General features: G+C 39.9%; 5 protein-coding genes and 1 long non-coding RNA gene across 12 annotated transcripts in view; 3 read left to right on the top strand and 3 right to left on the bottom strand.

Moving 5' to 3' along the window:
• Positions 1 to 4,937: 4,937 nt before the first annotated feature.
• On the bottom strand, positions 4,938 to 48,738 carry plppr2b (phospholipid phosphatase related 2b). Of its 2 annotated transcripts, none has more exons than XM_063884809.1 (8): positions 48,326 to 48,738; positions 45,226 to 45,336; positions 30,448 to 30,636; positions 10,738 to 10,858; positions 9,940 to 10,190; positions 9,088 to 9,264; positions 8,246 to 8,392; positions 4,938 to 7,265 (listed from the first exon to the last, which is right to left on the bottom strand). In XM_063884809.1, the coding sequence occupies exons 2-8, from the start codon at positions 45,334 to 45,336 to the stop codon at positions 7,233 to 7,235; spliced, it is 1,029 nt and encodes a 342-aa protein (XP_063740879.1). In that variant the 5' UTR covers positions 48,326 to 48,738; the 3' UTR covers positions 4,938 to 7,232. The 2 variants fall into 2 exon arrangements, with proteins under 2 accessions (XP_063740879.1, XP_063740878.1); XM_063884808.1 differs by having other exon boundaries at positions 8,262 to 8,392.
• A 3,167-nt stretch (positions 48,739 to 51,905) lies between these two features.
• LOC134864779 (uncharacterized) lies at positions 51,906 to 55,291 on the bottom strand. Its single transcript, XR_010165873.1, has 3 exons — positions 54,777 to 55,291; positions 54,424 to 54,461; positions 51,906 to 53,481 (listed from the first exon to the last, which is right to left on the bottom strand). It is a non-coding gene; the product is annotated as an uncharacterized LOC134864779 (long non-coding RNA).
• On the top strand, positions 54,838 to 86,815 carry palm3 (paralemmin 3). Of its 2 annotated transcripts, XM_063884016.1 has the most exons (8): positions 54,842 to 55,327; positions 72,223 to 72,275; positions 73,438 to 73,518; positions 76,667 to 76,794; positions 77,447 to 77,519; positions 78,867 to 78,897; positions 79,575 to 79,628; positions 80,759 to 86,815. In XM_063884016.1, exons 2-8 carry the CDS (start codon positions 72,231 to 72,233, stop codon positions 81,700 to 81,702), a joined length of 1,356 nt encoding a protein of 451 aa, XP_063740086.1. In that variant the 5' UTR covers positions 54,842 to 55,327; positions 72,223 to 72,230; the 3' UTR covers positions 81,703 to 86,815. The 2 variants fall into 2 exon arrangements, with proteins under 2 accessions (XP_063740087.1, XP_063740086.1); XM_063884017.1 differs by lacking the exon at positions 79,575 to 79,628 and having other exon boundaries at positions 54,838 to 55,327.
• Positions 86,816 to 90,861: 4,046 nt separating this feature from the next.
• On the top strand, positions 90,862 to 102,049 carry LOC134864591 (uncharacterized). Its single transcript, XM_063883691.1, has 4 exons — positions 90,862 to 93,049; positions 95,510 to 98,052; positions 99,399 to 99,472; positions 100,752 to 102,049. Exons 2-4 carry the CDS (start codon positions 95,574 to 95,576, stop codon positions 100,845 to 100,847), a joined length of 2,649 nt encoding a protein of 882 aa, XP_063739761.1. The 5' UTR covers positions 90,862 to 93,049; positions 95,510 to 95,573; the 3' UTR covers positions 100,848 to 102,049.
• A 3,554-nt stretch (positions 102,050 to 105,603) lies between these two features.
• LOC134865297 (uncharacterized) lies at positions 105,604 to 111,569 on the bottom strand. 3 transcript variants are annotated; one of them, XM_063884798.1, is made up of 11 exons: positions 111,341 to 111,569; positions 110,770 to 110,918; positions 110,527 to 110,677; positions 109,170 to 109,544; positions 108,738 to 109,019; positions 108,605 to 108,628; positions 108,379 to 108,480; positions 108,239 to 108,269; positions 107,832 to 107,881; positions 107,660 to 107,691; positions 105,604 to 106,299 (listed from the first exon to the last, which is right to left on the bottom strand). In XM_063884798.1, exons 1-11 carry the CDS (start codon positions 111,408 to 111,410, stop codon positions 106,201 to 106,203), a joined length of 1,365 nt encoding a protein of 454 aa, XP_063740868.1. In that variant the 5' UTR covers positions 111,411 to 111,569; the 3' UTR covers positions 105,604 to 106,200. The 3 variants fall into 3 exon arrangements, with proteins under 3 accessions (XP_063740868.1, XP_063740869.1, XP_063740870.1); XM_063884799.1 differs by having other exon boundaries at positions 107,832 to 107,877; XM_063884800.1 differs by having other exon boundaries at positions 110,770 to 110,914; positions 111,341 to 111,477.
• A 2,544-nt stretch (positions 111,570 to 114,113) lies between these two features.
• The window catches only part of rab11fip4b (RAB11 family interacting protein 4 (class II) b), a 48,628-nt gene continuing 36,780 nt past the window's right edge, over positions 114,114 to 125,961 (top strand). Inside the window, exons 1-3 of one of the 3 annotated variants that reach the window (XM_063883882.1) lie at positions 114,114 to 114,340; positions 118,910 to 118,997; positions 121,026 to 121,105. In XM_063883882.1, the coding sequence (XP_063739952.1) occupies positions 114,188 to 114,340; positions 118,910 to 118,997; positions 121,026 to 121,105 (321 nt within the window). In that variant the 5' untranslated portion in view covers positions 114,114 to 114,187. Of the gene's footprint in view, positions 114,341 to 118,909; positions 118,998 to 121,025; positions 121,106 to 122,711; positions 122,831 to 125,961 lie in introns of those variants that run through there. The other 2 variants (XM_063883883.1, XM_063883885.1) reach the window with 2 other exon arrangements.

The raw sequence follows: 125,961 nt of genomic DNA, 5'->3' as shown, positions 1-125,961 counted from the left end.
TGGGGGCATTGAGACAAAATCCTTTGGATCTGTGGCTTGTTTATGCTGTCTGTTTAAGGTTTTGTGTCTTATAGGGTATTTGTGTTCTCACTGGAGAGTTGGACATATTTCCTGATGTTTCCAGGTTTACATCATAATACAAATATTAAAATATTGCGGATTATATTGCACCTATTGTTCCTTCGTTCTGTTTTGTGACTCACACAGTCTCTCTATAATATTCCTATTAATAGGGGTGTACAACACCTGTAAAATCCAATGCAATCCTTTGCAACAGCCATGGAATAAATAATAAATTGTGCTAACTTTTTGAGGTGTTTTTTTTTCTTTTTCTTTACACCATCAGAGTTTGATGCTTTTGGACAAAAGAGCAAGCATTTTTACTTGTTTGGTGTCTATCTATTTAGCATTTGTAATGTAATACAGTATAGTGTCAATATCTTCTAATATGTGGAAACAAAGATAAGAATACAATATAATAGACTCACAGTAAGGTTGTAATATTATGCAAAAAACACACACAAAAAACGTTGTCTTACACAACTTAATGATTTATTGCTGGGCTGTTACATCATACAGTACATTTAGCATTACATTTATTTACTATTCATGTCATTTGTTTTGAATAATCTGTCTTTGATTTCTATATTTTTGTGTATTAAATCGGGAAAAAGAGGAACATACTGCAAGACAAAGCCACCGCTCTGTCAGTCATTAGTGCTGAAATCATAATAGACTGAAATGGGACTCCGTTTGCATGTCCTGAATGGTGTTCCCTGCAGGGTCTTAACAGAGCTTTCTATATAGCCTGTGGTGAGTGAGTGTGTGTGTGTGTGTGTGTGTGTGTGTGTGTGTGTGTGTGTGTGTGTGTGTGTGTGTGTGTGTGTGTGTGTGTGTGTGTGTGTGTGTGTGTGTGTGTGTGTGTGTGTGTGTGTGTGTGTGAGTGTGTGTTCCAACCCATAATCCAGTCCCCTGGGACCTCTGTGTATCCGGTTGGTCTTCCTTAGCAGACATGCTGGATGGGATTGGCGCTAGGGTCCTTTATAATCCTCTCCTCATCTGGTAGCTTGTAAAGGAGCTGCCCCTCGAAACCCAAAATGTATGTGTGTGAGTCTGTGTGTGTTTGTCTGTGTGTGTGTGTGTGTGTGTGTGTGTGTGTGTGTGTGTGTGTGTGTGTGTGTGTGTGTGTGTGTGTGTGTGTGTGTGTGTGTGTGTGTGTGTGTGTGTGTGTGTGTGTGTGTGTGTGTGTGTGTGTGTGTGTGTGTGTGTGTGTGTGTGTGTGTGTGTGTGTGTGAGCTGACTGTTCAGTAATGATCCAAACAAGAGCTAAATTGTCGTATGGTCTTATTTTTATGTTTTATCGATAATTCCCATCAATTTCCTCTCCTCTCTCTCTCTTTGCTCTCTTTGTTTGGGTCAAAGATGTCAGAAACAGAACAGCACACTGACAGCAAACATGTAAATGTGATGTTTTGAGAGCACACAAGGCTGAAGCTGTTAGGCACTGGAGCCTTCAAGGCCATTAAAAACCGACAGCATATTTCCTCAAATAAGCAGCCATAGAGTCTTTTTCTCTCCCTCTCAAACACATAGACACACACGCGAACACACACTCACACAAAGTGTTAATGGCTTCATAATTGTCAGAGGCAGACCATTGAGCATAATCAGGAGTCTGCAGCAAGACCAATATTTATAATTTACTATGACAGATAGCAAATTTTTATTACCCAGGGGCTGCTGGTTTGTTTTGGTATGCGATAAACCACACTCATCAACACACTTGATATCTCTCTCAGTGCTCATACTCATACTCAAACTCACACTCACTCCTTTTCTCTTTCTCCCGTTCACTGTCTCTCTGTCTTCCTCCATGTCTCTACTCTCTCTTGCTTACACATACAATGGCTGAACCCAGACAGTGTGTAACCTTAGGGTCAATACAATATGCCACACAGACACTGAGTCAGGGGGGAGAAATTCAGCTCATCTCAGAAAATCAAAGGTTCAAACACATACACACACTTAGCCTGCATATACAGTACACCACCTATCAATTAAATATCTCAGAAGAGTTAAGATGGTGTAGGGGTGAGATTGTAACTAGGTTTTGTGCCATCTTGCAAATGTTTGTTGTTGTTTGTTTTCTGAAATTGTATTGCTTTAAAGAGTTTTTCCCACATTGTTTTGGACTCATGATTGCCAGTTAAAAACACTAAATGTTCTCGTTGCTTGGTCAAATGGAGGCAATATTACTTAAAATGCAACTTGAGAGACTAATGTGTGTTTTGTTAGCAAAGCCTCAAGTTGCTAGATTAAAAATAAAAATGAGCAGTCTTTTTTAATTTAATAATCAAACCCAATGATTTTAATTATCTTACTTTTAGTCTTCAGTCCCAACAATGCTGACTTGAGCGACACTCTTTTAAATAATTTATCTGACCTATAACATTTTAGGCAGGTTCCTTTAAAGTCACACGTAGGCTTGCAACCTTTTCATATACTGTATGCAGGAGTTGTTCCTACACCTTTAAACAGATGATTTATCTTTTTAATAGGTGGTTGTTGCCTTAAACCAGATGCTGGCATACATGAACATCACAGTTTGTCATGTCCCTACTTTTCATTTAAATTTGGCAGCAATTAAAGTAACTTATGTGAAGGCGACCTAAGCAAATACAAATCACTTCAGTTCCAGAGTGATTGCTCTGAATGTTAAAGTATCAAACAACTATGACTAAAATATTAAATCACTTTAAGGGGGCAGCATTTATAATTAAAAAGCTCACTTGTACAGTAAACTCAGATTTAGGCAAACATTGTATAAATCACTAAAAAGAGTTTCTCATTCATACCCAGCCTGTTCAATGCACTGACATGTCATTTTCTAAAATATATTGTTTTCCCAACGTGAAGCTTTGACAGAGAATTACTCATGTCCAAAACACTGATTTAACTGTCACCAGGCATTAGAATAACTCACATAAATTATTAAATTAAGCAGTTTTGCACTCTGACGCAGAACTTTCAAATGTCAGTGATTCATACTTTAACTGAAGTGGATGCTGTGTGCTGCCCGGTAGTCAGTTTGGGAGGATTGGAAATGGGGTAGCTGGCAATCAGAACTGAGAAACTGTGTGTGTGTCAGTGTTAACAAGAGAGACAAATAGGACACACAAATAGGAACACAGAGAGAGAGAGAGAGAGAGAGAGAGAGAGAGAGAGAGAGAGAGAGAGAGAGAGAGAGAGAGAGAGAGAGAGAGAGAGAGAGAGAGAAGCAGGTGCATCACTAATGGCTTTTTAAAAAGGTTACAGCGTAGAGCTCTTATTTTCTAATGGGGCTCCGGCTGTGCTTGAGAAGCAATTTCCGGAAAAGATAATGTTGTCGAGAGAGTGCAGAGAGTTGTCTGCTTGAGTGTGTGTGTGTGTGTGTGTGTGTGTGTGTGTGTGTGTGTGTGTGTGTGTGTGTGTGTGTGTGTGTGTGTGTGTGTGTGTGTGTGTGTGTGTGTGTGTGTGTGTGTGCATTGTCATTAACGAGACTGACAAACACAAACTCAGAGGAACACAAAGAGGGGGCGGAGACACACTGGGGCAATTAAAAGAGAGAGAGAGACAGAAATTGCCTCTGTCTACATTTCAAAGTAATTGTGCCATTACATTACATTTATTAGCTTGATGACTAATGTCTAATGTGGGCCAGCGGAGGTCTCGTGTGAAAAAAACATTTTAAAATACTCTATTCTGTTTTAGCATATTTTTACATTCCTAATGGGCCATTTAGTTTCATAAATATTAAAATTGGGGAATTGTATAAAGCCTCTCTCAGGTTCCCCGGTTTCAGGTTAGCACGGTCAGCAGTGCCACCTGGTGTCCACTGCACCTTACTACAACTCAGCCCTAAACATGTCTGCAGTGTGTATCTCCTGGAGTAAATCCACAGTCCTTGTTATACGTTGTGTAGTAGCCCAACTTGTTCAGAGTTGCTCTCCATCACCACATTTGAACTGAAAATAAATAATTATCTTAGACAGAACAAATGATACGTACTGATTACGTGATACGTGAGTACATTGTACATCCAGACATTATCTCTTAGAAGAATGACCACTGAGGGGCAGTACATTCCCATTAGTGTGTCTCAGTGCCTGATAATAGTTTGTTCACGTTGAAGAAGTTAAATCAACTATACATACATAAATAGTACATTTGCTCCAATTTTCTGAATGTACTTTGTATTGTAAGTATATAAAGAGGTTAAAGCTTCTATATTTTAATCTTTCAAAACCTCAAGTCACAGCTTCAGCCTGTATAATTCTTCCAGTAGGTAGTAACATCTGATGGAAAGCAAACTCCAGGTGTGAATAGGACAATTAATGCTGGATTAAGTCCATGCTTCACAATGTCGTGACTTACTGGGACACACACTTGTGATTTCATTTATTATGGTTAATTAGAAATCTGATCAGGTTGAGGTAGGCCGTAGCTTTGACGGGATAATATGAGGTCACACATCTCCATCTACCAATAACAATGATAAAGGTGTATTTGTGCCGCTTTAGGGCCACCAAAGCTAACATGAGTATCATGAAGATGTCCCTTAATTTCAATTTATACATGCCCACACAGTCCTGAGAAGAGGTCGAATCATCAGATTAATTTATAACTCCTGCGTGGGTGTTCACAGAGCCGATCGTTAATGTTATTGGTTACATCTGTGCTTTTCCTTCTGTGACAAACGGTGTACTGCTCTTGGTTTATTTCTCCCAAAATGTATTTTATACTAACATTCAATGTGCGTGGCTACTGCACATCAATGATTTGATGTAACTGCAAAAACCGATGCGCCTGCCCTGACAGAAAAGTTATATTCTTAATGATGTGTGCTAGGAATTACAACAAATTAAGTGAGAAGTGTAACTCAGGCAGCAATGTGTGGTAATCATATTTTATTTTGGTAAATAAATACAAAACATGGACATTCTAACATGAAAATAACATTAGTTCGACAGTTATGGTGTTCTCTATATCTGTTCCGTTGTATACAAAAAATTCGGACTGAAAAGTTTCAATGAAGGTGATCTCGGAGCTATAATGAGCACCTTCTGCTATAACAGGCATTGTTAGTATGCCTTGGCAGGAATCCTTTGAAGGCCCGCAGTTACACACGACCACCAGTGTGTAATTATAGCAGCTACTTTTGACAGTTTAACTTTAGAAAACAGATTGCCAAATTAACAGCTATGCTGCCATACAATGTGCTCATTATAAACATACACAGAAATCCGAATCAACAGGCGTACATCACACACACACACACACACACACACACACACACACACACACACACACACACACACACACACACACACACACACACACACACACACACACACACACACACACACACACACACACACACACACACACACACACACACACACACACTTAATGAGACCATAGCAATTTCTTCTTTATATAGCTCTTTGCGTACTCTTCTACTAGAATAACATGTCTGCAGTGTTCTCCTGTGCCAAACACACCAGTTGTAGTGTTCTAGATCTTACACACTTCTACATCACGCTACATTCCTGCTTATGGCCAGGCAACTACACACGTTCCTACAAGACAGCCTCGGATAGTTTCACATTGTTCACATAATTCAAACGTAATGAAAAAGTAGTATATACTGTGTAAAGAAACCTATATACTGTACAAAACTTTACAAAATTCAGAAGTCTTACACAGTGGTCTGTGCCATTGGTATCCTAAAGTAATTGTGATGAAAGGATGGTGGACTGAAGCAGGAAATAACTGGACAGTGCAGATGGATAAATGGCAGCATCAACAACTCATTTTGAAATATTTTTAAAAACATTACATTTGAAAAGTAAAGGAAGCAAATACAATACCATTAACATACTGGTCATTTAAAAGGTATAAAAATTACACATATGAAGGTGGTATAGGAAAAACAATGTGTGACATCTATGCAAAATGCACTGCTGTGTTTCCAGTGCTTGGTACTGCTCTGATCGACTTGGCTAGAGTTAAATGTGGTATTAGGTTATTTTATGGCCGAGTCCTTTCAGAGGCAACTCAATGCTTAGCATTCTCTCTGACTAATGTGTGGTCTGCATTGTTTGCTTTGATCCTCAATCGAGGCGGGGGGAAAAAAGCGGGTCTAGTCGAGTAATGCCCTTCTGTAATATGCAATAGAAATGCGGCATTACACAAACAAAGAACCCCACAAAAGAAAAAGTCAAATGATAAAACCTTCCACTTTTTTTCGCAGCATGAACGTACAACCTACAGACATTTAGAAGCACACGCCTGAAGAGTAAGTAGATAAAAGAAATTTGGAGAGTTGATCTAGTCCAGTTCACTTCAGGGATGAAATAACTGATGTGGTATCACAAGCACAGCTCTAGTGTGTATAAATCTCTCTTCTGTCACTTCACACAATATACAGCAAGAGATCAAACCTAAATCCCCCTATAACAAATAAGATACAACACAGTTTACTGAACACTAAATTGGTTCAACTGTGCCATAATTTACAAAGGTGCTTTCCTCTTTAATTGCGTCTTTTGTTATTTTTGAGGACAGAAATAAAAATCTATACCATAATACTCAACAGTACCTGCATTTTGATTCCATCAAGGTCTTTTTTATTTATTTTTTGTCCTGTTTTCCACTGTATTGTCCTGAGCGTTGCAAAGTAGACTGATGAGGGCGATCCAGCGGTGATTGGACTTTTCTTCTATCCCCAAACCGTCAGTTTTTTATTTGATTTATCAAGTCATCACCAGCCAACAGTCTTTAGAGTCACTGTCGGGCCTTTGTGGAAACCAGGACAAGGAGTTAGAACACAGTATTGCTTCAACAGCTCTGGCTTTGGTGATTCTTTCATTGGGTCTTCAACACCTGAAAGAAATAGGAGGCCATTGTGGAGGACAAACAGGACAAACTGGACAGAAGGACATGGATCTGTCAACGATTGGTCCTTAGCGGATGACAGGTTTCAGCCATGTGCATGTGTCACTGTTCTGCCTCCTGTGATTGGTGGACCTTCAGACCTGCGTAGATTTGACTCGTCTGAGAGGATGTCGTCCTTCGGGGTGGGCAGGGCAGGGAGGGGGGCATTCAGTGGGTAGGTCTAGACTGCGCTGGTGAGGCAACGTCGAGACGGGAGGAGCACATCGGGAGGGGTTGGGGACGGGATTGGCTGATGGTCATGTGATCTCAGAATACGGTAGCCCTGGAGCCTAACAGGAGGGGAAAGGACAGAGAGAGGATGAGGAGATAAAGAAGCAAAGAGTATAATATAGTTTAAAACATGTGGGAAGTTAAAAACTTGAGGGAAAAGAGCAGATCAACTTTACTTGACTGAGACAGCGAGACACAAGAATACAAAATGATGATGTCTAGACAAGAGCTAGTAAACAGCAGAGATAACAGAAGGAAAGAACATTCGGATACAATTGAAAACAACCAAGGTTATCACCAAGGACAAAAAAGATGTAAAGGCTGAAACACATTCAAAAACAAGACTGAAGGCCTACAGCCATGCTAGCAACTCTAAAATGGTCAAGTTATTCACAGTGATGCTTTGAGTAAATGTTCATTTTAACATGACATCTTATATATGCATCACTAAACACAAAGAATATGTGTTTCTGATGGGATTGGGATTAGTTTCTAGTATTTTATTTTAATTGAATACATTCTGACTTTAGGAGGGCACTAGAAAGAATGAACAAAGTGATTACAATGCATCCAGAGGGGGATATGAATGTCTGTCAAAATATTTCACTCAAAACCTTTAGTTGATGTTTGTTTGTTTTGAAAACATGAGTGGGGATTAAATATTATATGCTAATACATTTCTTTTTGAAATCTTGAATGTAATGCAATTATACCCCCACTGTTCCAGTAAAAAAATAAATTATACAAAACCTTGAATTATTAACTACATGGTTCATTTACAATGTTTGTGTTTTTATAAATGTTTGAATATATAAAGCCAAAAACGTTTGGAAAGTTAAAGATTTATTGGCTGTAGATCCTGTCAATGTTGGCTTTTTAATTTTCCAAGAGCTTTTTGATTGTTCCCTCCTGACCCCTATGGTGAAACATGATTATCTAATCATCATCAGATGTGCAACAGCTGTGTGGCCTACATAACATATATAAATAGATATCTATTTAATCAATGTTTCTCCATCAAGCTTTCCCCACCCCTTACCTGGAGGCCACTTAACTTTTCGAGTGGACTCTCCACGCGGGGCAGGCTGAGAAGAGGAATGCTGATCGGGGGCTCTGGACGCTGATGTGGTGGAGGACTCGGCATCGATATTTGGGTTTGCTCGAAATTGTTGATCACACATGACACCTGATGGAGAGCATAGGAAAGAGACAATAGAAAAAAGGTAGTGAGAGATTCACTCCACTGCACTTTGCAGATGGATGTTCTAGTACCTGAAATGCCTGGATTGTGCCAGGGAACATATACTGAAGAGGAAACTCACAGAAAAGTTGTATAAAAAAAAAAGGCAAATCATTAAGTATGGGAGGAGGCTTGGAAAGAAAGGGATGAACCAAAGTGAGAGTTTTGATCTTTAAAGTTAACATCAACCCTAGAAGTTTTGCCAGAAAATTGATTGAGGCTGAGAATTACTCTGTTTAAATCATAAGAGAATATAAAGAGAACCATAAAGATCCAGATCAGTCCATTCACATTCATTGCTGTGATAGTGTGTGTGATTCCTCCATCACACAGGCAGCAGGGCTCTTTCAAGCTCGCCTTATTCATCAGTTCATCCTCCCACCATCTCTCCTGCACCCACATCACACCAACACACTGCTCTCTCTCTGCATTCTTCCCTACTCTCTCCGTCGTCATACTATCCTGCCATACAAGGACAGTAACTATATCAAATTTAGCAAAAGTAAAGTATGGTCTGCTTTTCTATCATAAACAAATGATGTCACAGAAAGGGTTATCTTAATGAAAACAGTATGATAGGTTGGCGTCCATTTCTTTTTTCTACCCTGCTTTCCCTCTTCACATCTCCCCCCTCTCCTTACCAGGAAGGCAGCGATGGCCCCTCCGGTGACAAACCCAGCCAGGACATCGTTCCAGTGGTTTCTGTGTTCAGTCACCCTCACCACCCCCACCAGCACAGCCAGGGACAGCAGCACCAGGCACAGGGTGGGCTTAGTCAGACGGGTCCCTTTGGTCCGGAACACCAGGGTCACATACATCTGGAAGACATCAAATGAAATAATGACTAATAAAATAAAAGAATATCATATTATTTTTTCACTGTGAGCTGAACCATCTTTGCTTCATGTCTTCAATCAGCTAGCTGAGATAATTCAAAAGGGAAACGGCTCGAAGAAGCCACCAGAGGCCGCAATCTGCAGTGATCCACAGCAGCTGAAGTGTTTGAGGAGAGGTACAAACGAAAGCAACATCAAAACCACTGCCATGTTTGGGTAAATGCTTTTTATAAAATGACAGGAACATGGTACTGCAATCAAAGGAAGAACAAAGGCTCTATGCAGCGGTAATTAAATAAATGATGTAATAATAGACTCACATGCACGTCTTACCCCTAATACATTTCTTCATCAGTTGAGGAATCAGTCATAAGAAAAGCCTTTGGGCGGTGTTGTTGTGCTTCAATTCCATATAATTTTAGTTACGTTTTTTAAATGTATTTCTTCAAATATTGATCTAAGAAGGTATTTATTCATGAACCATTAAGAAACCCTACATTACAGCTTGTAAACGTTTCAATATTATAAATCATAACCAAAACGTATTTGACGTCTTCTATAGTGAAATCTTAGCATAAAAAGTATGCCTATTGTCATCAACATACATGGCATCATCCTTTATCCCCTGTCACCCAAAGCCCCCTCAATGTCCCCTACCACTGTATAGATGGCTGAGTAAAAGCTGAGCGCTGCGTCTTTAGAGGGGAAGGATTTGCGGGCAGATGCAACCAAGTAAGGGTTTCCTGTGCAGGCTCTGCGCTCTGCGATGTAATGCAGCGGAGACTGGCAGCCCAGAGCTGTGTAGTTTGGCTTGCAGGCAGACAGGAAGTGAGGGGTCTGGTTTCCTGTCACCACTTGGCCTGCATTGGCAAAGATGGTGGTGGTGAAGAGGCCGAAGGAGTAGACACCTGTGTAAAACGGAAAAGAAGAGAGAGAGACAAAGTTAGAAAGTGGCTGGGTATGTGTGTGTGTGTGTGTGTGTGTGTGTGTGTGTGTGTGTGTGTGTGTGTGTGTGTGTGTGTGTGTGTGTGTGTGTGTGTGTGTGTGTGTGTGTAAGCTCAAAATAAAAGAAACAATGAGACTGATCACAGTCAGAAACAAGAACTAAAGTAAAAATATGAATTGTACGCTGACTGCAAACTGTGTGGGAGTGAAAGGCCAGACAGACATAGCCTTTGCTGTTTTGCTTCATATCTAGAGTCCATCACTTTAAAAGATTCATAACTTAGATAAATACAGGCTACAGAGATGAGGAAAAGGATCACAGTACATCAACAGAGGAGAACATGAAGAAGGGTAAATTAATCCAGAGGAGACCTCACTAAGGACATGAGCTGTTTTTGGCTGTAGGATAGAGGAGGACTGATGCTAGTCTAAATCAGCCTTGGACCCTGGGTAAAGAGGCTCTATTTAGTCAGAACTAAAGAGGCTCTGATCTTTAGGACTATGACTGACCCAGAAAACGTACGATCCTTCGGAGGAGAGGGTTGAAGTAACAGCAATCAGCGGTCACTATGGTCTTCTCCTGAGCTCCCTCTGTCTTCACAAAGAAACTGGTCACTTCCCCGATCAGAATCTGGGACAGAAAGAGAGATAAAGAGAAACCACAGTTATGTTGTGTCAAACAGAAAGCTAAAACTGTGTGGTTAAGGATTAATCAGCCTCACTGAATATTCTGTCAGTTAAATATGGTGCGCAGCAAAATTATTCATGAGTGTTCCTCCCTCAGCCTTGCAACGATTACATTTCTCCTTGGCCAGTCTGCTTTATATTTGCCTCACCATTTGGCTGATTTTATGCTGCTTTAGTAAATCCCAGCATTAACACCTCCCATTCACTCATCAGTGGGAGTTTGTCGACCTCATGTCTCATAGCCCTTCTATCTCTCCATTTCTGTATTTTTTTTCCACTTCTACTGCAGGTCCATAAAACCATGACAACACATTGATTAATAATTTCATGCAGTTTAATAGCCGAACATTGGGTTGCAATAAAACATAAATTAAACACATCTTGTACTATTTTCATGACATATTCTCAATGTATGATTAATGTTCTAACCTCACCCAGATGACACGTCAATAAAACTTCCATATATTTTTTATTATTATAGCCTTAACACATTTTGAGCACCCATTTATAGAGGACATCCCAAAAGCCTCTGGCAGCCCTTTTCGAAAGCCCTTTTAAGAGTTTAAAAAGCATGTCAAATCAGCAGGACGTTGATCTCTTTTGACATGGGAATGAATCTACTAAACACATTTCTGGACACCCTTACACCCTGCATACTGAATCTGTCTGATCATAGGACCCCTGCTGATAGTAGCATGGACAGATGTAGGTTACATGCTCATACAATATGGATGGCTCGGAGCTAGGAGCGTGGGACAACCCTAATGAAGCAAAACTCACTGTACTCAGTGTGACAGCTGAAGGCTGAGGTTTACACTAGCACTGATATGGAAGAACCACCAATGGAGTGTTCAAGCGGAGTTGCGTGGCTCGTGTGTCAACATAAATTATGTCTTTGGAGTATGACGCAACCTGAGTGCTGAAAAGCTTTACTGAAGTTGTGTGTGTTGGTGAACAAGACATCTTTTCAAGGAGTCCACCACTCCCAGGGCGTCAGAAATCAACGCTTGTGGATTGGGCATCCTCAAACCGACCTGAAATCTATGTGAAGATACCACATACAGGTCATCATGGTGAAGCAAGGGACAAAATGTAACAAGTAAAGATGAGATTCAGGGTTTCGCTTTATATTGGACGTGTGACTGTTTTTGCAGTGCGCTGTTCAACTTTAAGTTTCTGCATATATTCACAGTTTCACCTTGTACAAGTTCTTGCACTCTAGAAAGTCTAATAGGCCGGTGCATTGAATCTTTAGCTCTGCAATAGAGGCACATTGAAATGTGGTTCTTTTGTACAGAGTGAAAACTTCACCTGCTAAGTTAATGCTCACAAGCCATATTCTGCCCACACTTCAAACTAAAGAGTGGTTTGGTTTGCACAAAGTATTCTGATAATTGTGCTACAAGTAATGTTGCTATATTTGACATACTTTCAAGATGGAGGAGTAGCAGACCATCATAAGAGCAGTCGGACATTGTTTTTATTTGATCTTATTAGTTGTAAACTTATTTAAAATAAAGAATAATAATGTTCTTTTAAAGACATCATATAATGTCATGTAAGAATCTGCTTAAATACTCTGCTCACAGAGAAAAAACAAGTTGGACTTTGCTTTATTTATTCCTGCAAGGAGATTTGTGTGTTGGGTCATAAATCATTATTATCCCTGGAGTTAGTGAAGGTTTGGATCCTTGCTACGGGCACTTTGGCAGAGCTCGTGGACGGCGAGGATTAGACAGCTGGATTATTTGCAGCACATTTTTACCCCCTGGCTGCACTCAAATCACACCACTACCCATAAAAATGACTCCAAACAGCCACCAACTGTACAACTGAAAAAATGAAAAATAGCTAAATGAATGGGTATCAGGTTTGAATGTATACTAATGTAAAGTTGTAAAAGCTTGCAAGTTGTATGTTGTTCAAACTATAATCAAACTACAACAGTTTCTTTTAACCACCTTCTGTAAGGACAATACATAATGAAAGTCAGTATAAAGCTCTATAGGAACAACAACACAACAGCACATAAATGAGACTTGTGTTTTTACCAGTCCACAATTATAGTGTACATTAAGAATCGTTTTCATCCTTCCATGTTTGACAAATGTGTGTTCATTCATCTTTCTTGCAACATCACCAGAGTGTGATATGGCCACTATCAGTTGCAAACTCCAGCACTGAAAAGTGAAGCCTATGTCTACTGGCCTTTAACCTGAATTCTCTCTAATAGAAAGCAGGAGGTGACTCAACCGGACCAAATGTAAACAGTATAACTCTTTAAAAAATAACCCTACTACTATCTAGATTTATTTCCTCAGTGAACATTTCCCTGTGAGTTCAGAGTCTAAGTCTAGTCCAAAGTCTCCTTCAAAAAAACATGATGTTCATTTTGTAAATTAGGAGCTCAATTATTTTAAAATGGACAATAAAGCAGGGTATGCTTTAGGGCCGGGTTTCCCTGTGATTTACAGATTAATACCAAGGTGTTCTCAGGCCTTGGTGCTCTCTCTGTTTTTTTGAGTTACAACTTTAACGCTTTCAGTTCATTAAAGGTTGGATATTACGTCCACTGCCTTAATACAATCTATGTTTCCATAATGCAAGCTTTCTATTATGCAACAGAAAAAGACTCAGTTGGCCTTAAAAAGAATATACTTTACGGCAGGTACTGTGAACAAATGGTCCTAATTATCCGACTTAGGCTATATGTAATTTTCAGTGGGCTGTTCAAACCTGTTGAGCCCTTTAAATACTCTGCCTGTGAAAATAAAAGCAAGGTCAATGAATTGCAAAAGAGCAGAGCTACAAAAGTAGGTCTTGTACCACGTGGTTTCAACAGGCTCCAGATTTTCAGAGAGGACTGTTTCAGAGCTTTGAGCTGCAGGAAACGGGAGCAGTCTTCTTTTATGTCTTTAAACTAGATTTAGGTGTGGTATAAAATGTATCTGATCCTCTGTGGGTTGTGCCAGAACATATGTAGTGAGTTGACTATATACTTAAGCAACAAGACAAGATTAAAACACCATGAACAAAGTATTACTGCAGTGTTCCTACAAAACATGAGGACACATTTCTGTACAAGATTGACATGTGGTCTCATCTTGGCTTGTGTTAAAACTCTGGCAAAAGTTTTGTTGAGAAAACTGTTGCTGTCCTAATGTATTTCTGGGAAAGGCTCTTGTGAAGTGAGTGTAGGGGAAAAGAAGAGTAAGGATATTGGAAGAGACAGTAGCCCCCGATGACAGTCAGCCAGCAGCTAAACGGGGAAATCTAAGATGACTGATGAAAGAAAAGAGGCTGATAGCAACATAACCAAACTAAGGGGTAAAAAGGGGCAGACCTCTCTGCCGATGGGCAGGATGTGTGATGGACACAGCTGCTGTAGCCACAGACCTAATGAACACCCCCATGTACTCATTATCTGCAGCACATGTGCACCCATTTACAATGGCCAAAAGATAAATACACTGTAGTCATGTTGAAAAAAGATGCAAAGCTAGTGATGAATAGTAATATCTGAATCTGATTTCATTTGTCTTTATGGTACATGATTTTTTAAAGTTAATCAACTTTACGGAAGCAGCTTCATCCCGCTTCTATGCGACAATACAGACACAATGAGTGGGATTTGATGGTTGCGTAAAAACAACATTCAAAGTTTGCGCCTCCTCCCTCCTAGGTTGCTCCCAGTGGGGAAAAAGCCAACTTCTGCTGTATATATTGTTTGTTTACTTTTAAGGAAAATCCTACTAATTGTGCCTTTAATTATAGGTAAGGTGTAGAGTAAGGACTCAATCTCTTGACTTAGCGTTTGATTATATTATGTGGTTGCAAAGTGACGATTAAATATTTGCAAGAACAAGCAGACTCATGATTTCCATCCCCGATTTAAATTTGACAGCTTGGCCCGTTTCCTAATGAGTCCTTCAAGGAATCATGAAAACAAATTGATTTCAGAGACTAAAGGGCAAGCAATCGAGAGGGAAAGACGTTTGTAATGTGCATATCTGATCAGTTTTCTTTAATATACAATATCCTGGTGTTGGCGCCGAGTTATTGAAACATTTATTTGAGAGTTTGCATTTGAATTATTTATAATTTCCTGCCTGAGTTTGTGCTGTACCGTATAAAGCTACAGATAATTACATCTGACACTGAATGGTCTGACACATTTCTCTCACCAGAGAGTCCACGTCCCCATTAGGGAAGTGGATTTCATGTCCACTCCTATATCTTTGCTCAATTTCCTTTTTCAACTACTCCAAGGCAACGTGTTCACATCGACATTTGATGGTGATGGGCTCCTACTCGGACACTGTATGAACCATTTCTCCAACAGCCATGTTTGCAAAAGTATCCACAGTCAATACTAATCATTTTCATGCTGATCTCACTAAAAAGGTTACTTCCTGCTGCTCCACTTTAATCACAATAAAAGGTCTTTAATAGAAGGTAATATAAAATGTATTGACAGAACTCGGTTTGAAGTAACAATCATTCTCTCCAGCAACTTGTAATTCAGGAGTGTGCAGTAATCAATATCCATACAAAGAATATATAAATTCTACAATCTTTTTATATAGTGCAGATTTTGTAGATATTTGGCAGATTATTTTTAATGACAGTCTAGTAGCTATTTCATATTTAAATTGAAGGTAACAGAGAAATAAAGTCTGAACTGGAAGCTCTGTCATACACTTGATACACATACAATACATACAGTAGATGCCAGAGGTGGGACCAAGTCACTGTTTGGCAAGTCCCAAGTAAGTCCCAAGTCTCAGCAGTCAAGTCCAAGTCAAGTCCCAAGTAAAGACAGAGAAGGGCAAGTCGAGTCCAAGTCCAAGTAACACCAAAGCCAAGTCGAGTCCAAGTCCAAGTCCCAAGCTTCTTCGAGTCCTGAACAAGTCATCATGTACTCTTCACTTAATAATGCCATTATCAGACTAACGATCACACAATTTCAACATATCAACCTAATCTTCAGTATTTTTTTATACATACAGATTAAACTATGCATATATTTTATATATCTGTATATACGCATGCGCCCAAAGACCTTCAAAGTATTGTGTGTGAATGGTGGGTTAGAAATGTATGAGCACGGAAGGCACCACTGTCATCCTAAAGTTGGTAAAGCGCCTTGACTAGTGAGGCATGGACTGTGTGGATGCATGTAACTGGCATTGATGCTTCAGTGGATGCCAGTTACAGTAGGTCAACATTTTGCTTAAATCACAAAGAAACCTAATATTTCAATAAAACAATGTTTAATCTCCACCCCCCCCCCCCCCCCCCCCCCCCAGCCTTTGTACACGTTGCCTAGCAACGTCGCACATGCGCATTATATCCTGCTCCGCTCCGAGTTATAGTAGTAGGCTATTCATGGGAAACGCATGAACAGCACGTTAAGATCTCGGCCAAGTCGTAATTAAAAGCAGTTCTTCGTTATTTAAGTTAAGCGGCGGTAACGCCAGTGTTAAACACGGTGTTAAACACGCACATGCCGGTTGGTGTGCGTACGGTACTGAGTGTTTATCGGTCCACAGCCGTAATGAACGTGTCGCATTGGTCCATATGTAATGCGCACGTTCTGTTGTTCCCATTGGCATAGAGCTATTGAACATTAATTTTAACAAAGGATACGGATAACATATCGCCCACGGCAGTTTTGTCATTGTATGTATAGCCTATATTTGTATTACGCTATCATCATTCAACATGTAGAATGAACGTGTTATCTATAGAGTCGATTTACATAGATAATTCACAACCATGAACCTAATCTGGATCTTAAACCTGCCAATTGCAACTGAGAGAGACGCAGACCAGACGGACAGCTCTCGACTAGGCTTCCCTTCCGTGGCACAATTGCATCTTTTCCGTAGATGAAATCCGGGGAAATCGTGAATATTAATGAGGGGAAACCCGGGGATTATCCAATCACGCTGGTTAGGTCCCTGATCCAATCCAAAAAGGCCAAAATCCACCACATGATTGCATTGCTCGCACTTGCCTGCCGGCTCTCTCACATTGCGGTCTTTGGGGCTTCGCAGGTTCGCATTGCAGGGAAGGATGTCCATGATCAGGAAATTTAGCTTTTGACTCGAGGCATGTCAAGTCATTACAAGTAAAAGAGGCAAAGTCCGAGTCAAGTCTCGAGTTAATAGTATTCAAGTCCAAGTCGAGTCGCAAGTCATGCCGAATTTGATCAAGTCAAGTCTGAAGTCATTAAAATCATGACTCGAGTCTGACTCGAGTCCAAGTCATGTGACTCGAGTCCACATGTCTGGTAGATGCCATTCACTTTTTAAACCAAAACAAAGACAAGCACCAGTTACCAACTGCAGAGATGAGAGCAAACAAAAAGGAAGTGAAAAGCATGCAAGCATAGGGTAATTTGTACAAATAGAAAGTTAATGAAAAAAAGGTATGACTTTGACAGTATGTGTGAGAGAATGGTAAGAATTATTAAGATAAATTGGACACAAAGCTGGGAAGAGATTGGAAAACACGCAACAATTTTAAGGATAAAGCTGAGATGGGCCAACATTCAGCGATCCTGAAAAACAAAACAAGACATATTGGCTCTGCTGCAAAAGCAATAGCCCGCCTCTAATGAAGGAGCGGATGGAAACCTGAGAGTAGTTTTTGAGGTTCAGAGGTGGGCAGATGGGGACAGTCAGTGTGCCAGCACGTAGTCTCCGCACAGCTAAAATACACTCACCAGTGTGTGCCACCACATTATTCAAGCTGTGACCTTTAAACATTGCAAGGTCCAACAACAAGATATGTAACCTTAAAAAACTCTGGCCACTTACTGACTAAATAAATTAAAGGAAATCTTCTGGCAGTGTTAGCTGACTCTCATCCCTCCAGTGCTTCTCTGTCCTATCTAAGGTCATTTAAATGAGCTGTTGTGTCAGTTATACAGCTGGAAACTGGAACTAAATCAACAAACTAAAAATACTCCAGCAGCCCTATAGTGTAGAATAGATAGAACCGGAGGATGAAACCCTCTTTATTAGTCACACCTCTCCAAGTAGCAGTCCACTTTCCATATTTCAAGTCTGTTCGGGGACTTGAACCTGCAACCCTACGATTCCCAGTCCAAGCCCCTACTGACTGAGCTACTGCTGGACAGTGTGGTGGTGGTGGTAGGATAGCCATGGCAGTGGTTTCAATATAAACTTTCAATCTGTATATTTAAGGTCCCCTATTATGCAAAATGCACTTTTTTCTTTCTTTTATACATAAATATGTGTCCCCGATGTGTAAGGAGAGTCACAGTGTCAGAAAATGCGACCCTTTCTTTTCCTCCTTACCCACATCTCTAAAAACAGGGGTACAAACGAGCTGATCCACATTTGCTGCGGATATGACGTCATATCGGACATATGGGCTGGCTTTACATTGAACTCCTGGTAACTTCCCACCCACGTGACACGTCCCAACCTGTCGTCCTCAATATACAGTCGCGAGCTGAATCCCCTCTGCAGCATCTCTGTGTCTCTGTGTATTCAGCAGCAAAGGAGACCTTTAAGTCTAAAGTTTTTCTCTGGAATGAAAAAAACTGGAAAATCACTTGGAAGCCAATTACTTTTGAGCAGATGTTAACAGTTTTTCTGGAGGCAATAGTTATGCTTTTTAAGCTGCATTTATTTCAGCAGAGGGATAAAGAAAGGTCTCAACAAGTCAGAAGAGATGGTGTACTTAACACCTAGGCAGACATCTGTGTGTAAACACCTGGGGGAAGAGAAAGACATAAGATGATGAGACACTGGAGAACAGAAAAGAGGGTGGGAGAAAAAAAGAGAAAATGAGGAGTTGATAAAAACGATACACAATTACACAGAGAGAATATGAAAAGGGGCAGATGAAGATGGAGAGGAATAAGGACTGACTTAAACTGCCTCAGCGAGCAGGAACACACAGCGTCCTTTGGTGAGTAGGAGCACCAGTTTGTGCATAAAGGTGTGTGCACTTTAGAAGCTGTTAGACTTCTTTGTCAAGAGGCCAACAACTATGGAGGTCTTTCAACTCTGAGAATTATATACAGTAGATAAGTGGAAAGTATGAAGAGTGGCACGGATATAGTAAAAGCACATGAGCGTGTTTGTTGGAGAGTGATGGTAAAAACTCCAGAGGCTGAGCGTGACTTAATTGGCTTTCTTTGATTTTTCACCACTTGTGACACAGTGACAGTCAAACGTTTTTTTTTTGTTGCTTTTGTGAGCAAGCTACAAACAAGCGTATGACGAAGTGTGCAGTCTTCCTTGACAAAAGCTGCCAAAAAGATAAAAAGGTGATCGTAAGGGTATTTCAGGCAAAAAACCAGATGATAAAAACTCTCATTTCAGTCAGAGTTGAAGAGCTGATTTTTCAAGAATGCCTATTCCACTGCACTGACAGTGACTGTACACAGGTGGATCATTTTAAACAACAGATCATGGATCCTTATTCAACCTTAAATTTCAATTTCTTAAAGCTATTCCACAAAGAAATACATAAAATGAAACGCAAACATATTTAAGTCACCACGCATACTGCGTACTGTGATTAATAATAACAACAATCAGAACGGGAACAAGTGATGCTGCATTAAATGTTTGTTTGACGTCAAAGCCCCTCAAGCTCAAATTGGAAATGTATGCGTCTCTGTTTTTTTTTTTTACAGATGTGATGGTGTTAAATATTCTTAACAGCTCGAGGATGTTGCTGCAGTGTTAAACTCCTGTCCTGCGTGTTTCTGTGTGTGTCATTTACACTAATGCACCTTCTAAAAAAATCTGTAACACGGACTGATAGCAGCCCTAGTAGTTAATGTGATCAGAAACAAAGAAACCTTCATGCGGTTTACACCAGGGCTACATATCCTATTTCACATGACATTTGTTGATAGTGCAAGCGTAGTCCACACACACACTTCTCACACACTGGCGATGGTAACCATGACAATTTATCTGCTTCAGCTTCATCATCACCCACACTCTCTCCATCGCCTTTTCTCTCTGCTTTTATTCTGTTTCGTTCATGAACCAGATCTTTTTGGAGGAGAAACTAGGCTACCATAAACATTTACTGTTTTTTCCGTCCTCTGTTTATTTGCCTTTTTTATTCTTTCCTTATTCAAATATAAATTGTCCTTCCTCGTCTGCTTCTTCCTCTCTTTGTACTCGGTGCGGTTTGTGATATGACCCCGTTAGTGTTCTCATCTCCCCGCTTTCCCCTTTTCTTTTCTTGTCTCTTTACATTTTCCTCTATTCCTTGAGTCTCTTCCTCACTATCCTTATCCAGCTCACTCTAATTTCTCTATCTCCACCTCCTCACAGGCCACATTCACAATGCAAGTCTCGGACTAATGGCTGTTCATATTGTTTTTGAAATATGGCCTATATCAAATTCCAGTGTAAACTGTCACAGTTGTGAACTGACCCGCATGTGAACAAAATAACAATACAGACAAAGTCACACCCAGCACTCTGTCGTACAGAAGTTCAATCAGGAAGGACATTTATTGACGCATGCGCCTTATAATGGAAATGTTAATGGTCTTTGTCAATTAAACCCCCGATCCTGATATTGTATATCTTTTAAAAAAAAATGTTTTTAAGATATATTTTTGGGGCTTTTTTTTTGGATAGGACAGAGTGACAGGAAAAGTGGGAGAGAGAGTCGGGGTGGGATCCGGAAAGGACCACGGGTTGGGAATCGAACCGAAACTGAACTGAAATTCAAAGCGTTTCTGGTTTAAGTTGATGTAGAGTGAAATCCAGAAAATGTGTGAGCAGTGGTCAACACCTCTCCACAAAACTCACACCAGCGCAGAACGGTGACAAATACTGTATATTGTAACTTTTCTGACTTTTCTGAATTACAAACCGGACCTTAATCTAAGCAAGGACCGCTTCCGAAAGTGGCCGTAATCAGACTTGAAAATATCAGACTTCTTGTTTGTTGTGCTGTTCACACCATTATGAAAAAAAGGATGTGAGTCATATATGCGCACATGAAATACATTTTCCACTTAGCCTGCAGTTTGAAATAACCTTTCTATTCTCCTTTGCTTCCACGTAGTTGTGTCTGCTTTCCCTCAAGAAGAAACAGAGGGACCCCGGATCGGTGTGTGAAGAGACCTCTGAGCTAATCTCTCAGAGTGTGAGAGTATTGCTGGATTAGGGTGTTCATCTATGGATCACAGCATGTCTCACTAACCATAACCCACAGACTATCACACTGGAGCGGATAGCTGGTCAGGCGTATCGACATGGGGATACATGGCCTGCTGTCTTCATCTCTCAATTCTCTATCCAGTGTGATTGGCAGTGACAGGGTAAAGCCGTGATTATCCTTTATTATCCCTGGCCTTTTTTCACTGCGCAGTTTCATAAGCACAACTGCAGATCCACGAGCTGCCTTTATTTCTGTCACTCTCGCTCTCTCTTCCACATACAATCACACACATGGAGGAAGGGAAATATATGGGTGGACAGACAGAACGACACACAGCAGATGGCGAAGGCTTTGACAAAACAGATTATATAAAACATGGCATTTTAGTTAAGATGAGTATTAAATAAGCTTATAATAATAAGCAACCATGAGTCACACTTTCAAGACTTCCTTCAACAAACTTTTCTTCAACATCGACATGAGCAACTTAAAACCGGATTTTATAACCAGTTAATTATATTTGCTAAATGCTTCTCACTCAGCCAGCAGTCGGCCTGCCACTCAAGCCACTCAAAACCAGAGTTCCATCTTGTAAATTCAAGGTTAATCCATCAGCCTCGACTTCATAAGGAGAGTTTTCTGACATCTGATCTTACACAATCGATAAATAAATTATAAAGGCAACCTAAGGTATATTTGTGTGTTTTTGATCAAAATCAAACATAATATCATAGGTAAATCTTGTTCTGTGTGTTAATTGGCAATTGTAAACATTCAGTACTTATGTTGTTACGGTAAACAATCCCTTCATTGTGCAAGCGGAGCGTTTGTAAATTTAATCTGAGAAAATTCTTTATGCTGTTCCCAGATCACCTGATGCTCACATGTCAACAGTTCAAACCTGCCCGTTATTCCCCTTATACACTTGAGGAAATAAGTATTTGATCCCCTGCTAATTTAGTTAGTTTACGAAATGAACAGTCTGTAATTTTTACGGTAGGTTTATTTAAACAGTGAGAGACAGAATATCAAAAGAAAAGATTGATTTGTATTTAATTGGGGGAAATAAGTATTTGATCCCCTTGCAAAACATGCCTTAGGGGAATGAGGTTTCCAGCCAATATTTTACAATACATGGCCACGTCCATCATCCCCTCGATGTGGTGAATCTCCCTGTCCCCTTAGCAGAGAACCCCCCCCCCAAAAGCATAATGTTTCCACCTCCATGCTTGACGCTGGGGATGGTGTTCTTCTGGTAATAGTCAGCCTTTCTCTTCCTCCAAACACGACATGTCAAATTGATGCCAAAGATCTTGATTTTGGTCTCATCTGACCACATGACCTTCTCTGAATCATTCAGAGGTTCACTGGCAGACCTCAGACGGCCTGTACATGTGCCTTCTTGAGCATGGGACCCTTGCGGCGCTGCAGGATTTTAATCCATTACGGCGCAGTGTGTTACCAATTGTTTTCTTGGTGATTGTGGTCCCAGCTGCCTTCAGATCATTAACAAGTCCCTCCTGGGCCGTTCTTAGCTGACCCCCGCACCTTTTTCATGATCACTGATGCACCAAGAGGCGAGATCTTAGATGGTGGAGACCCAGATCGAGGGCGATTGATGGTCATTTTGTGCTTCTTCCTTTTTCTAATAATCAAACCAGTTGTCTCTTTCTCACCAAGCTGCTTGCTGGTGGTCTTGTCTTCTATTCCAGCCTTGTGCAGGTCTATAATCTGTCCATGATGTCCTACACATTAGTTCCACCATGACCACAAGACCTGTCTTTGGTCTTGACCTCGGTGGAGAGGTTGTAATCTGATTTATTGACTGTGGACAGGTGTCTTTTATCCAGGTAACGAGTTGACATCAGGAGTAATTTCTTAAAGCGAGAGGACTTATTTAACCGGTCCGTGGGAGCCAGAACTCCTGTGGTTGCAAGGGGATCAAATACTTATTCAATTTTTTGATAATCTGTCTCTCACTGTTAAAGTAAACTTACCATAAAAATTACAGACAGTTCATTTGTTTGAAAGTGGGTAAACTAACTAAATTGGCAGGGCATCAAATACTTATTTCCTCCACTTTTGTCTATTTTGAGTGACCTCACAAATGTTTTACTGTAATTTAGTTTTTAATTAAACCTGTTTGTCTCATGCCCTTGCACCAATCAAGTCTTAAACTTTGACTTGTGTTTTTTCAACTCTAAATCTTCCTTTCCATAAGCAAACACTAGTATCCTGACTCACACTGAGTCTTACATATCTATATGGTGAATGAAGGACATTATTTTCTAAGTTTAGCTCATAGAAATACAATGAGACCCTTTGAACTTTTTTTGAAAGTTAATTGAGTGTTTCAAAACCAATTAATGGTTGATGTTAGTTGATTTGGTGACAACACACATTAGTCGAGACTTTAAGTTAGTCCCACTCACTTTTTGGAATTTAGTTTTGGCCTCTACTGTCCACATAAAGCCATCTTTTTCCTTGTTGTCACTTGTTGATGATTACCATGTAGCCTGGGTCCCTAATGACATTCATAATTATTAACATTTGTATGTCCTGGTGTGTCAAAATGTTCCTTAAATCTCAGACACTGCGCTACTCCATTACACGTTAAGCCGTCTGCAAACCAAAAATACCACTATGATGGTTGCAGTTCTCAAAATGGCAACAGTATACACAAAATTGGCAGCTGATCAGAGCCAAAATCACTTTTGTCCTCTTGGTCTTTCATAGAAGAAGAGTGAATCATCAAGGAAGGTGATCTCCTCTCCACCCCATAAAAAAGAACTTCAGTGAGACATCTCAATATTTTCTGCTGCTCGGAGGCTCTTTCCAATCCTCCTCTGTCTGTCATATGTGACTCCATTATTTGTGAAAGATTGTCCCGCGGCTCAACAGTATGCAAACTTCTGCACAATTTGCATTTGGCGTTGGATGGATGTGTGTGAGTAGGGAGTCTGTGCTTGAGTATGTGTCTATGTGTGATTCCCCAGCTTGTGTGATAAAATAGAAGGCTGTAGACAATTGCAATCAATTCGAAAATGCCAGAAGAAAAGGATGATTGCAGGTATCTATCTATTCCTGATTGTCCTCTTTCAAGATCTTTGTAGAAACATACTTCAGTCTTACTTTACAGCGCGTATTGTGATTGTACATCTGTGAGCTTTGGTGTGTGTGTGTGTGTGTGTGTGTGTGTGTGTGTGTGTGTGTGTGTGTGTGTGTGTGTGTGTGTGTGTGTGCAGATTTCTTTTGGGTGCTTGTCAAGGATGACAACTCTGATTACAATAACAATAGAAAGCAAATATAGAAGAGAGAAAGGAGAAAAATGAGAGCAGGAAAAGCCTGGATTTTCTGAGAAACCTAATTTTCTAAACATTATCATAACAATAGAGCAGTCAGGGGGAGCCATCTTAATACAGGGGAACTGTGCTGTAGCGGGGCTCACCTACTGCCTCCCATCACCAATCATATGTGTCTACCTCAAACTAAAACCAATTTTCACATCAAGGTGAGAGGGAAAAAAAGTGTTGCTACAGTTAGATTTGACATTTTCATCCCATTTCTGAGATCTCATCAAAAAGATTGGATTTTGCTGCATGTTGCCTCAGCTGGAAGATTAGCCTAGTAGTTAGAGAGGAGTTACTTAATCATAAGGTTTAGTGACATTGTATTTATAACATAAATCTAAAATTAAATACTTGTATTTCCTCGAAATCAAAACGATCAGCAGCTTAGAAGAAGGAGGGCGGCTTGACATGTCAATTCACAACTTCGACCGACAGCAACAGTGTTGATCTTTGAGGCAAATAGAGAACTAGAGAGTTCAAAATGTAGATATAGCAGTCTCAAGGCTGGTTTTGATAACAATAAAAGGACCTGGACACAGATTCTCAAGGAAGCAGCATGGTGATGTAGTAAATAATTGAAAATATCTTACAGGAAAATAGTTTGAAGAGTGCGACAGGTAACAGGTGCGACATGTAGACAGAGGAATGGAGCTGTGCATTGGCAAGAATCTGGCAAAAACAGGTGATACAGTTCATCACATTTCAAAACTAATTGTATGTGGGTTGTTTGATCACATTTTAGGGAAAGTATCTCTGTATAAAAAAGATGCAAACATCTGGGTAAAAATAACTGCGGGGTCTGCATTTGTAATTCAGTCTCTGTAATATACAACATCATACTTCTAGTTTTTGTGCAATCCAAGGTAATTTATTCAGTAACAATCTTGCTGGTAGTATTCTTTATAACCAGACCGTATCTATATCTTCTTTCAGCATCTAGGTAAGGGACAGGCATCAGAAAACCGCTTTGCAATGCTGACAAATTGGCAAGAAACAAAGAAGCTGGGCTGGTATTATTAGATGTGGATCTAATTAGAGTAAATGGGAAGCAGCTGTGTGATTGGAGGATGCAGGACCGGAGGTGGGCGGGAAAGGCCGGGCAGAGCAGAGTGGCAACAGGTGTGTATGGGCTTGTCATAAGTCCAATAGTTTAGATTATTTTGTGAAGGATTTACTTTTTGTTTTCCAGGTTTCTTTTATGGCCAAGAATGAGTTATATTGACATGTAAGTTACATAGGTAAGTACAAAAAGTAACAGTGATGATACTAAATCTGCAACATATCGAGATTCAGTCTCTCAAAACATCTTGAAGCAGTTTTTCCTTCTGTTCTTTTAAATATTATAGGAGGACCTTGCACCTCTGCCATTTCTGTTGGGTGGATTTACAAGAATGATTGTAAAAAATGTGGTCAGAGTAGCAAACTGAACCAAAATGAAGGTTGCTGTTAAGGTCATATATATTCAAACTAGGTTATGCTGGCTAACTCCATTGTAGCAGCACTAGCAATATCTCCAAATAATGTAACGTCATCTGTGTTTGTCTATTTGTGAGGGAAAAGATAACTCACCAAACAACAAAGCAACATTTCTAAATACAGAGCATTTAAAGATATGACGGCAACAACAGCACAATGCAGTTTCTGTCAATCAAGAGCTCTTAATAGACTCTGGCATGAGTGGATGATATGGTCTGCTTCCATATTTTCCCCAATCCCCATTTTTCTGTCACATGGAGCTGCATTATGCATGAAGGCTATTTCCAAGGTTTAACAGACAGCAGAAGACAGTGACTGGCAGCGAATGGTCTCTCTTGTTCCCTATTTTGTCTCTTTCACTCCTCATTCATAAGCTGTGCATATACTGTAGGGTTTTAAAAATGATGTTGTTTATTTCCAACTCATTCTGTACCAGCTCATCATTTGCAATTTAAAGCTAGAGCTCACAATGTATGTGCTTATGCAGTCTGATTCAATAATAATCATTTGTGCCCAGTGCCAAATCACAGTCAGCCCAATTAACGCATCATAGAATACAGCGTTTTCGCAGCTGAACTTCTTAAAGTTTTTGCTTTTGTTCCTTTGTCGTACTTCTGGTTCTTGGGTTGCTCATTCTCCCCTTCCTCACACTGTGTGATGCATTTTAAACCCACTCCGTCTCCACTCTCAAAAAGTGCCCTCGCTTTGCTTTCCGTACGAGAAGCTTATATTTAGCAGCATGAGAACGGTGCTCTCCAGGGCAAAAGTGTTTAGCATTATGCTCCTGACCCACATAAAAAAGGTGAAAAAAACAAACCGCTGCATTCAAAACGTAACTCATTCACTTCCTCTTATTGAGCTTCTAAGTGTTTCTGTGTGTGTTTTTTTACACAGTGTGAGTGTTGATCACGTTGTGCCACATGCATCTTAAGCCTGCAATTAACATTTGATTCTGTGATTGGTCACATCTTATCTGTGCGAACTGATGGGTGGTTTTGTAATGTGCGATCAGCACACATATACTTTCTCCATTACATACACACACACACACACACACACACACACACACACACACACACACACACACACACACACACACACACACACACACACACACACACACACACACACACACACACACACACACACACACACACACACACACACACACACACACACACACACACACACACACACACACACACACACACACACACACACACACACACACACACACACACACAGAATGTGTTTTCAGTGGAAATGGAGGAGAGGATGTGCGCCGTCATCCACCCACACACTTACCTTCACTGATCCACTGAAACTCACGGCATATTTGCCAAGTACAACACAAGTGCTTCTATTTCCCTCTCACTTCCTCTCCCTTTGTCTCTCTCTGCCTCTGACTCTCACAGTATTCTGCTGTAATCAGAATCCAGTAACCACATCAATACTAAATGTAGCTGACCCTGGCATGTGCTGCTCAGATAATTCCAAGTTTAGTTTTGACATTAAAGCCCAACATTGTCAGTTTCAGGCTTTTAGTCAGGTTCAAGAAACATGGCGGATTCTATTTTAACCTGCTGTGGTTTGAATAAAAAAAAAAATGTAGTTAGTCATTAGCTTTTGCAGGAACAAAATCCTGATCTCATGGTAGTTATTCCACCTAAACTGACCTGTATCAAGGACTTATTGTGCAATACCAGAAATAATACTTGTATTGGAGCAAACACCACTCCACACACACCAATAATATGATAGCATAAAAGTCGTATAACATCCAAACAGATCAGAAATTGACGATTCCCAGCGGAGCGTTTTTTTAAACAAAAGCTCAGGGTATACTTGAGCACTAACAAATGTTGCATTGTTTCACTTCTTGGCAAATAAGTAATGTATTCCACAATGTTCAGCAAGTTGTTGTTAACAAGTAATTTAATGATGTTTGATGGTGCAACAAAGATGGCAGGGCACCCAGTGTCGTGCCTGTGCTATCGTGTCACTTTCTGTCCAAACAGCCACGTATAGTCTTCGGTAGGTTATTATAAAAAGGTATGAAGGTATTTAAGTAGCGTCATGTAGATTGTGTTATATAGAGTAATTACAAATCAATTACGTTCATGCCACTTTGGGGCTAACACTGGAAACTCTCATTTGAACAGAGTGCTATCAAAGCTCCACAGTGTAATATGATCTTTTTTTGTGTTAATGTGGATAAACGTTAAAGCAGTATCATAATCCCCAACTTGCCTTGAGGGGACGGTGTTGGTTGGGCAGTGGCTGCCACAGTCTCCCAGTGGAGAGAGGATTATGCCTAAAGCATTTTCAACAAAGATTTATCAGATTCACTTTAAAGCGAGCAAATTGAGGTGGAGATTTTTCTAGGGGCACTGCACCAACATAAGGAGTACTAAGCCTGTGAAAATGTTCCCTGTATAATATCTTTCAGGCCCTAAAGGGAGTTTTGTCAAGTTAGTAAAAAAAACGTTGTCATCTGGGTCATCTCTGATAATGCTAGGAATACTGCAGATTTCTAAGGAAGGTGAATTGAGAGACTCTTTGATTTGCATTATGGGAAGTTTAAAGTCACCTATTATGCTAAATCCACCTTTTCATGTCTTTTATACATAAATATGTGTCCGTAGTATCAGGAAAAAAGATTCTCTATCTTTTGTCCTAATCCATTTATATCAAAACCTGTCTGAAAATGAGCTGATGAAAAATGGTTTATAATCTGGGGTATTTCTTAAAACTCAGCTTCCACCACACGGGAGGACTGTGCAGTAAAGAAAATGCAGTCATTCTGAATTGTATGCTTCTCCATCTTTACACAAAGAGACACTAGCAAAAAGAGAGAGCGTCTGGAGCACAAATAAGAGAAACTTTTGCAGTTTCTGGTAAATCCAAAAATCACTATGAGCTGTCACACACAGACACAAAGTGTATGTGTCAGGCGTTCAGCTCATCCATTTTGGTTTGAAGCTAAAAGTCGGCATCAAATTTGAGAGAAAAGAGAGATGAATACTACTTTTTTTATTGTATCTGAACAGAGGCTGGTGGGAAGGAGCGTTATCTGGGAGCGAGAGAGAACACAGATGCTCTGACTTTCAAAAAAGCCGCTTCACACTTGAGGCAAAATCACGCCAATGCGCTCCCACTCTGCACAGCTCACATCCCCTGGTGCCTGCAGCCCCCATTCATTCCAATGCAAGGTAAGCTCCAAAGAAACACACACACATACACACATGTAAAATGCACCTGTGGTTCTGCCATATGAGTTAATTATTGGCTGTGTTTGCAATAGTGTTAGAAACAATCATCAGAACGTGTTTCTCTTCAAGCACCATCTCTGATCCAAAACATAAACTTAAATCAAAATAAAACATTTGTTCCAATCCTATAAACTTAAAGTTCACAGACATAACAAGTGCCAGAATTACCCTAGAGATCATCTAAAAATATGTTTTAAATGTCACTGTTATTATAAATACAGAAATATTGTTTAAATAACAATAAACTAAGAATATATGGAGCTGGATGGCTGAGGAAGGGATTGGGCTAGTTCCATATACATTGAATCAAATGACCCAGGACTCCCTTAATGTGTGTGAGTGTGAGTGTGAGTGTGAGTGTGAGTGTGAGTGTGAGTGTGTGTGTGTGTGTGTGAGTGTGTGTGTGTGTGTGTGTTGCACAGATATATGGCTCAGAGGCAACCATGTCATAATGCCACTTAACTGTGGGACATCAAAGCGACAAGCCCTTGGGGACAAGACAGATAGTCCTGGAGACCGAGCTTTGATGAGAATGTGAAGCTATGTTTCATTATTAATAATATCCAACCATATATATATCAAACAGAGTAAAGCAATATGATCTGATTCAGTATTTTCTAATGTTTCATCGTTTTACTCTGCTTTTCAATATTTACTTTAAACTGATTTAGTTAGTAGTAATAACACTCTTACGAATATAGAGCATTTAAACATTTATTTTTAATCTACTGCTTGTTGCCAAGAATTCATGACCCACAAATTGCAATTCTGTATTGATGTTTAATTATTAAAAGGCGCCTCAACATGCATTTTAAAGCGTTGGATGAAGACGGCCTGGCGCAAGCTATTGGAAACTGCGCCGTCTCTATTGCAAAAATAGGGGAAGCCATTTAGAGTTGATGTGTAATTCTGTTTTAGTGCCGTGCTGTCTTGAGAGAAGGACAGACTCTCTGTACACTGTAGCTTTCTCCGACTGCTCTATGGAAGACAAATATAGTGCTGGTTGCCATGGTTATGATAGAGAGCGCATCGACACAAACGGAGCAGCGAGACCACGAGGATACACCTACACAGCTCTCCCCTCTTTCAATCCACAAACACCACGTGTAGATGAGGAACTATATGTGTGTGTGTTTGTGCGTGGTACATGTCTGGGGTTGATTGTGTGTGTATGCATGTAGGGGATTATCCTGTGCTGTGTGTGCATGATGAGCACCTGTGGAAGTTAACATTTTTTTACAAGTTGAACACTGACTCACCGTCACAGTGGGGATGGCGGTGACAAGGGAGTAGACGAGGACAGGCGGTGCCTTGCTGTTGTCCTCTGGTCCCGGGAACGGCTTGGAGTAGGCTTTGTCGAAACAGAAGAAGCCCTGGATGTGCACGGGGAACGTGTCCGTGTACTCAAAGTAGTACGCCAACAGCACAGTCCCTGCCATGATGACCAGCTGGAAATAAAACATATTGGTTCCAGCTTTAGGATTGGATCCGCAGAAAGAGTGGAGGAGTTGGGAAAAGAAAAGACAGCGGGAAAAAGACTGGAAAATACTGTCACGGATTGAACAAGAAAAAAAGAGAGATTTTCCTTCCCACAGCAAAATGATGGATGCTCCGGTAATGTGTAAAATGAATCAAGTGTGCATGGAGAGATAGTGAGGGATGAGGATGAGAGGGAGAGGGATGGAGGGAGGGAGAGATAGAGACAGAGGGAGACAAATAAGGAGAAAGACAGAGAGAGGGGGAAAGAGAGAGCACTGACACAAATAGAGAGCGAGAGAGCGATCCCTTCAGCGCTGCGAGAATGCAGAGTGGGAGGGTAGAGAAACAAATGGAGGGCGATCAAAGAAAATAACGCGGTATGAAGGAAGAGAAGAAGAAGTGAATAAGGATGGGAGAGAGGTGGGAGGGGTAGGGTGGGACACAGATGGGGTGAAAAAGAGCAGAGCGGTGGAGACGACATGAGGAGTCAAAGAAGAGAGAGAGAGAGAAACTACCCTGGGAAAAGCAGAGGGTAGGATGAGAAGAATTACATGTGTGTGTGTGTGTGTGTGTGTGTGTGTGTGTGTGTGTGTGTGTGTGTGTGTGTGCATATTTTAGTGTGTGTGTGTATATCTGCAAAACCTAAGTTGTTATTGTACCGCACATTTAATTTTAAATACCAGCTGCATGCAAAGCACTAGCTATGAAGCATAACATACAACCTTCACAACGATTTCAAAAGTGTTTCATAATAACAATGAATTTGCAATTGAGATAAGATTGAATGAGAGAGAGAGAGAGAGAGACAGAGAGAGACAGAGAGAGAGAGAGAGAGAGAGAGAGACAGAGAGAGAGACATAGAGAGAGAGAGAGACAGAGACAGAGACAGAGACAGAGACAGAGACAGAGAGAGAGAGAGAGAGAGAGGATAAAAAGATAAAAGAACAGGTTTTTCTGAACAGCTGAGAGATGTACAAATTATTCATTTATACTTCAGTAAACAGCACTCCCAACTCTTTCTGCCCTGTTCCCTGCTGGCAAAAAACAACTACATAGTAAGTTTTTTTAACTGAACAGTAAAGGTTTGTGCAATATTAGTTTGCCATGCGGGAATAGGCCTGAAACAAAAACTACAAGCTAAAAAAAGGAATGCGAGTCTAAATATTGGAAAACTGCTGATTAGTTTTATCATAATCTGCAGCCTTAATGTCTGCCAGATGAACTTCTGTTGTAACTGAAGGACACATTTATCAGCACCAAAACACGAGGAGCCTCTGCTGGCGAGCTAAGCTGTTTTCAGCATGAAGCAGGAAGTAAACAACAGTTTGGAAGTTGTTGTTTACACAAAGCTCTGTTACCGTAAAGGGGTTATAATGAATATATATATAGACATTACACATAGTGATTTATAATAGTTATCTAAACAATTACCATATGTTCAAGCCAGAAGTCAAGCAAGGAGGTCGTCTGAATAAACTTTTTTTTCAAGCAGACAGGTTGAATTCTCTGTCAAAGCTGTGACTAATGAGATTTAATCAGTGCATTGCATTGCAGTAATTGATGGAAAGGAGACATCATTTAGGTTATTAGTTCCACCTGTGCTCTTCATGCTCTGACAGGTCAAAACATCAGTGAGTCTAATTGATTTTAGAGGGAGAAAATGGACAAGGGTACGTACATGGTGACACAGCTATCAAGACTCAGATTTTGTGCGACACGTTTTCACAAAGAGGACAATATGAACTGGTGGCGCTCATCAGCAACCAACATCAGTCAATAACAAAGTATATTAAGAATGCCATTTCCGTTCATAAAGTAGGAGAGCATTTAGTGTATGGTTTTGATGTAATGTTGAAATTGTACAATTGCAGCAAACAAGTACAACAAATGGTGTCTTTGTATAGTTGGTCTTGTATTATAAAGTGAGAACTCTGTGTTTGATACCAAATTATACACATTTTAGTAAATACAATTGACACAAATATCCACATTTACAGAAATGTGGATACAATTATATTTTCTACTTCAAAAAAGGGAGCTAGAGCCAGGAGTGGTCAGCTTAGCGTAGCATACCATAGTCATGCTCCTAGGGTTTATGCTTGTAGTTTTACTTCTTAAAGTAACTCTTTTTAATATGTCTTGTTTTAATTCCTGCCTTTGACTTCTTCCCGCCTCTGATATCGCCTTGCCCGCCCGGATTGTTTTCACCTGTACCTCGTTACGCCTCGTCAGTCATGTGCATTAAATAGTGTCAAGCTCTTCAGCCCTGGTTGCGCATAATATTAGCATAACTAATAGAAACCAAATTCTGTGTTGTGGCAGAGGGGGGCGGCAGGGGATGCCAAAAACACCCTAAAATGTATGTTCAATGAGTACACAAAACAAAATATATATATAACAAAGATAGGTCTAGTGGCTTCATGGGGATTTACACTAGTTGCCTGGCAACACTTCAGGAAGTCATCATGCTGGGTGACCTTCTCATCTGACACAAACATATTTCCCAAAATGTCAACCTACTTCTTTTTAATTTTGCGCCTGCACTGTGAAAGTAAAATGATGTTCTGAAGGGGTGATGAATAATCTTCTTTATGCTTTAAAGCATTACAAGTCTCACAGTGGCAGATGGCTGAACAAGTGAGACACAGCTGAGAAAACCTCCTCCGACATGTTTAACCTCTTCAGCAAAGTCCCCATTTGGACTAATGCCATCGGGAGGGGAAGGGGAGATTGGTACATGTAACACATTTCAGCTTTACTGCGCATTTTAGAGGAAGGCATCATTTGAAATCCTTACATTACATGTCTGCTCCACTGTCGGATCTGCTTTACCTTTCCTTTTCTCCATTGGATGCCTCCCTTTTATGAATAACAAAATCTAAATAATAGATTTGAACGTTCCCATGTTAATGTGCAAATATGATCTACTTCAGTTTGTTTGTGGCAGACATCCTATTGCTTTTGCACTGATTGGCATTGATTTAGCTGACAACACACATACCATTAAAAGCAAACCCATGAAGAACACAAAAACACACATGAACACCTAACAGCCATACAAACACCTCCAGCTCATTGTTTCAATATACTCTAAGAATACCAAGCAGCTCTATGTTTCTTGCTGTTTTCTCTGCCATCTACAGTACATGCTATTTGTGTGTTTGAATGAGTGGGTGTGTGACTGTGTTTCCATGTCTCAAGGCATGTGGGTGCATTCCCATGTCTGAACAGGAACTCTGACATGCTGTGTGTTCAACATTTCTTTCTATCATCCAGTCCTCTCTTCTCGCTGAGCTACAGAAGGCTTGAGGGAGGGAGCATAGGAGGAAGGTGTAGAAAGGTGGGAGGAAGCAAGCGACGGAGGTTGGGATGGAGGGAGGGAGGGAGGTCTACGAACACCCATCAAAGTTTAAACAAACATTCAGACAACAGCGGAAAACATCCCTGGGAGATTATGCATGTTGTTTTGCATCTATTTTTACGCTACATAAGCATTAACATTGGCTGCTCTTATGACGGTACTGTCAGCGTGAGAGATCTAACAACAGTTTGTGCAGAATAAAACATGAGAAGACAAGAGTTTTATAAATGTTGGGACAACACTATCACAGTGAAATATTTCAGCAGGATAAAAATACCAAAGTTCCAGTAAAAGTAGTCTTCAGGAGTCTTCCCTCCTGAATACAGGCTCTTATATGACTTTTCATCTCCCCCTCCCACGTGAAATAATAACAAACTTCCCGTACACTCTCCTTGCGAAGACAGTTTGTCTAAATAACAATAAAGGTGAACACAACTCCAAGTTTCTAATTAGCACATTCTGCACAGGTCACCTTGGAATATTAATCTGCATAATAAATTATTTCTAAAGCTCTGTGTGCATGTGCAGCATGAACCAGAGGTCACGGAGCGTCAACATTTGCAGACATCATTCTGTCACATGACTCATATCCACGCAGGCGGTTAACCCGGGGTCTTCACAAGGCAGCTATTTTGAGGTGTAAGAGACTATCACACTGCAGCTAGAGTATATAGCACAGGCAATGCCAATTCATTTCTGCTTCATTGTTCCTTAAAACCTCCCATCTTGACTCAAATACATAACTATAAAGTCCAACTACAGCTGATTTTCAGTGAGAATCAGATTTCCATGTTCTTGTCTGATATGCTATCATCCTCAGTCACACCTGTTGCCTACACTTAGAGGGTCTTTCACCAAGTTTGACCCTGGCTGAACCGTTAAAATTTTCCAGCAGCGCATTCAAAATGTGTAATGGGTGTGTGTTCCTTTGTCTTTAGGTAGTTAACATGTATTTACATTGCTGGCTCTATAGTACTTGTCTATTACAGATTGTCTCGGGAATTTCTCAGATCAATACAAATCTTATTAGGGGATCATTTGGGAAATCTGGCTTGTAGGCGGTGATTAAGACAAAAGCACTATGGTAACAAATCGGCAACTTGAAGAGAATTGAAAATTGATAAAAAAACATCTAGACAATGCAACAAGTCCTTAACAGCCAAACCCCATAAAGGCTCCATTTCCTTGAGAAAAATGCAAATAATTATTTTGTGATGCTGTGATATGTGTTGCTCTTATCAGCGGGACAACATCATGTGTTTGTGCCTCTCAAAACTGTTTGAAATGACTATTAGAAGAGAGTTTAATGATGTTACAACACTATGTTTAAGATCGCTAGAATACAAGTACAAGAGCTGATTGATTATCATGCTGTTGTGATGAACCTCTATTGGTCTTGCTGTGTCTAGTTTATTCATGTCTTTGTAACCAGCTAAGATGTAGCAGTGTGGTGAGACCGCAGGTGATCCCCTTTCTGCAGTCTTGTTATTCAAGGAAGATCAAAGACTTTGTGGACAGAACAATATGAAAATGTAGGACATTTCCCAAACCTACAAGATGTATTTCCCAACACAAAATGGCTGATGTGAACAAATGTTTAACGTATGTATTACCAAATGATATAGCAAGCTAAGAAACTTAAATGATTGAAATGGGATGCTCATGTTGCATTAAGTATTTAACAAGTAGAACATTTAAATAAGGGGGAATAGCTGTTCATGAAAATTAGCAGTTGGAATAGTATCTGGTTCATCAGTTCTTATAAAATGACATAAAAGGCATATCATTTCAAATAATCAGACTTTGCCCCTCAGTTCTGTTCCTCACTGTTTCATCTCGAAAGATTTGACAGTTTGAGATTAAGAACCTCCCAGACACTTACCCCGCCTGTCTCCTCTTTGTCTAGCAAATCAAACTCTCTTCTCTTTTCCTTTTGAGAGCAAGGCACCAGTCCAGTAAAATAGAACAAAAGCTTCTGCCCAGAAGAAATCTATACAAGTAAGATTTTTAAAAAATGAAGAAAAGAAAGCTGTCATGCAGGTTTTAAGACACAACGTACAATGGTTTCAAAGGCTCATAGAACTCACGCTCAAACATAAACAGCCTCGTAAACATTCAACACAAGAGTGAATAAAAAACAACAGCCTCAGCAGAAGCACATCATGTAGTTCACACAGTTTAACATATAATGTACACATACTGTCATGTGTTTAATGCTTTCTGCAGTTTAGTCTCTCAATCAAGATAAAAACAAAAGTAAATATTGGTGATTTTGTATGACTCACACAGATTTGGTTTTGCAAACTCACAATTTATAAGCTGGGGTGGTTTTACCATAGGTCATGATATTAATGCAGTGAAAGCCAATTTGGTTTAATTCCTTACATATGTCAGCATACATTAAACCACATGATGAAAATAGAGTTTACAACATAAGGCAGATTTAGGATGAGAACCCCTGTTAGCTGACCCACTAAGTATCCTAAAAGGACTGCTGTGTAATTAAGCCTTAATGCTAATACCTCTCACGTCAAAGGGAGCAAAAGCCAATGATTTGACAGAAACAGAAGAAAATCTTCTGCCCTCACAAGCCCTTTAACCATGAAGGGGAAAATAAAATTTGACATAATAATGTATTAGGGGAAGGGGAGAGGGTGGTGGAAATAGATGTGGGCATTGCTAATGTCTCTTGGGGCCAAACTGTGAGATCCACTTTAATGCAAACAGTGTTTCATGTCTATCCTTGGCCTGTGTGGAGCGGCCAGATGGCAGAAAAGTCAACTGATAAAGTCAAACATGTTTACAGAAGGTGAGAACGCGTTGACAGAGGCTGGTGATGAGATGACAGCACCCTGCTGGGAGACAGCGAATGTCACACTGCTCCGGGTGAACAGGAGACATGCTGCTAAGTTTTGCTCCAAATTAATTTGCGTCAAAATGTCTAATGTGTTTTTGAATGAGGCTTGACTAAATATTTCCATGCAAGCAGGAAGATGAGAAACGCAGGATGTGTCCATTTATACATGTTGGTGAGGGTTGTGTTTCTGCACACTGCAAGGGATAACATTTTAAAAAGCCTTCATTTAAATGGATCTCTTCAATAGCAACAGTTATCACATATTGTTAATGTATATCTTTTTATTATGTCAACATTTAGCTTCCCCCGATATGGGATTACAAGCCACTGCTTTTCATCAAACATAAGAAAGAATATAAATGAAACCAAATAAAAAAAGGTTTTATTTATTATTTTAGATACTTTCAATTATATTATACACAGAGGCATAGCATGCTTAAAAAGGAAGAACTTCATCCTGACTGACGGCTCTCCTGGACCTCCTCTGAATTATATGTTTATGTGTCAATTAATGAACATTAACAGACTGTTTGCTCTCCTGCCCTCTAGGAGGCACTACAGGAGCCCCCGCACCAGGACCAGCAGGTTCAGGAAGCACTTCTGGACCTCAGCTATCACCTGGCTGAACAATGACAGCTGCACACCCTGTACACCCTGCGCGCGCACACACACACACACACACACACACACACACACACACACACACACACACACACACACACACACACACACACACACACACACACACACACACACACACACACACACACACACACACACACACACACACACACACACTCTGCCCCTGGATACCCAGTGACTGACTGAATTTGATGAGTGACCTCAATCAATTATTTATTATTATTTAAAACATCAACACCTGATTATATTTATTCTGTGGATAGTGTCCGTATTATACTGTACCTGATTTATAGCGTTACCAATATCTACACTGCTGTTACTGTTTATGCTACCTCATAATGTTCAGAGTTTAAATACATTCAGTTTGTGTGTATCTGTCACATGATTATATATATATAATACTTGAACAACTCTGCACTTTCTGCTGTTTTGCACTTCTGGTTAGTTGCTAACTATATTTGTTGTACTCTGTGCGATAATCAAATTATTTGTCTAAAATTGTAACTGAAATGTTATACTATCACACCTCCCCACAAGAGGAGTTATAGTTTACAAATACATTTATAAACCTCTCTGTTGCATATCATTAATTCATCTTTACACCGTTTACCACCATATGAATGGAGTACTTAAAGTAAGGTGTTGCCAAACATTAAGTGGTATAACACCAAACTGGGCACACAAAGATTTCTGCTTCTTGAATCAGTTACTAATCATGTTTCTTCCTGAACCATTTCTACTGAATCTGTACTCATTAGTCAGCCTCAAATGAATAGCATATGCTCACCGCAGCTTGGTTAAACAAGAACCTTGGACCAAAAACCTGGCATCACAAATAGCAATGCTTCATTTACTTGTGTAAGGTTGGTTTCGGAGTTACTATCCTCACAGTTTTTTTTTGCACAAATAAGGTCTTCAAATTAGCATGAGATGAGGTTGCAACACCTCTCCTCCTTTTTCGTGTAATTTGATTTCCTGATGAGCTCACATAATCACACTCAGTCCTATAAGAGCCGTTGAATGTTTCACAGTTAGGGTTTCACCACACTGATTTTCAGCAGGTGATTAAAAAACCAGAAAAAACTCAAGGTCTGATTTTAGACCACAGACACACTCAGTAGTCAGAAAGACACAAACAACTGTAGCTTAAGGAACAAAACATAAATCACTCTTCCCTCACACCCAATCATTAGCATAAATAGCATGTAAATGATGGAACAAAAAGCCCCCAAAAAACCTCCACAGAATCAACGTCGATGGCAAGCTAAAGAACAGACTGGACTGCCGCCTGGTGTCAGCAGATTGTATTACAACGCAGCGAGCGAGACAAGAGCAAGAAAGATGATCCGACTGATAGAGGAGAGTGGATGAGCCGGAAGGGCAGAGCCTTAAAGAGAGGAGAGGGAGAGGCAGCAGAGGAAGAAAGGAAGAAGATAAACAGACGGACGAAACACTTAATGAGACATAAGTATATCACAAAATATGCCGGGGTAAAGCAGAGATTGCCTTTGGGAAATAAAGCCAAAGAAGGGAGAGAGTAAAATAAACAAAAGGGCAGAGGAGGGTAAAGAGAGCAAATGAGGAAGTATGATTGCGTAGAAGTGGAGATAAAATGTAAAACACAAAGAGGGACCAAGGGAAAAGGAGAGGATCAAAGCAGGCATTCATCTTCTCAGCACCCACATGCCCTCCCCCTTTCCAACTGTCGTTTCTTTCACCTCTTTTGTTCGTCTGAAAGCATTTTAACGCCATGCCTGCTTTATCTTAAACTCATCAGTCCCCCCCCCCCTCATTTATCTGTCAAAAAACATATTTACCACAATCATTTTCAAACCTACGCTCTGTCCCCCTTCCCCCCCCTTCTTGCTGCATTTCCCTCCATGTCTCTCAATCATCCTCACTGCCAAAGCTCTCTCTCACACTCAGTCTCTCTGTTTATACAGTATCTGCTTTGCTCCCATCACCCTTTCTTCCTCCCGTCCACATCGCCCTCTCTTTCTTGCAGCAACAATCACGTAATTCTGCAAAATCCCCAGTATTTAAGTGAACATGCCCCCGCATCTCACAAACGGATGAATAAAAGCAGATGCAGGCTCACACAACAATTCAAACATGTCCCCTGAATAAAGCCCTACAATATGATATAACACGCTTAATTCTGGAGCTGTATACGACATGTGATATTTTTCAAAATAACACAATATTGCCATTCCTATTTTTTTCCGAGGAATAATAAAGGATTGATATCTTCTGAATGTAAGAAAGCCATTTCACTGAGAGTTTTGATGTTGATCTTATCTGTCCTTGAGCTGCAAACGATGGTTATTGTATAATTGGGGAATATCTTGATTTTGAAACTCCCCTGTCACAATTTATTTAGCTGATTCGGAGTGACATGTAAGAAATATTCTGCAAAGCTGGGGGGAAGATATTATCTTACATAAGCAATTTTATTTTTGGAGACTCCAGCAAAGATCTTTAATATTTATTTTTCTGATAAGGTAATTTGGTTGCGGTGCTGTAGCCTAAATAGAAAGCTTCCCTATTTAGTATCCGCCGATGGTGGGAACCTATATTGTGATATATGGGACAGGGTCTCTCATCCTTCCCTTCCTCCCTAAAGTGATAACAGGTGGGAGGCAGCCAGCTAACAAGTGTTTCAAACATCCACACAGAGAAATCCCAGCGCAGCAGACAGGAGGGCAGGTGCTATTCATGGAGCCTAAGAGATAATGAGGAGGAAGCTATAGGGAGAGAATAAAGTGAAAATGAGCGGTTACTGTATCTGTGTGTGTGTGTGTGTGTGTGTGTGTGTGTGTGTGTGTGTGTGTGTGTGTGTGTGTGTGTGTGTGTGTGTGTGTGTGTGTGTATATGTATGTGTATAAGTGTGTGTGTGTGGAAAGGACGTGCGTGTGTTGAATAAGGGGGATACATAAAATGCAATTTGGATCAAACAGGCATACAAAGTAACTCCAGGGAATTAACCTAAAATACATTTCAGTCTAGTTTAATGTGTTTGGGGATGTGATATGAGATATTGTTATGCTATGAAGATAGCAAATAAATGGGTTGAAGATAAATAACTTGTTGTATAGTATATTAAGAAGTGGGTAAAAGGCCAAGTAAATCTGGAGCTAGTTTAGAAAAGAACTAGCTCCAGTTCTTTACTAAACTAGAAAAGAACTGCAAATCTCCAAATCTCCCTAATAAATCTTTATTAGGGAGATTTGGTGCTTTAAAACACTGAGAAATGTGAGCACAGTTTGGCCAGGGGGGGGGGGGGGTGTCTTGGTCTTGGCACCAGTACAGCTGTTTGGAACAAAACGTCTTTTGAAAAGAGTAAACACATGCTACAAATATGTTGCACGGAGGAAGAGGATGAGCTGAGGCAGTAACAAACCCAGCAGGGTTACGGATGATGTGAGCGCATGCAGAGAGGAAGAGCTTTGTTGTAGGGAACTGGAGGTCTGATTCTTTTAGGATGCTGTTCATTACTGGAGCCAACGATGCTGTGCTGGCTTCACACCCAAACAATAAAAAAGGTGAAAAATGCCAGAGGCCATCCATGCTCAGGCACAGCAACACATATACTGTCATAAAGTGCAAGGTGAGGTGTTTGCTGAAGTTGATGCACTTTGCAGCGGAATATTTGTTTAACAATGTCTGCATAAATTGGCAAAAAAAGAGCGTACAAACTGCAGGATTTTGACACTACAGGCTGCGGTTCAAATCTGAGTCCCACGTTTGCTTAGGTCTTGAGAGCATAAGCAATTTGGGTAATTGGACAAAGATTGTTATTAAAGTAAGTAAATGTCTTGGGCTTCAATTTACGGTTGAAATATTTCAGTATTAAATCCGAGGGCACAGTCTTTACTTAACGTTTGAATAGTACTCCATATATTTAACATTGTACTTCACTACAGTGAATGGTTTGATTCACAACGGAAGGTCACATTCTTATTCATTTTCCATTGCCTATAAAGCAACTGACAGTTGATAGTTTGTTTAGTGATATGTTTGCCACAGCAGTATCAGCTAATGTAGTCTCAATTAGAGATGAGGCACTGGTTAAAAACGATTTAGTAAGCATTGACCCAACTTTTGTAAAGCTGAATCTTGCTATAGTTGCTACAAAAATATATATTGTATTACAGGAATATATATTGTAAAGAAAACAGAATGAAAGTTTTGCACATACATTCAAATATCTATGCCCGATAATTTAACAATGTCTCAGTATATTGATAGAAACATGTGGTTTGGACAAGATTTTACTTTCTTGCAGACTTATATTTGTTGTTGCAAGTTAGAAGTGTTTCAACCAAGACAGAAAGGCACTATATTTTCAAGCAAAAAGTCACGGAAGATTAAGCAGAAATTAAATTAAGGGATAATTTCCCGAGAAATGAGAGGTTCAAGCAAACGTGAACCGAGACCTTCGAGTATCATCAGAGACAGCAAGGGCTGTGGAGCTGAAACATTATGTGGTCGAATACTCAGCAGTGTGTTTACTCTGCAGACCTCGCTGTGCCACAGTAAGACGCAGCCAACAGGGCATGAGGAAGGAGCGGAGAGGAGGAGGAGGAGGAGGAGGAGGCTCAACTACTCTGAGCTGGCAGTCGGGGCTGAAAAACAAAGCCGGAAATCCGAGATACACACTGCAAAGGCTGGGTGCCACGAATTAGCAGTGCATCCTCAGTGCTGCTTATCACGTCTTACTATTGTTACAACTGATAGCACAGTTCTACTCACTGGCTGCACGTTGTATGCTCAGTGATATCCACTCAAAAAGTCCACTTGTAGTCACTCACAGTACTTTTTTAAGTCGGCTTCAGTACACATTTTCTCAGTGGGCCTGTTTGACCTAGATCACACCGACTCACAACCCCCCCTCTCACACACCAGTGTCTAAAGCAAGTCAAGAATCAGTTGTATCAAAATGACTTTTTCAAGAGGGTCCCTTTGAAGCAGTGCGAGTTAGGCTACAGACCATGCGTAGCTCCACAGAATGATGGCAGCAACACATGGAGTAAAAACAAGAGAGAGAATTATACTCCACTCATTGTGTTGTCTTATCCTATGCAGCTTTTGTGTGAACTCTCCAGTGTTTTTACAGAAACTGATAAGGCAAGTTCTCACATTTGAATCTCAAAGAGGAGGAAAACAATGACTATGACAGACAAAGGGAAGACAGTAAAATGAAGAAAAGTGGGAACAGAGGCAGAGAGAAATACAGTACTCATAGTTAGTGATGGTAGACAAGCCTTGAAATGAAAGGAGAGATGAAGTGACAGTGGGGCATGACCGAGAACATAGGGAAATGTCATAAGGATAAAACGATAAAGGAAGAGAGTGTAAGACAGTGAAATACTCAGAGTGAGATTGTGAAGAGAATGAGTGAAAGAGAAAGGGAATCATACGAAAAGATCACAAGAGAAGAGGAGGAATAAGACCGGGTGTTTGAATTGAATAGGAACGGGTAATGAGATGCTAATGTAACAACAAAGGAGCGTGTGCCCTCCGGGGGGAGCTACGCAACAGCAAGCTGCTTCAGTATGAACACATTAGACAAGGGAATTGAATTTTAAAATGCCCTTTATTAAACTACAGCAATGTACACAGAAACATATAGCCATTAAAGTCGAATATGATTTACATCTCCCACCCCTGGCACTATTTGAACAAAATAAAAACAATAGACGCTCCCCTGGAGATAGCGATTAAGGTGACAAAATGGGACAGAAACTGCAAAAAGCAGAGAAAGTATGAGTTGTGCATAACACCTCCTCCACAGGAAGGTCACCCTCCAGTGTGTGATATATGAGGTGAGCATGAGGACAAGATCTATTTGCCCTGAGAGGAAAAGGGTGAGCAAAAGAGAGAGGATAAATTGAAAGAAGGAAGAATAAATGACAGAGACTCATGAGGGAACATGAAGCTGGAGAGGAGGAATGGAGAAAAAGGAGGTCTTTGAGATATCAGACATGCTTTTGAGTAGGAGGAGGAGATGAAGCTTTACAAGTACAGGGGAAATAATGGAGAGATCCATGAAGCAAAAGATGTAATTACACAAGGGAATTAATGCAGGAACGGAGTGATGCGGAGGATCTGTATAAAAGGAGCAACTGGGCAGTACTCAACAGACTGTCAAAGAGAATACAGGAGGAAGGGAGGAGCAGACAGATATAAGCGTAGAGATATTACAGGACGCACTAAGAAAAAATTAGAAAGCTGAAAAATCATTATAATAAGTCCTCAAGAGGATGCAGAGAATGAGCCAATACCAAAGCACAATGAAAGAAAAATAAAAGCAAGCCGTATGTGTAAACCTGCAGGGACTGTGGGATATTTGTGCTAAAAGGAGATGCAGCAGTAACAGAGGTCTGTGATGAAGAGTACTGTTATGTGGAAAGAGTGTACGAACCATGTGTTGTATGAGGCACAAAGAGCAGAAGAAGAAAAAATAGAGGATGAGAGGATGTTGTGAATGAGTGAATGAGTACAAAGGAGGAGAGAAAGAACCAGGTTAAGGACATTCATTCAGGTGCTACTGCAGGTGCACTAAAGAAAGAAGCAGTTTGTTAGAGTTTACAGTAGAAACTTAAAATAATAACCTGAATGACACCACGTTTCTGTGTTTCCTTTAAGGTTGTCTTGACTGATGGGACAGAAAACAATCATACCTCTCCTAATTTCTCTTCCTTTAGCTAATTACTGTATATCTTCTAAACCTGAACTTCTGTACTACTCAACTTTCTATGTCTCGATTTGACTTCTCACCAACCTTAAATGTTAATATTTAAAACCTTATAAGAAAGCGAGATCCTAGTTTTAGGGGGGGAATTTTGAAGACTGTAATTTAAAGCTAGAAACAAAAAATGAAAACTGCTAATTCAGCTGTTGTTGCGCTATAGCTCAGAGGACCTGCAAGCCTGCGGCGTGTTTGCGCAGTGGCACGGGCTAATTGGGTTTCCGTTTTTAATTAGGCCAATTAATTAGGATGTGCAGCTGAAGCCGTGAGTGCTTCATCAGGTCATTTAGGGATTACAGGGAGAAAAAGTACAGTCATGGGAAGAGGGGAGGAGTAGAGGAAAGAAATCGAGCAAAAAGATCACGAGAGAAACTTTGTTGCGAGGATACCTTAGTGATAGATGGCTGCAACATTCGGCTGAGTGTTATCTGTAAATGATTCATTTACTGAGAGTGATTACCCATTCAAATCAATCAAATCAATCGCTGCATTTGAGAATCAGTGATTTGAAAACAGAGCCTGCTAATTCTTGCAATTTCCCGACAGACTCATTGTTGTTAATCTGCCATGAGAAACATGTGAAATAAGATGTGGGAAAAATTGGAAGAGGAGAAGAACAACAGGAAAATTCACAGGCAGTTCACAGTTTTCTCGATTGCAACTTCAAGTTCTTCATTTGTGTCCAGTTTCATGTACAACCTTCAGCATTCACACAACATGTTGCAGAGAAAATGTCCCACTGTACAGTATCAGCCCATGGAAGCCTGGGATTTAGGTTAAGTTAGGTCATATGTGATACATTTTGCCTGTAAATGACCAGCAAGAAGCAATTTGACTTTCAATGTTCAGGTCAGATCAGGTTCAAACAGTCAAGTCTGATTAGCACAACAATCTACCAAAGTACTGCATGCCAGTCCCTTTAGCACACAATGTGTCCAAACACTCACCTCCACAAACAGGAAGCAGGGCACGATGTAGGTGCTGGTCTTCAGCAGGCCGCTGTCATCGGGAAGGCTCCTCATCGCCCTTCTTTGAGCTGACAACTGACTGTCAATCATCTGTGGGGTCAAAGGTCATCACAAAGCTTCAGTTTTAATTGTTCTGTTCGAAAAACCCGGGTTGAACAAACACAAATACTTCATTATTTGCTAAATGTAAAAATGCAAATGTACAGTTATTATCACACAAGCACAGACATACTGAACTTCCTAAAGATATGGACAACAGTTTGTGTAGTTCTGCATTTTTTTAATGTTGTTTCATGTGTTGTAAGGTTCATAATACTCAACAACAAATTCAGTGTTTGCAGATACTGTGAGAAAAAAAAGCCTGGGTATCATGGAGGCGTATACTAGTAATACAGGAGAGCCCTATATTCAAGCTATTAATTAATTCATAGAGAAGTCATCCAGTCTTCCCAAGTCAACCTGTACTGTAGGTTTGTCTGTGGGTAATAATAGCCTTGAATTCTTACAAGGTAAAAAGACATGACTGTCACCTGGATTTTCTAAAAAACATGAGTCATTAAATGTGTTCTATAAGTTACTGAAGTGTAAATAATAGTCTATTTGTATTCGATGCTGGGCTTAAGAGTAAATCTTAGATGCTTGGAGGGTTTCATAGTCTGGTGATTGGCAAGAGAAAACATTTCAATTTGTTGAACAATTTATTTTCACTGCAAAGTTGATTGTCTCTCATTTGGAAATATGTAGCGTTGTCTCTATAATGCAAACAGCTTAAAAACAATGACAGGTGAAATATTTTTGCAAAAGATGTTGCTAGGCAGAAACAGTGAAATCGTGTAATACATTAGTGGTGCTCCTCTCAGTGATACAGGGCACCCGTTAAGTAAATGCAGGTATATGTGATTCTCAACATCAAGTACCATGGGTTCGAGTGCCTAAGATCTTCAATCACAATGGACAGTTTTCACACACAAACCCACATACATTCTGCAACGTGCATCTAAAATGCACACATACAGTACCAGTGCACACACGCACACGCACAGTATGGGTAGCCAATCAAAAGAATTGGGGGGTGGGATGAAGTTGAAAGGAGGAGAAGTAGAGTGGAAACAGAGGAGTGATGATCAAAAACAAAAGCCTGACAGAAAGAGATAAGAGAGAGACAAAGTCATGAGGCAGACATTCGAGACTCTTCAGAAGTGAACAGACGAGGGCGGGGGAAAGACAGCAGACTCAGCACTGGGAAATAACAGTTATCTGGGGAGAACAGGTAGAAGTTGAGAAAAAACAGCTTCAGTCCCCAAAGTGGGAATAGAAGGAGACAGGGGAAGAGTTGAGGTGAGGAAAGTTAGAGCAAAAAAGCTTATGAGATGCTCAGGGTTTCTGACATGCAAATGAGTGCACTCTTGATGAATAATGTCAGCTTCTACTTTTATAAGTTCACAGGCACCTCAAAAGGTCTCCAAGTACATCCTCTTTGAATCAAACAGCTAATGCATTATTGATAAGAACTTTGAAATCATGATTTTATCAATCGTAAAGCAACTGCCCTCAGCAGTCCTCAACATCATTTTATTCATTCAAACACCAACTGGTTCTCCTCTTCAGACATCGAGTTTATTCCCTCATCTCATTGACAACAATTATCTCTGTGACTTTATAGCTGAGGGCAAATCTCGAATGCAGTGTCAGCCCTTTCCTCAATCAATGGTCGTGAGAGGGGAGGAAGCCACCGCACGGGGTTGGAATGCCTCCATGTCTTGATCATTGATATAGAAAAAGTCATTTTTATAAATGTAACAATGAAAGGCACCAACATCTACATCCTGCAATTAATCTTTATTCTTCAACGCCTTTTTCAAAAGTCAAACATAAAAGACCTACAGAGCTACACATCAAAAATGCACCTGTCTCCGGAAACGGATTAGTAGTCCCTTTCATTTAAACATGCAGTATTTTGGAGGATATATGATGATGATTTCTTTGAAATCACCTCAGGTGCTGTTACACTGGTAACTTAAACTTAAATCATGTGTCAAAGATGTCCCTAATGCCATTTTTGTTCCGCATCATAGCTTAACCATCACTTATTTATAGCTTAACATGAGACGTGTTTATTGCAGAAAATGTCTGTCATACATTTTGCTACAAATTATATTTCTTGTTGTTCCAAAGGAAATATTTCTATATATCCACATGTGCAATGTTTAGCTTGGTGACATACACCCAGATAAAGTAGTAGTGATTACACTCACTGTGTTTGTGTGTTAATTGATCATATATTTTGTTTCCTCTATTGCCTGTCTGCCCCATGGGGAACAATATCCCACCATTCCAACTACACAAAAGCTTTTATTGGTGAAAGGTATTCATTGATACCAAGTAAAGAGAGAACAGGTTGTACAAGTTGTGGCAGAGGATAAAGGGATGGCAAGTGGACACACACACACACACACACCCACACACACAAAAAGGAGGTCGTATTCCTTTATTTACGCGGTCTTCTAAAGTAACAAGAAGCAATCAGGCATGAGTTTGGCATGACTGACCGTCTGTTGTGTGGCTGTCCATGTTTTTCACTATGATGTGCATCCCTAAGCTCCACACTGGCACCTCGGCCACAAAAGACCCACTCACTATTTCACTGGCGCGCACACACACACACACACACACACACACACACACACACACACACACACACACACACACACACACACACACACACACACACACACACACATTCACACATTCACATAAACAAGTCCGTGCACAACTCACCATCATTTAAGTATTCCTTACATGTCAATATGGATGTCAGTCCAACAAGTGGTGTTGCACAGCTGACGCCTGTGTGTGTGTGTGTGTGTGTGTGTGTGAGAGAGAGAAAAATCATCCCGCACATAATTTCGTCCTTTAACTGCACCTGAGGTTCATCAATGTCTGTGGTATAAGACTCACAATCCCACTCACACATTGTCTCTCTCACATACAGTACACAGTCATTAATGTTCAAGAACAACCCATATCCAAAAAGATTAAGGACATAAAACAAGCATTAACTGGTATGAAAAACTCTCACCTTAAATATGTGTTTGCTTCTGCTTATATGTGACCAATACTCCTCCAAGTCTTTAGGAGGATTTGCTCCTGCAGAGGACTCCCATTCTGTAGTTGCGTTGTGGTCTCGGCTCCGCTCCTTTCTCTTTTCGCCTTTTCGTCTCTTTCAAAGCAAAACCAGCCCTCGCTTCCACCGCTCGCCACTGAGTGTGAATAGAGAGAGAAGGAAAGCTTGTCCACTGCCAAGCACCCAGCCTCCAGCCAGCCTACACTATATCTGTCTGCACTCTGCCGCTAAGCTAAATATGATGATCTTCAACAGTACTTCAAGGCTAATTAGTCAAGTGAAGGGATCCACGGGCATGGTGAGCGAGCATTTCAGTGCAGTTGCCGGTGGATATTAGGAGAGGAAAGAGAGAGAGAGAGAGAGAGAGAGAGAGAGAGAGAGAGGTAAATGAGAGGAGGAGAGTGGGAAGAGGGAATAATAAAATGAGACAGCTGGAGAGGAGACAGAAGCAGAAAAAGAGGCAGCATGTGTGTGTGTGTGTGAGAGAGAGAGATGCAAAGGGAGAGAGGGTGCAGAGAGAGGGGGAGGAAGTAAGGGAAAAAGAGAAGGGGGGGTAGTTAATTGTGAGTCTGAGACACAGAGGCGAGAATGGGAGACACTGTGAACCTAAAAACACAGGCAAAATAATTTGATACTGTTTGAGTGCACATAATGGAAATTCAAAAAAAGGATATGAAAAAAAGGTATGAGTAATCTGAAAAGGGTCATTGTTTTGTTTTTCTGTGTGAATAATTAAGAATAATGACAATGTGAGCTCAGGTGAGCTGAGAACATAAACCAGCTTAGCCTTTTGGACAGTAGACAACGAGTTACTGATGCATCGTCGTGTGGAAAAGTGGGACGCATCCTGCACATGGCCCTATGTGGGTCAGAGGCTCTCAGGTGCATGCTCACCAGCTGCTTTAGGCAGTTTTAAACAAAAAAACAGCGTGCGTTTTTGTACATGTGTACACATACTGTATATGCATTGATTGATATGCAAAGGCACTGGAAAGTTTCTTCAGGCATTGCCACATAGGTCTGAACAAAGAGTGGACTTATTGTACATATAATAATGTGTTTTCCCACCAACCAGTTTTTCAGCTTTTTTGTTTTAAAAGTCTTTTTGTTCTCTCTCTTTCTCTGTTATAAGTTATATATATGGCAGCTGACAAGAGAGTTAGTGCCAGATTCAACTCCCAATATTAAGAGTAGTCGATGTAATAGCGCATGAATTAACATCTTGGTGTAACATTAAGCTGTCTTTGGCTCTTTTTGCTGTAACGAATGAAAATGTCCCCTCTGTGGAACGAATAAAGGATCTGATTCTGATCTGAACATTTTCTTTGGATAGTTTTCTAAAATCTGTGTGCCAAATTTGGATTGAAACCTATAGTCATTTAAGGTTAGAATATGGAGTTGGTTAGCCTTTAATATTGCTTAAAGTTAAGGAAAAGTTTAACAATTTGTCAAGATTTAGATCAGAAGATTGATACAGCTCTCATGTCATGTCAGTGAATATGAAAAAGTGGTCGGTTAGCTTAGAATAAAATCTGCCTTCACACATTAATAAGCAAGTTATCTTGGTGGGTTACTACATTATTTGACGCAGACACTACCTAGAATTTGTTGTTTTTTAAAACGTTTGCTTTATATTTATCCTAAATACAAGAGTGCGGTATCAATCTTCTCACCAGATTTTCTTTAGCAAAAGAAGGAAAGAAGTATATTAATTAAATGTTAAACTTTTTTTTACCGATTGAGGAAAGTGAACATTCTCATATTACATCCAAACACTGTATAGCAATTTACCCCCATCACTTTGAAATCAAGTTTGAGGGGGACACCGGTAAAGGGCATAATCAGTTTAAACCATTAAGAGAAATCTCAGGAGAACAGGTGGCCAAGGACAAGCATCAGCTTTCCTTCTGCCAATACACATTTCCCGGTACATCTCCATTTCTTACAAAATACTTTTAAACAAAATGAGAAAGGAGAAAGCGTTACGAAATGTCCCCACCAACCCTTCTGCACTCAAACAAATCATTCACAGCTGGAGAGGGCACACCACTAACATGAAAAGAGTATTTTTTACCCCTGATTCATTGATGGTTATAATCACGGATAGTTCCCATGGCAACACACTGCATTCATACAGTACAATGACAAATGAGGAAATGTGGAAATGTGGATATGCAGAAACACACACACACACACACACACACACACACACACACACACACACACACACACACACACACACACACACACACACACACACACACACACACACACACACACACACACACACACACACACACACACACACACACACACACACACACACACACACACACACACACACACACACACACACACAGAGGAAATAAATAGTATTCTCTCACAGCAAACAAATGACACCACATTGTGATCAAAAGTCAATAATTGAAAAGGCAATCATGACAACAAGTCATTTGTTCTTCTTCTCATTATCGTTATTTGTACTGCCACTTGAATAAATATAAATGTTCACTAAAGCCATCTCCAATTGTGATTTCAATAATGTGAAGACATAAAAGGCATCACCTTCAAAAGTATACCAGAAGTTGACACTTTCCACATTGTTATGTCACAATAGCACATTGCTGCACATACATAGAAACAACTGCAAGGAATTTCAGTGACTATAATATAATCTTCCTTTCACAGCCTCCCAAGGGACATGTTTATTTGCTGCTCCATCACTTTAACTCACACTCTGTAGGTGTGTGGTTTTCAAGTGTTATCTCTTTCATGACGGTTAATATCTTTACACGTGCCTGTCTGGCCGTATAGATTGATGTATGTGATCATTTATCATCAGACGTTTGAGAGTGCAAAGAGAAAGTTGTCAAAGTCAAGGGCAAAATGGGGAAGGTAAGACTAAATAGAGCAAGTACTCAGAGGTGGGCATGAATAGCCTGCAAATAGGCAGCACACACACACACACACACACACACACACACACACACACACACACACACACACACACACACACACACACACACACACACACACACACACACACACACACACACACACACACACACACACACACACACACACACACACACACACACACACACACACACACACACACACACACACACACACACACACACACACGACTTTTTTTTTCTTTAACCTTCCTTTTCAAACTAGGTTTCCTATACCCAATGCATTGTGCCTTAATATGATGTTAGGGGGAATTTAAAGGGCTGGAAGTTGGACTTGTGGATTGGCATATATCACCCTCGACTTTCAACATCTTCCCTAGATAAGTGTTTTTGTTGTCAAACCCTTACCTTAGCTCGCTATAACTAATATTTCCATATAAAATAGGATCAGGTAACTGGCAGTATGTGCAAGGGTGACAAATGAATAGAGAATTGCTAAGAGTTTTTGTGACAATCAGTTTTTATTTTCATGGCAAAAACTGTACATATGTGTCACACTAAATCCAGCTATTTCTAACAAAAACAGTGAAAAAAAATACTGTATGCTACCTGCATGGCTTCCTAACAGCAGATATATAGCCATCTCACAGGTGAACAGTAGCTCCCTGCATATAAACATGTTCACCATAGAAACTAAAAATGTGATCAATGTTGTTTGTCTTAGTTAACTGACCCAAACCATAACCATGCCTCTTAATTAGCTGCTAACATGATCTCTAATCCAACCAATTCCATAGATGCCATATCCGGGTATTGCAAAAGCCAATATCTGTTAGCATGCAATCCTATTCACACAACCATAGACATACAAATAAGCCACTTTAAGTATGCTATGTTAAAACCAAACCAACTGGCATCCAGCTGTCAGAGGTTTCCACAACATTTTTGACTCACAAAATGTAAGTAGTACACATGAACCTCACATTAGCAACCACTGATGTCGTCCCCTTTTACACTTGACTTGTGTGAACAAAAAAACAAGAACAAACAGAAACAAATAGTGCTTTTTCTACAGTATGCTACAAAAGCACATACAAACGCACACACAAGGGAACAAAGAGCACTCTATAGAAGGTGCTGGTACACTTTGCATGAACACACAGATCACAAAAGCACATGCATGCAGTATTGTTAAGCAAAGCTTGCTATACTGACAAATACCTCCCCCCACAAACACATGCACACAAAAAGGACAGAGAGACTGAGTGGCCATGGCGTTACGGAGAAGCTGTTTGATAAGAGCCAGTGCGTGTTTCTTAATGTAGAGACTCTCTTGTCTTGGGAAATCAGAAGTAGGCCGAGTCAGTAGATGTGCTCATTTCATACACTATCACTGTGGATCACCGCCAAGGACATTCTCACTTAAAATTGCCATGCTGGGGAATTTCAGCCATAAAGAATTAATCAGATTTTTAGGAAAATGGGATTATAAAAGAAGATACAGTACAGGTCAGCAGTGCTGTAATTCATGCATCTAAAACCGTGACCATCTCTAAAGACGTTGTAACAATAGTACTTCAGGGGTGCATACACCAGATTTGGGGGAATTAAAAAAGCAATTAATCGTGATAAAATGAGACTGAATTATATTGTAGTATAAATTATACATGAGTAAGTCATAATGAAATAACCATAAAAATAGCTTAGCCTAGTTGTATTTCATGAAGCTCTCAAGTATTTGAATGGTGCCTTTGGTCCGTCTTTCCCACACCAGAGTCAATACATGTAGTGACATGATGTAATACATGAGGACACTTTTTTTGGTGTGAATAGTATGAAGGCAAACTTGGGCCAGTATTATTAAGTTACAAACGAAATGTTCTCCCAATTAATTACTCCTCAATACAAGTCCAACCAATCTGTCCTTGTCAAATACATAAGACACAAGGAACAAAACAATCCATACTGAACAAAACAGCTAGACCTGAAATCCTGCATACACAGAGAGATGGGTAGTGTATATAAATCTGACTGATCATTCAAATTAAATGGTAAACTCCACAAAAACCTACCTTATAAATATGGCACGAGTCAACCCAGCGGCTGGGTGTCACCAAAATGTTTTGACCCCGCGCTCCTTAACAAAGGGCACCGGCATAAGTTAACCTGCATTAGCGATGGATACCCACAGTCAACCTGTATCACACGAGAAAATACAAAAGATTGTTAAATAAAGTTGCTCTTTATACCAACTTTATGTCAACAGCTTTCAAATTAGGTTTTGTCTAAATAACAATTCTTTGTTACTCTACATTCTCAGATACAAGCTCTTGCATGAAGCTGCACTTTAAAAGCTATTTGAATATTTCAATCGGGTTTAGCATCATCAAAAATGCTGTTTGAATAAAAGCAGCAGCAGTATTGTATAACTGAGTCATCTTGTAGGCTATGGCTTCCTTACTTTAGGGAAGTAGAATCATTGTTTGACAGTTTGAGTTGTTATAGATGGCTAGGTTAAGCAAAGTGCATCCACTCAAATGTATAAACAGCTCAGTTGTTAAAGAAATATGAAAAGAAAGTATCCGATTGGTATTAGTATTGGTAGATACTCAAGGTTGCAATATTAAAAATGAAAAAGATAATCAATATTATATGTATAATTTGCCAAAAACACAGCTAAATATACATTATAGGCAATCGTTTACATGACACAATTACCTAGTTAAAAACGGTTTAATCCAACTGTAAAATGATGCAAACAATATGTTATATCCTCTATAGCCACTAATAACATGGTATCCAATATAAAGGTTTAGTAGCCTAAGTATTTCCATTATTTTTAAGCTATAAGACTATCAAAATGCTTTCTTTCCCATGAAAATAAATGTATCAGGGTTTCTTAGTAGCTATACTTGTGTTTTTCTTTATGTGACTTATGTCCAGGATTAACATCTAAACACCACAAATAAATAATTGAAAAGTAAGGCAATCATTTTAAAGTGAAAGTGCAGGATGTGTAAAACTTCAGTTGAGCTGAGAGGGATTTTACTTGTTAAGGCATTCACAGAGACGTTTTACATGACATGCAATAGCTTGGCTCATCTCATTCATGCGATACAGTTCCCATGCACGTTTTACCTCATCAGTGCTGGTACCATGATAAGGGCCTTGAGCACCTGCAAGAAGCAGACCACATGGTGAGGCTGATGTTAAATGATTTTTGTGGTTGAGCAGTTGCAGTCAAAAGTATACCGACTGTGATGTCTACAATAACTTTATAAAACATTATTAAAACGTTCACATATAGACGAAACTGAGAGTAGCATAATGTTGACACTCAAAAGGCATGTCTACCGAGTTCGATGTTTGTTTTACAGCTTTATGCTTGAAGGAGCCCTAGAAAAGTAAACATCGCATTGACTTTTAACATTCTCCCTGCAACATTTATACAAACACCACATAGCGTGTTATATTGGTCGTTAAGTAAGCACCTTAACCTGTTACTTTCGAAGCTGTGTATCTGGTTTGCAGTTATTCAGATCAACAGGAAACATGAGGCTGCTGCTGCTGCCGCCGCTGCTGCTGCTGTGTGGAGGGCTGGCCTCTCGGTAATGACTGGAGTCAGGTAACCACCGGACAGACCGACTCTATCCCTCCTCACAGACGTATTCAGACACGAAGAGAGGCGGTGAGAGAGCCGCTTGACGACAAGGTTTCTGTTCGTGTTTTATCAATGCCTGGACCTACTCCCTAAAACAAACTTTTCAGAGCTGGTAAAGTTTGACAAACGTAACCACGCGCCGTCCGATGTTCATGTTGACGACCGTGGCATTAGGGAGGCAGCGCTGTGCGGGGGCTACTCAGGTGTTCAACTACTCGGGAGAGTTTGTGTCGTAGTTTAGCTTTGGGGCTAACTAAAAACTAATTACGCTGGAAGAAAGACTCCTCTCTCCTGCTTTCGCTTTTTGTCCTGTGTCCACCTCTCTCGTTTTCAACCTTCATTCGATTGGACCTTAAAAACCAAGTGGCCAAGTTTGAACAGGTAAGAGTCTTTTTGGCCAACATTTTCCGCATGAATTTTAACAGGTTTGGTGTACGTGGTGGGTCGGGGTTGACACTTCTTGAAACGGAGCCAAGGTGGAAGTGAGTCCAGCTACAGTGGACAGACCCAGCAGCTGTTGACATGTCTGACCTCTGTTAAGCATTTCAAACCAAAGAGTCATACTATGATTAAAAAACCCTCTCTGTTCAAAAGTCAAAAGTGGTGTTTTCTGTCCCTCTTTGGATTATTTAATCATGATCCACTTTAATAAAACATAAAACTTTCATTGTACACTGTTTTGACTTAAGAGTTAAAGTCTTATAGTTAATGGAGTTTTTATCTTAAAAAGTATACCATTACTTGTGTGCAGTATCGGGTGTATCTTGTTTTAGCATGTGTTGCAGAATAGCTGTATCTCTTTTCTGCACTTTATTTGTCAGTTTTACGAGTAATTAAGTACAAAAGCTTTGAGTTTGCAAGGCATTTACAACCGTTTTATGGTGCAGTGGTTACGATAGTGGAGCTATCTTTTGACACTTTCCTAGCTGATGCTGCTGCTGCTGCAAACACACACACACACACACACACTACAGTTAAGATCTCAATTCGTGTATTTCAGATTAACCACACATTTCTGCTCTGACTTTCGTATGTATGACTCGTCTATTTTACAGCAACGCACTCTGCTGTTTCATCGGTTTTAACCACAGATATCCTTTTTCTGTGCTATACTCAAGCTTTATTTAAAGTAAAAAGCCCATTCCTGCCTAAAAAGCAATCAAACAAACACTGCTTAGCATGCAGTTGAGCACACTGGTTAACAAGCAGAGATCCCAGCAGGAGCCCCTGACACTGCCTTCCTTCTGTCAGGCTGGAAAACTGAGGAACTTTAGGCCATACCCGGGGGGTGTTGCTCACCTCTGGCTCATTTTGACTCTCAGGAAACAGTCATTTTCACCAGGGTTTGTTAACAAGCAATGGCTGCATATGTCTGTGGTTTCAAAGAGAAGTTTCCCATAAAGGATTCACTGCACAGGATACATGAGGATATAAATGTCACAGTAGCCAGAGAAGAAAGCATATAATAGATCAGCGATGCTGTTTTATGAGTCAATTAATAGGTCAATCACTCATGAGATAAAGTTCAGCTGGTGTCAACCTCAGACACACCTTCCTGATCTTCAATGACATTTATGAAGAAAAGCCATGCAGTAGAGATGCTGTAAATTATAAGTATCCGGGTGAGTTTTGTATTGACTTTGCACTCGGCTTGACGGCCACATGTTGCTGGTTTTGCCATTCGGTTGTAGTGGCATGATATTTAACTCTGTCATGCTGCTGTCACATTTTCAGCTGTTTGACTCTTTTGAGGGTTGTGCTGACTGTTCATGTCTGGCATTCTTCTATGCTGACAGTTTTTAGTCTGACTCATAAAGCTCACTGCTGTCTTTTGTGATCGGTCAAACAGATCTTTCTACTACAGTCTTTCAACTTTAACGTTTTCAACATTATTTGTAACAGGTATCACATTTTTTAATTTCATTTCGGATGTGATATTGAAGTATCTGTGACATTTTGGCTATTATAAACGTTAGAACACGACCGATATTAGCTTATTAAAGGTTTATAGTATCAGCTTATATACTATATATGACAAAACATTTAAATAAACTGGCAAATATATGTTTTGTACAACAAGGATTAATGACATTTATTTTTTAAATACCTTAGTACATAACATATTACATCACACAACAGTAAATGTATTGTTTGTAAACTGTAAAAAAAAAAATTAGGGAATTTTGTTATTATTTATTTATGTTAGGGTTTGTGAAAGCAAAACTAAAATTGCCTGATATGTTAGTATACAATTTTTTTAAATTCTCAAATATATATATAAAAAATTGGGTTATAAATGTGCTGTCATGCAGTGTGACCCAGGTCTTGTTGAGGTCATACCTCTGACAATCATTACAATTTTCTGTGTCTAAATAACACTTCTCTTTCTAATCTGCTGTTATGTTTGTTGCCCTGCAGCTGAAATGTTTTACTTCTTTCTTCTTCTCATGCAATAAACAGCATAGAACCAGGGTCGATAAGGCATTTACTTGTGAAGCAGTTTTGATTAGAATCTGCAGAAATCTACTCGCATGTTCAAAGTACAAATGAGATGGCTGGAGTGGGCGAGATCACTGTTAAAGACAGATGAAGGGGCAAAAGAAACTGTGGTCGTAAGCACCACAAATCAGCAGAGAGTTTTATCTTTTCAAATCGTGTTGGAGAAGGTAGGAGAGATGGAGGGAGATTAAAAATCGGCAAGATAAAGGAAAGGGGAGACAAAGGAGTAGCCGGGAGAGATGAAATCCACCACTTCTTTGCTTCGAAAACTGGGTGATAGATGGATTTTCAGGGGGATGGAAATTCCTCACTGCCAAATTGCCCCCAGCATGTATCTCTCCGTCTCTCTTTGTGTTCATCCTCAGCTGATGCGATATCACAGCTCTTTCCCTCTTATATATAGTGTAGCATTGGCATCAGAAACAAACTTCACTGTTCCTAGATCTCCATGTTCCAAATAGGCTCTTTAAACGTTTAGAGAACCCTAGCCTGATTAATGTCGCCCAATGAACATAACACAGAGATCACAGAGAGTTTCACAGATCTACCTTACGCTGCTTCTCTTTGTGTGATGTTGCCACTGCTCATAATGTCTGTGACTGTGCTTTAGGCTGTTATTATTATGGCTTTACAGAGGATTAGACTTAGACAGGTGAAGCAGAGATGGTTCACCTGGAAACAAGATAGCCCCACAGTATGCTATTTTCTTCTGCTGGTTGAACAATGAACAATGGAAGTGATAAATAATTGTTCGCAGGGGACCTTCTTTGGCACAGAATGCTTAGAAAACCTCAATGTTCATGGTTGATGTGTAAATGTACATCATGTAGTATTCTTTTTGCTAAGGCAGCTAAGTATAGATCAATCTGTTTTGCTTAATTCAGCTATCACTTTGCTCTAGTTTATTTTACTCAGTTATGTTTCAATTTTAAAGGACTGCTCCATCATTTTAGTGTTTCAAATGTGCCCGAGGTTTATCAGACCTAAACCAGCTTCTTTATCTGATAACCAGAATGATGAGTGAACACGGGTAAATTGGGTGAAAGTTGTTCCGGTCTGTGTTGATAAAAAAAATGTCATGTGTTGTTTTTTTATTTATTACTGTATTGAGAAATCTTCAAATTGAGACATACGCTAAATTTCTCCCCAGTGAGCTCAGGCATCATGTGACGATGTATGTGCTAACATACCAGAAATACCAGCCACGCCCCAACATTCAAGTGTGATCTATAGTCGTCCTTTTGTCAGTCCTCTTTCTTTTGTGTTTTGTGTCTTGTTTAGGCTCAGGAGGCGTTTTTTTTTAGATTGCGCTCTTTAAATCATTCTGCTTGTCTGTGTGTGTGTGATATTCCTTTCATTGCAATAATGTGTTGACTCCGAGCCTCAGACATGCTGGCTGACAGTGAAGGAAGGAGGAAAACAGAAAACATTAACTAATCCTTGGTTTACTCAGTCTGTGGTACACAGTACACATGCCCTTTTTTGAACTGGCAACAATGTTTTAATCAAGCAAACAAGGATTAGACCGTTGGATAATGTGCTATGGTTGCGAAGTAACTGATCTGGGGAGATAACTTCCACAAAGACCTGAGCTTTGTCCAACGGGATGTTTAAGCCTCTTTGATTTCTTTTTTTCCTGAAATCCTACCTTCATTACCGATATAAATCTCAGTCTTTGTTAAAACTGTATGTTGTTGAAACATATTAAAATAGAAACACAGGTCAGTAAAAAGCAAAACAATTCTACAGCACCACAAACTGTAGGCCTCCAAATGCTCATTCAGTTAAATCAACACTTCTATAACAGAGGTTAAATCATTTTCAACAAAAAATGAACATTACAACCTTTATAGCTTATTGCGGGATGGTTTTATTAGACCTTGTTGTTTTTTGCTGTAGGCGTACGTAAACAACTAACAACAGGGCGCAGACCTCTGCCAAGGATGTTTTTGTAAGTGGAAAATAATGAGTGTATTGGCCCATACTGCACCCCACTTGTGTTTCAAACAAACAAGCAGACCAAACCAGAAATATAACCTCCTTAACAGGGGTAAAAATGCAACTTCAAGACACCACAGAAACAAAAACCCACAGCTGCTGTTACTAGGTATCATTGTCTGGTTAGCCTCTGCAGTTACCTGAATGATGCTTGTTTACTGAAAGGTGGGTGTGTATTTTAAATGTGGGCAAAGCATAGGAGCAAGTTAGACATGGGATATGCATTAGCTTTTATGCACCCTACTGATTAAACACAGAAAATAAGATTTTAATGGATAACAGAAAAACAGTAGGACCACATTTTTTTTGTCAATGTGTGTTTACTGAGAGAAAGTACTAGATGGAAGTGTTGATGCAAATACGTGATGCCAGAAAGCTGTCTAATGTGATACTGCCTTCCAAATCTGCAGCTGTTGTTGTTGTTGTTGTTGTTGTTGTTGTTGTTGTCTGGTCATTAAATGATAGAATTCTAATCATTGCCAACTCTTAACTAGAAGCAAGAAGCTCACCTGTATGGTAGCTCAAAATGCCAGCAACAGATCCACATCCCACACTGAAGTGAACCAATTTGCCATGCTGATTTGGTTTGTTTGATTTTGGTTTAAGACTCGGTTGAATTGTATGCTCCATAAACAGATCAAGCCTTTTCATCATCAGAGAGGTCTTTGAATTTATTTATTTCCCTTCGTGTTTTCGGGCTTGCAACAAAATATTCCAACTTTAGTTCACTGCTGCATAGTGTCAATTACCTCAAGGTTTACTCTAAATACTGAATAAATAAATCAAACATTAAAGGCAATACCCGGTGAGGAACAGAGATCCATATTCAGATGTGGCCATGTCTGACTGTTTAGGATCGCTATTTTGCACTAGGTAAAGGACAGCATGACAGCCGCTATAACCCATTTCTCTAAGCATAATATAGTCCTTGACATATTGATTTTTATCTGTGAATAGTCTTTCTTTTTGTATGGTTTTACAAAAAGTTGTGTGGCATGCCTATCCTCTTATATTGAAGTGTCCTTTGAATGCTTTTTGCAGCCCTATTCTGACTTGGTTTGAATTTCATTAAGTAGTGTTACGCACCAAATCCACTGTTCATGTTCTAGCTGTACACCATGCATTCAACATGTGATGGAGACTTTTAGCCATCTATAAGAATATTCGCCATGCAGTAGGCTTCATTCTGTATCTGTGATCACCAAAATGCCATCTGTCCTTGTTCGACAACTCACATTATTTGCCTGCCCAGGTCAAGCAAGTATCTTAAGTGTACAAGTCTTTATGACCTGAAGAACACAATATGTAAAAGAGAAGGCATTCTTCTGTCAAAGCATGTTGACCCTGGCTCAGCAATGGTGATGGTGGCAAGAGCTGTAGACAGAGTTGGGTCTTGGGAACAACTCGAGTACTTAACCCGGCTACAAGTCTGTGTTTGGAACCATGGGTGAAAGATTAATATTTGTTAAAGATTGTCAGCTGTTAGAACAAGTCCATTTGGGAAGGTCAGATATTAATGCCCATCCGACAGAAATTTTAGGTAATGTTTATTAGGGTGTACAAGCTGTTCTTTTTACCCATTATGAAGGGACACTGAACAGGCTTTGCTGTGTACTTTGTGCATCATTTCTGAATGGCTGGCATTATTTGAACACAGTCTTTAAAAAGCTTTCTTAACAATGTGGCAAGTGCTGTTTGTTAATGTCAGATTGAAAAAGTCATCCCATTAAGGTTTAAATCAACAGGAAGTCAGAAATTTACCGAACGATCTGTTACAAAATAACAAAAACAAGAAATTTAAATTCAAGAGAATATAAGAGACCAAGATCTGGATGAGGGTGGATGTAAGCAAGAGGGAAATGAAAGCCAGCCGAGAGCAGAGAAGAAGGAAAACCTGAGAATGATGAGGTACATTGTAAATCCAATTGTGTACCAAATATCTTAATGTAAATTCCTCAGGTCTGTTGAAATGGATTATAAGTCTGGTAAAAATGATTCAGAGATACCAGTTAGCAGAGTTTCAGCAATATATTAAACAGAGAGGAAATCGCCTGTGAGCTTTTCTTATAAATCTTAGAACTATTCTTCATTGATGAAGAATAAAACAACTAGGAGGTTTAACATTCATAATTATCGATACACAAAGGTCTGGGTTTGCTACCAAGGGAAGAGATATCTGACATTGAGCTAATCAAAGAGGTTGAAGCCAAATCGATGCCCATCTGAGATTTAGTCTGATCCTGTTTACACTATACGCTCCTGTAAATGGGATTTTGATCATGCCTCTGAAATCAGTGCTCTTCAATCTGAGCTAAAATAAACATGTCATACATTTATACATCACAAGTCCTTTTCATTGAAATTCATGCTTCATGACTTTCACAACAACAATATTCTTAGAGATGGTGAGCAGCCTGTTGAAAGATAAGTGTTTTGTTCCTATAATTTCGTTAATGTTAGGCTGGAAATCAGTTTGTTTACCAGCAGTGATGAGGAGGTAGAAGGAAAGTTAAACATTACGTTGCCTGACTAAACATTTACAAGGTGACCGGGCACGCTTGCATTGGAGATTGACACAAAATGTATGGTTAGAGATAGCAAGTGTTATCAACTGCTAGTGAGTGACCTACTGATTTTATGTGTAATGTTGTACTGCGTTGTTCTGATGTGGTTTCATTCTGATTGAGTCTGCACTTTATTTGAGAGATAATATGTGTGTAATTGTGACTGAGCTACGAGGCCCCCGAGGCACACAGGCCTTCAGGCTTTTGACTCAATGACAAAAGCCAAAATGAACCGAGACTGGATTACACCAGTCCTGCATTCCTATCCAAACCTGTTACACACACACACACACACACACACACACACACACACACACACACACACACACACACACACACACACACACACACACACACAGCTACACTAATCCTGCACACATAGGCAAATCACTGAAGCAAGCCAATACATGTTTTACACACACACTCTGAAAGCGCAAAGGAAACTGTGTGATCATAGGAAAAAAAGAAAAATGTATCACTACAAAAACCAAAAGTAATTCAATCAAAAATGGCAAACTCTGCAAAAAGAAGCACAATGGGAGTTACCCTTTGTTTTATGTGCTGCTACAGCACAGTTGTGTGCTAACAAAAAAAAAAATACTGAGCCAATGTGCGTAGCCAGTATCCTCAAACAAGGCTTTTTTTTTTTATTGGCTGGTCTTCAAGTCCGATCCGATTCACACCCTTTGGTTTATTGTATTCCGTTGCACTGTGGGAACGCCACCCATTTAAACCTGCTTCCCATTAGAAGATTAACCTAAAAGCGTGGTGAGTGAATAAATCACAGAGCAGCACGAATGAATAACCTGCAGCCAGCTATTTCAATGAAGACCCCTACCCGAGCAGAGGCGATAGAGCACATTTTAAAAAGTTGCAATGCAATTTTATTTCGGTGACATTTTCCAGGCGCACATTACTTCTAGAGTGGCATAGTTGGATGAAAGCACATTTGAACTTTCATTTTCATTTTTCATTTTTTTGTGGGATACTTTCGGTGACAGCAGTTGCTTTCACTTTCTCTTTATGTGTGGATTATTTTTTATGCCAAATTGATACATTAATGAAGTGAAAAATCTAATGTTCTTGGTGACATCTTTGTTATTTGAAGACAACGGTCAAGACATCCAGTGTTTTTTGGAGTTATGTCACTGACAATGATACTGTCGCTCTACAAGTCTTGTGAAACCTCTGTGCATGTGCCTGCATGTGAGAAACTGTCAACATGAAAACTGGCATATATTGAAAGCAGCGTCTCAGTGTGAACTTCTCCAAGCTTGGTTTCAGTGGATGCTGGATGAATGCTCATGTTGTGTCACAGCCTCAAGTGTCTTGTCAGGACTTGTCAGAGCAGGTGTGACAATCTCTGATCCACCTCTCACACTGCCTCCTCTTGTTTATGTTCTCTCTTTCGGTTCTATGCTGGATTTTCCGTTTGTATGATGTCATATCATGTTTCTGTTTCTTATCCTTCCCTTTCATTCCTTTCACTATTGTTTCCCTGCTCTTCAACACTTGTCAGCTATGAGACGTGTGAAGCAGGACATGGGGCCTCAACTTTGTGTCAGTCCAGGATCTTGCTCTTAGATTTGTTGGAACAGAGAGTTTATGATATCAACAGTGTTGATCTTTTGCTTCCTTTTCTATTTATATATTTTTTTTCTCCATCCAATTATATGACACTTGACACCTTCACGAAGACGAAGAATTATTGGAAGCTGTCTGGGTTTCCCTTAAATTACAGGTACATGTAAGCTCCTTCAAACCTGTATACAGCAGTGAGGCATGACCATGGCGCTGTTTACCAAACTCAAATATATGGTTAAAAGACTATTATGACTTCAGTTAGCCCTTAGCGGCTCTGAACTTTGCCCTTAGTCACTCTGTTTCCAGTGAAGCCTGAGCTAGACTGTAATATTTTCTAATATCTGTCTTTAAAATCTGTACAACATATATTACCCTCTATCTTTAGGCTCCTAATTTGGACACCAAACTTGCTTGTGAGCACTAAGACAAAGTCAAACCCAGATGTAATAAATAAACCTCCCTTTTTTAAAGAGTAACTAAAAAACAATTGGTTGTTACAATTACCCTTTCAATGTAGGATGTGCAGAGACACTTTTATGTGTATCCTGCAGCCTAAATGATTAGAAAAAGATAATATTGTTTTGAATTCTCTTTATATTTAAGGAAGTCCTAAAGCTTGATATTTTGAGGACCCCAACTTTATATAGACTGACTGTTATGTTGTTTTAACTCAACCAATCATAAGCACAATCCTTATCTGATTTAGGTATTTATTTTAGACTTATAATCAGCTCATATTTCCCACAGAAGCTGAGCATGTTCACCAATATGTTGTAATTCTTATTGTCATTTTGGAAACAGAGCCATTCTGGGAAATGCATTTGTTACACTTGGCTTCTCCACAGTCGCATTCAAAAGCTTATCCTGCATGTTAATAACACTCAGTGACTCAGTTACAAGCTGCATTACACGTTATGCTTGTGCTTCACCATGCATATGTATGTTCCGGATGACGATGTTAATGCCTGTAGCCCCTCTGCCGATATGATGTGTGAATAACAAGTTTTTTTTCAAATGGTTGGCCATGGCCCTTTTGATCTACTGCTCAGCTTAATGACTGATTTTCTCACCCAACATCCTTCCACTCTTAATATTTTAAATTTGTGCTGCAGATGGTGATTTTGACATGGCTAGTGATCAGAAGTGGGTCCATATTGGGAACCACACGGAGGGCAATATCAAGCAGTATGCATCCATAAAAAATGTGAAGCTAATGTCAACCATCTGCATGTTTGGCTGATGGCATAATGGCTGACAGCATAGAATATGTCAGTGGCGAACACAAAGAAAAACCTAATGGCTAACGATAACAATGCTAAGTCTTTGTCTTTCAAAACCTAACCTGTTTCATTCAGTTCAAACACATTCTGGTGCATTTGCTAGTTTAAGGTGTTTTTTTTTTGTCTTTCCAGTGAGCTAACAATCAATTGATGGGCAGTGCTTTTAAATGTTATAACCTGTTACTTAAACGGGGCTTCATGTTCCATAATCTATGTCTCTGCACCTGGAGCAATAATCGTTTTCATGCATTTACACCCGAGTGAAACCCGAGTTGCTGTCAATCACTGCAATTACATTTCTGCATTTGAAACCTTGCACAATTTCTCCTGGTTTGCATTGTAGATAGTTAACACAAGCACACAACAGACCAACACTAAAAGGAACAAATAATACTAATGTGCCAGTCTGAAAGAAACCTAAGACCTTGACAGTTAGACTTGGAAATTTCACACTCCTTGCTGGATAAGCCTGAACAGAGATCAGTTTGAGACCTGTGGGTGCGTTGTGTAAATGAGCGGTATTTTGACGCCCTAAGATACTGTAGGCCAAGCCCATTCTACCCCCTGCTGAACAGACTCTGTGTGTGTGTGCCTGTGGTACATTACAAAACCCCACTTATCGCCCTTGAATACTTTATATGACTGTAGAGACAAAATGAGAGCAACGGAATTTGTTCTTTTGAGATGCTGTGGTTTCATCACTCTCCTCTCAACACGATTCAGTCAGATAGTCAGTGCATTAAACTTGCTTTAGTGTAAACGATGAACACTGACCTCTTGGAAGATTTATTTTGATATTTCCCTTGCAGCAACGTCTTTGATGCTCTCGGGTGCTTTTGTCCCGTTGTGATCGTTTGTACAAGGTTATTGTACAAAATTGCGCAGTTACCAACCAGATAAATGTGGGGTTTTTAAGTTAATGATGTTTATTGATACTTCAAAGTACACACATTACTTGAATGTCTGTGTAACCTCCGAGGCTATTCTGAAGTACAGCTGTCATGCATGTGGTGTATGTTGTGTGTTCTTTGATAATCCCCAACACGCTTCACAGTCGACTACATTGCTAGCTATGTGATGTAGGAGGCGCACACATATCGCCCATTAACCTTCCGTCTTTCACACACACACACACACACACACACACACACACACACACACACACACACACACACACACACACACACACACACACACACACACACACACACACACACAGACAGCAGTGGAATGCAGTGTTTTCATTCCCCCCGACCTGGACTGTCAATCAGAGAAACTTGGCTGTGTGCTGTTGCAGCAGCACCATCCAAGCTGCACAAATTCTACCCACACACACACACACACACACACACACACACACACACACACACACCTTCCCACACTGTCAGATTTATTTCTATCTAGATAAGCAGGACATCCATCTTCAATAATGCAATTTCTGCTGCAGTCTGTAAAGCAAGTGCAAATCAATAGCTGATGAAAAAGCACTTTACAACAATCCTCTCCGTCCATCCCCTCAAGCTAGAGAGTTAGTGCCTCTTCGAAGGCTCCATCTCTGATTGGAGATCTATCTAGGTATTTATTTTACCGTTAGTTGGCTGTCTGTTTAAGGCTGGCTCTTCCTGAGTAATAGCCAGTGACGACAGCAGAGGATGTTCAGGTTCAGAGATCAGGGTCGTTGCGATTGCACATTGGGTCTCTAATCGTCTGGAGGACAGCTCTTCCTGTTCCCAAAAACATGGGTGGAAGGATATTTTCAACTTACAGTGACCTTGGATAACTCTCTCTCTCTGGCTGTCTGTCTCTCACAGGCCTGGAACTGTCCTTTAGCCTATCTCTCTACTCCTCACTTGTCCGCTTCCCCCCTTTTAGTTCTGGAGGTTACATCTTGCACTCTTGTAATCCCCGAGAGTGAAAGACGGTAATGTTGAAAAGAAGCGTGGTAATAGGACATGTAGAAGCAGCGCATTAAGTGAGCTTCAAGCAGATGAACTTCACTTCAAAGCAGTGTAAATCCAGCGTGGCATCACTAATACTGGTATTAGAAATTAATAAAACGATTAATGTTCGTTCTCAAATGCGCTTACAGCACTGTATGTGATTGAGAGCATACAGTCTAAAACTGCAACCCTACGTCTGCCTCCCACTCTTTCTTTTTCTCTTTCTGTCTTCACTATAATCATTCCCCACCTCCATCCCCTCATCTCTCCAAGAAATGGAGCAGAAACTTCAAAGTGCACAGAAGCAGGGTGGCCAGCGGTCTAACAGAAGCGTAATTGCATCACCACACAAAAACAAAATGTCACTAGGTGGCCTTTTAATGATTCCCCCAAACCCTCCCCCATATAGACCTTAAACTATTTTAGCAACTTGGTGTACGCTGTTCAGTAATCAGTATTTACAAAATCAACCAATTCAGAAGACTGCTGCATTCTCCTTCAGGAAGTGACCTGCATCATGAATGATAGTAAACTGAATCCTGGACTAAAGAATACAAAAAGTCAACAACTCTGTACTCTAATCTTTCTAGTATCATATGCATGTGTTCTCGTGTTTGAGTGGGGTGTTGTTTTTGAATAAGCTAGTTCTTAATTCCATAGCGTCACATATTGTGAATGGGGTTTTAAATTCCTGAAACGTATGCATTTCAAAGATAACATATTTACATTTCATCTGGTTTGGCTCCTGTATGCCACCACTGGTGTGGCCTCTCTTACAGTCTGACACTCTTTCTAGCGTTCTGTTGCTAAGATTGAAGATAATGAAGACTTTTCTTGACATGAACTGTGATTTGAGTTTATTTCAACACCAAAAAAAGTTGGACAAAGGTCTGCTAATTTGCTTATTGAAAAAAAAAGCGTCTTCCCTTGTAGGAGTAGTTTAAGATTGCCATTCTTATATAAAGTCAGTGCACTGCCTAAGAGAGTAATACAAGAGCAGTGAGCTGTGACACTAAATGATTATAATAGTTTTTCATTCCAGACACCCTACTGCTATCCCATCTGTTCCCACATAGCTAATGTCACCACACCGGCTCTCGGCATAGAGACTTCATGGCACCCCACTAGGCAAATATACATTGTTATATAAACATGCACACATATGCTGAAGGCAAATATACATTCTTCTGCAGCAGGGCAGGAGGAATGTTTCATGCTGATAGTTTGCAGGAAGCCTGTATGTCTGAGACCTTCCTACATCCACACTCTTAAATCTTGATAGGGCTGCGATACAGCTTTGATTATTAACAGGTCATTCATTATTTTGTTATTAATCAATGGAGCTTATTGGTTGACTCAAGTGGAGTGTCAACTTCAATGCAAAAAAGTCAAATAATGTCCAATATTTCCTTTTTAAAGGGGAACCCCACCTCTAAAATGAACCAAAGTGTACTCAAAATCTGATACATTTCCTCAAGTGAGTCAACATCCTTTGGTGTTGAAACCCAAAGAGTAAAGGAAGACAAGTCTTGGAGTGTGGAGTTATAAAAAGAGCATACCAGACATTTATCAGACTGTAACACGGTCCACTTCTCTACTTGAGAATAGAGCATCGATGCTACATTTGACGGTATTAGCTCCTAACACAACAGGATCTTTGAGCAAACTATCAAGAGTTGCATTGTGGGTAATGTAGTTGACTTATTTTGACATGCAAGAACAATGAATTGTATTAGAACACACAATACTCGGATGCAATGATTACTGGGACTCTGAATAGAACAGAGACCTCGTTAATGTCATTAGTAACACCTGCGCTATTCCTACAGTATGGCAAGTGGGAAACGTCTTATCAATGCAGCACTAGTACACAATGTACTTTTTTGTTCCCAATAGTCTATCATTCCTTCTGCCTGTGCTCAGTTTTTTGTCTTTGGCCAAAACACCTTCAGTCCATTGTGTGACTCAGTGTGAGTGGGATAAGGGGAGGGAGCATCAGAGACTTGGAGAAACCCTTAAAGTGGGGGAGGTCATACCATGGTGGTCAAACAGCCTACAACTTGCTCAAATGGCAAGTGCCTGTGTAGGCAACAAATGATTACCTTCAAAACCAAAAACCTGTCAGTTTTAATCAAACTGAAGCTCATTTTTATTCATCGGGTTTGGCATGTAAAAGGTGTTATAGGTGTCAATAATTGAACAGCGTAGCAGCCGATCTGTTCATGGCAATGTGCCATATTAGTGTTACTGCTGCTGTTTGGTGCTGATATGTATTAGGTAGAATATACATGGACCGAGACAAGGGTGTAGGGAAAAAGTCCCACACATTTGTGGGTTGCTGTGCTTTCTGAATACCACAAGAGGATTGTGGGAGTTGTGTGAAAATTCACAGTTAAGGTGCAAAGATTCATGGTCAAAGTAAAGATTCCACATTAACACTTCTGATTGGTCTAATAGTGTAGACACTACACAATCAAGAACAGGAAGCATTTATAATCCTGAATGATCTTAAATATCTCTGACAGTATTATCTCTCCATTATGTTATTTTACAATTGTTGTTGTAGTCTACATGACATTCATTACATCCTGGAAATGGCCCCCCTCTCTGTTGTTTTTCTGTTTTTTTCCAAGGGGTCCCAAGATAAGTCTGAGGGGATCACAGGATCGTTTTACTTTTTTCTCAGATTCTTTTGAAATGCTAAATACTTTCACCTGTCTGGGCAACAAATACTGAGGTACAAACTGAGCTCGCTAGGGATGTTTGTGCCCTTTTTGGTTTCCCTGATATAAATATGTGCGTTTTAAGACACTGCCTTAAACATTAAATGCAGTTTATTTCTCTACTCTTTGTTTTTTCTCACTCTTTTTATCCCCTCAAAAGAGTGTTACAATAATTGTCTTATATTATGAATGATATATCCTTGCATTTTAATTATGGAAATGTGTCTCAAACAGTAAATAAACAAAGCAAATTGTGTGTTGTGTGATAATAATACTACATTATTACGCTATAATTATGTTTTAGTGACATTACTGATTTGAGCTGAGGTTCCACTGTAATTACCATAAAAAATGCAGTATAAGTCTCTGTGGTACGGACATCGTATGAAACAGATAAGGTCAGTTTGTATTTGTGATGAGCAGCACAAGGACATAATGCTATTCCTATCCTGGGGCCCTGGCCTCTCATATCCATAACCTTCTCTCTTGTTTTGTTTCTCTCTTAATCTCTTCATCTTGTCCAGTATCTCTTCCCTTCACAAAGCTGAGTTTCCCTTTTCAATAAAATATATATCAAAAGGTTGAACATTTGGTTTAGCCAGGAACAGATTGTCATTAGATTACTATGGAAAACATAAGAATTCATCACAATATATGTCAATTCTTCCAACTCTTGAACAATGTCTTGTTTCTGTCCGTCCCAAACAAGATGTGTTCTCAGGTTTGCGCCACAGGTCATCCCATGTCTTGGGACATTAGGGGATGTGACCCCCAAACCACTCTTTATGTTTCCTGTCACCTCATTTCCCCCTGTGTCTTCATTTCTCTCCCGCTCTTCTTTCCAAGCCTCTTCACTTTCTTTGTTTCGTAACTCTTTGACTTTGTCAGCCTTCCCTTCTCTACCCTCCTGTATCATGTCTAATTATCGAAGTCAGTGTGTGTCTACGGGGAGCTCCTCAATACCTCCTCATCAAAGCCTCTGTTTGTGTTTGCTTGTTTATCTCTGGCTGCTATTCTAGGCGCTCTCCTGAAGCCCTGATGAGACTCCTCTCTACGGAGGCTTATACTGTAAGCTGTCACTGCACCTCCAGTCATTCAAAACACTGCCAAAATGAGTTTTCTTTTCTCATTTTAAAGGGTATCTCGTGTCTCTCAATCTTTCTAAATATACTGCATATGTATACTATCGTATGCCTCTCTGCTGATCCTTCCTCTCTCACCACTTTAGATTTTGAGAGAACTCCGGTGTATTGAAAAGTATGCTGGAGGTTGTTTTACCATCAAAAAATCCCCTTCCCTCTTCTTCTTTCATCCTTCTGTTGTCCCCCTCCGTACACAGTGCACCTACCTTCTTACATTGTTTTATGTGGGCCCTTTTTTCCCCTTTGACCCCGCCACCCATCCCACACCTCGAGGACTCTGCAGGAGTTCTTTAGGTGTTTGTTAGGAAAAGTTTCTCGGTATGTTAACTACACCCCTTTAGGGCCTGAAAGATCTACCGTACACGAAGAGCAACAATAGCATCGGCTCTACTGAGTTGCCTTCTGGGAGGAAATGAGAAACCTTATTTGTGGAGAATGTGAGTCGGATGTGGAGAGGGGGTTTTAGGGAGAAATAAGAAAGTGGTTGATGCATATCAGCTTATTTTGGCAGTTTGCATGGACTGGAAGTGCCAATGTGAAGTTATAGGTAAGGGAAGGTCACCATTTAAGTTGTATATTCCTATTAGTGTCCAGACAGTAGCTTGTATATGAGGGTTTGCATGTTATGCATCTGGAAAATGTTTGTTTGTGTATTGCAAAAAATATTTTACGCTTTGGAGGTCTGTTATGGTGATTAGTGACAACGACAGTGTGTTATATGTTACAGAAATAGGTCGCTGTATTGCTCAGATCTCCCCCAATTTCAGGTCTGAGCTGCTGTGATGGCTAAATGTGTTTATTGTGTAGGACAGATCTCTTTCAACACTACACGGGATTGGAAGGTTGTTACTGCCACTGAGTATAAAGTGCAGAGCCTGTGTTTTCCCTCAAATTATTCTCATCATTTAAGTATTTTGTATGAAACCCACCTAGTGCAGAATTCCATCTGGGCCAAAAATAAGTGCTGTTACTCTCCCGAGGGGTTGACTTAAAGCAGAGTTTCGGCGTGTGACTGCAGGAACTCACTAACGACTGAGTTGCTGTGAGCTGTTTGATATGTATGACTTCAGTCTATTCTCACTCATGTGCCTCTGAGTTTTAAGAAGCTCAGATATTTTCCCATTTAGTGTCAGCTGCAGGGGCTGTGTCATGACAGTAACAAAAGGTTTAATAAGGGTATGGGATTGTGGGTCATTATTCACAAAGGCAGATACTACTATGTTACTTGACTAATAACATGCTTCGCGAATAACAAAGTCCCGTCTCTGATGTTGTGTTGCCACTCCCGTTCCTCTGATCTAGCACTCGTGGGACACGAGGAGTCAGAAACTCTGTATTTCTGTGTATTTTTCGGATGGATATCTCAACAGAATAAAATGCTGAATAGTGGTGTAGGATAATTGCAGAGGATACATCTGAAAAAATGGCCTGGGTTCATTCCCTCTGGGTCTAAACGCAATCATTCTTAGGAATAAAGGGATTCAATTGACACGCATTTGTTTAACCTCTGATCTCTAACCTTCAACCCTGTCTTGTTGTGTTACAGGTGCCAGGATGGATGAGACGGAGAAGTACAAACAGAGACTGGAGGCTATTGCTGTGAGTTGACTCATGCAACTTTCTCTGTTTGGACAAATCCAGCGCCTGTATATGCGATGCTCTAAAGCGCAGCCAGCATCATGAATAGACATGTTTAGGTTAATCAGAGCGGGCAGATGGAAGTGGAAGTCTCAAAGAACTAGATTAAAATTGTAATTAGACAGGCTTTGGGGTAAAAAGCATGAGTCTGAATGTGAAAATGCTTGATTATAACCATCAAATCCTATGTTTTCTTTTATTGAAATCTTAAGAAATGTATCATTTCTTCACAAACATCATAAACATGAGATGCTGTCACATTTCGGCAGGAAACACACCCTGTGTAGGCAGTCACTGTGTTTCAAAGAGCTATGCAAGCTGCTCAGACTGTAAAAAACATTTGTGGAAGTAAAATGTATCTCACAGCAATGTTTTGAAGTTTACTTTTTTGCGTATTGGAGCCGATGGTGATACAGCACAGAGAAAAAACTTCTAGCTGTCCGTTAAAATTTGACAAACTTTCTTTGAAAAGTTTTGTAGATTATAACTTGTATTTTAATGGCCTTTCACGGCGACATTTTTAACACAATTATTTCTACAGGATCTCCTTGACAGTCTTTTGGCAAGATCGCTCAGAAAGTGAAATCTCATTTCATACAGTTACAAGACAGGTTTACATAAAGCCATCTTCTTCTTGTCTACTTCAGATTTGTCTACATAGAGAAAGAGAGGATAAAGTGACTAAGCTCGCCGAGCTGTCCCTTACTCCTAAATAATTTATTGAGTTTGCAATGTGGTAAGCCTGGGTGTCCCCAGTCCCACGAAAACAACACCAGGTTGCTATGGGGACAGCTGCTCTGAGCATTATGGGATATAGAGTGTACCTGATGTCTATGGTGGCAGTGTCCTTGTGACAGATGGCTGACCAGGTGTCCCTGCTCTATGCTTTCCCAGTGATGTTTTATTCACTGCCACCTCTTCTCAATCTTTGTTTCATTGTCATTGATTCATATCAGCTTGTTTATACGTCTCAACTCCATCGCTCCACATTTTTCTTTATTTGAATAAAGGTGTACTCGTCTTGCTCTCACTTTATCTCTCCGGCAACTACTGTATTAATATGTCTACATCCACTCTCTTTCTTTGCAATATCTCACATAACCTCCTTCTTTTCCTCCATCAGGAGAAGCGGCGACTGCAAGAGGAGCAAGACCGAGCCAGGAGAGAGATGGAGGATGAGAAGCTCAGACTACAGCAGCTCAAGGTCTGACACACATACACATGATGATCTACCCGACCTCATTTGTTCACGCACACACACACAGCCTTAATTTCACTCAGCTGAAATCCCCCGCAGACCCATTCCAGCTTGTTAGCAAGCTCCAAATGAATTTTGTTTTCACACACACACTCTCTCACACATAGATGAACTGTATAACCTCACACACTTCCTGGTTTTTCCAGTCTCTCACAAGGTTAGAGTCGAGCCTTCCTTTGCTGAAATCTTTTTTTTACTGTGAGTGTTTACATACTCTGCAAGTCGCAGACCTGCTCTATTGTTTTCGCATCATTTCCAGACTGGCGTTCCCACTTCCTACTCCACTGTGCTACGCTGGCCTGGGGCACATTCCTCAAATTGTGTGAAATTTGCACAGTATGTGTTTGTGTGCAAGCGGGTATGAATGTGTGTGATGGTGTGGTCATGCAAAAGAAAACTTTGCATATGCTTATCATATTTGTGTGTGAATGGATGTTTGTGCACTGAACATGAACTGTATTTGCAGTATAAAATCATCTGCAGGAAGCTTCAGAGATTAATTTAAAATGAGGATGTCGATACCTGCTCTCACAGGAGGTGATATCATAATTGCTTTTAGTAAATTCATTAGCTTTGACATTGACTTTCAATCCAGGGTAGATGTAAGGATGAGATATGAAAGAGCAGCAGCGTATACAGTACACAGCTCCTGGCCTGCAGGAAAGTTTGCAGAGGGCTAAGTCAGCCAAAGGAACGGGGGGGGGGGGACAGAGCGGGACTTGTTCTGCTGTGCAGGAGAAAACACAGAGATGGTTTTGTGACGCTTATAGTTAGGCAGGTAGCTACTGGCTAACGGTTGCCAGATTTAGGAAACATGGGGGCCATAGGCTGGAGTGGAGTGGAGTTTTTATATGCTTTCCCCACAGCAGTGAGCGTCAACACCTGGCGTTACACAGTAAGCTGCTGGGTACTTTTTACTGAAATGTATTGCATAATGTGTACAGCCACATTGTGATAAAAACTGTAATCCTGGCCTTTTTATTTTTAAAGATAAGATTAACTTCATTAAAATATCCATGCAGACAAACTGTTTTTGCTCGTCAGAGTCAGACCGGCGTTCCTCGAGTTGGCAAGATTTTTCTTTCTAGCTCAAGGGCACTTTAGCTGCACAGATGCTTGCTGAAACAAGCTTTTGAACCAAGGTCAACTGGTTGCAACAGGGCTGTAATACTAACTGAGTCAGCCTGCAGCCCCTGGTATTAGTCTGACATAAAGGGAAACACAAATGGTTTAAAATGGTTTGAGCGAAAATTGTTTCTCCTCTTTCACACTTGCATGCTTACAACCGTCAAGATTCAGTGTTTAAATCTACATTGAGCAACCATTTGAACATTTTCCATTCATGTGAAGCAGATCATTTATTTAAAGGGGAATCTATTCATATTTGAATCCACATTTATAGAGTGAAAAATGGCTCCAGGGTTTTATTTTTCTGATGGTGCAGAAGTATATCACCATGTTTGTTTGACATGAATGCAGCTTCTGTTGAAAGACAAATAGCTTCAAACGTTTCCTTAGAAACGAGCACAGGATTTACTTGCCCTAGTCCAGCTCATGAAAAAACCCAAAAGGTTAATATCATTATAACGTTCATGCTATATTTGTTTTGTGCATCTCCGATTTTTCACCTGTTTGTCAGTTAAAAAGTCACATCGATATGGCCAGCAAAAGGTAGGAAAACAATAGGAAACCGCAGATAGCTTGTAGTTTAGATGGTTTGCACTGGAAACCTATGCAATGGTTGCCATTTGTGACATGTTACTCATTGTCACATATTCAAACACACACATACTTTTAAAGACTTTAGGTTAGATGTAGAGTGGGGGTCTAGAACGAAAGATAAAAAGAGAGAAGCAGGAGAAATTGGGTATAATTTTAATGTGTTTTAAGACTTTAAGGAATGTTAGACACCTGAAAGAGTGTTGTAGGAGCCATTAATTGAGTATACATGGCCTACAAACATTATGTGTTGAATATTCATTTATTTACCTTAGTTGTTTATGCCCCTGAATATGTTTGTTGATACCCCTTGGTCTCCTATTTGCTATATTATGTCTGTTTATGAGGAAGGGGTTGGTTTACACACGGGGAAAGCTAAACCAGTTCAACCACACACACCAGACACACTCAGAGGGATTATCAAAATCAAATCAAAATGGATTAATCACACTATGTGGATTTTTGTTGTGGATTATTTTGTGCGTTGAGATGAGTGGCTCAAGGAAGGTTTAAGCCACTACACGTGTGTTCTGATGATGTTCAGAGAGACGTCAGCTTCAGCTCTACAAACTTGAAAGTGCTCGGTATGGTTTTCTGTTAGCAGGGAACGACGCCTCGGGCATCTTTCGTTCACTGGGTCATGTTTATTTGCTGGAGTGGTGTAGAATGAGTTGAGATTAGAACATGAGCACACACCGACTGGTAACGCTGGCTCACAGATGTTTCTGTCTGTCACCTTTTCTTCTCACCTTTGCACCTTCAAATAACTACATTCCCCTCGACCCTCCCAATCTCAATTCCCACTGCACTATCCATCTTACTTCGGTCTCTCCACTCCTCTCTTTCTGTTCGGCTGCATTTGAAATCACTGCCTTAAACACTCACTTATAAACAGCCTGTATTTCACGCTATTGGGCTTAGTAGATTGGGATTTACATGTTCAGCATCATTTTGCTTTGTAACTGATTAGTGTAATGTGACATGCCTGTACTTTTCATATCTATACAGCAGATTGCATTTTAGGATTTTTTGTAATTGCATCCTATTTATTTAATGTTTTCATATATTCGTGTGGGATTTGTATTTTGTTTCCCTGGTGGACGTTAAATAGAAAGGTAATACGTGTCTTTCAGGCATGTTTCTTTACATAAACCCAATGTGACAGCCTGTAACACTTACTTTTGTTAATCAAAATAAATAGTTTGCACACTTTTACTATACACGTATTGATTAAATTCCAATATTTTATAATACAAAGCTCTTCTTAAATGTATGTTTGCTACAATACAAGTTATTTAACCACTGTAAAATGTCTCACTGAATATATATCTCGGTCACAATTCTTCAGTAACCAGATTTCTCCTTCTGACTCCAGAGGAAGTCTTTGAGGGACCAGTGGTTGATGGAGGCACCTCCCCTGTCCCCTTCCTCCGTGGACACCCAGAACCCCCGCTCCCCCCTTTGGGGCTCCCAGGCCCAGGAGATTGAAAAGCGTATAGACAGGTACAAACAAACATTTTGTGAGTTCACAGAGCTGGAGAGATCTGACACATTTGTATTTGTCTAGTTGAAACATCATGTGTAATTGATCCCTGACCATTCATGTTCTATTTCCCCAAAAAATGTTGGTGTAATTTTTGCTGTTATCATACATTATGTCTGATTTGGCAAAGTTGAGTTTTAACTCTGCCAGTTTTGCACTGAAGGAAAGCAGAGAGCGAGAGGGGAATCCAGCCTGCATACTTGCCAGACCGGACTACACTTATTTTATTGCAATGCTGTTCCTAAAGATTACACTCCAAGATCCCAATCTTATTATTGCGAAGGTCCACAGTACTGCCTCACTTTCCAAAAAGATTCCTCACACACACTGCAGGTGGTCTTTGGGGGAATTAAAACATACTGCTTCAGAAACCAATTGATTTGCCTACTGTAGTGTTCGTTAGATTGGGATCATAAAATAAGTTTATGATAATAGTTAAGAATCAAATCAAAGCATGAACTAGGGGTGTGTGTGTGTGTGTGTGTGTGTGTGTGTGTGTGTGTGTGTGTGTGTGTGTGTGTGTGTGTGTGTGTGTGTGTGTGTGTGTGTGTGTGTGTGTGTGTGTGTGTGTGTGTGTGTGTGTGTGTGTGTGTGTGTGTGTGTGTGTGTTAGGTTGCAATCAGAGAGTCAGCGGTTGGCAGAAGAGGAAGAGAAGCTGAACGAACAGATGGAGGATGGCCAAACAGTGAGGAACACACACACACACACACACACACACACACACACACACACACACACACACACACACACACACACACACACACACACACACACACACATTTTCCCACCCCCTCTGCGGACATAAAGGGTCTTAGAATATGTGTTGAACAAGCTTGTTCTATAATCTTCCATCACGCTGAAAATTTCCCACAACTTCTGTCTATGGCTTTAGCCATAAATAAGTCATTTCCTCTCTTAATGTAACTTTGATGTAGCACCTCTTGTTTTAAAAGCCGGAGCTTGACTCTTAGCAGACCTGTTACATAAACAATTTAGCACTTTATCCACTCCATTATTGTTTGAACCCAAGTCAACCGCAAGTATGTTAACGTCATCTCTCTGAAGTACTTTATAGTACAACCAAAAACTTGTCCCTTCGGTTATACCACCGTTTTTAAAATGTTGTTTTTGTTTTTCGAGTCCTATATCTTTTTATTTATCTTAACCTTGGAATTTGGAGTTCTGATATAATCCACGGAAGACATAAACAGAGTAAGGGTGACCCTGAGTAGTCAGTAGCAGGAAAACTTGGCTATGAAACAAAGGATCATTCATCATGGGGATACATGTCGGTCCTGAGTCGGAATTTGACATCGACCTATGTTATATCTTTTAATGAATGCTGATGTATAGTCTATTCTGGTGTACATATCAGCCTTTAAATAAAAAGTGCAAATTTGAAGGTGATGTAATAACAAAATAATAATAAACACCATGTAGACTTTGTTGCTTTATCAAAATATGTGGGATCTTTCGAGCAACAACAACATAAGGCTACGGTTTATCAAACAAACTATATATTTAATTAACAAAGTTGCCAGTTGTCACAGTTGAAACAGCTGTTTGATGCTTGCTCTCACTCTTGATTAAATAAAAAGGCTTTATTGGGGTAATATAACAATGAATTCTCCATTTTAGTTATACGGACAACCTATACACGCTCCGTACAGTATACACACAATAAACAGCTTGTGTGGAAATGTTGAGGTCCTTAAGTGCATTCTACAAGAAACCGTGGAAAGGGATCAACTGTGTGTTGATTTTAGCCATGACATTCTGCCTGGTCAGAAGGGGGAGTGATTGAGCTGAAAATCCCTACCTAACATCCATCAGGGAGTCAAAACATGAACTGTTCTGTGTCTGTTCTGTGGACATGTTTCCAAAACATGTTCTGCCTGTTTCTTTAAAGCTTGTGGGATGTTCCTGTATTTGTTGTCTTCATACTATCCCTTTGAAATACAGAGGGTTAGGCAACACTACAGAAACAGTTTCAACATCTAAGTCACAGCTAATTTAATCCCTTTCCCAACAGGAGGCAGGGAAGGTGGCAGAGGCCGCAGTAGGTAAGTGGGATCAGATTCACCTTTTGGTACCAAGCAATGTTAAAATGGCTGTGGACATTAGTTCAAATTGCTTTCCACTTAGGTTCTTACCAGAGAGAGAGATAAATCAATGCAAATTTTATTCTGTATAATATTAGAGTGCACATTAGCATTTTCAAGCAATTGAATATGACAGGCTCAGTAAATAAGAGAGAGCAGAATGAAGCATTCATCTGCCAGGCTTTTCAACACTCTGTGACCAATTCATGTCATTACCGTGTTCAGACGCACTGCTTTTCTGGCTGTACTTCTATTACTGCTCCATCTTAACTTCATCAGTACGTATTGATTATATTTAACTGTTTAGTGCTTTAACTCCTTATCATTTCTCTTTCTCTGCTTGATTTGACAGTAATGTATATGCTATCTATAGATAAGCAGCACATTAACAGTTTTGCCATCATCTAATGTTGTGCATAACGAGATTAGTTATCCAAAGAAGCCGCATTGTCATTCTTCTCTCATAATACACTACAGTTATCTGAGTTAATATTTTAATTCAAGGTAACTATGCTTAATGGTGTTATTTTCTGATAAATCATTACTCCCTCGTGTAGTTTCAGTAATGCTTTGTTCACTGCATGTCTAACTGAAAATCACTGCTACCCGCAATGAATGCAATTATTTTCCCATCTCAGAAATGGTTCGAGATGCTGTGATGCAGAACGGAGAAAACAATGCAACAGCATTGGGTGGGTATGGTGTTGACTTGTGTGTCATAAAATAAACACACACACAGGCACCACAATATCCTCACAAAGCTCACGTAGAACGCAGAATGATCCAGAAACAGAAAGGCATAAAATCCTGCACGTAATTTAAATTCTTATTGATGTCAACATCTCTCTCATCACTTTGAACCTGACATTTAATCTTCTTTCCAGTCTTCCTCTTGTTCATTCTATTCATTCACCTTCCTTCCCCTACCCCTTTAAACACCATGAAGTCACTCGTCATAATGTATACATGATATAAGCTGATCTCAAGACATTTGAATTATAAAGGAAAGAGTGGCACTCACATACCTTTACTTCACAAAAGTTCATACATGCTGTGATGAATATTTACGCATGTTTTATAAGATTGTGCATATATATTTATGCTAATAACACCTCAAGTGCATAACTTGCACTTTTAGAGGGCAGCGGGTACGTTGACGGGCTGCGTAACTAGAGTTCAGAAAAGGAAATTGTCCAATTGTATTTAAATCATTTCTGCTCTATCACTTGAGACTGCTGAGTCTCTGTTTCCTCAAGTGTTTCCTTTTTTTGCTCTAAGTTGATCTGTTGCTTATTTTTTGTCTTTTACCATCAGATATCTTCTCTATAATATCTCTTGTATATATTCTTTATGCTTATAATAATACCTATTTTTTCAATTTCTTGTTTTCTAGCTGTCTTTTATCCTAATAAATATCAATTGAAAGGAGCTCTTACAGTCTGCTCTTTAATACATGTTTCATGAATATACACTTAGCTTTTATTACTTTCTCCATTTTATATCAGAGGTAAATGCCTTCCCTTTGTAATGCTTTAAGACTCACATGGCAAAACCTGCTGTTAAACACATTACACGACATGAATTAGCTGTATGGAGCACTGACACACATGGTTTCAAAGGAACCTCTAATTTCAATCAAGTCACAGTGAGTCAACACGGAAAACAATGAAAGCTTATAATCAGTGTTAATGACTCTGTGGCTTATTGATTGCCAATACATACCATTTACGGGCATGAACAGCATTCACTTATCTAATAAACAAATTGCACTGATATCACCCCTTTTACTCACGGTGATATTTCTTTTGCTATTTATTTTTAGATGAAGAAGAAAAGGAAAACTTAAGCACACTACCAGAGAAGCCGGGAGTTATCATAACCAATGGCGGAGGAAACATTGACGCAGAGATCTCTCACATCCCTCAGTCCACCACCAATAGAGCCTCTGACGGTGAGACTAGCATGACATTGGAGCCTGAGTTGAGCCTGGGTGTTTCTGAGGAAGAGCCTGGACGAGGGATAAATGTCAACAACAATGAGGAGATGGAGGAGGTGGAGGAGGAGGATGATGAGGAGGAGGAAGAAGAAGAAGGGATTCTGGTGATGAGAGCCGAACGTGTGATCATCACAGATGAAGGGGAAGATGTGCCTGAGGATCTAACAACCCAGGACGATCAGCAGGAGAGCATGCAGACAGAGGAAACTCCTCCGCCAATTGACGAAGCATGCAGGGAAACAGAAACGTTCACACAGCCAGAGAAGAGTGAGGCAACTGGTGATGGAGAAGTGCAGGGTGGAGTCAAGACAAACGAAGATGGAGAGGTAAAAGCAGAAGAACAGGACAACGAAGACCTGAGCTCTGTGCAGCTGCATCCCCCAGCCAGCGCTCTAGAGGGCTCCGCAGTGGCTTCAGTGCCAGTTTACTCTGAGGTGCAACCCTCCACTCTCACCTCCACCGCTGAGGGTGAAGCTGCAACATCAACAGAGGAAGTTGAGGCCGAAATTAAAGCTCAAGACCCTGCCACGCTGCTTGGCCAGTTCCAGGAGGTTCCCTTGGCTGGTTCTCGGGACAACCTGACAACAGAGGACCCGCCAGGGGAGCAGGAACCTCTTCTATCGCAGGCCAAAGCCCCTGACACCCGCATAGAGCCAGCAGCAGCAGCAGCAGCTGTCAACACAGAGACACAGCACCCACCCAGGGCTAGCCAGGGCGAAGAGACCAAAGCACCCAAACACAAAAGCTGCCAGTGCTGCTCGGTAATGTAAAGTGCTCTTTGTGTGCATTCCCTCTCTCCCTAATCAGTCTGTCTTTCTGCTCCTAAATTCATAAAACACTCCTTCCCCTCCTCTCCTTGTTTAATCGACCCATTCTTTTCAAATTAGTCCACAAGCCATTTCCCTTACCTTTCTCTATTTTCTGCCATCATTCCTTGTGATCATCTTGAATCCCATTTGATACTCCGAGAGGAAGTGAACCCTCTCTGATGTGAACACGGGGGAGAGGTATGAACTGGACCAGTCAGTGGTTAAGTGCCTTTAGCAGCTCTCTACCCAGAACTTTTGAATTATCTTCTCAGACACTGTGGACCAAAATGTGAGCTTTCTTTTCTTTCTTTTTTTACACTGCTTGAGTTTGATTTTTTTTTTTTTCTCAGTTTGCAGATGAGCCAGCCAATCTACATAGGATCATAAAAAAGTGTTGGAACAGGTCAGCAAAAACTGAATACATTTGTATTAATTCAAACCGTTGTAATAGCATGTTTAATTCATTGGGTCTTTAAATATGAAATTTGTCCAAAGATCTAGAGAGCTTCAGAGAGGACGTTCATTTAATTTAATGCCTTTAAAGCTGAATTATTTTATTGATTTTTGTCTTTTATTAGAGGTAATTTTAATCCAAGTAAAGGGCCTGAACATTTTATTTATACAGGTTTTGACAATACACAGACTGATAGTATGAAATGGTCTAATTCCTAAACAGCGTGCACCACTGAATATTTCATGGCACGTTTTCAGTTTTAAAAGAGAATTGCCTGGAAGTATGAATTTTGTATTTTTACCAGATGTGCTTTTCAAAGAGGGGCCACAGAGCTCTTGAGAAAAGCTCTGCACGGATGTAAAAACTGTAGACAGAAACACGTGGATTTGAGAGTGTCTGAGCTGTCAGCTTTGAAATGATTTGCTGAATGGTTTAATGATTAAACTGACGTTTGTGATACATTGCTTGGTGTACTTGATGTTTTTACAGCCTTTCTGGTCTCCGAATGTTTATGCCAAAACTAACACACTTGGTGATGTTTAACCATTTGTTCCTTTAATGTTTTCTGTCCTAAACCGGGAAAAACTGGTTTAGGACAGCTGACATAAAACTGTAGCAAACTTAAGGAAATGGGAGTGGGAGTCAGTAGTATCCCTCAGACATTTTTCTACCCATGCAGCTTTAGTTGTTGTAGATGTCAGAAGGTAAAATAGAACTGACAGCATCGGTCTATGAGATACTCTAGAGAAAGAGCAGGATCCCGTTGACTGAACTTATGAGGTGACTGACCTGGTGTTCACTGCACTGACTTTAAAAAAAGGTCCTCCACTCATGCGAGTCCATGAAGCTCAAAGCTGCCTGAGGGCCCTTGTGGTCGGTCCATGGCTAACACACAACCATCTCAAGAGCCAAGGCCAGGGTTTCTGAGGAAAGTGAACCAAAAAAAATCAGCAGTTCAGTGTTAAATGTTTTATCATGAGCGTGGCTTGGAAATCACTTTTCTTCATTAAGTTAAAGAGTTTGTTAGGAAAAGAAAATAAATTCTTCATAATTTCTAACATTTGGTTGGTGGTACTTCCAGATTACATGCAATGAGAGTCTTATTTTAAGTTTAAAACCAATACATCTTAAATCTCATTGTAGCAAAGATGTATCTAGCGTTTGGCTGTTCAGTTAACAGAAGCAGACATTGTCCTTTGCTCTTTTAACAGCAAAGGATAACTATGGGGATAAACAAGCGTTGGAAAAACAGTGTCAGGTATTGCACAACTGGAACTTTCTGGTGCATTTTTCCCGATGAAACTGAAGGGTTTTAGTTAAACCACAGTGCAAGTGAGTGGAGTTGGGAAGTGTTGATCCTAACAAGAAACTTTGTGCAGAGCTGATATATGTTCAAAAGTGTATATAAAAGGAAAAAAATCAATGTCTGTGATTGCTTTTAGTCAAATGGTTAAAACTGCAGTGATTCTACTGCACACAGATGTTACTTTAAGCACAACAGAAAAGATGAGCTGCCTATTGTCTTATACTCAGCTAAATCTGATTGATTTCTCACAAAGGGAGATTTTATTCCTATACTCTATCCTATGAGTCTCCTTTAATATTGTTTGATATAATAACAATACAAATATTTGATGCAACCACCTCAGACGTAAACAAATGAAAAAAGTGATTAAAATAAATTCTGTTATTGTGTCCCTGAGCGGATTAGTTTAATCTCCCTAACCAAAAACTTAATTTCCTTATGTATTCCTTATTCCTTATATATTTCAAATGAAATCAGTGCAGTTACAAATCCTTTCAACCCTCAAACACTCACGCTTGTGAGTATTCGCATCAAAGCCGATGATATGGTATAGCAAGCAGCAAACCAGGCTTCTTGTTTGGCTGAACAGTAATCAATTGTCTTAAAATGATTTTGTTTCAAAACAGGTTGACATTTTGACAAGCCACAGTAGGAAAAACATAAATAATACATTTAAAGATGTGTTATGAAGCAGATAATATAGTGTTCTTCCAGCCCCAGCTCTAGTAAAGTCCTTCAATTCTACTCACTAGAATTGTGAGTATCTCACTGTGGCCATTAGGCATGATGCCTTCTAATTGGCAAGGAATTGTGTGTGAATACATGTTGATCTATTTCAGTTTAAGCAAAATAAATGTTTTTGAAAGTGTGAGTGGTTTCATGTTTAGGGTACTTTTCAAACCCTCTTGAGAGGTGTAGCTTAACATACTGTCATCATGTGCTGTCTATGTGAGATCCATAAACACAACACATTGATAAACAGTAGTTCCCAACCCTTTTGACTTCTGATCTATTATGAACCGTGTGTTTGGGATCCTTCGTCACACCAAAGAGAGATTCAAACTCTAAACTTATCAGATAGTTTTATTAATGACTGTTCAATGCACAAAAAGGTTTAATTATCCAGAACTTCAGATATGAGAAAGTCCAGAATCATTTTTGTAAAGAGGGAATAGGAACAAATCTTTTCTTCTATCTCTCTTCATGTATTTAGGTCTTGTTTTACTAAATGAAATGATTACATTTTTCATTTTTGTTATTTATTATAAGTATGTTAACTCTTTTTTGATCAAGCTCAGTTAACAAAAATACCCTACAACATTTTTATTTACAGCTTTACACCATGAACAAGTCATGGGTTTATTTCTCCTTAATGTGTTAAAGAATAAGGAATTATGAATCAAAAGTTTTCAATTGTGTTTGTTTGAAGGAGCTACCAGCATGTTTACTGTTGAATTAGCAGACGCAGACATTGCCCGTTGCTCTTTCAACAGCAACACACAACTGATGTGAACGAACAAACATTACAAAAACAATTTCCAGCATTGCGGACGGGAGAACTTTTCTCAATTTACATAATTTAGTACACAACCATAGTGCAGGTAAGGGAGGTAAAACTATCCTAACTGAATTCAGTGCACTGGCTTGTTTAAGGATTCCTATAGTTACTTTACAGATTAGGATCAATGATGTGAAATATAATCAACACTTAAATCAGAATTCCTGGTTCACAAGCTACCCTGCAGTGTACAAAGTCATTAAAACTAACTCCACCTTTACCAGCTGTGATAACACTTTAATGCATCAACAATTATAATCAAAACATAAAATATATATGGTTCTCAAATTGGCCAATCTGTACAATGAGTACTTGTACTTTAAGTATATTTTGATGCTGATACTTTTGTACTTTTACTTGAGAGACATTTTGAATGCAGTACTTTCACTTGTAACAGAGTGTTCCTATACTCTGGTTACTTCTACTTTTACGAAAGTACAAGAGCCGAGTACTTCTTCCAGCTCTGCCTGTACAGCAATGATGTAACCTTCATTTTACAATCACAGAATCCACAGAAGAAAAGGGGACTCTGCTCTCTGGTATTTTCTGTATTGTGAAAACTGAGGGACTGAAATAACTATAAAACCAGCTGGACTTTTCATTAGCCACATTCTTTCTACCAAAGAACATTGTGACTGACTGAGGCATCTCAGCGACTTCAAAGGACACAATATGTTTCTTGCTGTGGGAGCCATTGCTCTTCTCTGTTTGGTGTCTGTGAGCCATTCAGCTCCTTTGGCCTGTCAAGACCTGCTCCTGCCTCTGCATCAGCCGGATCTTCGTCATTTGGAGGGGAGATGGGCTTTAGTTGCAGGCAGTCTGAGTCATCTCCCGTACTTGGATCGATTCAAACAAAGAGACAGTGCAGCTTTGAACTTCTCCGGCAACACCAGTGATATTAAAATGTCCGTCTCTCGCAGCATCCGTTTAGATAATAAGTGTCTGTATGATTCCTACAACATCTCCCTGGAAGGCAACAGCTTCACCTATGACGGGACGGATAAAAGCAACCTCACTGCAAACTTTGTCCATACGTCCTGTCATGACTGCATGCTGATGCGCATGGATGTGGAGTCTGGCAAGCGCCAGCATTTGTACCTGTTCAGCAGGAGGAGAAAGGTGGAGCAGGAAGAGATGAAGGAATTCAGAGCTCAGGTGGAGTGTCTGAACATGCCTCCACCTGTTGTAATGGATGCTAGCAAAGAGCTTTGTCCAGAAAATCAAACTGAAGAGAAAAACGAGGGACAGAAGGACTGAAAGACATTAAGAAGATAATTAGTCACAATGTTTAGATAAGTACAAATAAGCAGTAAGAACTTATTTGTTGGAATTAATCACACCTGTGTTTTCACCTTTTAACTAATCTGCATTAAATTACTTTTTAAGATCCTACACTTCAAAAAAGTCTGTTTTTCCTTTTTCTCAACATCATTTATTCCCCCTTTGATATATCCCTTCAGTAGCTATCTTTTGGTTGTTGTCATGTCTCACAAATAACACCAAACATTTCCTCTCAGTAACTGGACTCAGTCTCTTGACTAAGGCTTGAAATTATATACATATTTAGATGTAAAATCCAATGTAATTTTTAAGAGCCAGTGTTGCAGATTGAAAGACTGTTGTTTCTTCTTCTCATATTCACCACACATTAAAATATCTACACATTCTTCCTTAAAATAAGGTATCATAACCAAGTCATTGTATAGTAACATGCTGTAATAGAATCGGTTATATTTAATAAAGCTCACTCCAAAAGCTTCTCTTCTCAGCTCATCACGTTTTTCTTTTCTTCCACACAGGGAAGAGCAGAAAATTCTTCATGTTGTCCTTGTGTCTGTATAATTACTGTGGGCAAAGGACAAGGCTGGAGAATGTTAATCTAATGCAAACACTGTTTTATTCCAAGAAAATGTCTCTAGATAGATAACCCAATTCAGCAGCTAAAGTTGGCAGGGAGACAACATAATGAAGTTAATCAAAAGGAATATATATTTTTTATAATGTTTTAGGCACAGTTTATGATTATATTCCTACATGCAAAGTTAGCTCAATACTTTCGCAACTTGACATGTTGGGATTTTTTTTGGGGGGTGGATTTTTAAAGTCCAGTCAAAGTCAACTTTATTGTCAATCTTCTGTGTGTGAGAAACAGACAGGGAGATCAAAACGCTGTTTCTCACAATCCCAAGGAATACAAATTAGAATATAAAAAAAAAATTCATATACAACACATGCACTCCTGTACACCTACTTATATATGTACAGTATATACACATACATAATCAAACATGGACACATACTGTATACAAATACCTACATTAAGAGGCATCAATACAAAATAAAAATATAAAGGCACAAACGTCAATATATGTTACAAAATAACAGTCACTAATAAATGGATGACGGTGAGTATTTTACAGTAAAAATATGTACAGTAGGGAAAATAATTGTCCGTAGTATAAAACGTGTCTGGTGCTGGATGTGTGTGTACTAAAATACCATGAGAAAATGAATGGATTGCATTCCAAAACTACAACATTAAAGGGATGTCTGTGAAATAATGTGGAATTGCATTTTACAGAACTCAAAATTAGGAAAATATCAATAAAAAAAATATCAATTTTAGCCTAACAGTGATACAAAATAAATACCACTTTTTCAGTAAAAGCGATTCAACCAGTGTTAATATTTAATAGTCCAACCCCTGAAAACATTCCGTCATTTCACAACCAGATGGAAAAAGGGACTCTGCTCTTTGGCATTGGCAGTGTTATGAAACTGGTGGTCTAACTATAAAATCAGCCTGGCCTTTTCCTCATCCTAATTCCACTTAGACAGTGTTGCTTGCGGACAAAACAAAAAACAGCAGACAGTGTTTCATAATATAAAGCCATGTTTGCTGTGAATGTCATCACTCTCCTGTGTCTGATGTCTGTGAGCCGTTCAGCTCCTCTGGGTTGTGAAGACTTGCTCCGGCCTTTGGATCAACTGGATCCTCGTCATTTGGAGGGCAGACGGGTTTTAGTCGCAGGCGGAATGACCAATTTATTACATGTGGACTACTTCAAAAGCAGAGACAGTGCTAGCATTAACTTTGCCAATGCCAGCGAAAGCTCCAAGATGTCCTTCACTCGCATCTTTGGTTATGGTGACAGCTGTCAATATCTGTACTCCAACATCACACTAGGAGCCAGCAGCTTCACCTACGATCAGGTCAACCTCACTGTGTTGTTCCTCCCCACATCCTGTCCAGACTGTTTGGTGATGCGCATTAACAACGAGACAAAGGAACCCCTGCGATTGTACCTGTTCAGCAGGAGGAGAGAGGTGGAACAGAAGGAGATGGAGGAGTTCCGAAATCAGGTGGAGTGTCTGAAGTTGCTTCCACCTGTTATGATGGATCATACCAAGGAACTTTGTCCTGAGCAGAGCAATCGCCATTCAGCAGCTTCTGAAGACTGAAGGGAAACAACAGCCTTTGCTTCATGGTGGTTGATGATATTGGGTCGCACAACCTGCCAATAAAAACAAAATATTTCACGTCATTGGTTGTTTTGTTTTTTATTGAGAAGGATCTTCTCCCCACTTCACAATCACATTTTAAAATGTATTTTCAAATATGACAATGAGGCTCAGTTATTGATCTGAGAAGTTGCACAAACCTAATTAGATTAGAACAATGCCTCTCTTATCAGCCTTTGTGGTTGAATGGTTTGCACATTTATAAAGTCATATACCAGCAAGGAGTCTAGAAATTGCACTTAATTAATTCATGAAAGTTCTTATTGTATGCAGTTCAAATAAAAACCTGACAGATCCTAACAAGGAGCTTTATCTGAATCAGAATACCAGTGATCCAGCAGCTCAACCTTTGCAGGGACAAAAGGCCTGACAGACTTTAAGTAAGTGAATTATATTAGCAAATCAAAACCTTTTTAATACCAGCAATGTTGGATTTTTGCATTTATAATCCCACATTCTGCAATACTGTCTTACTGAGTGTGGAAACCAACTTAGTTGTCTACAGCCATTAGTACTGATTAACATGTTATATCCATGCATTATTTATTCTAAAAACAGCTCACACTTTTTTTTAAAGATTGGTTCTTTGGGTGATGGTCCACTAACCTAGAGTATTGCACAAGCTGCAAACTCATCATTACATCCCACAACACAAGACACCTCATCTTAACCTTTGGTAAATCAATGGACGCTTACTATTCAATCCAGTAACAAATGACTGTCCACCTGAAAGTGCAGCACATCACCAGTACATGCAATCTGTCAGAGGTTGTATGAGTAAGTAAGATTTTATTTATAAAACAACTTCAGAAACAAACTTGTGAAAGTGCTTCCCGGTGTACAGAACAGGCAACGTGGTACACATTATTTTATATTTGATCTGCAGGGGGAGATGTGCATGAATAAGACACCTTAGTGCAATCACCTGAGAGGTCATAAAGTGGTATAAAGATGTATTCGGATGAAGTCTGTTCTGTACTTCACGGCAGCCAGTGAAAGCATGCAAGATTGGTGTGATATCTACGATTTATTTGATATTGTTAACAGCCTTGCTGCAGAGTTTTGAACGAGTTGCATGCTGGACGGCGCTGCTCTGCTACAACGGAACCAAATAGAATTGCATTTCCGAGGCGTAAAAAGATAAGGGTATGGATGAATAACTCTAGATCTCTGTTTGATAGGAGTGATTTCATTTTTGGTTGCAAGATTAAAGTTTGCGCAAGCTTGTTTATTTGAGGGTCAATGTTCAAATTCTGTAAATTGCCACTAAGCACTGCAATCAAAAACTAAATTAAATGTATTTACATGTCTTATGGTCTTAAGAGTAGGAAAGAATAAATGATGATTAAAATATGTCTGTATAAAGTCTGCACAGCTGCTTCGGTTTCAGGGTTATGGTATTGTTCATGCTGGTCGTCTGTCACACTGCATGATTGTGACACCTGAACGGAGGCCATTGTCAATGCTACTTATAACACATGCGCATTAACTGCTATCTGATCAGAAAACATTTCCTGGACACATACATGTTTACAAATAACTCAATAACACTGATATATATTTGTACATTGTATCCCTCACATGTGGACACATTTAATGAAAGCCCTAAGATCTCTTGCCCCTTTAAAACATCCCTTCCTTTATAGAGGCATGTTGCAGTAATACATACAGTGCATATTATAGAATGAATCAATTCTGCTTAGTGAGACTAAGATGGCATATACAACCAGAAACATTATATCTTTTTCTCTGAGTTACTGGAATTAGCCTCTTGAACAATAGTTGGAAAATGTGTGTAGAAATCACATTTATATATTCAAGTGTAAAATTGTGTATACTTCTTAGGAGCCAGGGTTGGCAGACTGGAGGAGTCTTATCTCTTTTTATCAGTGTCATTCAGTACACATCCCTACCAAATATGTGCCAGTTTTTAACAAAGTCTTTAAAAATAATATATAGATAATAAGGCTTTATCTCAGCTCATCCCATATTTTCTTCTACATAGGCAATAACAAAAACATTATCCTTGACTCTTTATAATTACTTTAAGGACAAAGACAAGGTTGGGAATTGCCTGTTTGGAGACTGATGATCTTTAGTGCAAACACAGTATTTTTCCCAGAAAATATCTAACAACATCAAAGAACAGTACAACTAGTTTTCAAACGTTCTGTTATTGCACAATACAGAAATACACAGTCGGGATCTTTCACCTATACTGTGTTGCAATATTGGACCTTCTTGTTCCAAGTTTAACTATAAAAATGGAGAGCCCATCCAAACCAGCTCCACTCTTGGTGCGAGACATCAACTGAGCCACTGATCGAAAGCTGAATTCTCTAAATAATCGCAGAATCTGTATAATTGCAACATGTTTGCTTTGTTTGCGACTGTTCTCCTCTGCTTGCTGTCAGTGAGCTACTCTGCTCCCATGGTCTGTGAAAGACTGGTCCATCCTTTGGGTCGGCTGGATCCTCATCATTTTAAGGGAGGATGGGCTTTAGTAGCAGGAATCCTCAACCACGCACCATCCATGGAGGCCCTGAAGCTCAGAGACAGCATTACTATGTACTTTTCCAAATCAAGTGAAGCTCCCAATTTCACTTACACCCAAATCAACCGCTTTGATGATCAATGCCAGTACCTACGCTACAACATCACCGTCGAGGGCAGCGCCTTCACCTTCAATGTGGGGGATCGCTTTAACCTCACCGGGGATTTCCTCTATACTTCCTGTCCAGACTGTGCCATTATGCGGTGGATTGTACATTCAAGTAAGAGGCACTCTATGGACGTGTATCTGCTGAGCAGGAGGAGGGAGGTGGAGGAGAAGGAGTTGGAGGAGTTCAGGCATCAGCTGAACTGTTATGGGCTGCCTGCACCTGTTGTGATGGATCCAACCAAGGAGTCTTGTCCAGAACAACCTGAGGTCGAACCCACAGCAGCAACAGAAGCTCAGGTTGAGGAGAAAACAAAGAAACAAAAGGCATGAGGGACTTTGGTACATTTATTCATGATATTCAGTCACACAGTATAGAAAAGAAACATGACTAAAATTGCTTGGTGCTTTGTTAAGATTTAATATTTGAACATGTCTTATATTCATTTTGATATTATGACTCCTAGATCAATAAAATACTCAAGCACAAGTATTATTTTGGCATGGAGATTTATCACCCAATATACATTTCTTAAATGCACGGCCTGACATGATGGGACTCACATTCTTATTTATAACAGTGTTGTCAGTAAGCAAAAGGTTATTCAGCAGAAGGTTTAAACAATCTGTTTTCCTTTCTTTAACTATCGTTTTTTTTATTTAAGCCTTTCTCTCAAAATGTTCTGTCATGAGTTAAGATTAAACAAAGAACATGTTCAAATAATGATGAGAAATCTTTGTACAATCTGTTTATAATATTCAAACATAAATAAAGTATGTACACATCAGCAAATGTGGGAAGTAACTAAGTACATTTACTCAAGTAATATACTTAAGTACAATTTTGAGATACTTGTACTTTACTTCAGTATTTCTATTTTATGCTACTTTGTACTTCAACTGCACTACAATTCATAGGCAAAATTGTGTACTTTTACCCAACTACATATATTTTGTACCTTTTGTTACTTTGCCGATTTGAATTAATGATGTGAAATATAATCAACACAGACACTAGTTACACCTGGAGTAAATTCCCCAGCTACACTGCAGCATACAAAGTCATTACAACTAGCTGAACCTTTAATCAACAATAATTATAATCAAAACATATAATATATATTATTCTGATTTGGATCAATCTGCGTGAGTACTTTTACTTTTGGTACATTAAGTATCATTTTATGCCAATACTTTTTTACTTGTAAGAGAGAATTCCTACACTCTAGTACTTCTACTTTTGCTCAAGTACAAGATCTAAGTACTTCTACCACCTCTGCACATCAGTGTGCTGTAAATTATATCTTTATGTTACTCATTCCGAAACGTAATGTTAAGAAACTAAAGAGGACATGACAGGAATGATGTGTTCCCCCAGATATAAGAGGACAAAATTACATGCTGGAAGGGTATAATCACTCCTCATCCCTCTGGATCAATCCTCACTCACTTGCATGCTGCAATAATTGCTGTGATACTTACAAATTGAATTAATACTATACATGTTCAAATCCACAACAATAGGGTATGTCTCAAGCACATGTGTTAGTGCATGCACACGTGCCCATTCTCTGCTTGTGAATGTTTGCTCTGTGAGCATGGTATGCAAATATGGGCGTGCACAATCGCTGTACTGAAGGTGTTACTGTGGGCAGGGGAGGAGATACAGGCAGCAGGGCTGTGGAGCTGTTAACAATAACAGTCATTCTGTGTTGATTAAACAACAGTGACCTGAAACAAGACAAGTGTGCTTTCTCAGAAATTTGTGTCTGTCATTTGGAGGGCATCTTCAAAGCATTTTGTTAACAGGTATGTGCAACTGTCTATTATAGTATTCTGTATTTTATTATTTATTTTGTTTCAACTTGAAATGATTGAACACCTGCATCCATTATATGCCAATCAGGTGAAAAATTACCTTTGAAAAAAACTGCGTAACAGAAATTATTCTAAACAACCAAGCCTGCAGAGACCGGATTATCCTGCCGTTTGTTTTTGCCACTGTTAGAAATGTATTTCAAAGTCAGAGACTGAAAATGAGTTGGCTGCATTTTTTGCCCTCAGATCTTAAACCTCCTAAGGACACTGCTGACCCCAGAAAGGAGAGCAAGTTTATTTGTAAGGTCGTCGCAGATGTATCTTTAATGATGATCTTGATTTTACTGTTCTTTACATGAAGTGAGCTCATTTGCAGATAATGAGCAAAACATGAGTCTGTTGCATAATGGAGTTTTAATCCAAGATCTTCAGTAACCTCTCATACTCAAAAAGAGAGCTGGAGAATGTTATATTCTTCCAGTTTTCATTTTGGAACACAAAACAGAACAGCATGTCATATTAGAAAAAATGTCCTGTCAGTTGAATCAAATCTACAAACGGCAAGCAAAATATCTCATTAGGGCTTGCCATGGTTTACTATAAGTGAATCAAATTGGATTACCATACCTCAATATCAATAAGGGGATTGTTTCTACACTGTAACATTGCAGGATGATTATATTAAACATTTAAGCCTACCAGTTTTTAGTAGGATTTTCAACTGAATCAGCAGGGGTGGGTGAATTAAACTGTTTAAGCAGAGATTTGCAATAGATTTCAGACTTTAACCAAGGACAATAATGGCCCTGTCACTGTAACCAAACACTTGCTTTAAATCAACATTTTATGAAACTTCTCTTTCAACTCCCAGTCAATGAGTGACATATTATGCAAATGTAATGAATGAGAGGTGTCAACATGAAGTCCATAGGGCTGATCTTATTTTACCCAAGTTCCTGAATACAATATGTTTTCCTGTTTTTTTCTGGTGATCCTAAAACCCAGTCAATGATTGAATCTTATTTAGACACAGTGATAACTGTGTGGGAATGCCAGCTATCCCATTCCCCTCCCACTCACTTCCCTTGAGAAAACAGCCAGTGTGACAGAAGCCAGACACATCTCATCATGGGTACCGAATTAAAACAATGACAAATTCTGAATCTTTTATAAGTTGATTGTTGTGACATTATATAAAAACATTTACAACACAAAAAACAAAAAACACAGCCTAGAAAAAAAAGTGCTGTTGTTAATCTGGTGAGTGTTTCCCCCATCCAACCATTGTTGGTTGTAAACAGTGTCTGTCATGACTCACTGCTCTCACTAATTTACCCACATTAGGCTCCACTTGCTCTGGGTCTTGTTCTGCTTTGGTGCCTATGCTCTGCCATCATTGTAATAGTGTTCCCCACTTGTCTTACCATGTCATGTTCAGTCCTTCTTTTCTGTACATGAAGGACAAGCTGTACTGCAAGTATCTATCTAACTATGCATCTATTGTATCTGCGCACCTGTCCAAATTCCGCATCAGAGACTAGTCATACCCAGTGCTGTGATCAGCATTTCCCTTAATGATCCGTCATAGTGTTGGGGTCCAGCCAAAGGGGTTGGCAAGAGTCAGCACTGATGGGAAAGGGAGTTTGTCAAGATGCAAGCTAAAAAAGAAGATGACATGGAAGTTTTGTGTACTATATATAAGCTTAAGAGGGGTGGATGCCAGTGATATTGATACAGAACAGGATTGAAATCATAAACAGAGAGACAGTGTGTATAGAACCCTGTGTGTGTGTGTGTGTGTGTGTGTGTGTGTGTGTGTGTGTGTGTGTGTGTGTGTGTGTGTGTGTGTGTGTGTGTGTGTGTGTGTGTGTGTGTGTGTGTGTGTGTGGTAGTGTAAACAGATCAAAGAAAGGTGTGTTCAGCAGAAACCGTTATATGTTGCACAGTGGAGTAACATCCAAAGAGGAAAAGAACCTGCTTTTCATTTGAATAACGAGAGCTCTGCCATTATAAAAATAGGACACCATTGTACTACACATCAACTAATTGCTCTAATCCTAGACCAGCTGGTATGCAGTAAACAATGTTTTGCACTCAAGTGGAAGAAAAATCTAAAGAAAAAACAACATAGATGGACCTTGTTAGGGCACCACAAGCACTAGATGAAATGAAAAGCAATTGTTAAAAGTATTCTTTGTTTATATGGTATTTTCAACATCTATTTTTGCCATTGCCATAGCTGCAGTGTTGTAACACAGGAGGAGGAGGATTAAAAGTGGAACTGAAAACAAAGCACTTAGCATTTCCATACTTTTTTCAGTAAAAGTCACTGGTAAATTCTGCCACAACTTTTTTAATCTGCGATAAAATAACGGTGTATAAAATAGTGTTGGTTGTTAATCTCGGTTAATCACTCTGTTATTCCCCCTTTTCCTCTGTGTGTTTTCTCAGTGACTGGCTGGAGGCCGAACATCCGGACAGCTCAAAACGGTTTTACATCAGCAGTCTTGTCACCATGGCAACAAAGCCATTGGCCTGGCAGGAACAGGGTCCTCTCAACTCACTAAAGGAGGGGGTCAATGAGTTCTGGGCACAAGGTGAAGCAGGTGCAACCATAAGCCATGACTCACCATTGCAAAATAAAGAGGCTCCCAGGGCAAAGTCTGAAGAGGCCATTAAAATCCTGGAACCTGGAGCTCGAGACAAAAAAACACAACAAGAGAACCAAATGCTCTCGACAACTGACACAGCTGACGCAACTGAATCACAAAACCAGGAATTAACAAGAATTAGTGTGTGCACCCCCAGGGAAACACAGGAGATGGTGACAGAATTAGAACAAGCTGCTCAATTTTCAGAAGCATTACAGGCTAAAGAGGAATCTGAGAAGTCTTCTGATCCACGTGAGGATGCTTTCCCGCCTCCTCCAGCCCTTAGTGCTCTATCAACAGAAGACTACTTTGAGAAGGAGAGTTTTCCCGGCCTAGAGGGGGAGGGGGCTGCGTGGATCAGTGATGCTGAGATCATATCAAACCCATCAGAAAACCCTAAGTCTCCTGACAGACAGATTAGTCTAGATGGGCCTCCTCTTCTCACTGAGCCGGTGAATAGAGAAACAAATTCATCACCTGAGGAGATGACAGGAGATAATATGACAACAGAGGCACATGGCTCACAACTGAACGTCTTACAAGAAAGCTTAGACAACAGTAAACCAGAAAATATGTCAAGGGTTGCAGCCGCCGCAATAAATTCAACTGCTCATCATTCTCCCTCTGACAGAAACAGTTCATATGATGAGTGCTATGCTCCTTTTGCAGACAAAAGCAAAGAAAAAGAGGAACTGAGCATAGATATTATGTCTTGTCAACAGCAATCAACCCCACCAGATTTCAGATGCAAGCCTTTCCAGGCCTCATATTCTGCCAATGTCTCCAATGATCAAGACCCAACCTCAACCCTGCCTACAGTTCCGTCAGTCGAACATCAGGAGGAGCTGTTGTCCCAGAGTCAAAGTGAACCTGCCCCCAGGGGAGAAAACCAGGAAGCAGCACAACAGGTGCTCAGCCAGAGCTCCTCACCTTTGTCAGCCGTTGCCATGGAGCTGTGTAATCGGGGCGGGGCAGCTTCTCAAGGCTCGGGTTGTGCGGTAGCTGTGAGAGAAATGCACAGAGGGGCGGGGGAAAGGATAGAGGGAGAAAGCAAGCAAACAGGTGGAGAGGGAGGGCAGAGAGAGAGTGGACTTGAAATGAAAAGGGTGCTTGAGCAGCAACACGGTGGAGGACTGTTAACATTTTCAAAAACAGTCCAAGCACAAGAGGTTAAGGTAGGAAAACACAGCTTTGTGTCTTCGAGAAAAACCAGGATGGAGAGTGACTCGTGTGATGACAGCCAGAGTGACAGTGGGGTTTCAGCTGACTTCTCCCCATGCAGCACATTGGAGGGCAACACCACCATCTCTACAGGCACTCCAGCAGCGTCACCCAAAGAGACTCCCATTGAGAGGGAGATCCGAAGGGCTGTAGAACGTGAACACAGCCTGAGAAGATCCAGAGGGCTACCAAATCCACCAACAGCACCAGAATATGTAGAGATCCCTCTAAGGAAAACCGTTCTCTGCCAGTCTATAACTCCTAACTCTGAGAGGTGTCAAGGCAAGGACAGGCAGTTTGCAGGCAAAAAGATGCAGCAAGAGATCCACGAAGAGACCCAGAGGGAGCAGGATCTGGTAAAGCTTGGAAAAGTTCCAGGTTTCTATGACAAAGGCACTGTACGCCAAGTCAAAGACAGAAAACAACTTTTTGAGGCCTTTCAGAAACCAGATGAATCAACTTTAAATCTGTCAGCCAGGAGTCAGTCCTGGTCCTCTGCCAGTGACGTTTCAACCCTGGAGGACCAGGAGGACATCTCATTGCAGGCATCCACCATAGGAGGCTCACATGTGGAGAGGGTTCACACACAGAGTCAAAACTTAGCCAAAGCAAGGGGCACTCCCCGAGGACCGGGCTTTTCTGAGGGGAAAGGCTGTCAGCTTATTATCCTAGAGAACAGTCTGAGTGTCCCAGCGCTGAAGCTCTACCACGCCAGGCCACAGGCACAGCCCGTCACTGTTGTCGACTCTGGAAGACCGAGCATCTCATCCTCCAGGACAGGAGGCCATGATGGGATTAAAGTGAGAGAGCATGAAAAGGAGGAGGTAGAGGATGAGGGGGCACCCAAGGAGAACCCCTTTTTCAAGCTGCGCTTGTCAACAAATTTAGTTAAAGTGGAGCAGGATATCCGGGAGGCTCAGGAGAGGGAGAAGGACCTTCACAAGCAGAGGATCAGTCTGTATGGTGGCACAGAGAGCACAAAAGGAGCGGGGGTAGGAGTAGGGGGGCCAGTCATCATCGCAGAAGGAAAGACTCACATGTTATCTTCTTCTTCACCAAATGGACTGGCTGTTCCTGACTTACCCGGCTCATTATCCAGAGGGGAAACGAGACCCACAACAGGTTAGTGTAGTGTGTGTAAGGGAGGATTTATTCTGCCCATAAGCCAGTTTGTGTGTATGTACCCTTTTGTGTGTGAGTGTTTTTTCTTTTTTATCTGTGGTGAGGTGATGAAAAAACCCCTGAAGAAGCCCTGCAAGCACACTATTTCATTTTTCTCATGGTCAGTGGGAAACCTCAAAACAGCTTTCCAAATCATTGTTAGCCGTTATGAGCAATAATTTTGCACTGGAGACCATAAGCTGCCGGACAAGAAAATACTATTCGGTTACTGCACAATAAAGCATCTAGTCTGTCAAATTAATTGCGAAATCTGCGGTGAAGAAAAGTCCTGAGTCATATCTCGACACTTTATTGTGCCAGCAACAGAGGAGCACATTGAAAAAGTCCAATTTTGGGAGAAAAAGTGCTTTTTCTTAGTTATTATGGTTATATAGAGTCAGCGAAGGGAAAACAAAAGCAAATTTGAAATATAGTGCTGCCAATACAGCGTGCTGAGAAGACAAGTTTCCTCTGTGCAATTTCAACATTGCTGCCATTGTCTGCATGTATAACAATGATTCCCAACCAGGGTTACTTGTACCATAGGGGATACTTCTGCCCAATATGTATTCATATATACAGCATGTATATATAATTAGGTTTTGATTAAACAAATAAGGTCACATGTCAAGTCACGTTTAACACCAGTTCCAGCAAGTAGAGCGTTCAAATGGTAAATGGTTGAAAGTAATAAATGAATAGCTTCTGCTCCAAGTGCACCAGAATGCTAACTTGAGCGAGCTGCCTAATAATTGAATAACAATATGAGCTTTTTTATAATTATATATAATAGTGTTGAATAACAACTAGTTTTATGTTAAGTTAACTCATTTGGATCATGATGGTTGGTGTCGATTAGATCCTTTCACAGGGCTGTGAGAAACTTCAGACAACAGACTGCCGGACAGTATGTTTGTGTTTTGTTGGCAGGGAGGGTTGCCAGTGGGTGTTTGTTTTTTTAGGCTGCATTTGAATGAAAGTGTCGCCAGTCATCGTTCGTGCAACAACTGCGTGACAAACCCATCAGGGTGTGCTACCCTGAATGACCGTGACTCAGTGTTTTGAGATGAACAATCATGTATTATTCTTTAAACAATTAATTATTTTCCGATTCATTCATGACCTTCAAACACAGGTCTTTCCCTGAATTTCCTTTGTATTCCCCTCCTCTCATTTCACTGTGCTGCTTCACCCTGTTCACTGTTCAGAGACTTTAGTGTTTAGCACAAACAAAGTTACACCAACACTTTTGCCTCGTTGGTACTTTTCCTGCCCTCACCCACTTTATATTCTTTTCTCTCTTGCAGCACGCCAGTCAGTTGGCAAGTTAGGCATGTGGCCCCCAGCCCAGTCTGAAGAGGAGAAGATTAACCAACCAGAGGTGAGTCACCTTTGCCACTCCTGCTATTGCAATAAAGTTTATAAATTAACATTACCTTTATACTACTGATTGGTATGACAATAATTGGACCAGGTAGAGAAACATCAGGCCTCATTAGGTATAACTTTCTCTATACATTTTAAATGCCAGCCCTACCTATCTGGTACACTTGGGATTCGACATGCAAATGTAGGCAAAACATCTTCCTAGGTCTTCATCGAATGCAGTTAAAAGGATATCGTGTTCCACAATCATGACGCTTCTTTAACTGTGAGCTCATATATGAATTGCAGTGGCTTCGGAGGGTTCAGGGAGTTGCTGGGATATGAACTCATGTTTAAAACTGAACTGGATTGTAAAAGGTTTAATGAAGAAAGGCTTTTGGGAAGATGTCAGCTGCAAATATGGGCCACAATCATCTGATAACATACTGAACACACAGTAAGGGGCTTATCTTTATAGATATGGGAAGAAGGCAAACAGCCTTGGGACAGAGAGGGAGCGCGAGAAGGAGTCTCTGTGTGTGTGTGTGTGTGTGTGTGTGTGTGTGTGTGTGTGTGTGTGTGTGTGTGTGTGTGTGTGTGTGTGTGTGTGTGTGTGTGTGTGTGTGTGTGTGTGTGTGTGTGTGTGCTGTGTGTGTATGTGTGTTTGTGTGGGTGCGTGTTAGTGTGAAGTCAATAACGGAGAAAGTGAAAAGTAAATTGTCAATACTAGTGGTTTTCGGTACCTCTTGCAAACTGCTATCTCTGATTAGAGTTGAGAGCTTCTCCATGGCTTTAGCTCTTTAATTCAGTTTGGGATTGATATGCTGGGTATAGCTGCATGCTTAGTTTAGCGCCGGCATTAGTAACGTTTTGCTCTGTTTCCTCCCTCTCTGCTGGTTGGTTAACTGCGCCCTGCACAGACCTGGTCCCTGATTAAAGTTCAGGAATAAACGGGGGATTGCGTAAGGAATTGGCCTCAGCTGTTGCCTGAGTCATAGTGAACATGGCCTTGGATCACAGTTGCATTAACCTCCCTCTGACATGCAGAGCTAATGATGCTCATCCAAAGAGATATCCTCTGGAGGAAACATATTCACCCGTTTCGTTTTATCTTTTTTGCTCCTTTTTTTTACACTCCCTGTTTTGGCTCACTGGTCCTGTCTCCTGCTCTAACCCATTTGATGTTTCTCCTCTTTAATTATTTCTCTTCTCCCTCTTTTACATGCCGCATTTTAACTCCTTCCTTTTTACCTTGCATTCACCGAAAACTCCTGCTGTCGCTTGTTTTTACACAGGTCCTCCAGGGTCCCTTGACCCCCAGACAGAAGACCCCTCTGGTGCAACGCTGGGAGTCTGGTCTAGTCAATGGACACAACACAGAGGACGACTGAGGAAACGTTGCTAGAGTGATCTGAAAGAGTGAGACAGGTTACATGAAACCTAAGTGGAGTGCTGAAGGAGAAAAATACGAAAGCAGTGAGGAAAATTGGAGCAGTGATGTAGTGGAGGAAAGACAGAATGCAAAGCCAAAAGAGGTCGGGGATTGAGGCTACAAAGGGGGTCAGGAGGATTGGGACCAAGTAAAGGATTGCTGGTGGACTTAAAACCCTGAAGAGTCCTCCATCCAGGAGGAGAGAAAAATAAAGAGGAGGGCCACCTATTAGTGGATAGCACTTGGCCTGTTTCCTGTGCTGGAAAACTCTAAGACCAATGAATGTTAAAAGGCAAAAGATAATAATTACATTGCACAGGGGGAAAGAAAAATGTAAATGTATGAAGTTCATTATCATTGTAACTTTTTTGTTATAATGAGTTGTGATTTGTTATGAAAATAGATTAAGTGGTGCAGTTTGTAGCTAGAAAAACAACGTCATCCACAGTTGTATGCATTTAATGATGTTTTGTCCTGATTTATTACACCATAATCTGATAGAATCCCCTACAAAAGCCATGCAATAAATCCTGTAGCTCAGTTTATAACGGCATTGTGTCAAAGTTCATTCAACACTCAGCAAATGTCAAACATTTAAAAATATAGCGTTTCACAAGGAGAAAGCATTTCAGCGTTATTGTTTTTAAGCACTTTATTGATGTTTTCCTTATAAGGTTACTCAGTGCATACGTAGGCCAATGATCTAAATGATTGCACCATTGGTAATCTTTGACTACTTATTTTCTCATGTTTCTTGCATCACTACTAAGAGCTAGATTATAGTGAAATTAAGCACTTTGCAACGCTGATCTGGATTTTAGAGCTAAAGGATTTTACTTATGCATGCTTAAGAAATATCTGCTCTGTTGTTTTTTAAAATTATGCAGTATGAAAGTATTTTGGAATGAATCTTGATTCCCAGAATAACGAGTGTCTCTTTTGTTTTCCTTTATTATTGTTGTATCTGACTGTGGCATGCATGATGTAAAAGTGATACAGAGTGATACAGATAGTTTGCTAATTCATGCACCAAAGCAGCCTAATATTAAACATTTAAAGGAGGTCTGAAGTCCACAATGGAGCCAGCGCAGTGCAGTTTCTGTCAGGGAACAGACACTTTGAGATGACCACAACATAAACGCCACTGATCATCTGATCTAATTGCTTCGTGTTTTTATTTTTGGGTCCCTTTACACTTTCCATGGTCGAGGAGAAAATGTGTCGCCATGGATACAGCTGTGAAAGAAGATGGAGGCTTTGCTAAAATTAAGCATCACAAAGTACATGCCAAAATGGACCTTTGTGTATGTGGGTGTGTGTGTGTGTGTGTTGTGTGTGTGTGTGTGTGTGTGTGTGCGTGTGTGTGTGTGCGTGTGTGTGCGTGTGTGTGTGTGTGTGTGTGTGTGTGTGTGTGTGTGTGTGTGTGTGTGTGTGTGTGTGTGTGTGTGTGTGTGTGTGTGTGTGTGTGTGTGTGTAGGTGAGTTCAGCAGACCACGCTTTACTGACCTCCCAATCTCCTGTGAATAATTCATCACCTCATTCTGACTGGACGCAGCCCAGTGAGATTGCCAGTACATATTATTATGGTGGAGCTGCAGCAATTTAAGTCCTCAAAATTATTAATAAGCTTCATTCCTCACTGGGCACCTCCCCTCACATCACCACACTTCCAGGGACAATGGCACATTACCAAAAGTCTGGGTATGACAGTTAGTGATTTAGGAGTCTGACAACTAATTTGTTAATGAATTATAACAAACAAATTACACACCATGCTGGACTAAAGGATTGGCACTGATGAGAAGAATAATGTCATAATCAAGATTAAGATCAAAGATTATTTTTTATGCAAGGACAATCAAATATGGCAATCTATCCTGGCTGGTCAAACTGCACATTCTACATTATCTCTCTGATATCTATCTTATCTTATCTTATCTGGCTGCCTTTTGGATGTGGTGACCAAGAAATAAACCCACACACCTGTCTATTGACTGCTCATATCGATACTCATTACCTCCATATTTCATTATCACTATCTTCCAAAGTCCTGCTGGCACAAAGTCATAGAAGCTGCATTGTGTTGGTGTCTTGAGGATTAGCGGCTGCTCTTGTAATGCCTCTTTGTCAAGGGGACAAAAGGGATTGCAGTGTGTGTGTGTGTGTGTGTGTGTGTGTGTGTGTGTGTGTGTGTGTGTGTGTGTGTGTGTGTGTGTGTGTGTGTGTGTGTGTGTGTGTGTGTGTGTGTGTGTGCGTGTGTGTGTGTGTGTGTGTGTGTGTGTGTGTGTGTGTGTGTCCTGACATTTTTTGGTACTCTGACACTTTATTGATTTCCTTGAAGTAAGAAATAAATAATTGAAACTCGAGTTGATTTCTTTAAAGCGTGACAGATTAACACCTTTTTCTATTTTCAGTGCAGTACTAGTTAAACATATTTGACTTTTTATACAGTATTGAACCGATTACTCTACGATTTGATAGTTACTACTTTAAGATGACACATTTTGTTAAAAAATGTAAATTCCCTCTAAAATATGCAACATATTATACCAACAGTATAAAAAGAAGTGCACATTAGCTTTCATTAAGTGGCCACCTCAATGTTTTAATATCATAGGCCTTTTTTTAACTATTCCTATTTTAGTTGTGTAGTTGAAGTCCTGGAAAACACAAATTATTTATTTGATGATGACCATTCACACATTTGTCAATACAAGGTGATTCTGTCACTGCTGTAAGTGTTTAATGCAATAACCACTCACAGGGGGTTATGAGTGTGTGCACTGTCAACAGACAGCAAAAGACATTCAGTGATTGTTATTTGGATGTCCTCACATATGGGCCTTCTGCGTTTTATAATGCTTCATGTCGGTGTGACGCTTTGATGCTGTGAGAGTAGGGCAAATAAAATGGCAAAGCTGAGTCACAGAGATTAAAAAGCAAATGTCATGCAATGTGTGTTTTACTGTATGGAAAGGAGAGAACCTATTTATCATAACAGTCGTTCGCTGCTAATATACATTTCCATTACCTTTTTGTTACTGAAAAAAAAGGGTTGTTTTTTTTAAACATGCAACCAAAATGTGTTTGTTTCAAATCAGTTCACAAGATAACAATCTTAGTAGAAACAATTAGCAATATCACTTATTTATTTATTAATTGTATGCAATTGTGTGCTTGGCAGACAGTAAGTTAAGAGTGTAAAAAGGGTTAACGATACTTGTGATCAAGTTTCATGCTTTGTTAAACACACAACAATCAATATATTTTGCTCTTGAAATATTATTTTTTTCTACAAGTCTGTCAGCTTAATGGTATTGAATTCTCCTGTAAAGTCAATGTAGGTGATTTTCAGATCGTCAGCAGTCAACGCCTTGAGCTAATGTGTCAGAGGAGTGCAGGAAAATGGAGAAAGTCTTTCCTTTGACCAAATCTATGAGGATAATCACACGAGACGGTTGTGCCACTTCTAATCCCACTTTGGTCAATACATTAAAACCTTCTGAAGTGTACTACGGCAGATCAAATTCAAATATGACCCCAAACCTGCTGACAATCTTCTCATTATTTTCCGATTTCAGCACACACGTTCATGTTCAGTTTCTGCATACACACCTTAGGCTAATACATTGGAGACACAGCAGGGGGTGGCATCAAAGGGCAATAACTTTCAGGATTGCTAATGTCGTTTAATATAAACCTGACTCATGGTTCAGTGTTCCACATTATGCACACAGGGTGAGGCCGTCACAAGCCAGTGAACTGTGGGTACAAATTAAGGTGCCACTCAAATTCATCACATAGCTCAAGCCTCTTATCATTATTCTGCCTCTTATGCAAACAAATCAGCCGACTGTCATTATCTGAAGCTGAATATCTTCACTGTGTGAGAATGTGCTCACATGTGACTGGACACAGGAAGAGTGACTCAGACATGGAAAATGAAGCAGACTTTAAAATCCCTGAATTGATTTATATCCTCAACTTTCATCGTTTTTTTGTCTGTATCTATAAAAGAACAAATAATAATAATAATAATAATAATAATAAATAAATACCCCTGTGCATTACTTCGACTGTGCTGTGAAATGCCAGTGATGTAATAACACTCAGTACTAACACAGAGTTTGCTGTTGTCTGCTTTCTGAAGTACAGTGACAGCCCTTCTCTGCAGAATTATTATCCACCATAAAACCAGACAAACAGTTTGGTGGGAGGCGTGTCTCCCTCCTGAGTCCTTTCACATTTTTACTTTCGCTACTTATTGAAGTGTGGGCACATTCACTTAGACCAATACACTGTAGATATAAGAAGTCATTATGTCCTTAGGTTCATGTCTGTCCCCTTGCCATGTAGTAAAGAAGTAAAGCTCAGCACAAATCAGCAGTTGTTGCATTGTGCAGATATTCTCGTATATGTCCAAGTCACATTGTTCCACTAAACCTTGGACCTTTTCTCATTATAAGGACAACAACTTGATGAATACTAGTCCTCATGTTATGCCTTTTGTGTTTTTGTTTAACTCTCAATTATATCTAAATGGTGCCCTCTGCAGAATACTTAGCAAAACTACAGCAGAACAATTTGGGAAAGTGTTGCTGGTTGTCTTTTTCCCCCCACAATTGTTACACACTGTCTCATGAGTATGCAAAAATATATATTACTTCTTTTTTTTTTACCAACCTGCATACAGTCTAAGGTCTTTAGGCAAGAACTAGATCTTCAGATTTTATTATCTATTCAGTGTGATCAAACAGGCACTGGGTTACATACATTACATAAATAGATGTGTGTTAAAAGAACTATGTTTTCATTTTTACATATTAAATATCACAGCTGTTGTCAATTACAAAACTGTAAATAAAACAACAAAATGAATGATAATGGTAACGATCCATTTCGTAGCTGTTACTAAAGTAGCTTGTGGTAGGATTGTTTTCACATTTGCTTTTCTCAAGGTCAAGGAAACACTTTGAAGGTATCCTTAAGGTAAGTTATTCACAACATGGAACAGATGTCTTGAAAAATAATAATAACATCTTTATTTAGATTCACTGGCTCAGTAACATGTAAGATCAAACAAACATCATATCCTGTAAAATTGTACATTTAACTATTGAACATGAAATAGGAAGTGGGGAAATAGCCCTTCCTGTCCTGCTGTGTTGCTCCAGCTGACGCTACATTGATAAACTCGATAAAGTATAAACAGACAGAGAGAAAGAGAGAGATTAAGGGAGAGCAAATATATACGTTGTATATGCTGTGCATATGACCAATAAAACCTTGAAAACCTTGAAAAGAAAACATTTCTAATGGATGGGATGGAGCGGGGTTGTGAATGTGGAGATTGAGGTCCATAAAGGGGCTCTGGAGGCCGTCTCTGTAGGTGTGTCCACACTGGCCCATTCCTGCACACAAAACATACACAAACACACAAGCTGTTAAAGATTTCAGCATAACTCATTTGTTGTTGTACCGTTTATACCCCAGTTTGTACTTTTAAATAGGTTTCCCTGTCTCGCATAAACAGCACATAACATTATTTGGTTATTCCATAACCTAGTATCACTTTATGAGCCTCAATAAGGTCTAATTACCTGAGAAGTCCTCTGTAACAAACCTCCACATATACAGTTATACACTTCTTATCCATCTTTATTAACTGATCCGGTTAACAAAGTTCTGAAACTCAAAGTGCAGTCAAATCTGTGTAGGGACAGGGTCTAGCAAAATAGTACATAACTGACATAAAGATACTGAAAAAACAGATTGATCTTCATGAAATGATCACTTTATAAGCAGAAGATAAGACGAGGTCATACCAGATCAGTGCTTAGACTGGGACATATCTGATATTTAATATTCAGCTCCTGCAGTGGCTGCCTAATGACAGCGTGTTAGTGTTTCCATCAGCTGGTAATGACAGTGTTCGGTCCTCATGGATGTTTAGTAACACAGGAAGAAAGATAGAGCCTATTGAAAACCCTTAGTCTAATGAGAATCCTTCATCAAACTAATTAATGTGATACAACTAATGAGAGGCAGACATTAATGAGGAATGTGTGTGGGTTGACAGTATGCTTGATGATTGGCAGTTTGTGTGTGTGTGTGTGTGTGTGTGTGTGTGTGTGTGTGTGTGTGTGTGTGTGTGTGTGTGTGTGTGTGTGTGTGTGTGTGTGTGTGTGTGTGTATATGTGTGTTTCTGTGTGTTTGTTTACAGCAAAGGGATCATGGAAGTTTACAGTTGTTTGTGAAAGTGAATCTACAGGAGAAACAAACTGTAGATGCTGCAGAAAAACCAACAGAAAGAGGCTGACATCAGACTAATTGTTGTTTCCTAGTGAAAACTATTGCTAATTGTGGAGCTATTTATGCTTTAATGGTACATTCTATGTTTTTTTTCAAAAAGTCCCTGAAAAGACCAAAACCATCAATGTATTATTCAAGTGCTGTATATCCAAACACTGTCCTGCTGCTGTACATACTCAGTGTACACAACATGTGTTTTAATCCACTGCTGACAAAAAATAAATGTACTATTTACTTCTATTTGAGTACTGTTTGCCACAAACCTCCTTGTCCAGATGCTTGAGATCTGTAATAAGAACCTTTGGGGTTTAGAATTGGACTAACATAGCCTTACTCTTTAAACTCAGTGCGTTGTTATAGAAAGTACAAAGGTAAAGTAAGCTGTTGCTCAATCATAGGTGATAAATCACACAAAATGTATTGTTACTGTAGATAAAGTTATTATATGTTAATAATTACCTGAGTGAAGCTTGTGCGCCTGAGTGTAAGATCTGTAAGGCAAAAGAAACAATACAAGCACAATGTCAAGCAGCAGTTTGTATCAGTTTGTGTCTTTACTTTCATGAAATCATCTCCAAAACGTGTATAAAATGCAAGAAACCTGAATGGCTAAATATGATCATAAACTCACCTACAACATGATCCTTTGAATGAACTTGAGTCCAGAACTGTGCTGCCTGTCTGAAACAGTTCAACACAGCAACATTTCATACCACAACTCTGCAACATATTAATGCATTTTATATACCGTGTGGATGAAAATCAATTTGATAACCTTAATTTGGATCTGTGTAAAGGCAACCCTATAATGTGAAATTGGTTTGTTCATTGTGTAACTATGATAAATAAAGTGAAACTACTTTTGTTTGCTGAACATTATACATGTTTAAGTATAGCAAATGTTAATTCTGAGAAATTTGACGGTGGATGTTTTATTGATACTATTGTTATGTTGTGTTGCAAACCTGAGGAAAATATTTACAGTTGCAGTTGAGTGGCTGATTTACTGGTCTTCAAGACAAATGAGAATTACATTACCTTTTCTTCTTTTCTTCGGCAGCTGCTTTGACTTTAAAAAAAGAAGAAAGAAAACAAGGCAATGTTAAGTTTCACGAGGAGGATAAGCATGACAATGTGCATGTATCATGTGAGGAAGCAGAAATTCATGTGTGACATACTTTTCCGGCGTGCCACCACAACCACGAGTACCACAGAGCAGAGGAACAAGACCACAGCAGAGAAAGAGCCCAGTACGAGAGGCCAATCCACAGCGGAAAAATCTGGACACAGCACACCGGCATTATTGTGTGTCATGGAGTAGAAGTACTTTTTCTTTCTGCCCCTCATGTCCCACTAGATAGGATTATTTATCAATATAGTATGTTTTAAGGTTGGTCGTCCTACCTGTTGATGATAGAGGAGGAATTCCTAAAAGATTGGAGAAAGAAAACAACACAAATTAAACTCTTTTAAAACCTCACTATTAATTATTGGTCTATTTAAACGACACACAAACAGTACAACCGCACATCTGTACCTCTGGTTACAGCTAAAGGGAGGCTGCGTTCAGAGTTGCTCCATTTCCCCGCCAGGAGGACATTGTACTGACACTGGTAGAAAGCCACTGGAGTTTCCTGGACCGGCACTGGGAAGGTGGCCTGATGGTGTATCAAGGTGGCTTGGTGAGTGTCGATAGGAAATTCATTATCAGCCAGGTAGAGGGAGAACACAGCACCGGGGTACGCAGCAGAGCCTGTGCAGAGCAAATGCCACACAGCCCCCTGCTGCTCGAGGACGAGGGTGGGAATTGGCAGTGCACCTGAAACCAGACAAAATCACAAGAAATATTAGTGAAAGCTCATAATGTATTGGATATTCTGTATACAATCAGCTGTTTCATAGATGTATAGTGAAAGAAGGATGTCAATGTGGTAACAACAATGTGCATTTGCTACTAATGTATCCTCACCTGTAATAGAGATTGGAACCGTGTTGCTGACAGTAGAATTAACCAATTCCCTTCTTATGGTGACCTGGTAAAGGCAGGTGTACTCCCCCTCCTCTCCACCCATCACTGGCCCCACGGTGAAAACTCCTGGCTGGGGGTCAGGGTTTGATACCAGACTGGCTTGAGGCTGGTTGGTTACATATATCACCCCCGTTTGCTTAGTTGCCCTCAGCAGAAGGAAGGTTATGGGTCGTTTGCCAAGGCTAACCTGGGACTGAGACTGGGGCTGAACAGGGACAGAGCAGCTGAAGGATAGCATGTCCCCATGTTTCACCTGACCAGTTGAGGGATTCACAGACAAGACTGGAGAGGGAATGGACCGAGGGGAGGGTTTATCTTGAAAATGACAGAAAGAGAAGCAATAAGCCCTATGTGTTTATTGCCTCATTACCACACATATTTTGGCACCCAATTCATGTGAAACATATGACAATGCCAACATACTTGGTTTGCCGCAGTTGCTAGCCAAACTTCTTTTTGTTACTATCAACACATTGTGTTTGATGTTTGTATGGGTGTGTGGTTTCTATATGAAGTGCAGGATGTGAATACCACTACACACACCCACAGAGCTGAGGACAATAAGAGACCACAGAGAGCACCTGCATGCAGCACTCTGTTCTCTTGGTCGTAGAGCAGCGGATGGGAGTGTTTATTATTTTGCCACATGTAGAATCACTACTGGGTGAACGGATTGAAATTCTGTTGCTACACATCACACCACATCTACTCTCCACATTGTCCTATATAGGATAAGATAAAATAAATGTATTGTCACTTTCAAGTACAATCAAATGTCATTTGGAGCTAGCCTGTTGGTGTTAAGGTACAAACATATCTAGCGTAGTAAATGTATAAAGACAGAATAAAATGATAAAGTGTCCAGAGCTGGAAGCAGACAGTCAGCAGTACTACCAGTTTATGGGATCATTCAGTAAAACAAATAAAAGCGAAACAAATATGACCATTGCAGGTCAAAAGCTAAAAAGCCTTTAATCAGATGTCTGTAAATGGGTTGTTAACTCAGCCATATTTCAGTATTTAAAATCATTGCCTACATCTTTTCAGAATTACATGATGACAAAGCCTTCTGATGAATGGTCTTTTATCAAGACTAGTGCCTTGGACCTTTGTCTTTTCGAACTTCAGTGTTTCCTTTCAAAAAGTGCCTTCATTACATTAGTTTGAAGTTCCACAGCTCTCTGGACCTTTTCTATTTCAAAAGAGAGAAATGTTTGGATTTAGGGTCCAATCAGATTCTTAATTCATCCCAGGCAAGACTATCCAGGTATGCATTCAAAAACAAACATAAACACACCTCTTGTCTTCTCCAGCTGTAAATAGGGACTGAAGGCACTGAAAGGGCTTTCCTGTTCCTTGTAGATACAGCAGAAGAGTTGCACTGAATTATTTTCCTTCACAGTGAAATGAACCTCCTCAGTACCAAACTCCAGGTCCTGAGAGTCCACCTTAATATAAGAAGAGACACACAGGACAAATAAACCAAAGGAGCCAAGTGGTACCACAAGACATAACAGAACACATCCTCAAAAGAAATTACCTCTTCTGATATTCGGAACAACATAAACTTAACCCCTCGGTGACCATCTGGGGCCCGGCAGACCAGAACCACCGAACCCTTTGACCTGGAATAGATGTCAAGAGTAGGTGCCGGAAGACGAGGAGAGGAAGTGGAAGCTGAAAGTCTTCCTAGGTGTAACATAAAGCAAGAATCAGTTGGGTTTCACAAATTCCTTTGAAGGTGGAACAACAGTGAAGCAGGCATGAAAAACACTAGGGCTGTGATTGCTACATGTGGTGACGCTCAATCTGTACCAAACCGGTGATTGCAACTTGTGAAAAATAGAACATAAAACTTGAAAAGAGACATAGCTGTAACTTCAATATTTAGTGAAATGTACAATAGACACAATTGTTTGTGTGAATCATTACACATTTAACGCCAGGTTACAATAGTTTACTTCTTATTTAACCGCCATTAAAACAGAGTATAGACATTTCTAGTGTAAACATATTTAGAAATATATGACATATTCAGTTGTTAGACAAAAAAAATAACAAAAAAAGGTTGAGAAAACTGTGTTGAGAAACACCTTTAGCATGATCCTTACCCCAAAGTTGAAGAAAAGTAAAAAGCAGAGTGTATATCCAAAGTGATTGTCCACCACTAACAGCCTGCATCTTTGACACAAGAAGGAACACTGAACAGAATAAGAAAGCACCTACAGTACAAGCAAGGGCTGCTCCCTCTCTCCTCTCTGTTTTCTTAATACATATCACATCCTCTTGAAGACCGAATCATTGGGGGAAGTCGAAACAGTAAACACACTTCCTTTTTCGGAGTCCACTGGTAGGGTGTAAGGTGAGAATAAATAACAGGCCTGTGTCTACGCACATGTACAAATATTTCTGTGTCATCACATTTATAAAGACGAAGTAAATACAAATTATCTCAAGATGTCATTAGGATGTGAAATGTGTTCTTGATTATCAGTGGTTGTATGTAACTAAGTATTTTTTCCTAGTACTGAACTTAAGCAAAATGTTGAGGTACCATGCTTGAGTCTTTTTTTACACTTTTACAAATCCTCTCCCTAAATAAAGGCCTTTATAGACTGGCCTTTTGTTTTCAGGCCTCGTTAAGTGACGTGAAAACAAGTTTATTAAAGTCAACACAAAAGCCTGTTCTCCGTTGTGCAAAAAGAAACAGAATTAAAAGTGTGGAAAACAATTGAAGCAGCCAAATCTGCAGATGATAGAAGAAAGGAGAAACTGGATAATAGGGAACAAGAATTAGGTCACTGATAGATGGAACATGGTGTTTATAAACTGTATCAACAACTGAAAACTGGAATCTCTGAGAAAGCAGAAGTGGTTTTGTTTGTGTGGGACAGGGATTGAAACTCAAACATAGAGGACAATTACCATTCTGTATCTAATTCATTCAAAATGGTATATATTCCTAAAAATGATAATGGTACAAACATTAGGGTAAAGATTTAAATTACATTAGACATGATTCATGTGAATTACTGAACATTGTATTGGCTACAAGTGTTATTTATTTTTGAGGAAGTAGATGAGTAATGTCATCATTACTGATTTATTGAGAACAACTTTAAAACAACATTTCCCCAATTTTTTTCTCAAGAAGGCTAATACGGAGTAGACAGGAAACAGACTTCAGCTTCAACACTGAAAATACCACCCTTCTTTTTGTGTTATTTTTCAATATCAATATTCCTACTATACAGGACAATGTTTTTTTCTCCCCAGACAGTAGCACAGCATCTCCTCATGAGTCAGTGATTGTACATCTGCTCATTGCATGTGATTGAGAAGCTGTTTCTTCCCACTAGCAGTGTTGTGCCAGTTCACAGCTTTTCTGAACTAGTTCAAGTTCAGTTCATACATGCTCAAAGTGAACAGTTCACGTTCAAAGTTCACAATTTTAATTCTGAACTAGTTCAAAGTTCAGTTCATTTCACTTTTTTCGTGAGATATTCAAATAAATACTTTTTTTCACACTACGAGCTAGAAATCACTATACGTTCTTTGAAACTGTTCATTGTAGACATTTGCTCATAACACTGCTATTGTGGGTTTCTTAACAGGTGCTGAAACTTGTAGCAATACAGACAAGATAGACCAGTTCTATACTTAGTGCAATGAAATCTACTAGCATTCAATTAAATAAAGAATATATAATATGAAATATGAATATATTATTTGATATATATGATATTATATATACCTATGTGTGTGTATGAAATGAGCAAAACTCTTGAATTGCATTCACACTGGATGTTTTAATTCAATGTGCCGTTTCAAATTCGAGAAGGACGTTGTCGATGTCCTAACTTGTTTTTGCTGCGCAGGTGGACACATCTTACACAGGAAGGAAAGATTTTTGCCGTCGGGGTCTTGGTTTGCAAGAGTGTAAAATTGTTTTAAATGTTCGTGAGGAGAATCGGAGTCCGTCTCCGTGCCATCACTTCCACTAGCCATCTTGTTTTGGTTTTTTTTAAATCGCAGCGCTTTCTCTCACTCTCGTCATTGGTCTCTGTATCTCTCTATCTCTCTCTCTCTCTCTCTCTCTCTCTCTCTCGAGCCTCCAGCCCTCCGCGCTCTCGGCGTTGCTATGCCTAAGCCGCTCTGCTGCAATTCATCATGGGTAACGTTGTGCGGAAGCCAGTACGTTTCAACTATTCAACTCAACTATTCTCAGCCGGACACTACGTTGCCCGCAATGCATTGCGCATACAGTGCCAAAACTATCTCTGCGTTGATACATGATTTAAGCGGCACCTACAGGAGGGAGGAACTTTCTCTCTCGTTGCGTTTCAAAAGAGAAAACAGATGTCACTCAGTTTTCAATGGAAAACAAATGCCAACGTTCATTTATAGTGATGTCTGCCGTTCATGACACATAATGTGAACTAATTCACGTTCAAGTTCTTTATTGAAAAATGTGTTGCGTTCAGTTCAACGTTCACGAAAAAATGAGCGTGTTCAATGAACGCGTTCTTTTGAACTCGTTCATGCACAACACTGCCCACTAGCTTATTAATAGCATTGACTTTCCATCATGGATTTGGTAGTTGTCTCTGTTAAGAAGTGAAAATTGAAATATATTGAGACTGACTTTTCTATGGGGCCACCTCGAGGTACTTGTGGTGGTACAAGTATTGACTGCATTCTACTAGGGACGTGCATTGATGCGGACTTCTGAACTTTTATTGTAATGTACAACACGATTATATATCCTACCCTATCCTGCTATTCTATGCTTCCGGTTTGGGACTTGTGTCCATCAGCATCACTACTCCTTCCGCGCGCAGCAGCAGCATCTAATAACTGTGTGTTACGCGCACGGCAGCCCGACTACTTTCCTAACAACATGGTGTTTTGTAGGGAGGGGAAACATCCACAAATAAGATTAAAAAAGCGCTAAAGGAATGGATAACGCCAGTTCTCCTCAGTCGGAGCGTTTGCTGACTTTTGTGAGGAAACTCAAAGAGGTGTTCGACGTTTGTGATGAGGACTCAGACGGGTTTATCCGCCCTGAACACTTTGTGCAGCTGGGTTGCCAGTTTGGGCAAGCAGAACAGGTGAGCACATGGTCTCAGTAATTGTTTATGTTTGCTTCATCTTTTTTTCTTGTAGGCTACCCCTGTGCCATAAGAAGCCTACAGTGAGGTGCTTTAAGCAACCGAATAATGCTAGCATTTTCCACACGCCCTCATTATTTTCTGAAACTTGTTAGGCTAATACTGTATCTTCCTTTCTAAAAAGATACCACTACGGAACTCCACATTGCTATGCGATGAAGAAGCTAACATGGAGTTTTGGACACATGAGAGGCACATTGGGAAGAGCTCAGCTACACCTGCGTGCACACACTAATGCAGAGAAGTTCCCACTTTACAGATTTCCAGGTTGGAAACATGTTTTTGTTACCATGCAATGCGGTAGAAAGAGTGCGAAAATGTATGATAGTCCAGCAAAACGGTATGATGCAGTTAAACCTCTCTCATCTGAGAGTTGTGTGTGGAGTCAGACTTTTGTTAAGTTTTACTGAAGCAGGACATTTAGAATGTTAACTGGGCCTACTGCCTTGAGGAAAAATGCACGTTTTAATCATTTGCAGAATATTAGAGACATTACATACCTGAAGTGATGTAAATAATCAGGTAAAAGCAATTCACCAATCAATCTCGTACGATTAAACTAGATTTAACTGGTTAATGTCCTGCTTAGTAAAATTATTGTTAATAGTTATATAATAATAATACCAAGGGTTTGTATTTTGTGTAAAATCCAACAAAAAAGCTATTTATTCATATCACAATCACATGTTTTATACCTCAAAATATAAAATCCAGTAGGCCCTACCAGTCAAGCTATTAAGAATACATCCCCAACCATGTGTCAAACTAGACTGTTCATGGTTAATGTACCATGACTCTCACCCAATCTTTGCTGAGACACCTTAACACAATCTGCTTTTCGAAGAAAAATGATATTTCTTCGCCACCTAAATATTGCTTCCTTCTTGAGAATAACCAGGAGTGCAGTTCCTGAAAAAGAGAAGAGCTCTTTCTTAGTAACCACTGCGAGAGATTCTTTAGAAATTGCTTTATTATATTCCCGCAAAATTATTTCTGCAGTGTGTATGTTCCTGATAATACTGAATCATTGTAAAGGTTAGATAACAAAACAATCCAACCATTCTGGATCTGGGCTCTGTCTCAACTAACTTGAATATATATTCTTTTTGAGGGTTAGTTCATTATGAGAATACTGTGTAATCTTCCTTCCCTTAGTTTGTGATGCAGATATATTGGTAATATTGGAGATGTTATTCATCCGTGCATGTGTCACAGTGGACATCCCTTGTGTCTCAGTGCATGGCAGGGTAATAGAACAGGGTTTGATTGGCTCCCCAGTGTTGCGTAGCTCATCAACAGGAACACTGTGGAGCCACTGATTGGCTCCTCGGGGACGCTTTCATCTGACCTGGGAAATAATTTTGTAACATGAAGTCAACGTGATTCAAAACTCAAGGACCTACAAGTCAGTAGAGTACAGTATAACAGAACATACTGTTCTATGATGATGTTAGGATTGCATCTATTGATTACTTTTTATTCATGAGTCTACCAATTTTCTAGATTAATTGATCCATCTTTGCCTCTCCAAAATGTCTTCTGTCATTCCTAAAGATATCCAGTTTAATCTGATAAAAGAAAAGGGAAACCTTCTGATTTGAGAAGCTTAAAAACCCTATTTCCTTTCCCGAGACATTATTTTAATGATTCATTTCACTTATTCTAAGGTTTGTACTTCTTCATTGAAGGCACATGCAGTAAAGCAGCCTCCTGCATGTGTCGCCCTTTCATGTCATTGTCCTATATCAGCAAATCCCACAGTAGGTGACTCTCCCAGTCGTGCAGTCACATGCTAGCTTGCACACCGACAGTTTCCTCCTCTGCCCTCGTTTCTCTCCCCTTCTCGTTGTCTTTAAGAACTGAGGACAGGTTAGACACCAATATAGGCCAACAACTGTCGTGAACAGGACTGAGGAATTTCTAATCTAATATTAAGATAGATTACCTTCTCATACATCCTCGAGTGTCGAAAGCTATCATTTCTTATAACTAGAGGTATTGGTGTTTACTTGTCTTTTCTCTAATGCCAGTTTATTTCTACTTTTATTTCTATTTCTTCTTTGAGATGTCTAACTTTAGCATTGTTTATTTCTTCTTTTTATTTCTAATTATTTTCTATGCCTTGTATTGTATTATGCTTTCCCGGCTTGGGATCAATAAAGTCATTCTTATCTTATTTAATTTAATTGATGCAAGTCATAATTTAAAACACCCCAAACTGCTTGTCAGCTGCACATGTGACCCAGTTGCCAGGCAATGGTTTTGAGGGTGTTAGATGACATGAACAACTGAATACATTTAAACCTGTTTATAAATAAAACATTTGCATTTATGTGACACATTTTTTGAGGTGTAGTTTCACACTTCTCTCATGACGGATGTTGTCCTACCTCTACCTCTCATAGTTTAGGCATTAAGTCCAACCTATGGTGTTTCTAACCTTGAGAAAACTTCACAGCAGTTTCCGTCACCAACATTTGCTAAAATTAGTGCTGTTAAATTTAAAGTGTCTGTGGCGAGCTCGCAAAGAGAATAATACATTACTGCGCCGCGGTGCAGAGCGCTGAGGGGAGGCAGCGCTCTCCAGTGAAGGAGACGTGGGAGGATCATGAGTCAAGGTGTGCATGTATTTTGCCATGCTTTGGCCAACTTTTATAATACCAATGTGTGATATTACATATGAGGGGTGTTGGATGGCTTTAGTTATCCATCCAAATGCCTTGAGTCTCGGTTCAGGTGAAAAGTTATTTACATATGATGGATTTTGTCCATCTGTTGGTTTGTCAGCAGGTCTGTTTTTCTATTGGTCTGCATAAAGTACACAGCTACTGCCCACATGACAATGTAAAGGATTATATATTTACGTTGTTCCCAGAAAAATATTAACTTGGGTTATCTTGTAATTCCATGGAGTGACATAATTATATGTGTGACTAAACTGACTTGCATGAGGAGTTACACAATGCCCCACATGATGTCACCGACACTTGGTACATTCCACTTTGCCACTTACTGTATTTTAAGGTTTCTGCTTTAGGTGCAGCATCTTTTCTTACAGCCTGTCAGGATGTCCCTCCAGCAGCAGCAACAGCACTGAAAGATCAATGTTAGAATGACTGAAGTAAGTTAACTTTGGACAAAATGAAGTATCGGTGTAGAAAAGTGAGCTAAATGTGTGCTCTACAAATGAAACCTAAAATGTACTACCAATACTAAATTAGGGCTGCAACTAACGATTATTTTGATAATCTATTAATGTGTCGATTATTTCTACGATTAATCGGATAAAAAACGTGCCAAAAAAAGTTTTCCATTATTTTACTCAGAAAGCTATATTTCCAAATTGACAAAATCAACACACCAGACAACCCAAATGTAGGCGATGTTCAGATTTACTAAAAACTATTCAATGTGTCCTAGTTCACTCCTTACCTTCAAGAAATTCATAAAAACTCACCTCTTCACACTGACTTTCAATGTGTGATTATTGTTACATTGCTCAATTTTAATGTGACTTTTACTTTATTTATTTGTTGTCTTTCTTTTTATGTACCTTTTGTAAAGCGACTTTGAGCATCTGTTAAAGCGCTTATAAAATGCATTTATTATTATTATTTAAAACAGCACACAGTGTCTCAACCCAACCCACTTTCTGCAAATTTGCAAACACTTTGAAATAGCTGAATCAATACATTGGCATAGTTTAAATAAGTTAAAAATAACTCCAGTAGTCGTTAGTTTGTTTAGTATTTGGCCGTGTAATAAGCCAGATAATTTGCAGCGAGCCGGTCATTGTTGAAAAAAAAAACACCGACATATGTGTGGCATCAGGTTTGAACATATTAAAGTGTATGGATAAGGCCAAAAAAACTAAACAATCAGAAATCTAAGTGTCAAAATCATCAACAAAACATGAATACTTCACATTAAGTTTGACAATGGTGACGATTTCAAATGGTAAGGCAGTAGACTCTTGTTTCTTCATGTATTGTTGGGGCTATAAACATGGTTTAAAATGTTAACATCCCATGCAACCTGTAAAAAGAGAGGATTGGTACAGGCAGCAGCAGATCATTTTACAGCTTCCAACGATAACTGATGGACTTAATATGATAATAAGGCAGCGCTGCTCATCTCTGTGGAGAGCCTTGGTGCAATGCTGGGAAATGATTCATGTTCTAATAAGTGGTTTGTGTTTATCAGCCCCCTGTCTCTCAGAAATCAGGAAGTGGGAGGCACAGACCCACACACTCAAACAGACACACACAAGCAAATACATGTGTATGTGGTTGATGAGTGTGTTATTGGAGTTTGGATCATACTTTTTAATAATCTTCTGACACAATACATTACCATCAGTGAGTTTAGAAGTTCTGTTAGAAAATGTTTTCCACAGCCCACATTTTGAGCTGATGTAACACTAAAGCATATTTGTTTGATATGTTTCCTGTGCTTGAATTTATCTTTTGTGCTCTGATAGCTCTTATGTTGTCTCTGTCCCCTCCAAAGGTGGAAAAGTTGGCCAAATGTCTCGACCCCGACTCTCAAGGGAGGATCAACTTCAAGGACTTCTGCCGCGGTGTCCTTTCCATGAAAGGTTAGAAAAAGCTCCTGAGGGAATACACTTTTGTGTTGGTTTAGAGAACACACTGACCGTCTAACTCACAGTGTTCTACTTCCTTCTACAGCAGCCTTGGGAAGAATTGATCATAGGCTACGTATTTATTTCTATGACTCAAAGTCCTAAAATAATCAAAGTGCTCGTTGGATATTCCATCAAGCAAACAGTCTCAGCGTCGGCTTTATCGTTCTTTGAAAGATTTCCCGTTAGCCATTAATGCCTTTTGGCCCATGGGAATGGTATGTGATATGGACCAATCCTCCATTTTATAAAGGATGTAACGGCAACAAAATGTTTAATCAATTTAAAAGAAAGTAGAAAGAAGTCCTAGGAAAAAATATTTTGCCTCTAGCGATTTTAATATTGCTCCAGCCAATGTTGCAAACTCGATTAAGTTTCTATTAATTGTAAAGTGCTATTATAAAGTTGTAGTTTTTTTCTTTAGTAAAAGGATAAACCTTTACCATGATTGAAGTGGCCATAGAATGCATCTATTTGGTATTTTAAATTGTTCTCTGATGTCTACAAAGAAGGTATATAACTTTGGTTGATCCAAAAAATATCCAGATGCGGTTTTACAGACCCGACCCTATGATTTGGTCCTAGAATGAAACAAGCTGAATTGCCTTATTTGGGGGCTCATTTAGATAATTATGAGGAGCTCTGCTCTGATTGGCTGGTTTACAAGGCGCAATCCATGGCTGCTTCAGAGCCCACAGAAGTGAGTGAAGTTTGCAAAACGGTGTGAGATGAACCATGGAGGCTATTGGCATCCAACCTTACATGTTTGAGCCTTTATCGGAGAGAAAACTGATGAATTTGAAGAACAGCCAGTTGGTCGGAGATTGGAGAGCAACTTTACGGAGGTGGTTAGTGTTAGCGTTAGTGTTTCCAGCAGCTGATGTATGCAAATGTTGGGGCTGGACTACCGTGTGTGATGTAACACACAGGGATTGTTGTAATTTGCCCGTTTTACTGCTGTGATATGCATATTCATGATGTGCACGTGAAGGAGGAAACAATAGTGTTTGTGGTTCACGGTATGTCAGTTCAATGTACCAAACTCTCCTTATTCAACCATGCCAAAAATAAATACAGTTTTCCATTCTATGGCACCTTTAAGTGGAATAAAGAAGCAATTTTGCCAACTCATCATATTTCGTCTGTTGTACACGGACTGGGAGTCTGTGTGAAAGCAGGTCAGCTTACAGTGGACTCAACCCAGGCACAGGAAGAGGCACAGATGCCTTACTGCCACTGAGGTAGAGGGGAACAAGTGGTTTGCCAGTTCTGCTTTGTTCAGCTGTATGTCGCTGACCTGGAATATTATACTTGGTTAGAGGTGTAGTCAACGGTTCTGGAGAAGCTTGTTGATATTTGAACAAAAGTTGCTCATTAACTGCTTTGTGCGTGAATAAACAACCATTCATAACATGATGATGAAGAGGTCAATGTTGTGTTCTCTGGTTCCCTCTCTAAAATCACACAGCAAATGTTAGTTTTGGCCAATTTCAATCAGCTTATTTTACATTTTGCTGGATAAAGTATTGCATATTTTACCTCCCAACAATGCAACCCCCCCCCCCTTGGTGTCACCTGTTTTCATGTTTTTCTCCCTGGAGATATAAATAATAGATCTGGTTTATAAATTACACCGCCACTCTCTCGTGCAAGTTTTATCACAGGAAGTGTAAGTGTTTCTGACCTGATATTGACCCCCTTTGTTTCTGAAGTGGTTTGGTAGCATCAGAGAAGCTATTTCCATATTTCTCTGACATTTTCCACACAATCAATGGTTTCCAAGGTGAACAACATGGAAACCTAAAATATCAAGTCCACACAAACCCTTGCCAGTGCATTATGTCCAACACAACACATAGATGTGTATGTTTGAACAAATGCATTGTTTAGCAGCGTGCTCTGAGCAGACTCGACAGGAAATGATTGCAGTGCAGAATCTCACACAGACTGGGAGGATTCATGCAGGCTTTATCTTCTTTGCAGGTTATGTTTGGCTCCTTAAAAAGAAAAGTAGGGCACGGTTCATCACAGGGCCGTACAAGACAGCTAAGAGACGCTACTGGGTAAGTTGTTAAAGTGCTTCTGTGTGTGTGTTCGCATGTATCCTCTGATAGTGTGGAATTAAGCTCAAACGTATCACCCCAAAGACTGTCTATTTACATTACATGTGATTCAGCTGCCACTTTCATCCAAAGCAGCTAACATACACTTCAAGACTATAGACACCCCTACAGGAGCAAGCATGATGCCCAACGACACATTGACATGTTGAGTGCAGGAGATGGGGATCAAACCAGCGACCCTCCAATTGATAGATGCACATTTCCCCCCCTGCCAATCTTAGACACAAACATTCTCCCACAACCCTTCATTAAGGTCTTGGTTTTATATGTTTTTCTCCAAAGCTTGGTTTACATCGAAGTAAATATTAGCGCTGCAACACGTGAAGTGAGCAGCAGCTAAATTGTGGTTCAGCCAGACACACACTTTGCATCTCCCTCTGCATTAGTTTTACAGTCCCGGCATACTGTGGAAGGGTTATTTACAGTTTACCAAAGGTATGTCAAATAAATAATGGTTTGACATCAGTCCAAACGTAAACCATTTATAGTCAGTTACTCATTTAATTGTGGTTGACTAGGCCTATACCTGTGTGGTTAAACATAGCTTTCAGTAATAAATGCGTGTAAGAAAATGTGTGTAATTTCCATCCTTAAATTCCCTTTAAGATAACACCAGTTTTGTGTGTCTTGTGTGAAGTTTGATCCATACTACAAAAATGTAATAGCCATGTTAGGGGTCAGAAGGACCACAGCAACAGTGCTGCTTTAAATTCTGAACGAGTGCAGCTTGTACTTCACTATTCTGGCCACTGGGTGGTAGTGTTCAGCTGCAGATGTGTAGAAGACAGATATAGCAGGATAACTTGCACACTAGCTTTCTTATATATTAACGGTACAGAAACCTCCTGATAAATGCTTGGATGTGATACACAACTATAACCTTTTGGATTTGTTCAACAATTTGTATAATTCAAGCTTTTAAGAACCTCTTGTTAAATTATAAAATAGTTCAACATGAAGGTACAGTATATTATCTACTGGGAACATTTGACAAGAATGAAAGAGATTTAGCAAATTAAGCTTTCAGGTTATTCAGATGGGGAGTTTTTTTTTTATAGATGTAGAAATGTAGGTTGTACTGCCACAGAGGATTACATGTATTTTCTGACTACATCTGACATCCGGGTATGCTGAGATAATTAGTTTGCTACAACAGAGTCCCTAGGTGTCAAATGTGACGCATATTTCATACATTCCTGGAGTTATATCTTGGGAAATGTGGTAGGCTACTTTGTACAATACCACTCCCTCAAGCAATGAGAACATGGGTATCAAAGTGACACAGTGAAATAAAGGTCAGCTGTTCTTCATGCTGCAGTTTAGAAACAACTGTTTCAATGTTCTGTGCGATAATTTGCATTTACATTCCAGCATTAGATGTTTACTTTACCTTGACTTCACTGGTTTCAAGAGGAGTTTTCAACCTGCCAATGGTACAGTGTAACCTTTCATTATACCAATGGAGAAGTGCTCTTAAAATATTCACAGAGGGTGAAATGCAATACGGCTGCAACCTACTCAAAACACTTCTCTTTTTTAGAAAATGCTGTCTCATTTGCACACTTCCCTTTGAAACCCTATAAAAGATTATCTGAAAGCAGTCGAACCATTTTATATTCCAGGAAGAGGTGTCTGCTTTTCCCACGTTTCTCCACACAGTGAAAGGTATGTGTTACACCTTAGGGTTTATTCGTCTATTGGAAATGTCTGGGAAGCAGTACTTTTGCTACAGGATGGAAATTTTGAAGAAACAGACTGTAGATAAATAATGATACTTTATATCTTGGAACTATGGTGGAGATGATGCTGTTGCTTGTGATTACAATGATGCAAACGGTGATGCTGTGAACTTAATGTCTTTTCAGAAGGATAATCAAAACGTTAGATGTTAGGTCATTTCTGACACTTCCGCTACACCTTGCGGTGTTAGAAAGGATGATATTACAGATATTGATATGAAAGCAAATAGGCTAATGTGTATATATAATCAATGTTTTGTAACATTGAGTTTTTCGCTTAGCAGTATGGACGTTTTATTTATCTTCTCCGGAAAAAATTAAGAGACCAGTTTTTCTTAAATCTTTATCTCTACATGTATGGCAGACATTACAGTGTGTGTTGAATTCCAACACAGAGAAAAATAGTCAGTAGTTTATAGAATACAATAGAAAAACTATTTTTTCCGCGGCTGTAGGGAATACTTAAAGTTCTCTGTTGTTGCTCTACTGTCCTTTACATAAACAACCTCCTCTTCATACCTTGTGTTTATGTTTGATTGGATGTTTAAGCTCTAAACTGTTGAATGAGAACGCAGACTGCATTTAATCTGCAGTCGATGCTACAAGTGGTGTAATCTGCAGGTACTCCCTCTTTTCCTCTCGGTCTTTGCAGAGTTTATCTAATTTAGGTCTATAAAGGAACTTCTTCTGACGCCTAGAGATAAAGTGACAGTAATAACTGCTGTTTGACCTTCTCACTAATTCAGGTAACCCCTGTATTAACATCTCTTCAGACTACTGAAAGCCTTTTGTAAATTTCTCCTTAACTCTTTTTCTTTATACTGAAGGCTTCTCTCTCTGCTGGATGAAGATGTGTTGCTCATTTTGAATAATAAGATTTATGATCCATAGAGGCTGAGATATTTGAGTGGCCCGCGGCGGGGGCCAGTTGTGGGAAAAGATTTTCAGGAGTAAATTTGTGTTGCCATAGCAAGCAGAAGTGGGTGTTCCAGTGCTCCCCAGGGTAGCAGAGGTGTGTGTGTGTGTGTTTGTGTTGTGTGTGTGTGTGTGTGTGTGTGCGCCTTTGCTTGTTTGGGTATATGTGTGTGGAGAGACAAAGTGAAAGAAGAGAGGGAGGAAAGGTGAGAGGTGTCTCATTATCGCAAGAGCCGTTGTTGGAGAGGATTTATTAGCTTGCTTATGTGCTTGGGAACACACACACGCGCACACACGTGCACACACACACACACACACACACACACACACACACACACACACACACACACACACACACACACACACACACACACCAGTAACTACAGGGGGAAGACTACATTGCCAATGCAGGTGCTGAAATATATTCTGGCACACAGAAATATATTCTGGCACACAGAAAATAGACAAATTGAACTGGGCACTAAACACCTGGGGTAAAACATTAATTGTGTGTGTGTGTGTGTGTGTGTGTGTGATATAGCAGAAGAAAGTGTTATTTTGATCAATGCACAACAAAGGACATGAGGTAGTCCAACATCCAGCGAAAGTCGATCAGAACTGCAATGAACCTCATCGTACTGATCCAGAAAATATGTTAAAACTGTGGAATGGCCCGGATCTGCCTTGCTGCTGCAGAGAATGAATCATTAATTTACTTTTTGTCCTCACGTAGAGAGATGTTAATAACCTCCTTAGGGTTTCTATTTGGTCGGAGGAATTATCTGTGCTGTCTGCCTCTAATCTGCATTCCTGGCAAAGCGTGTCTGCTCTTTCTCCGTGTGTTTTCTTCATCTCCTGCTAGTGTCATTTTATCTCTGTGCTCACGGTGAACGCACATCCTCCCTATGTTATCATCCACACCATTTTTGTGTGACGGATGCAAAAGTGGAATTTGCAAGTCAGACAAAAGCACAACAATTTAATCTGTTCACCTTGTCTCTTTTTGTTTTATACTCTGGTATAGTTTGACCTCCCATCCTCTGTTTCAATAAGCTGTTGTTTATGGCATTTCTCTTTTATTATCCATCACTTTGCTGCACCAATTCCCTCTTTCCTCCCCCCCCCATGTTTACATCTTGCTTTCCCTTTCTACAACCCTTCCCACATTAGCACATCAGATAATCAGTGGAGAGGACATTCCTCTGACAGTCTCTGCAGTCATTTCATAGTCTGATTAAAGAACTGAGATGGGAGGCGGGTGTGGGGAGGAGAGTTGATACAGGAGTGAGGGCATCAACACCGAAAGTTGAAACAGAGAACAAACCAAATCCCATGAAAGAGGGAAGCGGAAAAAAAGTCTGTTTGCTGTTTACCATTGTTTGTGCAAGAGCATGATGGGAAAATCAGCCGGCCGGGCCGACTGTGAAGCAGATGTAACATCCCTGAGTGACTGTGTGTAACATGAACACTTCCTCATGATGACTATCAACAGGCCTTCCTCAAAGCGGCTGTCGGTGGCTCTTTTAACACTTCAACTCTGAGTTAGCGGAAGTTTGTCTAAGGTCAACATCAACCTGAGAGGTGTTTTTCTTAACACATTATATTATAGTCCTTCGCAGTCAGCAATGTAATGATGCACACGACTCATGGTTCATATCACAGTGTTGGTTCATGCAAATTTAATTTTCAGCTTGATGAAAACCACACGGAGTAGCTAACCTAATAAAAAAAAGTACTAATACTACTACTTAATGGCTTTGGTTGCATTTACTTTCCAGGAAGCTCTTGTGGGCATGCATACCGTGAGGACTAAAGAGGGCATTAACAATGTGGATCCCTCAATGTCTTAGAAATCAGCAGCTCGATATAGAAAGAGTAAAATGACAGGACACTATAGAACTGGTAAATGATTCACATGCTCACAGTCTCTGTTGCTCTCTGGGCCTTTTTTAGTTAAGAACTCACACTTTACCCTGGTTTCACATCAAATCGAGGAAGTTTGAGGACAGGGAAAAGGGTTGAATTTAACATTGTTTAACCGCCAAGCCACTCCTGGCACTTAAATCAATATTTCACTGTGAGCTGATCATTAAAACATGACAGTCTGAATGCCAAGCTCAGGATGAATAATCAGACAGTATG

The sequence above is a fragment of the Eleginops maclovinus genome, chromosome 5 (genome assembly GCF_036324505.1).
Source record: "Eleginops maclovinus isolate JMC-PN-2008 ecotype Puerto Natales chromosome 5, JC_Emac_rtc_rv5, whole genome shotgun sequence".
In the NCBI taxonomy this organism is placed as follows: Eukaryota; Metazoa; Chordata; class Actinopteri; order Perciformes; family Eleginopidae; genus Eleginops; species Eleginops maclovinus.
Note: the sequence above shows the minus strand (reverse complement) of the source record. Positions and strands in the feature narration are given on the sequence as shown.

Coding starts and splice junctions, on each gene's coding strand:
- plppr2b (XM_063884808.1), bottom strand. CDS start 45,336: ATGATTGACAGTCAGTTGTCAGCTCAAAGAAGGGCGATGAGGAGCCTT. Junction 10,859..30,447: donor CCGCCATCCCCACTGTGACG/GTGAGTCAGTGT, acceptor TTTCTGTCCCAG/ATTCTGATCGGGGAAGTGAC. Junction 9,265..9,939: donor ACTCAGCCATCTATACAGTG/GTAGGGGACATT, acceptor GATGTCTTCCAG/ATGTATGTGACCCTGGTGTT.
- palm3 (XM_063884016.1), top strand. CDS start 72,231: ATGGATGAGACGGAGAAGTACAAACAGAGACTGGAGGCTATTGCT. Junction 73,519..76,666: donor TCAGACTACAGCAGCTCAAG/GTCTGACACACA, acceptor TTCTGACTCCAG/AGGAAGTCTTTGAGGGACCA. Junction 78,898..79,574: donor GGTGGCAGAGGCCGCAGTAG/GTAAGTGGGATC, acceptor TTCCCATCTCAG/AAATGGTTCGAGATGCTGTG.
- LOC134864591 (XM_063883691.1), top strand. CDS start 95,574: ATGGCAACAAAGCCATTGGCCTGGCAGGAACAGGGTCCTCTCAACTCA. Junction 98,053..99,398: donor GGAAACGAGACCCACAACAG/GTTAGTGTAGTG, acceptor TCTCTCTTGCAG/CACGCCAGTCAGTTGGCAAG. Junction 99,473..100,751: donor AGAAGATTAACCAACCAGAG/GTGAGTCACCTT, acceptor GTTTTTACACAG/GTCCTCCAGGGTCCCTTGAC.
- LOC134865297 (XM_063884798.1), bottom strand. CDS start 111,410: ATGCAGGCTGTTAGTGGTGGACAATCACTTTGGATATACACTCTGCTT. Junction 109,545..110,526: donor ACAGCTGGAGAAGACAAGAG/GTGTGTTTATGT, acceptor GTCATTTTCAAG/ATAAACCCTCCCCTCGGTCC. Junction 108,629..108,737: donor CCCTTTAGCTGTAACCAGAG/GTACAGATGTGC, acceptor CCAATCTTTTAG/GAATTCCTCCTCTATCATCA.